The 144,179-nt window shown below is 38.9% G+C and overlaps 1 protein-coding gene and 1 non-coding gene across 3 annotated transcripts; both read left to right on the top strand.

The window, feature by feature from the left end:
• The first annotated feature begins 44,520 nt into the window (after positions 1–44,520).
• Positions 44,521–118,124, top strand: Tmem200a (transmembrane protein 200A). Of its 2 annotated transcripts, none has more exons than XM_047557228.1 (2): positions 44,521–45,512; positions 115,157–118,124. In XM_047557228.1, the coding sequence occupies exon 2, from the start codon at positions 115,173–115,175 to the stop codon at positions 116,646–116,648; it is 1,476 nt and encodes a 491-aa protein (XP_047413184.1). In that variant the 5' UTR covers positions 44,521–45,512; positions 115,157–115,172; the 3' UTR covers positions 116,649–118,124. The 2 variants fall into 2 exon arrangements, with proteins under 2 accessions (XP_047413184.1, XP_047413185.1); XM_047557229.1 differs by lacking the exon at positions 44,521–45,512 and adding an exon at positions 110,445–110,477.
• Trnae-cuc (transfer RNA glutamic acid (anticodon CUC)) lies at positions 114,662–114,734 on the top strand. The gene has a single exon. It is a non-coding gene; the product is annotated as a tRNA-Glu (tRNA).
• Positions 118,125–144,179: the final 26,055 nt, after the last annotated feature.

Genomic DNA, 144,179 nt, shown 5'->3' with positions numbered 1-144,179 from the left:
ATCAAAAAAATGGATGAAACTGGAGAATATCATGCTAAGTGAGATAAGCCAATCTCAAAAACCCAAAGGAAGAATGATCTCGCTAATAAGTGGATGATGACACATAATGGGGGGTGGGAGGGGTTAGTGTTAGGCTTAGAGTTAGGGTTAGGGAGGGGGGCAAGAATGGAGGAAGGAAGGACTGTATAGAGGGAAAAGAGGGGTGGGAGGGGTGGGGGGAAGGGAAAAAATAACAGAATGAATCAAACAACATTACCCTATGTAAATGTATGATTACACAAATGGTATGCCTTTCCTCCATGTACAAACAGAGAAACAACATGTATCCCATTTGTTTACAATAAAAAAAAAAGAAGAAGAAGAAGATAAAGGCACTGACTCTAAAGAAAGCTGCCAGTGATCAGATAGTACCATTCTCCAGATTCTAGAACTAGATTAAATAGAAATTATTACAATACCTCAATACTATGATTGAGACAACACATATGTGGAGAGATAAAGGAAATAAGAAAAAAGTAAATGGAAAATTAATTAAAAGAGAAAATGAATGACACCAATATTGTCTCTCCCTGGAAATGAGGTTAAGAATGGACTGGCCAGAAAGTTCTATCTCTCTAGATATAGTATTGTCTCTGCCTATCTTCCACTCACTTTCTGAGTTTTCTACAGAAATAGAAGTTAGATCTACCTGATACCACTTATGTACCACCAATATCCAGGACATACTGATCTCACAACCCACCTAAATGAGGAGACATTCTGGATATTCACATTAGCCTAGAAGGGAAGAGAATTTGCCAAGTCATCTTGAACTTGGAGTTTTCACTATTAGACAAACACATGTGGGATCAACGTAAAAGCAACTTTTTCTCCCTTGTGAACTCCCAGGTCACCTCCCTCAGCCTGCCATGCTGCCACTAGGGTCACAGAGGCCTCAAAACCCCACTTGTTTAGACAAGTACAGCTCCTGATTCTTGACAACGTTATCCATTTGTTCCAGTCATCCAAGTATAGGATCAGTTGGCTACGACTCTCTATTCACAGACTCTACCTGTTGCTAACTTTAAAGGCTCTTCAGGATAAAATACAGAAAAGCATTTGGGATCCAAAGTAGGTAGATGTAATATAGAGAAATACAGGTGGGAAAGAAAAAAGGGTAAGGTTTCATAGTATAAAGGAGAGGTGGTAGACTCATGAAGACAAGGTTGAGAGTGTCAGAAGGTGAGAATATAAGAAATTGATTTCCATTAAGAGAGGAAGAGAATCAAGATTTAGACAGATTCCCCACCATCTATCTTTATATCTACCTCTATATTACTTTTATATTCCTTGGTCACTCTTACTGCACTTCTACTTTCTGTTTGAATTCAGCAGACCATCTTTTTACTAACTATCTTCTGTATGGTGACAACTGTCATTACCACTGTCAGTGGCTAAATATAGAGATTAACAGCATCAAAAATCTCAAAAATAAATAAGTAGATAAATAAAGCCCGATAGAGTTTTTCACTGCTGCTTAGACTTGCTTCTATTGTGGAAACCACTTTCAGTTTGGGGACGAGTGACAACTGTCTGACATCTTTACTCTCCACTTTCAGATAAAGAGCACCCAAAATGAAGTCCCAAAGGGGAACAGAACAAAGTTCTGGTCCAGGGACAATGATGAGATGGATACTGCAGGATCATTCATCTCATGTGTGATGAAGTAAGGACAGATGCCTGACAGTTAGATAGACCCAGAGCAAGGGAGGATATTGTCTGGTTTGAGGTGAATGGCAGAGGAAGTCTTGTAGGATGAGGAGAACAGTACAACATGCAGGATCTAATGGGGTGTCTGGGAGGGAGGCAGGGATGCCCTCAAGATGGCTACATTCTATAAGCAAAACCTCCTACATAAGTTGTATGTATGAGTTTATGTTGCTGTCAAAGCATCAATTTACATAAATAATAAAAATGACCAATATTATATTCAGTGGATACAGTGATATTCAGTCATATACTTATTTCGGGGGGATGGTCTATAACTTAGGAGTGAGAAGGAGAAAAAATGGAATGATGTGACTACTGAGCTGGAGGAACATATAAACATTTTATTGAGCAATTACTGTTATGGGAGAATTGTGTGATGGAAGTCCTTGAGCTGTAAGGACTGAACGCTAAGAATTTGTAACAGTAAGTGAGAAACTGGAAGGGAACTTGGGGGTACAAATCTCAGTGGTGGAAAGAATAGACTTGAGATTTCCCCCAGATGTGTCTGGTGGGTGTTGGTTATTCAGGTACTGCCTTTTCATTGGAAGAATTTGGAAGAAAAGAAAACTGTTCTGTGATATCAGTGTCACAATCACTGCCACTTCTAGAAATTTCTGATCACTGGATACCAGAATTACTCCTCTACACCCCTTCTCCCTATGAAGAAGAATCTGAAGACAAGATTATTTGCTGACCTTATTACTGGAAACATTAGTATAACACAGATGAGTTTAACTATCCACAGAAGTCATTTAAACAGGGTATTTTTAAGAATACGTGTTTTTTAGAATACAGCTGCAGTAACGGGGAATAAAAATTAACTTAAGCCATGACTGAATATGAAAGGAATTTGTAACTCCATCAAGGACATTAACATATTAAATTCATGAGCAGAAAAAGTAGGGTTTGCCTGGAGCCCCTAAATACAGAAGCCACCACAGCTAATGTCATACTACAGCTGTTTCTATTAAAATCAGAAGCATGAGAAGACTGCTTACTACCCTCAGCAACATTCAACATTGCTCTGGGTTTTCCATCCAATGCAATAATACCCAAAAGGCAAATGAGATATACAATAAATATTAAAAGAGAAGACAATATTGACATCATAAGACTTTGTATAGAACATTCAAGGGAACTTACTTTAAAATTTAGATTTCATGTTTGAGACTTTGCACAAAACAAATATATAAAATGTATAAGCTTTTGCCATGCACTGATGTAGTGCACTAACCAGCTTTAAGAAGAATGGAGAAAAATCACAGGGCCTGGTGGCAGACACCTGTAATCCCAGTAGCTCGGGAGGCTGAGACAGGAGGATCAGGAGTTCAGGGCCAGCCTCAGCAAAAGCAAGGTGCTAAGCAACTCAGTGAGATTCTGTCTTTAAATAAAATACAAAAAGGGCTGGGGATGTGGCTCAGTGGTCGAGTGCCCCTGAGTTCAATCCCTGGTAACTCCTACGAAAGAAAAGAATGGTGAAAAACCAAGGTGTAGCGTAGGTGCTAGTGTATCTGAATGTATGTGCTTCTGTGTTCGTATGTGTTTACACCTCCACATGGATAGGCATGGTCTCCCTTCAGAGGGGACATCTGAGACAACACCTGGACATCAAGGCAAAGTAGGCCCTGTGATAATAAGGGGTTCAACATATCACATGGCAAAAACGATCAAACACCTACAGGTAAGAGATGCTTAGTGGGACTGGGGTCGGGGCTCAGTGGTGGAGCGCTTGCCTAGCATGTGTGAGGCACTGGGTTCCATCCTCAGAACCACATAAAAATAAATAAATAAAAGAAAGGTAAAAATAATACAATCACATAAAAAGAGATGCTTAGTATATTTAAGAATCAGGAAACCAAAAAAACAGGAGGGTGCCCTTGGGGACAAGTGCTTGAGGACAGAGTTGCTGGGATGGTCGGAAGAGGATCAGAGGGCCTTGCTGTGATGGAGGTGACATGAACATCCGGGTGCCATCTGAAGGGTGGTTTGTGGGGACGTAAAAGTGGAAGCAAGAGATCAGTTAGGCGGCTCCTGCAGTAACCCAAGCAACAGATGATGATAACCGAACTTGGACCCCAGTGGTAGACAGGGAGCAGATGTGACAGGCCGGGATATGTTTTAGGAGTAGAATCGACAGGACATAGAAGGGGAAGGAAAGAGAGGAAAGAAGTATAGCACCCAGATTTTTGGGTCGAGTGACTAAGGTTATAGTAGGAGGTGCTACTTATTGAAAAGGACAAGATCCAGTAGAATCAAGGGGAAAGTCGGGGTTCTGATTTAGACATTTAAGTTTGAGAGATGAATTTCATATTTATATGGTGATTTCCAGAAGATATCTGTATATGTAAGTCTGGAGCAAAAGGGAGATGTAAGAGGTAGGGTCAGAGGAAGCATCCTGGGTTATCCCACATTTAGGGTTAGCCAGAGAAGGTTCTGGAAAAGAGAATGAAGATGGCAGCTGAGGTGGTTGGAGACCCATGGACATGGGGTGTTTCAGGGGTACACACCTGTGTTGAACAACATGCTGAAATAGGAAGATAGTGGTGAACAGAGACGTGACTGCTGGATTTGACACCATGGGGGTCATCTGTCATGACTCGAGTGGTCCAGGTGAAGATATGCAGCCAAATGGGCTGTGGAGAAACTGAGGATGAGAGGCTGTGAGGATAGGTGGGCTTTTAGAGAGAAGTCCTGTGAGAAGGAAAAGGACATTAGCTGAAGGGAAGGCGAGGAGGCTGTTCGTGGTTGTGTTAGTTGGAGAAAGATACCAGAACACTGCTGCAAGCTGATACAGAGGGAATGTCTCTGTGTGCCTGAGGGGACAGGATTCAGACCCCGGAAGAACTACAGTTCTTCCAGTGTAGCAGGAGATAGGAAAGAAAGTAAAGCAGCTTGGTAATTTAGTGATGATATCATTGTGCTTATTTTGCTTATTTCCTCAATATAGTTAAAGATAAGGCCATTGGGGAGTGTGTGTGTGTGTGTGTGTGTGTGTGTGTGTGTGTGTGTGTGTTAAAGGGGTGACAGGTTTGAAGATTGCTAAAAAGATGTAAATCAGCACTCCGGTAAAACAGGAAAGCAATCCTGCTGGGGATATGTATTAATATTTACTAGGATTATGACCTGGGTCTTGCTAGAGGGTTTCAACATTAAAAAATATTTTACTACAATATTTGATGCATGCAAAAGTGTACATGTTATGCATGAGTAAGTTATGAATTATATATAATTAAGCAAAGATTGATGGTCCCAACACCCACTGGAGATCTCGATTTTGGAACTTGATCATACCTCTGATGGCCCTGTGTGTTCCCCAATGCCCCTACTCCAGAATTAATAAGACTGTGAAATGTATTTTGTAACCTAAGTACGAACCAGTGTCCAGTATATCTTAATCCCTTTCTGCATGAGTGTTTTATGAGTGACTACTATTCTTTATATTATTAAATAAACTTGGAACAATTAGCAATTCAACTGGAAGCTAAGTCTAATTTAATATAGAATTTCAAGTAGCTCATATTTAATTCCTTTAAAATTACACCTTGAAAAGGGCACCTGTGAGAGATGATAAACAGAAGGATAAGTTTCAATAAAGCTTCCACCAAACTCAGACTTGAGTCACATTCAATATTATAGAGCAGGTGTGTGATTCAAACCCTGATGGCAGGAAATATCACATTTATTTATTATTTTAAATCAGCATCAAACTTGCTCTAAGCTCCTACACTGTGAGACAAGCGAGAAACTTAGTCTTAGTCATTCGGGCTATAAGATCTGGGCTTGGGACCAGCCTCTCTGGGTCCAGAGGCCACTAGACTCCTACATGCTGTGACTTCCCAGGGGCTCTGCCTTGGACCTGTGCTCAGGTTCCTGCACATACAGCTCTGCTCTCTTCCTTCTCTGAGGAAATCTCTGCACTTCCCTTTGCTAATCCCAAAAGGACTACTTTCTCTTTTCTTACCTAATGATGTGTTTTAGTCAGCTTTTTTGCTGCTGTGACTAAATGATCTGACCAGCACAACTACAGAGGAGACAAGTTTTATTTGAGGGCTCACGGTTCAGAAGTCTTAGTCCTTAGAATGCTGGCTCCATTTCTCGGGACTCGAGGTGAGGCCGAACATCATGGCAAAGAGCATGGCAGAGAGAAGCAGCTCACATCATCAGGAAGCAGAGAGAGCGAGACCCTACACTCCAGATACAAATATATACCCCATAACCACACCCCAATTCCTACCTCTTCCAGCCACACCCTATCACTTCCATTTGGGATTAATTCACTGATTGGGTTAAGACTCTTACAACCCAATCATTTCTCCTCTGAACCTTCCTGCATTGTCTCACGTGTGAGCTTTTGGGGGACAAATCACATCCAAACCATAACATGATGCACTTATCATAAGAATGTCAAAGAGTTAAGCTAGGAAAATTCTCTGATTTCAGATGGTTTTTTCTTTCCATCCAGCTGCAAATGTGCTCTGAGGTGCACATTTCTTGGAATTGGAAGTGGGAGGAAAGGGGACAACATATTTAAACAAATTACTTTCTCGGGGAAAGCTAAATATTCCTACTTAAGGATAGATGTGTTATTGAAGAAAATATTTTTAAAAGAAAAGAGAAAGAAAGATTGGAATTTGATCTCATGTTTTCAGTCTCATACTACAAAAATATGGGTGCCTCGTTTAGTTCATCTACTTCATTTTATAGGTGAAGCAACTGACTTGCAGGGGTAGCACGGTATAATAGAAATAACAGAGGCTTTTGAATGAGCAGAAGCCAGATTCTGAGACTTCCTAGCTCCATGATCGTGGCAAGTTCAATAATCTCTCTGAAACTCAGCTTCTTCATCTGTGAAATGAAGATCATTTTATGTACCATTCGGGGTCACTGGAGGAGGTTTACAGAGGTGTCATGCACTTCCAGCATCTCATTCAGAGACTGGTATAAAGAAGACATTCAACACTGAGTTTCTCCCCTTGCTAAAAGCCATAGATGCAATGTGTGGCAGATCCAGAATGACAGGCCAGGCTCCCTCTTTCTGGTACTGCTCTTTCCCTATTGCATCCTCAATATGGTCATCCAAGAAAGGCAGTGAAATGTGGACAACCAGGCCATATTTACAAGACAAGTCTGTCACCAGCAGACAGGCAGTATGCATTCTCAGTGTGAGAAAAACAGCATGTCATTTATCAATCAACCTTTTTCATTTAAAAGATTTATAATATTTGCAAAACCACTTGGCAACAGCAGTGGTCTTTGTGTCTGAGCAGCAGGGGGTCGGGCCAAGATTTGACAGTCGCAAAGGTCAGACTCCCAGATGGTATTTTTCTCAACTTGGCACTCCTACCCCCGAAGATAAGCCAAGCGGTCAGCAGGCACTCAATTAGGGAAATCTGTCATGCTCCAGGGTGAGTGGAAACAAGGCCAAGGTTGTGGGTCTCCCTCCCCTCACGGATAGACATGTTTCAAAAGCAGAAAATAATGTGTCAAGATGGCTAAGTCCATCTCTGATTCCAACGAACTAACTCCTCATGGGTGTGATCTGTCACTAGGACAATTAGGAATGTAATAGCAGAGCCTGACCCTATTGAAAGTAGGAAACAATTCCACTAGAGAATCTTCCTGATAGAGGGCCACCTGTGTCCTGCTAAGTGAAGGACAGTGCACTCATTACCTGTCATAGAGTTGAATCAGAGACACATTCATTAATTCATTTAGTCACTCAATCAACATCATTAAACCTGGGGTTTTGCAAACAAACATTATCAAACATACTCTGTGTCAGCAAATTACTAACTTCAGCTAGTAAAACAGAAGCTTACATTTATTGATTCAATGCATTAGGCACTTTATATGAATTATCTCTTTAATTATCACAAAGCCACTTATGAGACATTTTCTAGTATCCCTGCTCTACAAAAGATGAAAATGAGGTTCCTATTACTAGGGATTTGAATCTTCATTTGTCTGTGTTTAAGCACTTGTAATACTACCTTTAAGGGCTCCAACCTAGCACAAGGGACCATTTCTGTGACATTTCATTTAAAAATGAGAATACTAATTGCAGTAGTAGCAGATTGATTGTGTGTGTGTGTGTGTGTGTGTGTTTGTGTGTTCGTGTGTGTTTTTTTTTTTGGTACTAGGGATTGAACCCAGGGGTAGTTAACCACTGAGCCACATCCCCAGCCCCTTTTATATTTCATTTTGAGACAGGTCTCGCTAAGTTGCTTATGGGCGTCACTAAGTTGCCAAGGCTGACTTTGATCTCACATCCTTCTGCCTCGGCCTCCCCAGCCGCTGGAATTACAGGTATGCGCCACAGCATCTGGCAGAAGTAACGTTTTTGATGACCTGTTTCATACTTATGTATTTCTCATAAGTGACATGGGCACCTTGTGGAGATATCTATTCAGAAACATTCAGAGAAAATAAAAAAACTACCATTTTCTCCTCTATACACTGCAAAGTCCTAGTCTTACAATAGCACCCGTTACAGTAACTTTCTGTCCAAAAATGTGTCATCAATCTTGTTATATAGGTGACATGCTAGAGGTGATCTAAAATGCAAATATATTGAACCCTAAGCCAGAATACTCATTATATAAAATGCTTGTCATAGTCAAGTGAGAGCAGCACCTAAAAATTCCCCCGTTCATATCAGTAGTGGGGAAGCAACAGCCTTCACAACTTCATACCTCCATATCATACTGTTACCTTCTAGAGCAGGTGATTGGATGTAGAAGAAATAACACCAGTAGTCTGAATATCATAGTACCAATCCTGATGCTATGTAAGACAGTGACCTTCCCAAGTCAAATATCCTACATAAATCTCTATTTTTCTCAATTAATGCGTTTGAGAATATCCTTCTAATGTAACTCCTCAAAAATCAGGAGACTCACCAGGTGAGGTGGTGTATGTCTATAATCCCAGCAGCTTGGGATTAGGTAGGAGGCTTACAAGATCAAAGCCAGCCTCAGCAACGGCAAGGTGCTGAGCAACTCAGCAAGACCCTGTCTCTAAATAAAATACAAAATAGAGCTGGGGATGTGGTTCAGTGGTCAAGTGCCCCTGAGTTTAATCCCTAGTACCTCGCTGCCCAAAAAAATCAGGAGACTTTTATAATATCATGAAAGTTTCCTCATAGAACTCCCTCAATAATATGCAGAGGGGATTGTCTTATCCTCTGCTAAACTTACTGAAGTTAGTGACCTTGACTTATATCTAATCTAAAAGGCAGAGATGGTCATACAATATATGTTCAATAATACTGCAGTAGCTTTCTATTGCTGTAATAACAGATTACCATATTGTTTGTGGCTTAAACAACACAAATTTACTATTGTATGGAGTCAGAAGACCAAAATGATGTTCATCGGTTTTTTTAAAACCAAGGTATCTATAGGGATGAATCCTTCTGGAAGCTCTGGGGCAGATTCTGCTTCCTTGTCTTTTCTAGAATTCTTTGGCTTGTGGTTCCTTCTACCACCTTCCAAGCCAGAAGAGAAACATCTTTAGATTTTTGACTTTAAACCTCTTGTCTTCCTCTTTTACTTATAAGGATTCTGATGATTGAATCTTGATGGACCCACTTGGATAATCCAGGAGAATTGCTTCATCTCAAAGTCAGCAACCTTAATTCCATCTGCAACCTTAATTCTCCATTACCTTATAATATAACACATTCAGTTTCCAGGACTTTGTTTTATGGACATCTTTGCTGGGGGTCAGGGCAACTACTAGTCTGTTTACCACAGAGACTAATTTATAGAGCAAAAATAAGATGGGTTATGGCAAACTCAAGATGTATTTGCACAATTTCATCTTCTAACTCTACAAAAATTTCTTGGAAATTCTAAAAGGAAGCAAATAGTAGGCCTGATCTAACTGGATATTCTGATCATATTTTGTTTATATCATTTTGAGACTTTTTAACAAACACCTCAATGTGAAGTTTGCTGCTATTGCAACTAGTCATCTGGTACCTTTTATGACCAAGTGGAAGGGTACATTGTTTTAAGTTGTGCTTCAGTCTCTTGAAACTTTTTGTTTGTCTGATGATGTCTGGTTTCCTTGGAACAGTCAGGCCTCCAGTCAGAGCATGTCATCCTTGAGGGAAATCCATCTGGAAGAAAAAATGATACCAAACACATTCAAAGGCTTCCAGTACAATTAGAGCACGTGAAGTTTAGATCCTCTAATAACTGAGCATTACTAACATTGGATTCCACAAACTCTATTAATGTTTAGGTATTATTTGAGAGATTGCTGTCAAGAAATGAAGAAAGATGAAAGAAAGAAAGAGAGAGAGACAGAGAGAAAGGAAGGAAGGAAGGAAGGAAGGAAGGAAGGAAGGAAGGAAGGAAGGAAGGAAGGAAGGAGGGAAGGAAGGAGGAAAGGAAGGAGGGAAGGAAGGAAGGGAGGAAGGAAGGAAGGAAGGAGGGGAAGGAAGGAGGGAAGGAAGGAAGGAAGGAAGGGAGGAAGGAGAAAGAAAGAAAGAAAGAAAGAAAGAAAGAAAGAAAGAAAGAAAGAAGAAAGAAGAAAGAAAGAAAGAAAGAAAGAAAGAAAGAAAGAAAGAAAGAAAGAAAGAAAGAAAGAAAGAGAAAGAAAGAGAAGACCCAGTAAAGTTTTAACACAGGACACCACACAACATCAGAATTCTTTACCCAACAGATGATGAGATTGTCAATGGGCAATGCAAACATGTTCAACAATAATAACTTAGAATGAAGATGTATAGGAATGCCTAGCTTATTTTGTGATTTTAATTCAAATTTTTAATTTGGCTTGATTGTTGATTTCTATTGTAGTTTACGTATGAGGTGTCCCACAAAAGCTCACGCGTGAGATATACAAGAAAGTTTAGAGGTTAAATGATTGCGTTCTGAGAACCTTAAACTAAACAATACATTAATCCCCTGGTATAGATTCACTGGGTGGTAACTATAGGCAGGTAGGGTGTTACTGGTTGGGTGGGTCATTGGGGCTGTGCCTTTGGGGTATATATATTGTCCTTGTTGAATGGAACTCTCTTTCTGCTTCCAGGTGACCATGTCTTGAGTTGCATTCCTTGGGCCCAGAGCAATGGAGACAGCTGTCTATGGACTGAGATTACTGAAATGATGAGCCCAAATAAACTTTTCCTCTTCTAAAATTGTTCTTGTCAGGTCTTTAGGTCACGGTGGCAAAAACAGTTATCTAAAACAATTTTGCTCACTTAAGAACCTCTGGAGCAAATTTATTAAATAAGAAATGAAATAAAATCAGACTTTTTAAAATCTCAAAAGTAAATAAAGTCTACTCCAGTTAGTTGAAGCTGGCTTCAGCTCAAAATTCCAACTATTTTTAAGTTCTAGAAAAGCAAATGAGAATATTCTGGATTTGTGAAGTCCATGGCACATGCATTATAAATGTGTTTGTAGTGATAACTTGTCAGCGAGCAGTGGCTTGCAGCTGTTGGGTAGGAGGACCAGCATGACGCTTTGGGACTGGTACACCACATGGGTATTGATGGCAGCTTGCGTATGGGAAATTTGTAATCGTTGCAGGTTGTTAAACACATGAAAACATGCTCTCTGGGAGCCTTGCAGGAAATAAATGCCAAAAGGATGATCTTTCATATTTCCCTTGTACTTTCTGTGATCCACTAACTAGCTAAAATATTAGAATGTAGAATCATGTGTTTTTTGCATGAGAATTCCTTTATAAATTTAGTTCAATAAATTTCATATACTTATCAATTTTTCCTATGAGTCCACCAGTGAATTAAACTTTGTAAGGAAATAATGAGCTGCTACAAAAAAAAAAACAAATATAAATATGTCTTTTGATCATAACATAAATTATCGACCTGATTTTGGATCAGGAGTTTTTAATGGCAGGTTTATGGGTGGTTGGGTAGTCCATGGAAGGCTATCAGGCCATTAGGCAAGTATCTATAAGCACAGAAAAAGTGTGGATATGATGGCATTTGTCTTCTGGAATGTGATACCATAGATTTCATCCGATTCTCAAAGAACCCTATATCTAACAAACAAATGAAAGGAATGGTTCATGATGAGAGTCATAATTTTTTTTTTTTATTTTGACAAGATGCTGTTTACAAACCTCAGAAAAAATTATTCTGCAATCATAATAAGCTGTTTCTTGCTATCATGCATAAATGTAGCACCAGCTTTTTGGAAAATCAATGTAAAAATGTAAAAATTAATTACTAAGCAACTTGTGCATTAAGCATAGTTTTCAATTAATTTTAACTAATAATTGGACTATGAGTTTTAATACCTCAATATCATATTTATAATTCATTAAAGTTAATCTCTTTAAAATTCACTTTGGAGGTTTTGCAAACTGTAGTGTGTCTTTATTTTTTCAAGCATTTCTCTCTGGGCTGAGGATGTAGCTAAGTGGTGGAGCATTTGCCTAGCATGTTTGAGGTCCTGGGATCAATCCACAGTACCACAGAAAATAAAAATGAAAGCTAAAAATAACCTCTCCTTTTAAAAATATGAAAAACCATATATTTTAGGTAGACTTCTATACTATTGGAAATGAGCACCTACCTTCTCTAATGGTAGCTGAAAAAGTGAGGTTTTATTATTAAAATAAAAATGAAAGAAAAAATTCTCAAACCCATTTTAATTGCATTGTGAATTTCATCTGTAACTCAACATCTTAATTGAATTTATTCTTCACATATAATAAGAAGATAAATATCTTCCTTGAAAGGTAACAGTAAGAAATATTATTCAAATCTTCTAAAATCATCAACGCCTTTATCTATGGATTTTGAAAGGAAGGGAAATACTGACTACTGACTCTGATTTTTTTTTTTTGTACTAGGAATATTGAACCCAGGAGAGCACTACCACTGAGTTATATCCCCAGCCCTTTTTTTTTTTTTTTTTTTAAGTAGTGTAGATGTTGAATCTTGAACATTTAGACCACGTTGTCGGGGCCTTCATTCAGATGAACTAGGAACAAAACTTGACCTCTCTAGAATGATTCGAGTAAATAGTTTCAGAAAACTTCTGCAAGAATAAAACATTTGGAAATGAAAGTGGAATTTGATCACTTCGAGCATTATTGCTATTGATTTTTGTGTACTTTGGGGGGATTTTGTGTAATTTTATATTAAATCTGGTATAAAAGGCAGTTTCAGGGATGCATTATCATTATCACTCTGAATCTTTTTCAAATAAGTAAACTTTTTAACTGAGAAAAGGTTTTCTTTGTGTGAAAACTCAGAACTTCTCCGTGAGGTTCTCTGAGTCAACACTAAAACTTCACAACTTGGGATTTTAAGTGAGTTACCATGGGCACGAGTCATGACTGAGATGATGAAAAGGAGGTCTTCCGGTTGCACCGGCCTGGGTAGGAAGCCTCATGGCCAGTACAGAAACATCACAGCAAGGCAAGGGTGAGGAAATGAAAATAAAAGGCACGTTTCTGTCACATTGTAGCAAAATTACCAATGCCCTATGGGCCAAGTGCCCCAGTGCTTGATGGCCATGAGTGGAGAGAAATGGCAGCAGAGCATGTGCCATTAGAAGAAACCCTGGAAAGAGACTTGGTTACCTCTTTTACTCCAACGGCTCCCCTAACAGAGGGACTCACTGGATCTCCCCAAGTAGCTGTCAACCCTCTGGGATGAAAGCTTTTTCGTTCTTTTGTTTTGTTCTTCTTGTCTTATTAACAATTTGTTTTTATTATTACAGTATAACAAATATTGTTTGTAGAAAATTTAGCAATACATAAAGAAAATTCTCCCCTGAACATCTGTACTCCATTCCTATTTGCTAGAGAAAAATACTTGAGTGTGGATAATTTATAAAGAGCAGAAACACACTTCACAGTTCTGGAGGCTGGGAAGGCCAAGATCAAGGTGCTGGCAGGTTCAGTGTCTGGTGAGGGCCTGGTCACAGCAGCTAAGACAATGTTGCTGCTTCCTCTGGAGGGGAAGAGTGCTGTGTCCTCACATAGACAAAGTGTGAACCAGTGAAAGAGCCCTAGCTAGTTCCTCCCAGCCCTTTCATAAGGTACCAATCATAGGTCATGACCAAGAAACACCTCCTCAATCATGATCAATCTCCTAATCGCCACACCTCTTACTATATTGCATTGCAGATTAAGTTTCAACATGAACTTGGGAGGAGACACAAAATTCAAACCATAGCACACTCAAGCCAATAAGGACAACTACTGACTTGTTCCTCCTTGTTTTGTTTCTATATGTATAGCTCTGTCTGTGGGCAGCACATAGACAAGATCCCAGGTCATTCTCTTGATGTATTATGCTTAAAAGAATTTCCAGACACTTGTTTCTGACTTTCTCCAGCCCCCAAGGAGCAATTCCTTCCAGTAGACAACAACCTCACATCTCAAATACACATGTTTCTAGAAAGAGAAGAAAGGAGGAAGGAAAGAAGGAAAGAAGGGAGGGAGGGAGAGAGGGAGAGAGGAGGAAGGAAAATAGGGAGGGAAGCAAAGGGAAGGGAAGGAAAGGGAAGAAGAAAATAAAAAGAAAGATTGTGTTCATTCTACTTTGGCCTTGAAATTTTTCCTTCTGGAATTTTAGGACATCTGCCTCCAATATGCCCAACTCCCTCCCTCCATCCTTTCCAAAATTCCTGCACAATTTATTTATACCTGAGACACATGGAATAGAACACAAATGAAGAGAAGATGATGCTTGACTTAAAATTGGGTTGTGAATAAATTTCTGTTAAACTGACCAGGCAATTTACTCAAAACTTCTTAAGGTAGGGCAATGAGCAGGTGGCTCCCCAGTTAATAAGTCCTGAATATATGAGTGCTGAATTGAGTTAGATTTTACCTTTGAGTCTGGATGGAAGAGGAAGACTAAAATGGAACAGAAGTTATTCATTGGCCCCTGCAAGGAGGAGGTAAAGGACCGGGGTCTCCACTCAGTGGAGAGAGGTGGGGTAAAAAGGAGACTAGGAATGAAAAAGACACACTTGCAAAACTCACAACCTCTTTTCTTCAGTGAAACAGAAATAAGCAGATGCCATTCACTGAAGTACATCCTGTCAGGCCACTGTGTAAACAGCCCCTCAGCTTCTGTCTGTGAGGGTGTTCCCCATCCAAAGGGAGTGATTTGGGTGCAAATGGAGAGCTGTGTTAATCTGGGACATTAACACATAAGACTGCATTCATTTGAATCACGGAATAAGAACTCCCCAGGCTGAGACAAGCCTTAGGCAAAAATTATGAACACAATTTGTTTGGGGGAGTTGGATGGGGCTCCTGATGCATCCCTGAGGGACATCAAGATTTGAAATGCCTTAGGGGAGCTCAAGAAGAAAATGAGAATAGACTCTCATAAGTGCAGACTAGATAATTCTCAGTAAGTGTCATAAGTTTTAGGTTGTGCCCAAGTTAAATGTTACAGCATTCAGGAAAGGCTTTTCTCTTAGTGCCATGAGAGGGGTTATAGATAAAGCCAGAATGGTAAAAACACACACTAAGTTGTTTGGACAAGCAGAATATTGTGCATTTTATCTTGTTGTAACAAGCAACAAGCCATAGAAGTTTTTAGGCAGGAAAATGACTTGATTAAAAATTAATATAGTTGATTTATGTAAGAAAGGGGGATCCACTCTGGTAGAGGAACTATATTAATGAATAAAGATATTAAGGCTTTATGAGTAAGAGCCCACAGAAATTATTTCAGCTGTTTTCTTTATCATATTTGAAAACCCAGGTGTGACTCATGCTATGGTTTGAATGTTTTTGTGCCCTCCAAAACTCACACTGAAACTTCACTCCATGCAATAGCCTCGGGTGATGGGCCTAATGGAAGGCGTTAACTTCTTGTGGTCTCTATCTTCAAGAATGTGTTAATGCCATTGCTAAGGTTCCATGGAGGAAGTTTGTTTTCTCTCTTTGTCTTTCCCTCTCCCATGTGGTGATGCAGCAAGAAGGTCCTCAGCTGTGCCTTGATTGGGACTGCCCAGCCTCCAGAACTGAAAGTCAGTTAATTTTCTGTTCACTATACATTACCTAGTCTCAGATATTCTATTACAGCAGTGCAAAATGGACTAAGACAACACACGACGTAAGGAGTTTCGAATTGAAATTGCTTCACTTTATGACTTTTCTTACTCTAAATAAAACCTCACTCCTGTCATTAGTAACCACCAATTCTTCTATTTGTGATTACACATTATCTCCAAAGACACACCCAATGAACACAAGTGCTATCGCAAAGTCAAGGATAGGGCAACACAGTGGATTGTGCTGTTGCACTTAGAAGGAAGTTCATTGAAGAACATGAAAATTTCTGTTTCTCAGAAGATAACCTTCTAATGTGCCTGGGATCTTCCTATTTAATGACTTTCCTTCCTTCCTTCCTTTCTTTCTTCCTTTCTTTCTTTTTTCCTTCCTTTCTTTCCTTTTTTTTTTTTTGTAGTACTAGGAATTCAACCCCCAGGACACTCTATCATGAGCTATATCCCCAGCCCTTTCTACTTTTTATATTGAGACAGGGTCTCACTAAGCTGCCCAGCTGGCCTAGAACTTGTGATTCTCCTGCCTCAGCCTCCTGAGTAGCTGGGATTACAGTTGTGCACCATCATGTCCAGCAGAAATTAGACATTTTGAAGAGTAGACCTTAATTTGGATAAAGGAAAATCTGGCAGTCTCCAGTTTGGAGTAATTAGTGCATATTTCCTTTGTTCTCAGACCCGAGTGACTCATCTCAATGTTGTTTAGCTTCCCATTTTGCAAGACTGTCACAAACACTGCTATCTATCCATTGTTACTTCAACTGAGGAAAGAAGACTTTTACTTTTCTATCTACTGTACCCTTGAACTGGGAGCATAGATCCAAATCTTTTAGATGGGAATGCAAGATTTCTTATTTGATATTTTTTGTTTTATCTTTAAATTTTCATGTGATTTGCAAAATCGGTGTCACATTTTTATTTTAGCTTATAAAAATTCTTTGTTCAATCATCTGGTAAAATTGCTGCTCCAGGAGGCTGATATCCACTTTTGACTTAGAGTAGCCCAGGGCTACTCTACTCCCATTTTTCCAAAGAAAGCACACGTCAGTCAGCTTTTTGATACTGTGACAAAATGCCTAAAGTAATTTAGTTAAATGGGGGAAACTTTATTTTGGCTCATGGTTTCAGTCCATGTTTGGTTGGCCCCATTGCTTCTGGGCCTATGACAGCATAGTACATCATGGTGGGAGCCTGTTGTAAAGAAGGTTTGTTCACTTCCTGTTGTCTAGGAAATGAGAGACAGAAAGGAGCTGGAACCCCAATATCACCTTCAAAGTTATGCCTTCAATGACTTAACATTCTTCCATTACGTCCTCATCTGCTAAAGTCTCACTACCTCCTAATAGTGCCACAGACTGGGACCTGTGACCAAGTTGACCAAGCCTTTAACACATGTACCTTTGGAGGACACTTATCCAAACCACAGAAGAGCATTTTTACAAAAAAGCATATGGAGCTAGAAGACTGGAGTTCTGCACTCTTGTATCAGCCCTAACATTTGTTAGGTGCCAGATCCTAGCCAAGGTAAATGCTCTGAACTCCAATAATACAAAGTGTATCTCCTCTCTATAGGATATAAAAGTAATTTCAAATCCTTTAGCAGGTCATTGATCAATCAGTGAAGAAAAAATCTGCTGGTACATGCGCACTTTATTAAACAGCATAGAAAAGCATTGCTTATGAGGGATATTCGGATAAACTTTGTGAAAGCACGCTTCTCAATATCTTTTTTTCTTGGCACATGTCAAAATTTTGTTTAAGTAATTAATGAAGAAGCTGCCAGGAAGACAAAAGAGTTGATTTGACAAGCACTTGAGGAATGGGGATTATCCTGTCATTAGGAAAAGAAATGTTAAATTAGTTAAAAGCTAGTTAGTAGGGTTAATTTCTCTTTCAGCAATAACTTGTCATTTTCTATCTGATCTTTTATCAGTTGTAGGTTGCTAATCAAATACAACGTAGTAAAAAAAAGTGTTCTTCTACAGAGGCATGAAACTCTAAGTGTATATCATTCTTCTCAGCAGGATATTAAAAAATCAAGCAGCAGCATCTTAGCTTTTTCACATTTGGAAGTAAAGAATTCTTTATATATCTAAAAGAAGGAAATTCAATGAAGCTGCAGATTGATCGTATTTGCCAGAAGACTCCTTAAAACCTTCTTTGACATAAAATGAAAGTTCAGGAAGGTTTCAATTCAGGCTGTGGATCTCAGTAAGTATTCCAGAAATTTTGTATTTAAGCTGATGAATTATAAGATGAAATCTCATTTTTATATTTCTTATTATGTGTTCACATCAGACTTGGAAAGGTGTTCTAAAATATGGAGATGAACTTTCAAAATCTGCCATTTATCAGTAAGTTCTATCCCGTTGCCAACTCCACAGTTAACAGGAGGGAAAAGACTTAATGGCTGCTGTTGTTATTTCTTAAATACTCATTATAAAAATAGTTCCATGTCACAATAAAAAATTAGAAAGAACAAAATTATTTAAATAGAAATTAGAAGGATCCCTTTATTCTTTGATTTCATTTCCCTGCTGAGAGTTTTTATTAATATTTTGAACTGTATCCTGTTATGCTTTGCATGCATGCACATGCACACACACACACACACACACACACACACACACACACAAATTTTTTAAACAAAGATGGGACCACACTGTACAAGATTTTTTACAATTTCTTTTCTCACTTAATGTCTCTTTGACATCTGCCCATTTCAATGGATGTTGACTTTTCTGCTTAACACTGCATTATTCCACTGTGTGAACATATTGCAATTTCAGTAGATTCCTACTGAGGGGCATAAAAGGGAACTTGCGGTTTTCACTGAGAAGTGGCTAACATTCTTGAGAGCACAGACTTGCACCAGACTAGATGAGCTCCTAAGCCCAGTTCCTCCACTTACTTGTGTAAACTACTTTATCTTTCTTATTCCCAGGTTCTTCAACTGTGAAGTGGGGGAAATAGTCCTTACTGTAGAAGATTATTATGAAGAGTTTAAAGATATCAAATGCTTAGACCAGTTCCTGCTTCATCGTAAATACTGCATGAAGGTTTGCTGTGACATTTTTATTACTATAAACAATACTGTAATTCATTGTTTTATATGAATCTGAATTTTAACTTTTAAATGGATAAGATGTTTTAAAAACAAGATCATGATGAAAAGAGCCAATGAACTCTTAGTCTTCATTTCTTATTTAGCAGAGGTACAATGATTTTAAAAGGCAGCATATAACCTGTTCATTGAATATCAGTGCTGGAAACTAAACCAAAACATAGTAATGCAATGCATGACAAATTTCAGACAATGATGGACTGCGTTTGCATTGGTGGTCCCATATGATTATAATAGAGCTGAAAAATTCCTATTACCTAGAGAATGCACAGCTGAAGAGGCCAGAGGAAAGTACATGAGAAGAAAAAGAATTCCTCTGAAAATTTATAGGGAAGGGCTTAGCAGAAGCTTTTACAGACCTCAACAAGATCCTTAAGAAGTTTGAAAACATGGGTCCCAAACACTGAAAGGTTTTCATTAATAGGAACATTCCTGGTGCATTATCTGCTTAAAAGTAAATCTATGATGAAGAAAAGGAACAAATCCAGCAAATCTCCATGGATATATTTTTGAAGAGTGACACCTCTTCAAGAAGAGCCTCAGGCTGGTCCTTCAGAAGGCTTCCAGAAGAAGGCATTGTTATTATAGGAGGTGACAGCTCCGTACCCTGAAGGCCTCCCAGTGGGATAAGACAGGAGGTGGAAGACAGTGATGTTGATGGTCCTGACCCTGTGTAGGCCTAGGCCAAAGTGTGGGTTAAAGTCTTAGTTTTTAGCCAAAAGTTTAAAAAGAAAAATAAAAAAAATTAAAAACAGAATGAAGTTTATAGAATGAGGTTATTAAGAAAATACTTTTGTACATGTCTACAATACATGTTTTAAGTTGCTATTATAAAAATCGAAAAAGTAAAAAAAAAAGGTTTATAAAGTAAAGAACCTTAAGTAAGATAAGATTAATTTATTATTAAGGAAAAATATTTTAAGATAAAATTAGTATAGTCCAAGTGTATGGTGTTTATAACATCTGCAGGGGTGCACACTAATATCTTTCACTTCAAATTCACTCATCACTTACTCACTGACTCACCCAGAGCAACTCCAAGGCCTGCAAGCTCCATTCATGATAAGTATTCTATACAAGTGCACCACTTTTTATCTTTAGTAACATATTTTTACTTTACTTTTAATGTTTAGGTAGATTTAGATACATGCATAACTACCATTCTGTTACAATTACCTGCAATGCAGTAGAATTTTGTAGTGTAGGAGCAATAGGTTAAACTATACAGCCCAGGTGTGTAGTAATTTATTCCATCTAAGTTTTTGTAAGGATACTCTATGATGTTCATAAAACAAAACAGCCTAACAATGCATTCCCCAGAACACACCTGTCATTAAGTAATACAGGACTATTCTAAGTTTCTGTGCTTGGGCATGAGTCACTGTATTTTTCCCAACACTTGATTCATATTTTTAAGATTAGACTTTTTCAAAAAAATTGTATAAATGTTCTTGCAAATTATATATAATGAATTTGGAAAAAAACCTTTCTGAGGCCATTTCTCAATTAAACAAAATAGTTCACTTGAAAGATTAACTCTTGGGGTTTTCAAGATGGCGGACAAAAGGGCGGCTGCATTTTGTGTTGCTCCAGGACGCAAGATTCAAAAGAGGAGATAGTGAGAGACTTGGGATCAACTCAAAGGCGCCGGGTGAGTTTCTCCCGTTGGGGAGGCGTCCCGGATGGGGCGGTAGCCCCGGAAAGCAGGGAACTTTGTGAAGTAGAGTTGCCCGGCAAGACACCCCTCCCCCCACTGGAGCGGTAAACACGGACAACTGGGATCATCGTAGAGGAGGCGGCTCAGCACAGCGCTTGGACTTGGAGCGACCACTGGGGCTCCGGGCAGCTGCCAGAGGAGGAACTGCATGGTGAGCTGTTTGAACTCAGAATGACCGCTCCTAAACACCGGTGGCCTGCCTGGAGGAGGAGCGTGGTGAGTCCCTTGGTCTAGGAGTGACTGCATCAGAGCTACAGGCGGTTGCCAGAGGACAAGCTGCGTGGTGAGCTGTTTGGACTCAGAGCGACCGCTTCTGAACACCAGGGGATTGCCCGGAGGAAGAGGAGAAGTGCGGCGGGTCGTTTGGTCTAGGAGTGACTGCATCAGAGCCACAGATGGTTGCCAGAGGAGGAGGCGAGTGGTGAGTTGATTGGACTCAAAGCGACCACTCCTGAACACCGGTGGCCTGCCTGGAGGAGGAGCGCGGTGGGTCGCTTGGTCTTGGAGCCACCGCTCCTGAACACCAGGGAGGCTACCCCGAGAAGGAGGAGGAGGAACAGGGCGGGACACTTGGACTCGGAGTGACTGCCTAGGGCTACGGGCGGTTGGCGGGAGGAGGAGACGCGAAGTGAGTTGCTTGGACTCCTAGTGACTGCGTCGGAACACCAGGCGGCTGTCCGGAGGAGGAGGTGTGTGGTGGGTCTCTGGGTCTCGGAGCTATTGTACGGGGCTCCAGGTGGCGGCTCAGAGGAGGGGCCACATAGCCAGGCGATTAGGTGCAGAGCAGGGCCCAGGACCTAGGCGGCTTCTTGGTGGAAGAGCCACACAGAGACACGCTTAGGGGCGGAGCGAAGTTTCCAGGACTGCGGGCAGATTCTCTGAGGAGAAGCAGCCTAAGGAGACTCGCCTGCAAAGGGTGAGGCTCCCAGGCCCAGGAGGTAGATCCGGGCCCCTGGGAACATTGCAGAGGAAGACAGCCCAGCCCAGGTGGTAGTTGTAGATTGAGGGGAACCTCTAGGAGGGGAACTGACCAGCGAGACGTCCCCACCAGGTGAGTCTTCCCTGCCGGGTGAGGTTTTCCCACAGGGATGGTAAAACCAGAGACACAGGCCAAAACAGGCCTTGCCTCAGCCCGTAGCCTAGTTCCCCATTGGATGACCAATGGTCAACAAGTGGAGGCACCTCTGCCCACTAGCAGGGGATATACCCCACCTGAGGGTCACCACCCCTAGAGAGGCAGCTTCTTCATGGAGCTCCGCATTATCAACTTCCTCCAAGACTTCAGGCTACTGAAGGATAAGAGGGGATATACTAGCAATCTTCAGGGATATTATAAGTCGATAGAGGAAATCTGCAATATCTTAATGACCCAGTGATTCCTGAACAATATGAGAAAACAAGGGAAGAAAATGCCCCCACACAAATCTAGATGTTACATCAATAAAATCCAATGACAGCATGGCAGAAGAAATGACAGAAAGGGAGTTCAGAATGTACATAATTAAAATGATTAGGGAAGCAAACGATAAGATGAAAGAGCAAATGCAGGCATTGAATGATCGCACCAATTGACAGTTAACAGAGCAAATACAGGAAGCAAAAGATCATTTCAATAAAGAGTTAGAGATATTGAAAAAACCAAACAGAAATCCTTGAAATGAAGGAAACAATAAACCAAATTAAGAACTCCATAGAAAGCATAACCAATAGGATAGAACAGCTGGAAGACAGAACTTCAGATATGTAAGACAAAATATTTAACCTCAAAAACAAAGTTGACCAAACAGAGAAGATGGTAAGAAATCATGAACAGAATCTGCAAGAACTTTGGGATATCATGAAAAGGCCAAATTTGAGAATTATTGGGATTGAGGAAGGCTTAGAGAAACAAACCAAAGGAATGAACAATCTATTTGAAGAAATAATATCAGAAAATTTCCCTAATCTGAAGAATGAAATGGAAAATCAAGTACAAGAGGCTTATAGGACTCCAAATACACAAAATTACAACAGACCCACACCAAGGCACATTATAATGAAAATACCTAACATACAAAATAAAGACAGAATTTTAAAAGCTGTGAGAGAAAAGAACCAAATTACATTCAGGGGGAAACCAATACGGATATCAGCAGATTTTTCAATCCAGACCCTAAAATCTAGAAGGACCTGGAACAACATTTTTCAAGCTCTGAAATAAAATGGATGCCAACCAAGAATCTTATACCCAGAAAAACTTACCTTCAAATTTGACGATGAAATAAAATCATTCCATGAAAAACAAAAGCTAAAAGAATTTACAAAAAGAAAGCCAGCATTACAGAACATTCTCAGCAAAATATTCCATGAGGAAGAGATGAAAAACAAAGAAGCAAATCAGCAAAGGGAGGAATTAGCCTAAAGGAACTGTCAAATAAAGGAGGAACCAAGTTGTGTCAAAAATAAATAAATAAATAAATAAAATTTTAAATATGAACCAAATGACTGGGAATACAAATCATATCTCAATAATAACCCTGAATGTTAATGGCTTTAATTCATCAATCAAAAGACATAGACCGGCAGATTGGATTAAAAAGAAAGATGCAACAATATGTTGCCTGCAAGAGACTCACCTCATAGAAAGAGATACCCACAGACTAAAGGTGAAAGGATGGGGGAAAACATACCATGCACATGGACTCAGCAAAAAAGCTGGAGTATCCATCCTCATTTCAGATAATGTGGACTTCAAGCCAAAGTTAGTCAGAAGGGATAAAGAAGGACATTTCATACTGCTTAAGGGAAGCATAAATCAGCAAGATATAACAATCATAAACATCTATACCGCAAACAGTGGCTCATCCATGTATGTCAAACAAATCCTTCTCAGTTTTAGAAACCAAATAGACCATAACACAATAATACTAGGTGATTTTAAAATGCCTCTCTCACCACTGGACAGATCTTCCAAACCAAAATTGAACAAAGAAACCATAGATCTCAATAACACAATCAATAATTTAGACTGAACAGACATTTATAGAATATACCATCCAACCAAAAGCGAATACACTTTCTTCTCAGCAGCACATGGATCCTTCTCTAAAATAGACCATATATCATGCCACAAAGCTAATATCAGCAAATACAAGAAGATAGAGACACTACCTTGTATTCTATCAGATCATAATGGATTGAAGTTAGAAATAAATGAAAGAGTAAAAAACAGAAATTACTCCAACACCTGGAGATTAAACAATATGCTATTATATGATGAATGGATAACAGAAGATATTAGGAAGGAAATTTAAAAATTCTTAGAGATGAATGAGAACAATGAAACATCATATCAAAATCTCTGGGACACTATGAAAGCAGTACTTAGAGGAAAAATTATTTCATGGAGCGCATTTAATAAAAGAAGTAAAACTCAACAAATAAACGACATAACACTACAGCTCAAAGCCCTAGAAAAAGAGGAACAGACCAAGACCAAAAGTAGTAGAAGACAGGAAATAGTTAAACTTAGAGCTGAAATCAATGAAATTGCAACAAAAGAAACAATACAAAAAATTGACAAAATAAATAGTTGGTTCTTCGAAAAAATAAACAAAATTGATAAACCTTTAGCCACACTAACAAAGAGAAGACGAGAGAAAACCCAAATCACTAAAATTCGGAATGAACAAGGAAATATCACAACAGACACGACTGAAATACAAAACATAATTAGAAGCTATTTTGAAAATCTATACTCCAACAAAATAGAAAATTTCGAAGACATCAACAGGTTTCTAGAGACATATGAATTGCCTAAACTGAACGAGGAGGACATACACAATTTAAATAGACCAATTTCAAGTAATGAAATAGAAGAAGTCATCAAAAGCCTACCAACAAAGAAAAGTCCAGGACCAGATGGGTTCTCAGCTGAGTTCTACAAAACCTTTAAAGAAGAGCTCATTCCAATACTTCTCAAAGTATTCCATAAAATAGAAGAGGAGGGAACCCTCCCAAACTCATTCTATGAAGCCAATATTACCCTGATACCTAAACCAGACAGAGACACATCGAGGAAAGAAAATTTCAGAGTAATATCCTTAATGAACATCGATGCAAAAATTCTAAACAAAATTTTAGCAAATCGCATACAAAAACATATTAAAAAGATAGTGCACCATGATCACGTGGGTTTCATCCCAAGGATGCAAGGTTGGTTCAACATCAGGAAATCAATAAAAATGTAATTCACCATATCAATAGACTTAAAGTCAAGAATCACATGATTATTTCAATAGATGCAGAGAAAGCATTTGATAAAATACAGCACCCCTTCATGCTCAAAACACTAGAAAAAATAGGGATAGTGAGAACATTCCTTAACATTGTAAAGGCCATCTATGCCAAACCCATGGCTAATATCATTCTAAATGGTGAAAAACTGAAAGCATTCCCCCTAAAAACTGGAACAAGGCAGGGATGCCCTTCTTTCACCACTTCTTTTCAATATCGTCCTTGAAACTCTAGCCAGAGCAATTAGACAGACCAAAGAAATTAAAGGGATACGAATAGGAAAAGAAGAACTCAAACTATCCCTATTTGCTGATGATATGATTGTATACTTAGAGGAATCAGGAAATTCCACCAGAAAACTGTTAGATCTCATTAGTGAATTCAGTAAGGTAGCGGGATATAAGATCAATGCACATAAATCGAAGGCATTTTTATACATAAGCGATGAATCTTCAGAAAGAGAAATTAGGAAAACTACCCCATTCACAGTAGCTTCGAAAAAAATAAAATACTTGGGAATCAATCTCACAAAAGAGGTGAAAGACCTCTACAATGAGAACTACAGAACACTAAAGAAAGAAATTAAAGAAAACCTTAGAAAATAGAAAGATTTCCCATGTTCTTGGATAGGAAGAATTAATATTGTCAAAATGGCCATACTACCAAAAGTGCTATACAGATTCAATGCAATTCCAATTAAAATCCCAATGATGTACCTTACAGAAATAGAGCAAGAAATTATGAAATTCATCAGGAAGAATAAAAAACCCAGAATAGCTAAAGCAATCCTTGGCAGAAAGAGTGAAGCAGGGGGTATCACAATACCAGATCTTCAACTCTACTACAAAGCAATAGTAACAAAAACGGCATGGTATTGGTACCAAAATAGAAAGGTGGATCAATGGTACAGAATAGAGGACATGGATACAAACCCAAATAAATACAATTTTCTCATACTAGACAAAGGGGCCAAAAATATGCAATGGAGAAAAGATAGCCTCTTCAACAAATGGTGCTGGGAGAATTGGAAATCCATATGCAACAGAATGAAACTAAACCCATATCTCTCACCGTGCACGAAACTCAACTCAAAATGGATCAAGGATCTCGGAATCAGACCAGAGACCTTGCATCTTATAGAAGTAAAAATAGGTCCAGAGCTTCAACATGTTGGCTTAGGACCAGACTTCCTCAACAGGACTCCCATAGCACAAGAAATAAAAGCAAGAATTAATAACTGGGATAGATTCAAACTAAAAAGTTTTCTCTCAGCAAAGGAAACTATCAGCAATGCGAAGAAAGAGCCTACAGAGTGGGAGAAAATCTTTGCCAATCATACTTCAGATAGAGCACTAATCTCCAGAATCTATAAAGAACTCAAACAACTCTACACCAAGAATGCAAATAATCCAATCGACAAATGGGCTAAGGAAATGAATAGACACTTCACAGAAGAAGATATACAAGCAATCAACAAACATATGGAAAAATATGTTCAACATCTCTAGTAATAAGAGAAATGCAAATCAAAACCACCCTAAGATTCCATCTCACCCCAATTAGAATGGCGATTATCAAGAATACAAGCAACAACAGGTGTTGGCGAGGATGTGGGGAGAAAGGTACACTCATACATTGCTGGTGGGGCTGCAGCCACTCTGGAAAGCAGTGTGGAGACTCCTTAGAAAACTTGGAATGGAACCAACCACCATTTGACCCAGCTATCCCACTCCTTGGCCTATACCCAAAGGACTTAAAATCAGCATATTACAGAGATACAGCCACATCAATGTTCATAGCTGCTCAGTTCACAATAGCCAGATTGTGGAACCAACCTAGATGTCCTTCAACTGATGAATGGATAAAGAAAATGTGGTATATATATACAATGGAATATTACTCATCCATAAAGAATGATAAAATTATGGCATTTGCAGGCAAATGGATGAAACTGGAGAATATCATGCTAAGTGAGATAAGCCAATCTCAAAAAACCAAAGGACGAATGATATCGCAAATAAGTGGATGATGACACATAATGGGGGGTGGGAGGGGTTAGTGTTAGGGTTAGAGTTAGGGTTAGGGAGGGGGGCAAGAATGGAGGAAGGAAGGACTGTATAGAGGGAAAAGAGGGGTGGGAGGGGTGGGGGGGAAGGGAAAAAATAACAGTATGAATCAAACAGCATTACCCTATTTAAATTTATGATTACACAAATAGTATGCCTTTACGCCATGTACAAAACAGAGAAACAACATGTATCCCATTTGTTTACAATAAAAAAAAAAAAAAAAAAAGAAAGATTAGCTCTTCAGTTTTTTTGAGAAAATACTGAATTGACTAAATTTACTATTTATTTGGAATGGGCCAATAAGGAAAAGTATACTTTGCTTAGCCTAAAAGGCAGCTTTCTGTCACCACTTGGAGTCAACATGGTAATTATGGATTTTCATGGATAGTCCTGGGTTCTAGTGTCAGTTTCTTCCTTGGAATATGTGGTCACTGCATCCATCACTCTAGTGTCTGGTCACTTTAAGCTCCATTTAGAAAGACGTTCTGACTCAGAGAAGCGTCACAGTTCCCACATTCACTATACTACAAACACACTAGCTCCTTTTTCATATGGTCCCAACATGTTCATCTTTGTCTTCTCTTTCAAGAGAATTCTCACAGGGTGAAGTCACACCTTTGGGCAAAAGCTGGATCCCAAATGTTATTTTTAGGTAGGAAGAAAGCAAAAGACACAGTTGATAATGAAAGAAATCAAAAATCACAATTGAACATGACAGTGATATATACACAATGAGACTCAATATTGGAAAAATACAAAGGTCTTTACAAACAATGATTATACATCTTGAAAGGTGACTACTGCTAAATCTGGAATCAGTAGAGTAAAAGGAAATTAATCTGCTAGAAATTTTCAACCACGATATCCAAGGTATTGAAAAAGAGTTGCCTGGCAACTTTAAAAACTGAATGTAGTACTTAAGGAAGATCCGATTGGCTCAATTTCATTTGCTCATTCCTTTAAAGAAACAGGTGTTTCCCAATCAGTAGTGGCACAATGAGCAAGTGATTGATTGATCCCTAGTGTCAAGAGTCATCAAAAGTCTGTTGTGATAGCATGTATCACCAGATCTGAAGTTTTGAAAAAGGAAGATGTCAACATTTTCTCATGTTCTAAAATAAATTCAAGAAATGGTATTTCCAGAGCTCTTACAGAGCATATTTTAAAGTGTGTTCTAGTTTAAAAACCTAGTAGTTTAATTAAAATCTATATAAATATAATCAATTACCATTCACAAGCTCAGCTGTACATGTGTACAGATATTTCTGTTGGTTGTAGAATTAAGACATTGAGAAATTTATAAACATTTTAGAATTCAAAATGCCAACTCATTTGTTATAATTTAATAAAAATAGATTGAAATATTGATCAAGAAAGATCTTATCATTCTTTATTCTAGATCATAATTGTGGATGGAAAATGCCACACTCAAAGAAAATTTGGTGGGGTTCAAAATTTTGTTCTATTAACTAATTGAAAGTGGTTATAGCCAGGGTTTTAGAGATGGTAGAATAGAGGAAGTCACTTTCTTGTCTGCTCTGTGGCATGAAACCAAGAAAGTATACAGGCAGCTTCTCAGCAAGTGAGGTACTGGAAACCTTCAGGACATTGTAAGTCCACAGGGTAGAAACTCTACTGCCTCAGATCCATTTTGTTAAATGGGTAGATACATAATCAATATGAAAAAGGAACAGAACAAATTGCCCCAAACAAACCAAGATGATCCAATTACAGAATCCATCAACACCAGAGTAGAAGAAATGTCAGCAAAGGAGTTTAGAATGTACCTAGTTAAACTGATCTACAAAGTAAAGAATGGTATGAGGAATGAGATCAGACAGAAAATACAGGAAGTAAAAGATCACTTCAATAAAGAGATAGAGATTCTGAAAAAAATGAGCAGAAAGCCTCAAAATGAAGGAATAAAAAAACCAAATTAGAAATTCAATTGAAAGCATCACCAACAGACTAGATCACTTGGAAAACAGTTTTGGGCAATGAAGACAAAATATATAATCTTTTTTTTTTTTTTTTTTTTTTTGCGGTACTGGGGATCGAACTCAGGGCCTGGTGCTTGCGAGGCAAGCACTCTACCAGCTGAGCTATCTCTCCAACCCAAAATATATAATCTTGAAAACAAAGATGATCACAGAGAAAAGATGTTAGGAGGCCATGAAGAGAACTTGAAAAAAATACAAGATAACTTAAAAGACCAAATTTAGATTTATTGGGAGAGATGATGGCTAGGAGATACAAATGAAAGGAATGCATATTCCTTTCAATGACATAATATCAGAAAATTTCCTAAACCTAAAGAATGAAATGGAAACTCAAATACAGGAGGCTTACAGGACCCCAAATGTACAAAAATTTACAACAGACTCACACCAAGGCACATTACTATGAAAATGCCTAACATACAGAATAAGGATAGAATTTTAAAGGTTACCCAAGAAAAATGAGGTAACGTTTAAATGCCCAAGGTAACATTTAGATGGAAACCAATCTGGATCTCAGCTGATCTCTAAATTCAGACCCTCCAAGCAAGGAGGTCTTGGAATAATATATACCATGCTCTGAAAGAAAATGGATGCCAGCCAAGAATATTATACCCAGCAAAATGAAGCTTCAGAATTGATGGTGAAATAAAAACCTTCCATGATAAACAAAAGTTAAAAAATTCACAACTCGGAAGCCTGCACTACAGAACAGTCTCAATAGGACAGATCATGAAGAAGAAATAAAAAATAAAATTAAAAACCAGCAAGGAAGGAAATAACTAAAATAACAGTGAATCAATGGAGAACTAATTCAAATTAAAAGCCAGAGATAAATCAAACTGACAGGGAATAAAAATCATATCTCAATAATAACATTGAATGTAAGTGGCCTAAACTCATCAATCAAAAGACATAGACTGGCAGACTGGATTAAAAAATAAGACCCAACAAAATGCCATCTCCAAGAGACTCACCTCATAGGTAAAGACATCCATGGACTAGAAGGTAAAAGAATGAGAAAAAGCATCTCATTCACATGGATCTTGTAAGCAAGCAGGGGTTTCTATCCTCATATTAGATAAAGTGAACTCAAGCCAAAGTTATTCAGAAGGGACAAAGAAGGACATTTCATACTACTTAAGGGAATTATACATCAAAAAAACATAACAATTGTAAATATTTATGCCCCCAAACAATGCATCATCTACATATATCAAACAAACCCTTCTCAACTTCAAGAATCAAATAGACCACACCACAATAATACTGGGTGACTTTAACACACCCCTCTCACCACTGGATAGATTTTCCAAAGACTAAATAAAGAAGCTACAGAACTAAGACCTATATAGAATATTTCATTCATCAATGACTCAATACACTTTCTTCTCAGCAGCACATGAATCCTTATCTAAAATAGGCCACATCTTAGGCTATAAGCAACTCTTAGCAAATACAAATAGAAATGATACCTTACATCTGATCAGATCACAATGGAATGAAATTAGAAATCAAGGATAAAATAAAAAATAGAAGCTACTCTAACACCTGGAGACTAAATAATACACTATTGAATGAAAAATGGATAGCAGAAGAAATCAGGGATGAAATAAAAAAATATGTAGAGGTAAATAAGCATAGTGATACAACATATCAAAATCTCTGGGACATTATGAAGGCAGTGCTGAGAGGAAAGTTCATGCACTGAGTTTATTCATTAAAAGACTAGAAAGTCAACAAATAAATAACCTAACATTACATCTCAAAGCTCTATAAAAAGAACAAATCAACACCAAGAGTAGATGACAAAAAATAATTAAAATCAGAGTGAAATCAATGAAACTGAAACAAAAGAAACAATAGAAAAAATTTGACAAAACAAAAGTTGGTTCTCTGAAAAAATAAATAAAATTGATAAATGATTAGCTGAGCTAACAAAATTCCATAGTTCCTCCTGTATCCTGTCTTTCCTTCTTCCCTCTCTCCTTTCCTCCTCTCTACTGAGCTCCCTTCTATTTCTGTGGAATCTCCCACTTTGCCTTATTTTACTCTAGCTTCTGCATATGTGAGAAAACATTCAAAACTTAACTTTCACTTAGCATGATGTTCTCCAGTTCCATCCATTTACCAGCAGATGCCATAATTTCATTCATTTTTATGGCTGAATAAACTCCTATATGCATGTATATCACATTTTCTTTATCCATTGGTCTGCTGACAGGCATCTGGTCTGGTTTCATAACTTTGCTGCATGAATCATGCTGCTATCAACATTGATGTGGCTGTAGCATTATAGCATGCTGATTTTAGACCTTTTGAATAAGTACCAAGGAGTGGTGGCTGGATCATATAATGGTTCCATTCCTAGTCTTTTGAAAAATCTTCATAGTGCTTTCCAAAATGGTCGTCCTAATTTGTAGCCACACCAACAATGTATAAGTGTATCTTTTGACCAGCATCATTGCCAATATTTATTATTGTGTGTATTTTTGATGATTGGCATTCTAAATGGAGTGAGATGAAAGCTCAGGGTAGTTTTGATTTGCATTTCCCTGACTGCTAGGGATATTGAACATTTTTGTATATATGTGTGGGTCATTTATATTTTTTCTTTTAAGAAATGTCTGTTTAGTTCTTTTTTCCATTTATTGATTGGGTTATTTGGTTTTTTGGAGATTTTTTTTTTCCTTTTTTTTTTTTTTTTTTTTTTTTGGTGTTAAGTTTTTTGAGTTCTTTAGATATTCTGAATATCAATCCCCTGTCAGTGGATCAGCTAGCAAAATTTTTCTCCCATTCTGCAGGTTCTCTCTTCACACATTTGATTGTTTCCTTTGCTGTGAAAAAGGTTTTTAATTCAATGCTGTCCCATTTGTTGATTCTTTTCTTTTCTTGAGCTTTAAGGGTCTTGTAAAGGGAGTTGGTGCATGTGCCAATATGTTGGAGTGTTGAGCCTGCAGTTTCTTCCCATAGTTGCAGAGTTTCTGGTCTAATTCCTAGGTCTTTTATCTCTTTGAATTGATTTTTTTTTTTTTTTTGTACAGGGTAAGAGAGGGATGTAATTTCATTCTTCTACATATGGATATCCAGTTTCCCTAGCACCATTTGTTAAAAATGCTTTCTATTCTCCAACATGTTTTTGGCACCTTTGTTGAGTATCAGATGATTATGCGTATGTGGATTTTTTCTGTTCTATTCTATACTTTCTTTTCTATTGGTCTTCACAACTGTGTTGGTGCTGATAGCATGCAGTTTTTGCCAATATAGCTCTGTATGTAATTCGAGGCCCAGTATTGTAGTGCCTTCAGCATTGTTCTTTTTGCTCAGATTGCTTTCCCTCTTCTGGGCCTCCTATTCTTCCAAATGAATTTTAAAACCACTTTTTCTAGTTCTGTGAACAACATCATTAGTATTTTGATGGTAATTGCACTGAATCTGTATAATACTTTGATAGTATGATCATTTTGATAATATTATTTCTGCCTATCTAAGAGAATGACTGGTCTTTCCATTTTCTAGGATCTCTCTTGATTTCTTTCTTCAATGTTCTATAGTTTTCATTGTAGAGGTCTTTTGTCTCCTTGGTTAGATTTATTCCCAAGTATTTTATTTTTGTAAGGTTATTGTGAATGAGATAGTTTTCCTGATTTCTTTCTTAGCAGATTCATTATTGTAGGATAGGACGTGATTGACTTATGTATGTTGATCTTGTAGCCTGCTATTTTGCTGAATTTATCAGCTCTAAAAGTCTTCCATTAGTATTTTTTTGAGTCTTCTAGATAGAGGATTATGGTATCAGCAAGCAGAGATGATTTTACCTCTTTTCTGATTTGTATCCCTTTAAATTCCTTCTCTTGCCTGATTGATAGCTCAGGCTAGAGTTTCAAAGACTTTGCTGAACAAGAGTAGTGAGAGTGAACATCCTTGCTCCTAATTTTGGAGGAAAGCCTTTTAGTTTTTCTACATTTAGTATGATTTTGGCTTTGGGTTTTTTTGTTTGTTTGTTTGTTTATAGCCTTTACAATGTTGAGGTCAGTTCCTCTACTCCTAGTTTTTTCCAGCATTTTTTAATATCAATGGGTGCTAGATTTTGATGAAGACTTTTTCTGCACCTATTGAGATGACTAACTGATTTTATCCTTAATTCTGTTTGTGTGGTAAATTACAATGACATTTGATTTCCACATGTTTATCCAACATTGAATACATTGGATAAAACCCACAATGACATTTGATTTCCACATGTTTATCCAACATTGAATACATTGAATAAAACCCACTTGATCATGGTGTACTATCTTAAAGTGTTTTTGAATGTAGTTTGTATTAGGGATTTTTGATCTAAGTTCATTTGGGATATTTTAAGTGTTCTTTTCAGGGTAATACTGGCTTCATAGAATTAATTTGGCAGTGTTCCCTTCCTTTCTACTTCATGAAATGATTTTAAGAGGATTGATGTTAGGTTCTTTAAGGGTCTGGTAGACCTCAGCTGAGGATTCATCTGGTCCTGGGCTTTTATTTATTGGGAAACTTTTATTTCCTGATTCCATCCCATTGCTTGATATTGGTCTGTTTAGGTTTCTATATCCTAGTGGCTCAGTTTGGGCAGGTCACACATGTTAATAAATTAGTTAATATCTTTTAGATTTTCCAGTTTATTGGAGTATAAATTTTTAATGATTGTTGGGATTTCAGAAAATGTCTGTGGTGGTATCTCCATTTTCACCTTTAAAATTTTGTATATTTGGTTCTTATCTCTCTTTCTTTTTGTTAGGTTGTACAAAGGTTTATCAATCTTGTTTATCTTTTCAAAGAACCAATTCTTAATTTCATTGATCCTTTACATTGCTTTTTTATTCTTAGTTTCATTAATTTCAGCTGTGATCTTAATAATTTACTGTCTTCTGTATTGGAATAAATTTATTCTTTTTCTAGTATCTTGAGGCATGACATTTGATTATTTATCTGAGGTCTATTTTTTTTAATGTAGGGACTCAGTGCTATAAATTTTCCTCTTAGAAATGTCCCAGATATTTTGCTATGCTGTATCTCTGTTCTCATTTATTTCTAAAAATTTTTTTCTCCCCTGATTTCTTCAATGATCACTTCCTCACTCAAAAGTATATTGGTTAATCTATAGGTGTCAAAATGATTTTTGTTTTTATTCTTATTGTTGATTTCTAGTTTCATTCCATTATGATTTGATAGAATGCAAGAAATTCCCCTCCTCTCTTGTATTTGACAAGACTTGCTCTGTGTCCTATTTTTAAAAAAGTTCCAAATTCCATTGAGAAGAAAGTGAATTTAGTTATTGATGGATGAAATATTCTATAGGTATCAGTTAGGTCTGCTGGATTAATAGTATTTTTTTAGTTCTGAGGAGTGGAGTCTACTTAATTTGTATCTTGATTATCTATTTATTGGTGTGAGAGAGAGGTATATGGAAATTACCCAGTATTATTGTATTATGGTCGATTTGATTTTTTATATTGAGTGGGGTTTGTTACATGTTAACATTTGGGGCATAAATTTTTGTAATCTTTATATTTTACTACTGGATATTTCTCAACTTCTTTGCTCTTCTGATTAATTTTGACTTGAAGTCTACTTTGATATGAGAGTAGCTACTTGTGCTTGCTTTTGATTTCCATTTGCATGGTATACCTTTTTCTATCCTTTCGCCTTTAGCCTGTGTCTATCTTTTTCTGTAAGGTGAGTCTCTTATAAACAACATGGTTGGGTCTTGTTTTTCAGTTTCCTCTGCCAATCTATATTTTTTGTAACCATTTACATTGAGTGCTATTATAGAGAGATAATTTTTATTTCCTGTCCTTTGATTTATTTCTAATGCTTAATTCAGGTTTGATTCTCCTTTAAATATTTCATTGAGTATGTTTTATAGTGAAGGCTTAATGGTTATGAATTTAGTTTCTGCTTTTTAATTTAATTTTTTATTTGTTATATTTAGTTATACATGATGGCAGAATGCATTTATACGATTTGATAATTCATACCTAAATGGAGAATAATTTCTTATTTTTCTGATTGTACATACCGTAGGATCACCTCAGTCATGCAGTTATATATGTACATGAGGTAATAATGACTGTTTCACTCTACTATCCTTCCTAACCCCATACCCCCTCCCTTCACTCCCCTCTACCAATCTAAAGTAACTCTATTCTTCCCTAACTCTTCCCATCCCATATTGTGAATTAGCATCCACATATCAGGGAAAACATTTGGCCTTTGGTTTTTTGTGTTTGACTTATTTTGCTTGGCATGATATCCTCCAACTTCATCCATTTGCCAGCAAATGCCATAATTTGCTTCTTCTTTGAATCTGAGTGTGAGTGTGTGTGTGTGTGTGTGTGTGTGAGAGAGAGAGAGTGTATAAAACTTTTTTTTTATCCATTCATCTGTTGAAGGACACCTAGGTTGGTTTCACAATCTAGCATTGTGAACTAAGCTGCTATAAACATTGATGTAGCTGTGTCACTATAGTACGCTGATTTTAAGTCCTTTGAGTATAAACCAAGGAGTGGGATAGCTGGGTCAAATGGTAATTTCATTTCATGTTTTCTGAGGAATCTCCATACTACTCTCCATAATGGTTGCACCAATTTGTCTTTACACCAGCAATGTATGAGTGTACCTTTTTCCCCATATCCTCACCAACATTTATTGTTGCTTGTATTCTTGATAATTGCCATTCTGATTGGCATGACATGAAATCTTAGAGTAAGTTTTTATTTGCATTTTTCTAATTGCTATAGAAGTTGAACAATTTTTCATATATTTGTTGATCAATTGTATATCCTCTGTGAAGTGTCTGTTCAGTTCCTTAGCCCATTTGTTGATTGGGTTATTTAGTATTTTGGTGTTAAGTGTTTTGAGTTCTTTATATATCCTAGAGATTAGTGCTTTATCTGAGGTGCATGTGATAAAGATTTTCTCCCAATCTGTATTCTCTCTCTTCACATTATGGATTGTTTCTTTTGCTGATGAGAAGTGTTTTAGTTTCAATTCATCCCATTTATTGATTCTTTTTTGAATTTTTTATTGTTGGTTCTATTTAGTTATACATGGCAGCACAATGCATTTTGGTTCATTGTACACAAATGGGGTACAACTTTTCATTTCTCTGGATGTACATGATATAGAGTCACACCATTCATGTAAACATACATGTACATAGAGATGTTTGTCACATTCCACTGCTTTCCTTCTCCCTGCCCCCTCTCCTCCCCTTATTTCCCTCTACACAAACATTCCTCCATTCTTCACTTATCACTCCCCACCCCCATTATGTATCAGCATTCTCTTATCAGAGGAAACATTTGGCCTTTGTTTTTTGGGGATTGGCTTATTTCACTTAGTATGATATTCTCCAACTCCATCCATTTACCTGCAAAAGTCATAATTTTATTCTTCTTTATGACTGAATAATATTCCATTGTGTATGTGTGTGTGTGTGTGTATATATATATATATATGTGTATATATATATATATATATATATATATATCACAGTTTCTTTATCCATTCATCTGTTGAAGGGCTTCTAGGTTGGTTCCACAATCTAGCTATTGTGAATTGAGCTGCTATAAACATTGATGTGGCTGTGTCACTATAGTATGCTGATTTTAAGTCCTTTGGGTATAAACCAAGGAGTGGGATTGCTGGATCAAGTGTTGGATCTATTCCAAGTTTTCTGAAGTATCTCCATTCTTCTTGATTTAACTTCTTGCCCTTTAGGGGTCTTGTTAAGGAAGTCAGATCCTAGGCCAATTAGGTGAAGATTTGGGCCTACTTTTTCTTCTAGTAGTCACAGGGTCTCTGTTCTAGTGCCTAAGTCTTTTAGCCACAGTTGAGTCATGCAGGGTGAGAGAGAAAGGTTTAATTTCATTTTGTTAAATGTGGATTTCCATTTTTCCCAACACTATTTGTTGAACATGCTATCTTTTCTCCAGTGAATGTTATTGGTGCCTTTGTCTAGTATGAGATACTGTATTTGTGTGGGTTTATCTCTGTCTTCTGTTCTGTACCATTGGTCTATGTGTCTGTTTTGGTGCCAACACCAAGCTATATTACAGAGCTTATTACTATAGCTCTGTAGCATAGTTTGAAGTCTGGGATAGTTTCTGCTTATTATTGAAAGTTTTTGTTTCATCTTCATTTATAAAAGATAGTTTTGCTGAATATTATAATCTTGGTTGACTCCTGTTTTCTTTCAGTGTGTGGTATATATTGTTCCCAGTCCTTCTGGCTTTTAATGCCTAGACTGAAAAATTTGTTGAAATTCTAATTGTCTTACTTCTAAATGTGGTCTTCATTTACTTCATTTGGCCTATAAAATTATATACTTAATCTGTATATTAGGCATTTTCATTATAATGTGTCTTAGAGATAACTTTGACTATTTGGGGTTCTAAATGAATTTTCTGTTTAGATTTCCATCTCATTGCTAACGTTTGAAAAAAAAATTTTGCTATTAGCTCATTGAAAAGATTGTGACCACTTTTAGTTTGTATTTTGTTGCCTTCATCTACATCAATGATTCTTAGATTTGCTGTCTTAATGCTATCTTCGATTTCTTGAATATTCTGTTCACCTTTTTTTAATTGTCAACATTATTTTAAAATTTACATACTTTGTTTTCAGGGTCTGAGAATCCATCTTCGAAATTGCCTAATCTATTGGTGATGTTTTCACATGATTATTTAATTTATATAATTTTCAGGATTTCTCTTTGGTTCTTATTAAAAATGCTATCTCTTTATTGAAATGCTTTTTTTACTTCCTGTATATTCTCTCTTAGTAAGTCACTATATCTTCTTTTAGTTCATTGAAAATTTTAATTTTCAACTTTCTATTTTCTTTTTCTGGCATATCCTCTCTGTGGTGTTAATGGGAGCTATTTGGGGTGGTTTCTTTCCCTTATTTTTTATAGTGTATTTCTACACATCTTCTAGGATAATTATCTCTTGTACTTTTATATAATAGACTTTTCTGAACTGCTTTTTCTTTACTGGGCCCTGGGTTGGGCAAATGTCTTGGTTTCAATGTTTTCATCAATTTGAACTCACTATCAAGTCCAGATTCTAACACCATCTTGAGAGGAAATTCTAATCTGCAGTAATTATAGTCACTTCATAACAATGCCTTATACTAATAAATTTTTTTTAACTTACTAACAATGTTCTCCAGCAGTACATTAATCTAAGTGGCAATTTGGAGTGATTTACTTGGATTGGTTTTAGAAATTAAATGATAAGAAAAGTAAAAACTGCTTTTAAACTGTATTTGGCTTTTGGTTCAGGTGTTCTCCTACTGCTTTGATTCTGGACCGTGGAGGATTTGAGACTTACTATTTTCCCTCCACCATTTTCTGGGAGTCAGTTTGTTTATTCATTTTTGTTTGTCAGGTTCTTGAAATGAGTGTCCCCCATGCCCCAGGGTTTTAGTTATAATGCAGTTTGTTTATTCTTAGCCCTGTCCCTAAGTGGTCAAACTTGTTAGGGAAGTCTGGAGGCGGAGTTTCTCTGTAGGGTTTTATTCCCTTCTTGGCTGAACAGCTCTGAGACTCCTCCTCTTTATTGGAGTCTCAGACCATGTGCTGGGAGGAGGAAAGTGGAGTGTGTCAGCCTGCCCTCCAGTTCTTTCTAGGCTTGGAAGAGGTGAGTCTGGGATCGTCACATTTGGCTGGATTGGTCTCAGTTCCCCATTCGCCCACATCCCCAGGGTCGCCAGGCTCCTCATCTCAGAGCCCAGATCACCTCTTTCAAGCGAAAGAGTTCTTCATTCTTCTCAGCTTTGTAGATTCAATATGCTGGTGTTGTACTGCTGTTTTGATTCACTCTTAGGGAGCTGTTATGATAGTGTGACTTCCTCTGAAGACCATGTTGCATTCCTGAAAGGGATAACCTACATGGATATAAAAGATGTTAAAAATGAAGTTCATTTAAAGTAAAGAAGTTGGGGTAGAATGCAACATGAAGATTAAACTATTCAAAATGTGAGAGTAGAGAAAACGGAAGCAAGGTAGTGTGTGAAGGCCCTCAAAAGGGGGAAAGTGAAGGAGTAGAAAAGAGAAACAAGATATACTGCTATTACAAGGATAGATGAAGAGAGAAGAGTAATAAAACAAGCAAACAAGGAAAAAACAACAATCTCAATCCTTCTAACATCAAACAACAAAACAAAAATGAATAAACAAAAAGGAAAACAAAAAAATCACCACTTGTTAGAAAAATCACTACTTCTTAGAAAAACAGAACAAAATAGTAAAAAGGTTAATAAAAGAAAAGGAAATGATAAAATAGTGAAAAAACACAAATATGTGTATATATATATATATATATATATATATATATATATATACACACACATATATATATATATATACACACCAGTCAGCAAATATAGCCAGAACAACAACTAGCAAAACATAAATGAAAAAGGAGAAAAGAAAAATTCTTAATTTAAAATGCCTAAATTTTTCCACTGAGGTAGCTGAACTCAAGTATTTACATCCTATTCCAGACTATCTTTCTTTTACTTTCTGGTCTATGGGCCTCTTAAAGGAAGCTGGGGTTGGTTGATATTAAATTCAAACTCCTTTTGTGATTTTTGACTCTCTGTGTGATGGGGGACATTGAAAGTTAGCTGGTTGAGATGACTCTCAACTTCACTGCTCACCAGTACATGGAGGATGGAACTAGAAGTACCTTCTATTAGGGTTTTGTCCAGATGTTAAATCACTACTCTTCCCTGTTGGAAATGGTGCAGATATCTTTGGGGAAGTTCTGATTGCAGGGGTTGAGCTCTTAATGGAACTTTGGGCCTTTGTTTGGAATATATACTCTGGAGCATTTAAATCCTTACACCCCTAGGGTTGAATGAATGATCTCCGCTGAGCATCTTGGTTTCCAGTGTCTCCCTAGAGTTCTACTTGTGGGGCAGGATGACAGTCTTCTCTGGGTGAATGGTGCAGGACTGCAGCCTACCCCTCACCCAAATATGGATTTCCAAGTCTCCAGCCTGAATGTAATTATGCCCACCTGACCAATTTCCCCCTATACTTTTCAGTTGGTTCTTCCATCACAGAACTCAAAAGGAAATTGGGTTGAACTCTCCTTTTACCCACATTCAGTGTGATTCCCCTAATCACATTGTTTGGTAAATGTCCCCCAATACTTTGCCACTGGTGGCTGGTTGTTTGGGCAACAGGACTCAAAGGGAGAGTAGGTTGCACTCTTTTGTGTACCTCTGTCTTGGATTCCCTTGGATCCACTATTCTCTAAAACCTGTTTGGGATGGTGATTTGCCAGGTGTGCATTAGGTTACTCAGTAAGCCCTGGCTGAGACAGAGTGGAAGTATTTGATAAGGACTATCAGGTTCTTATAGGAACAAGATTTAACATAAACTCCTCTAGCTGGGTTTCCACCTCAATTCTTCACTTAGAAGTTAGGAAACACAGAGCACATTTTGTATGCCTAGTTTGCTGTATTTCTCTATCTGGTTATATTGCCCTTCCTTTGCAGTGACTCAATACCACTGCTCCTGCTGGGCCATGTGTATTCATTTATATCCTCTGTTCAATAAACCAGAATCTCAGGGCTTCTTCAAATCTCTGACAGACAAATAATGATTCACAATGATTTTCTTCAGACACCCACCTCATCATGAAACCATATTCCTGTCATTCAAATTCCAGTAGAGCCAGTGAAAAGCACCTCCTTCCTCTAATCTGCCATCATGCGATCCCTAGGTAAAATTAATTCACAAGGGGGAATTTTAACTTAGCTGTTTTATTCAAGGGCTATGCTCTGAGCATAACACCACTGAATGCAGGTGATGAAGGCAGGAAGTCAGTCCCAGGGCGACATGAACTCTGTACTATTGCAGCATTTCTTAAATCTAATATATAAACGAATCCCTTGGGATGTTGTGGAATTGCCAAATATTATTCAATAGGGTTAGGCTTGGGCCTGAGGTCCTGCTATTCATTGTTTTCCAGAGATGTCCCTGTGGCTAATCCTTCATCACACTTTGAGTACCAGGCACTAATAAAATGAGACCGGTTCAGCACCACGGACAGTGGAACGGGTACATCCACTACCATCTTATGATTCCATTTCAGTCAAGTCTTTGTTGTCAGTGGTAGACTCATACCAAAACACACTGTCAGAATATTTTTAAAAAGTACTTCTTGGATTGCTATCAGCCATGTGGTGACCTTTCCAATCATACAAATACAAATCTGTCTAGAGGAAATGAAGGGAGAGTATGCCCCTTCTAAAATTTTTCTGTTTTTAGGTACTGGAGATTGAACCCAGGGGGACTTTACCACTAAGCTACAACCACAGCCATTTGTATTTTTATTTTGCTACAAAGTCACTGAGGCTGGTTTCAAACTGGTGATCCTCCTGCCTCAGCTTCCTGAGTAGCTGGGATCACAGTCATGAGCAACCATGCCTGGCTCCCTTCTAACATTTTTAACTGATATGCTGACACTGCCCCTTAGGCAGAAAGAATTTTATCAGGTTTATTATCTCATCAGGAAGTTAATACAGAATTTATAAAATATTTAAGTAGCCATATCATTCTTAACATCATAAGACATCTATTTGAGAGGGATTAGCAGTCTCACTTGCACATTTGATGAACAGAAAAGAAATTAGCAACAGCTTTCTGCTGCTAGATCTACTGCATTATTAGCCAATTATACATAATGAAAAAGAAAAAAATATGACAAACTGCTATTCCAAATCAGTGAAATAAAATTATCTTAATTTATTTTAAAAGGTATTTCCACTACCTTTTTTTCTTTTTCTTGTATTCCTTCTACCTATTTTCTTATTTTAAGGATAAAATCAGAAACATCATTTTCTCTTTTGCCTTTATTTTTCTTTGTCCCGTACTTTAAAACAGCAACCACATCTGCCAGCAGAAAAACCTCAGGGGCTTTAAAACTATCAATCTATTTCACAGCAGGAGCAAAGCAATTCAGATAAAAATCTAGCAAACAATTCCATTTGTTTCCCATCGAAGACACTTTTATTTTCTGGTTGAGGACCCCTTCTCAGATTTTGGGGTACTATGGAATATATTTATTGCAAAAAATGGGTATAATTTCACATATAATTTCTAACAGGCCTTCTCTTAGCCTTGTTTTCTGACCTACTTAAGAATACTCATTTTCATTTCAACATATGTTTCCATGTTTCATTAAAATTTTGTTTCCATCCATTAGACAACATTTATAATGTACCAAGAGTGAAAATGTTGATTTTCATAGTTTGACATTTTTCTCAAGTTAATTCTTGATTCCAGGGGATGAGTTTTCTTTTTTGATCATATCATTAAAACAAATTTGGTGTGTGTGTGCACGCACATGTGTGTGTGTGCACGCACATGTGTGTGTGTGTGTGTAACTGAAAGTGTTGAGGATCTATGTGATAGATGAGAAGAATCTTAATATTAGAAATTATTTCAATCGATTTCTCAATAATATTTGAAAATAGGTAATTCATTTCTACTTAAGGAATAGGAAAACTTAGGTTCAAAGTCCTTATGTTAGGTGGTTAAACTTAGATTATAGGAAGGATCACCTCTTACCACCATGCACTTTTCTAAGATGAGTTTGTTCTAGTGGAAACTTACACTTCTCAGGCAGATACAGAAAACAACAACAACAACAAAAACCCATTATATGTCTAGTGCAGTGCTGCTTTGATGATGAGAGATAGGAAACAGTTGATTCTCATCCATTATTTCAAAAGTGGGTGTGGAACTAAATTTAAAATCCATTACTGGCACATTACATTTGCTGGGCTCTTCTCAGTTGGAAAAATATCAGCCATTAGCAAAGATTAAATAATTTACCTGAGTTTACTTTGAGCACTCAATTCCAGAAAAGTATTTATATCTTGGGAGTTGCTTGGACTACTGCAGTGTAGATAATCCTCAATTTATAGGACATTTTATCCCAGTTTTCACTGAGACTAATAGTTATCATTTTAAAAAGAAATTTAACCAATTTCCTTTTGGTTCTCTTACCTAGTCCATCTTTCTTCCTCTTCTATTTTTGGCTGAATCATTGAAATCTAAGTTTAGAAATGAGAAATCACTACTACTGGGCATAAGAATGTGCTTATTTCTTTTTTTATGGTCCTTATCACTCTTTTTGAGGAATGCTAAACCACTCAATGCCTAAAATTGCTCGATGGCCATTGTAAGTGTTTCACTGCATGTTTTAGAGAGGGTGTCAAAAGGATTTTTCTGCACACTATGAGCCTATTATTCATTAAGCTATTGAGGTTTACCAGGAAGTGTTCATTCTTAGGAGTTTTGTAGGAGAAATGTGGCTTCAGAGTACTACTTTATAAAATGCAGTGGCAGCAGCTAGTAGGAAAGCCTAGTGGACTCATGTGCCTTTGGTGGGGTTTCTTGAAAAATGTGTAAGAAAATCTAAGAGCATTGAGCAGGTGGCCGTGGGCTAAAGATTACTAGATGCACTTAGACTAAAAATAAAACTACAGATGGTTTAAGAGGTGACTCATTTTTACACCCTACCTCAATTCTTTAGTACCCCCCTCCCTCTTGTTGATACAAGAGATTGAACCCAAGGAGCTCAGTCCCTGAGCCACATCCCCATCCCTTTTTATATTTTGAGACAGGTTATCACTAAGTTGTCCCTTTCTTTTTAAAAAACATTATACCTGTGAAATTTCTACTCAAAAGTGCTCAATCTCCAAATTATTTTAGTCAAAGCAAGATTTTACCATAATAAGTCCATTTCTACAGTCTTTCTTCATCGCCATATCTGGTGTCCAAGATTTTCTTTTAATGTGGAATTTTCATATGGAAGACACCTCCCTCCCATACATTTTTCTACCCCTGGAAACAGACTTTTCTTGAAAGTGTTATCAGCAGACCACACATTGAAATACGCAAATACACAGAACCAGAATACTATTTACCTTCCAGTCTATCGCTTAAATACATCCAGGAACACGCAGATTTACCACACCACCACTCCAGGGGGCTGGTGTGCTCTGCACACTCCAGTGTGGTGTTTGGAATATTCAGTAATCCTAGTTAAACGTGAAACTTTACTTATTGAATTGACCTTCATGAATACAGCCATTACTCTGTCCCTGCTGAATTAGAGGTAACTATTGTATTACATGATGAATGGGCAGTTTCCACTCACTAAGACAAGGGCAAAAGTCAACCCCACGTTGACTTTGATGTTTGGAGTTTAACTTCGGCATTGTTTATTGGAGCCCTCAGCGATTTAATCCGCCTCAGGCCTTGCTCCCACTCCTCCAGCTCAGGACCCTCGTCCCCTAAACTGTTCTCCCCGAGCCCCTACCCAGGACAAGCTGGCATTTAATCCGCTGGGCACCGTGGAGCTGTGTGGACGACGGAAAGGGCATTTGTAGAGAACGCCACGGGTCTTGTTTGGTTCTGTTCTCAGCAGCACCCGCGCAGCCGCCAGGGGGACCCCGACCCTCCAAGGTGGCATCTGATAAGAAAGCGTCTGAGGGGCGTGGAACCGAGGGTCCTTGCGGCGCCTGCTCCAAGAAAATCCCCAAATCGGCCGGGGCTCCACCAGTGCAGTAGGGAACCGCGAGCCGGGATCTCCGACTCTGGAACCCAGGTCCGGCAGCAACAGAGGCGAGTGGGTGTGTCCGCTTCCGCCCGCTGGCCTTCAGCCCTGCGAAGGGCGCCTGAAAGCGGTACTTTGTTCTCCAAGATGGATTTTGTCTGAGGCTGATCTGGACTCTAGAAGTACAACTTTACGACTGGGGTGCGCCTCGGCGGGACTGGGAGTCCTGGAGGGGAAGGAGTGGATCCTGTCCGCATTCGCCAGGAAGAGAGGGGCGGCAGGGCCCCAGGAGTTCCCACGGGTCGTGGGTGGCGCCGCGACTGGCACCACACCAGTCCCGAGCGCGCGGCGACGCTCCTGGGAGCCCGCCCCGGACCCCTCCCCCAGTTGTCCCCTTTGAGGTTAGGGCTTGAAGTTCGGGGCTGGGATCCGTCCGGAGCCAGCAGAAAACTTTCCCTCCCAGACCCAGATACCTTTTGTCTTTCTTGGCAGCAGCGGCGACGCGTGAGCTATGGTTCCTTGACGCTGCCTCGCTCGTCGCTCTCGGTGCCCTCAGAGGGCAGGGGCGCTTGGACTCTGCGCGCCCGATGGCGGTGATCGGAGACCCCTCAGCCCCCGGCGGGCACAAGCTGTGGCGCGCCCCCGGGTCCGAGGCCGCCCGCGTCACCCAGGCGCGGGGGTAGGTAGGGGCGCCCGCACCCCCTCCGCCCGCCCCCTCGCCTGACTCATCCGCCCTGGGTGACCGCGCCGCGTCCGCTGCCGGATCCCGGCTGGGATGGGTAGGGAGACCGCGGCTGCTCGCGGCTGCCGGAATTCCTGCTGACGCCCCCGACCCCGCCGCCTCCTTAGCTGCCTCCGGAGGCGCCCGACGTCGGGACAGCTCCTGGAGCGAGAACCCAGAGGTCATCCGAACCCCCAGGCTCCGCGCGCACGACAGGTGAGGGGGAAGGAAAGAGTGCTGCTGGGCGTGGGGAGGTAGGTGGGCAAGCCCTATGGCTGAAACCGCGCTCCTTCAGCCTCCTCCCTTCCCCTCCGCCTCAGCCTCCAGAGTTAGGGTAAACACAGACGCCTGAAGTTTGGGAAATAAACCAAGTCCGCCATCAGTTCTGGACTCCTCAGTCCCCAGAGCGCAAAAAAGCCTTGCGGGGCAGCCTCCGAAAACCCGGAGTCCTGGTGCACCAGGTTTCTCCAAGCTACACCCTCCTTTGTTTCGGTTCCAGAGAGTCAGCAGTCTCTGTAAAGATGTCCATGGCGTTAATATATGGTAGAACAAAGTGTGGGTAGGGGTTCCTGAAGCAGTATCTCTGTATGGTTGTACCTACATAGGCATAAATGGGGAGGTGAAAGCAATTATTTGCAAAATTCAGCATTACTGTTTTCCCTGTAAAGTCTGTCCTTAAGAGAAAAGACTGAGGACTTGCAAGATTTGCTTCATTAATCATTCTTTTGCAATAATTAATTGTTCAAAGCCAACACTTCATATTGTGTAGGCGCAGGCTCTCGGTTAGTGTTTGCTGCCTTTTGATTTAGAGAAGTGTGTGTGTGTGTGTGTGTATGTGTGTGTGTATGTGTTTGGTGTAAAAGATCATTGTTCATAGCAGGCATTGGTAATGTCAGAAAGAAAGGTAGATGCTTCACAATATAAATATATATATATATATAACTAGTAATTAGAATCTGTCCCTGTACACTTTAGTGTGGTGTATTTCAAAACTAAATATGTTGGCATTACCTTGTCCTTTCTTCTGCAAACGTTCAGAAGCAGTTGTGGATATTTCAGAAATTAACAAATATTGTTTGTCAGGAAGAGTATTGAACTTTTTTGGTTTTGCAGTCAAACCAAGTTCAGATGTTCACTTTCTGTAGTATTTTTTTTGCATAAATATTAGCAATGCTCGTGAGTGCTATTTATTTTAATGGTTTGTCATTTCTTGCATTATGGAAACACATAAAATGACCTTCAGGTGTTTTTCAGCTGCTATACTAGAACATAATACCATTTTGTGAAAAGTAGGCTAAATTTTGAAACTTTTTAAACTTTGCTTTATTTTCCCACTACTTTTTACCCATACCAAGCATTTGGTTGTAGTTTCATGCTTTTCAACAACTCAAGTGAGAAATAGGAGTTCTTCTAGACAGAAAATAGTGCTTCTTTTAAGTGGACACAGTAGTTCAATGTTTAAGCAATTTTATGTTATGAGTGTTTTACTCTTAAAAATGTAAACTGAAGTGTTAAGAAACTTCCTTTTCTTTTAATTAGAGCTTTATAGTTATATGTAGTAATTGGGTTCATCCCAACACACTAATACATGCATGGAAATCCATTTAGTTCATTATTCCCCTCTTTTCCCTCCCCTTTTTCAGTCCTCCTAAGTCCTATTAGATAGCTCAAAATTATGAGATAATTTAGTTATAATTTGTAACCCTGGTTATGTAATTATCTTTATATCTAGGCTGGGAAAACCTTCACTAAAGAGGAAATTGATACATAGAAAGTCTCTGTATGCAATTTCCACGCAGTTGGGACAGAGAAGGCTTTACCTGTTGCTTCTGATGTAGGTCTAGGTAAATACGGAGTATCCGTAAGACACCTGAAATCAGAAAGATTTACAAGATCAGGAAGGACCGCGGTAGAAAAGGATGGGTGCACTTGTCATTTCAACTTGGAAGAATTTTTAGAGAAGTTTAGAATGCTCCAAGAGTTACATTGCTATATTTGGACTTGCTTAGCTTCAGGATTTTGACAATAGCTCATTGGACAGAGAAGGATAACTACTGACATATAGGGTGAGTGAATCTCAATGGATTGGTTAAACTCTCTCATTTCCATGGGAAATCTTAGCATAAGGAAAAAGAAATTCATATTTTATGTAGAGAAACTGAAAAGAACAAAGATAAAAGTAAAAGTCATCTTTTTATTTCTTAAGCAAAAAAGATAATATTAAGTCCTCATAGTAAGTGATACATCTTCACATTATTTATCAAACAATGTAGAATTTAAAAGAGGAGGCAGTTTAAAAATAATTTTCATGAATTGTTACTCACTCTAGATAGGAGATAGTTGGGGAGTTTTTGTCAAGCAAAATATATTGGGAAAAAGAACTTGTGTAGTGACAGAAAAACAAACCTGCAATGAGATAGACCTTTTACTGAGGAATATGTGGTTTGCAGTTTTATCAAGTTTATCTGCTTGTTTCTGTACTTAAAATATTTTTTGTGTACTGAGGTTTGATATGTGACCCAGCATTCAGAGAACGTCAAAGAGTCCTTGCTGGGGTGTCATGCTACCTAAGACTCTCTGATGGTAGGCTCTGGGCTGGTGATGAGGGATATGGTAAATATGCCAGAGATCACCTAGCACCTGTGGTATCTGTAAGCATCAGGGAGCTGCTGCAGACCAGGGAACAGCATGTTATTTTGCAAAGGGCAAGGAATGGGGAGCTGTCATCTTGACTGAGCCACTGATTATATGGCCCAGGACAAGTTTCTTGACCTTTGTGGAAGAAAAAGTACTTTGGACTGGCGATCTTTACATTCTTTTAAAATGCTGCATGATGGGTCCTGGTGGAATTAAAGGCAGGAGAAATCAGAATGTGTGTGGGGGGGTATGACTTTAGGTTGGAGGATGTGTTGGTTGGAAGGCAGGGATAATGGCTGTGCTGGCAAGTAATAAAGGCGATCTGGCCTGGGGCATCTGGCCCATCATTCATTATCTGAGTTGACAATACAGAATAAAACAATAAATACCAATTTTCACTTGGTACTTGATGGTTTCCAATGAGTGTTCACAAATAATGGCAATTGATTTTCATAACAACCCTCAGAGGTAATTAGAGCAGAAAGGTGACAAACCAAGACTAGTACTGCAGAGGATGTTTATACCAGTATGCGCGATTGCCTTTCTGCAGGATTTATAGAGCTAGCAGAAGCTAATGCATGTTTGGAAACTCCTGAGTAAAAAGGAGAGAGGGATAAGGTTGGCGTCAGATTTCTGTGAAAGTTGAATAGGTAAGTCAAAATTTAGCTTACATTCTCAAAGACAAAGATCTCCAATTATGAAATTGAGACCTCCAGAAGGACCTTGAATTCAGAGCATTTATGTTCATTCTGATTACTCCAATTCTTGCTTCTCCCCACCTCACCTCTTTCCCCTTCCCCAGTAGATTTCTGGGAGTTTGATTATCACAGAGTGATTGATAAGACTAGTCTGAGAACTTTGAGTACAACTGGAAAAAGTAAATATCCATAACTTATATAATAAGGTGAGCATTCTTGGGCTATTTTTATCACAGTGTTAACTAGTGGAGTGTGTTCTAATAGCAAGTTGTATTTTGGAAACCTTATCACCAGAAGTTAAATTACGCAGAAGGCATAGGAGTGTAGCCAAATGTGAATCCATACATTACCTTCTGCAGTATCCACCTCACTCTTTCCTGAACACCAACTGCACCAAGGGTGGTGGAGTGCCCCCTGCCACCACCCTACCCTGTGTTTTTGTGTGAGGGAATTGGTCAGGATTCATTTGATTATGTGCACAAAGAAACTACATTTAACTAGGTTAAGCAAAACAGGATTTATTGACAGACATGAATGGAAAGTACAAAAGTGGACCTTGTTTTAGTTACAGCTGGAACCAGAGATTCACATGACTTATCAGGGTTCTTTCTTCCCCTTTTCATTTCTTAGCTCCACTTCTTTCTGGATTGACTTTATTCTGAGACCTTCTTTCTATATACAGAAAAAAATCACTATTGAGTTAGAAGCCTACATTCTTGGGTTGGGGTCCATAAGAGAGAAAGATCCTGTCTCTTCTAGGTTCTCTTTATGACTCTTTTTGAAGGATTCTGAGTGACCCTGCTTGGTGGTTATTGAATCAGTCTCTATGTCTGGCAGAGATTGCTTCTGTGATAATCTCAAACTAGATCTTGTGCTCAACTTTGTGTGTATGTGGTTCTGGTGGTAGCTGGATGGGGAGGAGGAGGCTGGTCCAAGATGGACAATTCTATTGAGTTTCCATAGAATTGTGATTGTTTCAAGAAAACGATGCTGCCAATTAAAATTAATATGTCTCTTACTGGCGATAATTTCTCTCTCCTACACAAAGAGGTGGAGTTTGCCCACAGAGGCAACTCAGGTACCCAAAACCATTTAAATTCCAATAGTGGGACCTTCCTCCTAACCAAGGTGATAGTCAGTGATGAAATAATTCCCTCCTGCCTAGACTTATTAAGAGAAGTGTGATTTTCACAATAATATTGAACAAGGAGTCCCCATTTGTCCATGTCTGTGTACTATTAGCAAATCCCTGTGCCTTATTTCCAGCCTAGGGATTTTATTTTCAGAAGCTGCACATCTGGTTATTATGGAACCTTTGCTTTGGGCATTGTAGAGCCAGAGAAAGCTCAAATGGGGGAAGTGATGTGATGAACACAGAAATATTATTTATGCAACTTCGTTGGGTTTGTTGGAGCTGGGCACAGGTTAGGATTAGCTCTTAGGCGGCATACGATATTGGATCCCAACCTAGAGTACAGGCAGAAACTGTTTTAGCAGCATCGTCAATGTCTGGTGAGGTTGTAAGTCAGGACGAAGGAGTATCTGTGTTAATAGAAGCATCTGTGGAATGAAATGGGGTCAAGGGACCAGGAAGAGAAGCTGGCCCAGCAGGTGAAATGGTTGTGCATGGTGGTGGATAGGTTAACAGCAACTAGATTGTGTAGAAAGGCAGCCAGTGGTCACTCTTGAGTCTTAGAGGCATGTGTAGAACTGACTTTTTCTGAGGACCTACCTGGTATGGCATGTCCTTTGTTGCATACTTTGAATTATTTGTATTATTTAAACCTCATAACATCCCTCTAACATAAGAAAACTAAAAGTTAGAAGAGGGAGGTTTACTTAAGATTTTGTTGTTATTAAGTGGTAAATCTGAAATTTAAAACCTGGAAATCTGACACCATAGCCTGGTATGTAACCACTGTGCAATGCCATCTCTCAAACCCAAGGTCAGAATCCATTGTATCCAAACTGGATGATGGGCTCAAAAGGCCTTCTGTTGTGCAACCAGGCTTCCAGAAGTCCAGGTCAGACAGAAGGCATAGATTATAGGTTACTAGAGTGAAGGTGAAGAGTATCCATGCTGAGAGACAAGATGGACAAGGGTGCCAAGGAAAACCTTAGCAAAGAATATCACATGGATTCTTGGTTTGGGGTTTGGGGTATAGCGAGGAAAGGAATTGGGGGCAGTATCAGGAAGTTGAGCAGGTGGGCAGATCAATAGAATAACTGACTTTTGATTGTTGATCTGAGAATAGGATCTCTACCATCTGCTCTGAATTTGAAAGTCCTTCCTGGTGTAAGTCAATAAGAATATGGAATATGCAGCTTCTCAGAGGGGAATTGGATTCTATTCCTTATCAGGCACTATGAGAAAGAAGAGCTAACATACGTAGAGCATCTACCATGTACTTTAGATATATGATCTCACTGAACCTTCATTATAGTCCTGGAAAGGTAAATATTATGCCCCCTCCCTTTTTTGAGATAGGAAATGAAGGCTTAGAGAGATTAACTTGCTTGCCTGAGCTCCTAGAGCCAGACCAGAATGTGAAAGAGCTGGCACAGAGTCTCAGGTCTGTCTGACTCTAGAATTCAGCCTGAATTGTCGAGGAGGCATCCTAGTCCTAGCAGGGCAAGGTCAATTTCAAGTCTGAGTGTAGAAATGGGGAAATTAGCAGGGCTATCAGGTTGTGAAAGAGAGCAGTGAGCTATCTGCTAAGACCTCTGAGTGCGAGATGAGAGAAGACCATCTGAAGAGACTTGTCCAGCAAAATTATACTCAGCTTTGGCAGAAACTTAATGACCTAGTAGGCTTTTGCCCTTTCATGCAGCATCTCTATCATTATGCAGGATAGACACGTCAGCAAGTCAGATGTTTAGAAAGCTTAATTTTAGTCACCAACTTCAGTTTAAAAGGAACCTCTGCCAAGTGCTGTGGCCTGAAGTTACCTTGATACTCACACTTTGTCCTGAAATATGAAAAATAAGGAGGGAGAGAGAGAGAGAAAGAACACAGCACGTGCTGAATGTAGTAGGCATGTGGAACACACTTAAGTTTCAAAGGTCTGTATTTGAAGCTGCTGTAAATGAAAGGATAGAATATGAATCACATATCATGCACCAACAAATGCAAAGGAACACTCGTATCTGCTTAGATGTACAATCAGATATGTGTACAGAAGTCTCTCTTCTGTGTGTGTATGTGTGTGCACGCACACACAAAAAAGAGGAGGGGTGCTGAGAATGTCTGTGACAATAGATGTATTTGTGAGAATCTTCTAGCCTATTTGGGGAAGTAAGACAACCATGCATAAAACTTAACACAACAGAAAAAATATAATTTTAGAGTTGGAAGAATCTGAGAGCAACTAAGACTGCAGCGTCAGCTAGTGTGATGAAATACAAAATTAATAGCCACAGCTGAATGTAAATGTTATAGCGACCCTCTCACAGGCAGAAGGCCAACTGGGAGAGGCTTCCAGCAAGAGGTGAGTGCTGATGAATATGCATGAGCAGAGAGAGGCAGAGGGCATCCTGGGCGGGACTAAGAACTTACCGCCCTCCACCCAATCACCCGCAGGAACTCACCTGTTGAACACATGCCTGCTTCTTCTTACAGAGAGGGAGAATGTACCCCGTCTTGTTAGGAGAGAGTGCGGAATTTCTGGTAGGATTTGGGCTTGTGTTGGGTGATTTGGGAGAGGACGTTGCTCTGGATTGAAGCCGGGTTAATCCTGTGATTCCTTATCTTAATATAGCTTATCTAGAAGAAGGCCAGACTAGTGGGGTTCTTGCTGGAGCAGGTAGACTGACAGCAGCCTGAAGTGGGGCTCTCTGGCCCTCTGGGGTTCAGATAATGTTCATGTTTTTGTTCCCATTGGATTGTGAGATCCTTGAGATTAGGGGTTCAGTTTTATAATCTAATGACTCAAGAATCAAATCTCATAATCTAATAATAGTCAGATGTAAACAAATGGTTGCAATACGGTGAAGTAAAGCTGGTAGAGATGAAAAGAATTTTGGAGTCTTATGAAACAAAAATAATGCTTGCTCTTCTGGAAATAGAGAAATGATCACAGAGGTACTGAAGAGAAAATATTTTCCTTTTGAGAATCAGCATCTTCCGGCTGAAATGTAGGGTGAATCCAAAGATTTCAGTACTCTCTCTAAGCCGATGTTGGCAGAGGAGAGAGACAAATTTTGGCTCCCTTGGCAACATGACTCAGATAGGCTCAGTGAACATATATGTGCAAGTGTTTGTCATATATTAGTGTTTCCGAAGAGATGGTGTTATTTCTAATCATAAAAGCAATCCACACTCCCCACAAAAACTATGAAAAATGTATTAAATATCAAAAATTCAGGGAGAAAATTTACCTATAATCCTATGACTCAAAGACACCCGTAACATTTTGGCATTTTCTTCTTCCTTATTTTTAATGAATTTTTTTCACAGTTAATATTACAACCCACTCTGTTAGCTTAACCTTATGTCCTAAATATTTTTCAACTTCTAGGCAATTTTATTAATGTTTGTAGAATATTGAATTATTATATATATTATATTGGATATATATATATATCTCATAATTTATTAACTGGTCTCTTAAAATTGGACCTTTAGGCCCTTCTAAAATATTTGGTATTATAAATGGCACTTTGATGAAATTTTTGTCCAAATTTCAGGTTTCTTTGGGGAGCGGGCAAAGACTTTGGTTTCCTTTAAAAGCCTAAGAAAAATATTACAACTTAATTTTCTTTTATAGATCTCCATTTATTTATATACCATCTTATGAATCTTATCAGATTATTTCTTTAAGCAAGATCCAGGGAAAGGTAATTCCTGAGTTTAAGGACATGAATGTTTCGATACTTAAGATGCTCAGTGCCAAGCTGATTTTCAGAAAAAGTGAAATTGGGCTTGACAGTGCATGGAAATACCCATCCCTCACCATGCCCACACTAGACTGGTTTTTACTTGTTTGTTGTTTTTAAATAGAAAAGCTACCACATCAAAATGAACACTAGTTTAGGCTAACTGATGATTGTGTCCCTTTGTGACCCAAAAGTCTCTTTTAGAGCGTAGACCGGTACATTTCCAAAACACAATGAACCACTCACTCCAGATTTGAAATTTATGTAGAGGTATTTCTGAGTGTGCAGAGAGGGGCTCATTACAGAAAGAAAATTAGCTTGTGAATGATTTTTTTGAAGCCAACCATATGCGCCTCCCATGAGGGGACTCCTTAGGCCACCGTGTGGAATGATTTGGAGTAGAGGGAATGGGAGACCAGAGCCCCAAGTTGCAGAGCCCAGTCCTCTGATAGCCCTGCCTCTGTAGCCTCCATGCTGAGGTCCTGGCGTCACGGAGTGATCTGACTATAGCCTGACTTGTGCTTATGGCCCTGCAGTGTGCCCTGTCCCTGTAACCCATGTGAGGTAGGTCCCTGTTGATTTTGTTCCTGGTTCAGTCCCCACTGGTGATCTGGGCCCAGGTTGTGCTGGGAAGTAGAATGTAAAGACACTTGAGATTCCCTCCTAGAGGATGTCTCCTCAGGTGCTCACCAAGTCTGCAAAACAAAACAAAAGCAAAAAAGATCCTAAGTTTTGAACTTTCTGATGTTACTTTTTTCCAAAGAAAAATGAACCCCCTCACAGTATTGAGCTTTCATAGAGATGAATTGATTTGTTTCACAGGAAGGAGAAATATGGATTGTCATTATACTTTTGTAGTCTTTTCATTATCTCAAAACACTGTATGAGACTACTACAATGGAATTATTAAACTCACCGCAGCAGCAGCCTTTTGTGATGATTTTTGAGTGCCAGTTTCAATCTTTCTGCCACTACTGTATTTCTACAAAAATGATTCATAATTAAAATAAGAAAAATTTTTGGTTTCCTTTTAAAAGTTGAAGAAAAATATTACAACTTAATTTTCTTTTATAGATCTCCTTCAATAGTTTTGGATAAAATTATTTTTATTCATTTGCTCAACAAATAATTGCTTAGGGAGATGATGCTGCAGATGCTATTAAATTATACTTCTGAGCCATTTTGTCAAATAGGAGACACGTCTTACACAGTGATAATGTAGAACACTGTGTAGGAAAGCATGTCCTTTGTATTGATGATTTATTTACTGATATGTGAAATTTCTGATAATATGCATAAAATAGTGAACTTGAACTTGGTAGGAAGTTTGTTAATCAACAAGTAATTCAAGAAATATTGTGTACTGGCCCCTGGGGATTGGGTGAGGATCTGAGCAACAGTTTGCATGCTAGATGGGGAAGATGAATAGTAAACATGCAAACAAGCAAAGCAGTTGGTCAGCGAAGACCTCTGGTGCATTTAAGCTGAGACCTGAGAGGAAAGAAGGAGCCCTCCTCCCACATTTGAAGAGGGAGGGAGTAGGATGGACTGTACACAGTGCACTGGGAGCATTAGGAGACTGGGCTTTTGGAGCATGATGTTTGAAGCCATGTATTAAAAATAGAAGTTGAGGTTAAGAATATTAAGTGATACGTCACTGTAATGGTGGATATTGGGGTTGGGAGCAAAGGCAGAATTCATATAAAGACTCCCTTCTAGTTATGCTTCTCTCAAGGAACTCATGGGTTAGAGAGACATTGGGTAAGACTCCAGGTACTTTCTGCAAGAACAAAAGTCTTAAAATAAGATAATACAGGGAATTGCCTGTGTCAAAGTTTGGAGGAAGAGGTGTGGTAGTGAAATTGTGAACTAGTTCACAAATGCCTTAATTTTTGAATTTGGCTAAATGATTTTAAAAGGCAGGATATAAAGAAGACAGATGAAAAAGACAGCACATGCCATCCATCTCCAGGTAATAAGGCCACCTGTGTCCTGATTCTCACGTCTACAGATACTGCCCTGGGGATTCCCTGTTCTCCTCCACAGCTGCCAGAGACTCTTCTGCTCATTTGGCAGGAGACCCAGCTGCTAGCTTGTGTGGCAGGCTCTGGGGATTCATCCCATCAACTTAGCTCACCCTTCTGTTTCCTGAATGCATGGCTGTGTCTTGGCTCTCCTGCCTTGGCGTAGAGCAACCTAAGTTGCTCCTCCAAGTCCTCCATGGCTCCACCCTGCCGAGTTTCAAAAGCTCCTGCAACTTTGCCTTGGAAGAGTCTTAATCCTGCTTCCTCTTGATTTTTATTAGAGGATCATTCATTCTTCCTTTACTCATTCAGTAACTATTTTCTGAGTACTTGCCAAGTGTACTGTTTTATTACCTGAACTGTCATAGGAAACAAAACAAAGTTCCTGTCTTTATGACCCTTACATTCCAGTCGGAGAAGGAATTATTATAGTATTATAATAATTATAGTATTATAATATTATAGTATTATTTGTTGTAACAATAAGAAGAAAAGTAAAGCAGGACTCAAGGACAAAAAGCAATTGGGATGGGGATTGTGTGGCATGGACAAAGAAGATCCCTCTGATAAGGTCTGACATGGAGCTGAAACCTGAATGAAGTGAGGGAGGAAATCATCGGATTGACTCAGGAGTGCGCCAGGCAGGGAGAGCAGGAAGTGCAAAGGCCCTGAGGAGACCATCTGTGAGGTAGTCGTGGGCTTGGAATGTTTGAGTAGCTGGGGGCCAGTGTGATTAGAACAGTGTAAGGGCTCATAGAGAGCACTGGGACTAGAGGGAGCTTGAACTTTACTGAGAAACCTGGGAAGCTTCTGCTGAGATCCTAACCAACGGTGTGGGCTTTACTGGGCCCCATCCTCACGTTCAGTGTTAGTCACAGAAAGAAATACCAAGTGAGCAGGAGCCTAGGTATTTGCATCTATCAGCTGTAGGCCCTGCTTGATAGGCCTGAACTCAAACCCGAGGTTCTTAGACATCACGTATTTAAATGCAAGTGACCCTGATAAAGATGTCGAAGCAAGAACAACCCAGAGGACTCCACAGCTAAATGGTAGGTGTTTTGCTTCAGTGGTGAACAAAACTTGGTTGTGGGTTGAGAATGGTGTGCATTCACAGAATCAGAGTGTGAGGGCTGGGAAGAGAATTTTTTGGACAACAGTAAAAAATCTGAGGGCCAGGGAGGCATTCACTTTCCAAAATCCACTTACCAAGACAGGTGCAGTACAGGATTAAACTCCAGGCCTATCTCCTCCCAGTTATGGCCCCTGAGGAATGTAGCAGATACACATGTGTTGAGGAAAAAAAAAAAAGCTGCAAAATTTGAATTGAGATTAGCTACTTAATAAGAACCAGTGCTGTCAGGACTAAAGGCCAGGAGAATTCCCAGAAAGCCTCATTAGACCCTGTATTCATTTGGTCACAGGTACTCATGAAGACCTTCTGGGTTTCCAGGTACAGATTGTGTGTGGGAATTTGGAATTTGGTGGCCAGGGAGCTTATAATCTGGAAGTGGGGGTAGATAAAATTTATGCCAGCAATAGTGATGTACTTGTGTGAGTGATCAGCACCACAAAGATGGCTAAAGAATGCTTTCCAGCAAACGTCTAAGTCAGGACTAGAGACCGGAGGAGAGCTAGTTTGGATAAGAGCCAGAGGAAAAGTTCTATTCTGGAAAGTGGGGGAGGAAGAAGTTTGTATCTTTGAGAAACAGAAAGTCCTGTTGCTGGATGGTAATGAGCAGAGGAGAGAGGATAGGAGGGCAGGATTCCATCACATGGTGCTGTGAGACCCAGCACCATCTGATGCTTGATCCTAAGGGCAGCCTAAGGCTTTTTAAAGGGAGGATTGGCACTGATTTAAGGTTAGATAGAGCACTTCCATGATTTTGTGGTGAAGGAGTTGGGGGAGGTAAAGAATGCATGAGGGAAGACTTTTTTTTTCCTGTGCTCAGTGAATGAGTTCAGTTTGGGACACACTGGGTTTGAGATGCCCATGAGACATCTCCAAGGAAAAAGTAAGTTAGATGCTTGGTCAGATGGGTTTGAAGCTGAGATGAGACATTTGGAATAGAGACATAAATTGTAATCATTAGTATCATGTTGGCAATTAAGTCACAGAGAGAAACAAGCAAGGTGTCTTAGGAGCAGGCACTGGGGTTTTCCACGTTTCAGGGAGTCGAGAGGAATACACTAAGAAGTAGACATGAATGATCAAGTTTTGTTTGTGCTTGATCTTTTCTGAATCCTCTCTGAAGATATGGGTTCATCTTTCTTTCTCCAATTTAATTATATCAATGTAATCTTAATGTAGTGTAGCCTTCAAGGTTTTGGATGAAATGAGATTAGAAATTACTGAAAATCTGTTTTGATGTTCATGTCATAGCTGTTGATACTGTTAGGACAGAATAGATGCACAAGTCATACCTTCACACTGGTAATATAGCACATCTGAAGGTCATGCCAGTTGTGACTCCCTTGCTACCTTCCAATTTAGTAGGTCTTGGTATTTTTAAAGCATTTTCAGACTCATTACTAGTTTGCATATTATTGCATGAAAGATGTTATTAAAATCATGAATAAAGCTTAAGCTTTTCTGAGTATTTATTTTCCAGGACAGTATAGGGGAAAGTATATAATGTAAAAGAGAAAGGCTTGAACAGCTAACAGAAGACTCTGAGAATTACCGTATCTTTTATTATGAATGTATTTGGGCTCATTAAAATTGAAAAGAAATCTGTTATTGGAGGTTGGGTTTGGGCTCTCCATTTGGGACTTCTCTCAGCCCATTCCATATGTGATGGTGGATTCCAAGGGAGCATTGCTTCCTTGTTCTTATTTTCCTGCAGGAAAAGACACAGTGCAGAGTCATCAGCAGTACATGAAACTAATGTGCAAAAATTGAAAATCAGCCTTGTGTGAACATTGTCAAATTAGAAGTGATTAACTACATTTACTGTACATGTTCTCTGATCTTTTAATATAGTCTGTTCATTTTTCAAAGATTTTTATTCATAATATGAAAAGACTAAGGGCTGGGAGTGTAGCTCAGGGGTAGAGCCATTGCCTGGTTGCACAAGGTCCTGGATTCCAACCCAGCAGCACATACACACTCACACACACATACACACAAAAATTAATATTCATAAATCACCTGATTTATAAAATGAAGTTATCAAAGCACTTAATAGTCCTTACTGTGTTCCTAGTTGTCTCTTAAGTTATGCTTTAAAAGCAAAAAGTAGAAACTGTCTTGGCCTTTTGTGTCTTTGGGGCAGTAGCACTGTGCTGCTCTGTTGAATAAGAAGCCTCAGTCGGTCCTTCGGCACCTCTTCTTCCTACAGAAACTTATAAGGGAAACTCACCAGTGGTCTTATCTGTCCTGACATAAGGGTTCACAAGTTTTGTAAGACCCTCAGCAGAAATGTGTCATAAGAAGGGATGCCAGATAACACTTGCTGTCAAGTACAGCAAGATTCATCCATTTACTTGCCTTCAACCAAAAAAAAAAAAAAAAAAAATGTTTTTTTCCCCCCAGATCCTTGCCTTCAGGCAAACCAACTCTGAGGATGACCCTTGCAGAAACGGGTAGAGCTGTTTTCCTGTTCAGAGAGGACTGTGTGTGGTCACTGACTTCCCCTTGAACACAGTGGAGGAAGGACAGTGATCAAACTTGAGTCACTGTGCTGGAGACTCCGCCAACTTTTCTCCAGGTGCAGAGCTCTGAGAATATCAACCATCTTTCTGTGGCAACCTTAGAACATTGAGGGACAGTCCCCAAAACTGCCTTATGTCCTGCCAGACAAACATGAGAGCTCAATATTAAACCTGGAAAAAGGGAGATAACCTTTTTTTTTTTTTTTTCTGGTGGTATACACATAAAAATTTTGTGGTAAGGAAGTATATTTTAAAATTTAAATTTAGTGACCAGAAATGTTTACTTGGTTTTTGTCCCTTAGTTCCCTGGTTTATCTAGTAGGAATTGAGGAATTGCTAACTATAGTTTCACCCTTAAAAAGGCTGGATAATCAAGCTGCCCTGGGGACCCTCTCTGAATGAAACCTCATCCTTGATCTGTTGCTTTCTCTCCCATTCACTCCAGAACACACCATCACCTGACTACTTCTCTGGAGTGTTTCTTCTGCAAGGATAGTTCTATAGATACATAGTCAACTTTTGATTATCTGGGCTCTCATGGCTTAAGAGAGACTTTCTTTTTTTTTAAAGAGTCCCATGCCAAGGATAATTTGAAAATCATCAGAGAATTTGAGCATCACCACCCAAGAGATATGAGACCTTGGGTAATTTTTATTTCACCTTGATGAGCGTCAGTTTAGTGGGGGACAGCATGACCTTCTTAGATGGGATTTTTGGGGTGAGTATAAAAGGTCATGTAAATAAAGAATCTGGCTCTGTGGGGAGACGCCAAGTGGCACTGCCTGGTGTTGGTCCCTTCCCTCCTGGCTCCCATTGGCTTCTCTCTGTCACACCCACCTGTGTGCACCTTCTCTGCACACACGTCTGTTCCACAGCTGTCAACTCTGCATGGATGACAATCCTTTGGGGGCAGCACCTTGCACTCTTCTAGGTCCCCTTGAGTTCAGGCACCTTTTAGGTGGAGTCTCCTTCCTCTTTTGGGAGGATGGGATGGGTTGCACCTTTCAGGCTTTCAAGGAACTTTTCTCATGCCAGCAGTTAAAGCTGATTGTACTGTCAGGGACTTGTTTACCTTTATCTCTGTCCCAGGGGATAAGGAGCTAAAATGGGCATAACACATCCGTAGGACAACAAATGGAGACTGGAAAGGGAATAATTTTCCTTTAGTGATGTTCCCACTAGCAGTGTTACTAAAAATAGAACCCACTTCAGCTCCGTTGATAAGGAATTGAGATTTTGCTTTTGGGGGGACTATCAGCTTGATTCAGAAGAAAAACTGGAACCCCACAAAAAATCCCCCTCGCCCCATGTCCTCCAGGAATTTCTACCTTCATCTTCTTGGGGAAGGGACAAGGTAGCTGCACTAAGCAAGAGTATTGGTGCTATTTTTCAGTCACCCCTCTGTGGCCACTCTCTCCAAGGCATCTACCCTGGCTCCCCAGTGACTCTCGACCAGGAAGCAGGTCATCTCACCTGAGGAACCAGTGAGCTCCTAGAGGCCAGACATGGTAGTGTGTTTACAACTCCTTATGGTCCTTATATATTTCCTGAGGGATTATTGAATTTGTGGAATTAAATTGAATTAGAATGGTAACTCCAAGGGACTCCTGCAGATGTCCAGCATCTACAGGACAGTGTTGGGAGAATGGTGTCACAGCTGAGGAGCAAGTTGTATTAAGCAAAGGGTGCCGACTGGTTCAGAGGAAGACACTTTATCTTATTCATGATTGCTAACAAGTCAGCAAAGCTATCCTGAAGAGAATGCAAAACTGTGAGTCTGCCAGGCAGGACACTCTGGCTTTCCAAAGCACAGCCAGATGGGGAGTATTAATCAACAGTAGATGATCCAGCCCTTTTCTTGGCCTTGAAGCCATCTTAATAAAAATGAAGGGTGAACACTTGAATGTCTGGTGGTGGCATAACCAGTTCCCATGGTCATTATAAGTCAGCCATGCATCCAGATACTGCTTTCTGGATCTCAGAAAACACTGATAGATAAATTATGAGCTGTCATGCTTAAAATTCCAGATTTTCAGAGTTCCCATAGTTTATAGTATTTTGCTAAATCACATTTGTTTGGCACAGAGGGAAAAATAAATATCAAGAAGTGGTGATTTTCCCCTTTTTCAATGTTTGAATAATTCTGACAAATATTAAAAAATGAAGCCCACAGAAATAAATTTATTCAAATAATATGAGAAAAGAAGAAATCACTTCTTAAATACTTTCTCAGCACTATAACTTGGCTTTAGTCAGCATTTTATAAGAAATAAATTTACTTTTTAATAAATATTTTGTTAGTCAATCTGAACTATTTGATATGCAATGGATATTTTTGTAAGTGTATCTCGGCAGGCACTATGATTTTCTGTTGCCTATACTTTTAATTAATGAAAAGAGAATATTAATCCTTGATTCAGAAAGGAATGATGTGTTTCCCAGATATATTATTTTGGTACTTTCTATGAAGCTTAACCTTTGAAGTAATGATCAGATCATACCACAGTGAACTTGGCAATAAGATCATAACTCTCCTCTTAAACTTTCTGATGGACTTTTTTCCTTTCCATTTTTTAAAATGCATGAGGAGCTTGGTTTGGGATTATTTTTGCTTTTCTTTTAATGTTACAAAAATTTACTTTTGGAGTACCTTTATTTTCTTTTTGCAGAAGGATTTCTTTCTATCATAGTCTCTCATCGTGTGGTAGAAACACATGAAGACCAGTCAGTCATTTGTGATACAGTCTTTTGAATATAAATGTGGAAGAAAATGGGGAATAAAAGCAGGCTTTATCTATAAAGAGGTTTTGTTTTGTTAACATTATGCCTCATGCATGTGCACTTGGGGCGTTAACAGTTACAGAGATCACATAATAAACATTGGAGAGCCACTGTAACCACTAGAAGGGAATGAAGTGGGTCAGGGCTCCCTACTGAGATATCTGGTCCTGAAGGTGAGTGAGTGACAACCAGGCATGACATTTCAGAGATTGAATGCCACCTGGATGGTGTCTGTCTTTTTTTTTTTTTTTTTAAGGAAAATGATTACTTTTATCCTTCTCTTCTTTTAATTCAATTTAATTTTATTTTTAGTTGTAGATGGACACAGTACCCTTGCTTTATTTATTTATTTTTGATGTGGTGCTGAGGACGGAACTCAGTGCTCACACATGCTAGCAGTCACTCTACCTCTGAGCTACAACCCCAGCCCTGGATGGTGGCTTTTTATGATAATGTTTGTAGTCTGTTTATTCTTCTAGTGATCGATCAGAGTTCATTTAAATTCTAAACAGAGTTTATTGTTGGGAACTTGTCAGGCCATTTCTTTCATTAAGTTGAGTAAATAAAGTAGATGTCTCATTTTGCAAATTCAGGGTTCCTTGCAATAAATGCTTTTAACTTGAGGTAGTGATAAGTCATCTACCTTGGAAAAACACTCACTGTAAAAATAAATTGATAGACCATTTTGTAAAAGTAGGCTATTTTAGCAGGATTCTTCTCCATTCCTCTAGCCCTTTTCCCTTCACCCAAATCCCCAAAAGAAAAGGCCCTTAATTAGAAGCTCATTGTCTACAGAAAAAATTAATTTCCCTTGCTCTTCTGTAATTTTAAAATTACATTGTGTTCTGCTTGGAATAAAAGGAGGTTTATAACTTTGTAACCTATGATCTTTCATGTATTTTTCCTTATCAAAAACCTTCTCTAAGGGTCTGCACATCGACCAACTCATAATGCTGTATAATTCCTTACATTATTATAAATAAACTACAGGAAGAATTTTCAGGTGAAAATTTGGTGATGCTTTGAAATACTAAATAGACAGTTGAGAAATCCTTCACTTGAGGAAGAAAATACCATTTTTCCAAAAATCATTGATATTTTGAAGACGATTATTTTGTATTTATAAGAGGGTTCTTAAATTTGAATTATGTAGAATTTTCTTCTGTTCTTTATTGCTCTTGTGTTTATGTAAGTAGGTGTGTATTAAGTTGAGAAAACAACTAACATTTAGTTTCATATTTGAAAAATATCTCTAGTACTGAAAGAGCTTTGTGGTCTTTATTCTCTGTGGTAATGCCAGCCCTCTGCCTGGAAGATAAATGAACTCTAACACAGTAAAACCAGAAGCTTGAATAAGAACCAATCCTGTTCACGGAAGCACAAAGGAAGAGGAAGGGAACATGGGGAGCCATTTCCCTGTGCAGTACTGACGAGTTTGAAGTCCTCTCTGATAAAAGGGGTGGCTGCAGAGTTTGCTTGGGGAAAGGCTGGAAACGTCTGTGGACCAAGCTGCTTGCCTGTGATGATGGCCCTCACGGTATACATTTGATATACTAGTGTTCCAATCACTGAAAGCAATTGCAATATTGTTAGCCATAAAGATTGGCATGTGGGAATTGTGATCTTCCCAGACCAGTAGTGAACATCTGAGGAAGTGATTTGGGATACCTTCTGACCTCTTCATCTTGAATGTTCTTTTTATTGCCCCGGGTAGGTGCAAACTTACTCCAATCTTTATCCCTTCCAAACATCAACACCTTGTGTAGAAAGGAAACCATAGGACTTTAAAAGCTGTTGTAGATGATTAGAATTAAGTTATTCTTTTCACATATGCACACACAGAAAACACACAAGCCAAGCAAACTGAATGTCACTTCAGTGGACATGAACTTGGGCCTTTTCATATAAAACAAATCTGATTTGCATTAAGCTATGTTATTTTAAAACTGTTCAGAGGCAGTATTCCCTTTCCTTCACCAGCAGCATGTGAAAACTTAGTCCTTTTATGGGTCCTCTGCAGCGCTCCCAAGCACTCCTTGTGGAAGACTCTGTCTGGAGCCTCTGGATTGTATTGGAACACAGTTCATCTGCCAATAATCCTTCAATGCTCTGCAGTGAGAAGAAGAAGAGGGACCTTTCTTTAATTGCCAATTCCAAGTGGACCTTTAAGATTCCTTCCAAGTCTATTATTTTGTGACAGTATATTATGAGAAGATGGTAGTGCAAGATGCTGAGAGCTTAAGGAGGAAGAATGAGGGATTACCTGCCAGCAGCCCTCTTGTGTTTATGAGAAAAGTAATCTAACAACATTAAAGGCCTTTGCAAACATTTGCATAATTCCTTTGTAGCAGAGAGGAAAGGATGTTTGTATTTGGATAGGGTTTTTAAAAGGATAGGGTATCTTAGCTGGATGCAGTGGCCCAAGCCTGTGATCCCAGCTACTTCAGAGACTGAGGTAGGAAGATCATGAATTGGAGGCCAACCTGGGCACTGTAGAGACCTTGTCTCAAAAAAAAATGTGAGAGACTGCCAGTGGTAGCATATCTTTTCAGTTTGAGTGGAACCATGTGGTTTTGGTTGTAGCCAAACAGGTGAATACCTGTTGAGTATTCACAAGTGTTTGTTGAGCCCACAGGACTCAAATCTGTAGAGGGAATTCTAGAGGGTTATCTTGACATCATTTCCATACAGTCAAGTACATTTCCCTGAAATGCTCATGTGTGAAGCTCCTTGGCAACTAGACTTGGGAATATTTAGGTTTAAACTGTCTGCCGACAGTGGCTTAGAACCCTGCTCAATTTCAGGGGAGAATTTCTCTTAAGATTTTTGAAATCCTGTTTGCCTTTGTGAAGGCAACGGGGAATATTACAATGGAAGTGTTAGTATCCTGTGTCTTAGAGAATTGACAATTTACAGTTGGTTTCTGATTCTCAAAATAGTTTTTCTTTCATAGGTAGAAGTTTTCATAATGCATACTATGGGAGGTGAAGGGAAATGGCAAGTACCACCCACACAGGGGAGGGTGACATTTCAGCATTCAATGACTGTGTATTATGTACAACTAGAGACCTCAAAAAAAGAAGTGAGGTTTTAGGCTTGCAGTAAGGCTTGCTCAACAGGTTAGAAAATGTGAAAGGAAAAAGGATTATTCTGGAGAAGAGAAGGCTTGGGTTCATAATGACTTTCAAATACAGGAATCAGAAATCTCCTCCCAAGGGGGAAGATCCCTTGAAAAGTCACTGTGCTTAAGCTACAATTTTAGAATATTAGCTATGTAAATGTCTCCTAAGCTGGCAACCCCAGAATGAATTATCAAGAGAGGTGCTGTGTGTACCCACAGTTAAAGAACTGGAGCCCTGTCCTCAGGATATGACAGTTCATTGCTTAGCTAAGTTCTGTGTCTGTTGATGTAATATGTGCACTATTGCTTATGTATGCTTTCCTTGAGGCATAGTATTTCATAATCTAAATTCATACATTCTCATTTTTTCTATTTCTTTTTTTCCTGGAGGGGGCAGATACCAGGGATGGAACTCAGGGGCACTGGAACACTGAGCCACATCCCTAGTCCTATTTTATATTTTATTTAGAGACAGAATCTCACTGAATTGCTTAGTGCCTCTCTTTTGCTGAGGCTGGCTTTGAACTTACGATCCTCCTGCCTCAGCCTCCCAAGCTGCTGGGATTACAGGCATGAACCACCATGCCTGATCACTTTTTCTATTTCTGATAAGGTGATTGTCTCTTTTGGTGAGTGGCACAATTTGATAGTTATGCTTTCTCAATCTTGTCACCAAAACAATGACTATTAACTTTTATATTTGACAGTGTATATATAACTTTTAAAATAATTTCACAACTTAAGAAATATGTGCATTACTCAATTGTGAGCACTAAAATTACCAAGGTTGAAAAAAGGAAAGCAGTGGAATATCATTATAGAAATATAATTCCTCCAATACATGATAATGTCATCAAACACTGTGGGTATGTGTGCTTATAAAACTCTAACTCATGACATTTGACACATCACTATGAAACAATAGTTGAAACACTGATTATGTTTAAGAAGAAGTCAGTTAACTTATAAAAAATTATTCATCTTTTCTGGAAGAACGATTTATCAAATATAAGATAAAATAAATATTATGTAATAGAGATACAACATGAAAATACATTCTCTTCCATGCTAGTTCTAGCTCCATTATCTTTAGATAAGGCAATGATATTTTCATTGCCTCTCATGTAAAATGTTTGGATATGATGGGTTTGAATAGAAATGAAGATCTTGTAATGTAGCCCCCTGGTTCTGTAAATGAGGAAACAAAGATTTGGAGTTGGTATCCAGTCACACAGCAGGATGTCCGTGGCGGCAGAACCAGATGGGGCTCTGCTGATTTTCATGGCATGTTCCACAGGGATAAGCTGACCAGAACCCCAAGTGTAGATTCTGAAGGGCAGTTCAGGCACATGCTATGAAGAGTGAGGAGAGCAGATGCTGCGCTCTACTTGTACCATCAGAAAAAGAGAAGAAGCAGGTCGTGACCCTGCAGGAAAGTGGGTAGGACCAGGAACTGTGGTTTCCCAGATTACCTCTACTGGGTGTGTGTGACCACTGTGAAAGGTGGCCTTTTAAACATGAAGGGCTGTGTGAGGTCTTATCCCTTTAGAACTTGAATCTCATCTTTCAGTAAAGGAACATGGTTAATATTTGTTAGTATATACTCTACATTTGTTACCACATACTTGCCTTCTCATGTGGTCTTCACTGCGTCAGGTAAGGTAACAGAACTCCACATAAGAATATTCCAGAAGGTTGAAGGAACATGCTCTGGGTACCAGAACTCTTGCTCTTTTGACTTCCCTTGACCCACACTATTATCATATTATAAGATACAATGTGAAAGAAAAAAGATGTTATAAACTTGAAGGTGATGTATAAAGTTAAGATTGATTCCCAGGGCCCTCTACCAAAAGATTTTTGTTTGGATAACAGGAAAGCAATGAAGGAGCTCTTTAGAATATTGAGAAGTTATTAATTTTAGATATGGAAGATCACATAGACCAGATTTTAACATCAACAGTTGATTCTGAGTCATTGAATTTCAGACTTTCTCTGAATTCCAAGTCATTCACTGAGCTCCAGATTTCTCAGAAATTTCAAAATGTCTCTGTTTTGTTAAGCAAGTGACTTTATTCAAGATTCCATGGGCTCTTTTCATATGTGGGCATCCATTGTTAAAATAGACTTCTAAATCTCCATCCAGTTCCTTGTTAATGTACTTAAGAAGGCTTCACTATGCAAAAATTCCTTATCTTGATACTTAAGAGTTACCAATAAAAGTTAGTTTGCTTACATGTTTATTAAGCATTCATTAAGAATGGTCAGAAATGAGTGCTGTGGTTTCTTGAATTTTATAGTTAACTGAGAATTAACTATGAGTGCTTTATCAGTTCTCAAAAAGGTATTAAAAAATGAAATGTCCCATATCTCCCAAACTTATTTTTTTACTATAATTTAACCTTCCTTTGATTTACAGAATTTCAGGGCTTGATAGATATGATTATAAATCATACCAATTTGTTTGTCTTGGTGATTTGGATCCTGGAGAAATACAGTCTCATTTTAACTCCCAGCCATTGTGTTTTAATCAAGAAACATTCTCAATTTCTGTAGCTGTCACTATAGAAAATTCGAATGCACTGCATTTTGGTGAAATGGCCACTAGCTTTTATTGCGTCGTGAGACTGTGACATGCATTATGTAGGACGCTGTTATGGAGAGAGCAGGAGCATAAAGTGACTTGAGTGCAGGGCTGCTCTGTATGGCCTCAAATATATCATTTAATCTCCATGAGCCATTTCGGAGTTTACAAAGTGAGGCTAGTGCTACCTCTTTCATAGGATTGCTCAGGTTTAAACAGGTGAAAAAGTTTGAAAAGTGGTAGCATTCTTTATACACTTTAAAAACTCTTTCATGACTGTTTCTCTTTCATATCATAGAAATGAATGCATTGTGTATAATGCAATTATTGCTTAATAAATACTGATAATGATTGAGGCTAAAAAAAGAAAAGAAAAAAAAGAAAACACCTACTGCGGAGCCAGGAAGAGGTGCCCACTAAAATCAAATAGGGATTCATTAGCCTGGCAAATTGCTTCTTCTGGAGTCAGGTCTATTGTTTGTGAGGCTCCTGGGTTTCTCCAAGGCAGTCTAAGAGTTTTGTCCCCTGCTGTGGCCTTTGTCAGCTCCCCTTCATTATAGAAGTGTGTCTCAACCTCCACACGATAGCCAATTTAGCCTGGATAATTCTTTGCTTTTTAGGACTGTCCCGTGTTTGTAGGGTGTATAGTTCTACTCATGACCTTTACCTATAAGATGCTACTCGTGTCCCAATTAGAAGCAATAAAAAACATGTCACAAACATTGTCTAGGGTCTTCCGGGGGACAGGTTTGTTCAGGCTTAGAAGCACGGTAAGCAGCGGTTGCTGCTTTGTGATGTGATTATTGGTTTGCCTGGGCACCCCCAGCCCTGGCCTGCCAGACTGCTGTGCCCTAGGGGCGGTGCTGTGTCTTTCTCTGAGTTGCAGCCTCTTCCCACACATGGTAGAAGTGCAGTAAATAGGGAGAGAAGAAAAGGAAGGAACACTTAATTAGCTCTAATAGCGTGTTGGTCCAGTATATGCTGTGGATTTTTGTTTTCTTTTGGAACAAAAGGGCAAGGACTAACCATAACCCCAGGTCTCTTCCTGAAACCATTAATGCTACTATCATCTTCTTCAAATCTTGATCTCCGTCTTGTCCCATCATTGACAGAATTATGCAGTGTATTCACTCAAAGTATGAAATAATCTGGGACTGAGTGCCTGAGGCTTTAGGTTTCAGTTCATGCAGAGATTAAAGACACCCCTCTCTCTCTTTCTCTTCCCCCGTTAGTCTTACTCTACTACACTGGGGCTCCAACAACAACCTGTATCCCAAAGATCCCCAAATATTATTTATCTCTAGCTTGAACCATCCCTATTAATTCCAGAATCTTTTATCTTAGACCTATTCAAGCTCTCTTCCTATGTATTTCATAAAACCCAGAAACAGAAACCTGGTGTGTGTAAAACCAAATTCACCATCTTTCTTCCTTACTCCTTTTACACTTTCTGCAAAAATTTTCCAGGGAACAGGACAGGGATTGTAGAGTCAGAATCTTGCTTTGCCACCAACAACTCTGTGACCTTGTGTAGATCATTTTTCCTCTCTTTGCCTTGTTTTCCTTGTCAGGCAAATGGATACCTTTCTCTCAGGGTTGCTGTGAGGACCAATTAGGTAATGTATGTAAATAACTTAAATGAGATAATGTACCAGTCACTTAGAAAACAATGCTTGGGAGGTGTAGCAAATGGTAGATACTGTTATTATCTAAAAATATGCTTTAGCCAAATACCCAAGAGCCACCTCTTACTCCTGCCCTAACCATCTCTCTGCCTACCTAATAAATGGCTGTGCTCTGAAAATTCCATCTGCCATTTCATATACTGTGGTCCATCCTTATCCATCTCCAGTGCATGGCTTTATGTGTGACTCAGTCTTTTCTTGCCCAGATTTTTAACCAGTTTTTCCATCTCCAGTTTTCCCATCTGCCTGTCTGTCCACTGTTTTGCTGCCCAGACAGAGATATTCTTTCATCTCCCACTGGCTTATAATTAAGGTCAGCTATTCAAGCTTCAGGTCCCGGCCTTTGGTGACCAGTGTCCTGTCCACCTTCAGTCCTATCGTCAACTGTACCCCAGCAAGCTTTAGGACTCAGATTCCAACGTCAGGTTTCTCTGCCTTTTCCATCCCCTCATCCACACAGGTTTATTACAGCACCATGAGACTTCCAGAGCACAATTATAATTTCAAGAGCTTTTACATTATGTAATAGAGTCTTCACTCTCTAGTGCCTTGACGTCGCCTGCTCCTTCTTCCTTGTTTTCCTTTCTCATCTTTGTTGGACTGACGTCTACTCACCTTTAAGACAGAGCCCCATCATCTCTTCATGTTGGAAGAAACACCTATCCCCCATCACCGAGAACACAGTTCCATTTGCTTCTGTCCACTCACCATGTTAAATACTTGGTTCATAAGTATTTTTAGCATTTACCATGCATAACTTCATGTTTCTTGATCGTGTCCCTTGCTGTGAGGTTTTGCTGTCTCCTTCATTTTGGTTTCTGTAGTGACTAACACATTTCTTGGTGTGTTTCTGTCAGCTCTTTTGCTTCTGTGGCCAAAAGACACAACCAGAACAGCTTTAGAGGGGGAAAAGTTTATTGGGGTTCATGGTTTCAGAGGTCTTAGTTCATAGACAGTAGGCTCCATTCCTCAGGTCTCAAGGTGAGGCAAGATATCATGGTGGAAGAGTGTGGCGGAGGGAAGCAGCTCACATGACCATCAGAAAGCAGAAAGAGACTCCAGATACAAAATATATACCCCAAAGGCATATCCCCAGTGATTCACCTCCTCCAGCCACACCCTACCTGCCTTCAATTACCACTCAGTTAATCCCACCAGGGGATTAATTCACTGATGGGGGTTAAGTCTCTCATAACCCAATCATTTATCCTCTAAACCTTCTTGAATTATCTCATACATGAGCTTTTGGGGAACACTTCATATCCAAACCATAGCATGGTGCATAGTTGGTTTTTAAGTATTCATAGTTGAATAAAACTAGGATTCTGTAACATTGAGTCAGGCAATATGGATCGATAGAATTATAGGAACAAAGTAGAATCAAAGTAAGTGGATAGAATTAACCAGTAGAATTGCACATGAAGAAACCATACAAACACCTCTGTTGGACAAAACCAGGAAATCAGTAGATCCACACAGAAGTTAGAAACTAGGATGGAGTAAGATATTCTGTAATGGCAGTAGAGAAAGGAAGACCAAGGGGATGTGCATTAGGTTGTACTATCCTGTTTTATTGACTCTGACTTTAAGGAACTTGATCTTTTGAAGGAGAAACATCCAAAGGGGGCAGAAATCAATTCTGACAATATAGAGTTATTTAAAAGGTGTGTATATCCTGTAATCACAGCATCTTGGGAGACTGAGGCAGGAGGATCACGAGTTCAAAGCCAGCCTCAGCAAAAGTGAGGCACTACCAACTCAGTGAGACCCTGTCTCTAAATAAAATACAAAATTGGGCTGGGGATGTGGCTCAGTGGTCGAGTGCCTCTGAGTTCAATCCCCAGTACCAAAAAATAAAAATAAAAACATAAAAGGTATGTCCGTAATGTTATTACAATTGAGACAAAGTAATTTTTCATGAAGTGAAGTCCTGGCGTTGCCTCTGCAGAACATCAGGGGTGGTTTTCTGGGGGCATATGTTTTACATGAGACTCAAGGCCTCTGGGTCAATACACCTTCACATAAGGACCCTGACCAAAGACGATGTTCAACAGGGCCAGACTGCCTCAGGACCATGGCACCACATTACCTCAACTATGAAAAGAATCAGTATTTTATTGTTTTCTACATAAGCATAAGGTTTGGATTAGTTTGCTTCTAAAAACAACAGTCTCAAGTGTTCTTTTCTCAGGAAGATTATTTCTCAGACCTGTCATATAAAAGAGAGAAATGGTATATAATTTTCCAATTTTCTTAGCACTAAGGAGATGACCAAAACATCATTTAGTAACATCATTAACCATTTTAAACCAGGATTTCTTCAAGGAAGTCATGTCATTCTTTTTGGTGCAGGGAACATGTTCCGTATTGCCCAAATACGTGATTTTAACAATTACATTTGAAGTATCTGTAACCACCATTTACCTGTTGTGATCTCATCCTTTTTCTCCCTATCTTGAGCTTACAGAGTATTGCATTAGACTCTTCATTAGATTAGAATAATGAATGTATTTTCATTCCTACTTTTCACATCCTGCTTTGCTGATAAGGTGAAATAGCAGTGAAACACATCCCTATTTGTATTTAGCGATTCTATAAACTGTCTTATGATTCTTTTGATTTCATTCTTAGGGTTTGAAATTAGTATTTGTCCATTTCTCAAACATTTTTGACGAGCCCCAGAAGATCTGAATCTTGACTGTTCTGTATCCAAGGAGCCAGCAGCCTTTCCCCCTTCCTCCGTACCCAGCCCAGAGTCTGTAAGCCTGAGATGCTGAAGGGGAATGCTGAACCAATTTGCAAGAAAGAGCCTTGATCAAGACTTGATACGAATTTCCAGTTTCACAACTGTCATATTGAAATCCCCTTCCGCTCCCACAGAAGGGAATACTTATTTCTGCCAGCAGGTTCCTGCCGGGAACTGGAATACATCCCTGTAAATACTCAGAGTAGCAGGAATGGAAGAGCTTTCTTGTCTCCCCACGCTGCTTCTGCTCTGGCAGAGGCTTGGGTATCGGCAGGGGCACCCGCCTCTGCACAGTCTGCTCTGGGAGGTGGGGATTCCTCTTACTTCCAATTACCAGTTTCTTTATATGTGGGAGGACATTTTTTGGCAGGGAGTCTCCTCTTCTCTCCACGTCTGGCTGACAACACCCTTGCTAATTTATTTTTTGGCATCCCATATGCATTTGTTAAGATGTCAAAAGGTACATGGGAAGTATTGAAGTGCAGATAGAATTTACATTCCAGGGCTTCCAGTGGGCACAAGGTGTTAAAAGCTCTCTTTTCGGGATAGAGGGTCTGTGATGGGGTAAAGAGAGGATAGCAGGCATGATTTACTTGCCCTCTTGCAAAAAAGTCTCAAGGCCATTTAGTGAATCACAGAATCCCAACTTTTATCAGGGTGAGAATTTAAAAGTTCATGTGACTTATTGCCTTCATTTCCCAGCTGTGGAAATTGAGGCCAGGACTAGTTAAGCTGACTTAACTGGTCAGTGATTTACCCAAAGCCACCCAGCCGGCCAATGCTAGAGTCCAAACTAGGATCCTGGTCCACTCTCTTTGTCCTGTGTTATTTTCACTTTTTCACACTATTTTGAAGGTAGTAGACACTCGGGACTTATGTATTAGGTGTATTGAATTTCATAGTTCTTTCCATTTGTAAGAATTAAAGAAAAAAATACAGTGCCCCTTTCCCCTACAAAAAGAATTCCAACAAGCTACAGAACCATGCTGCTTGGATTGGTTCTAATTCTTGCAGCTAGATTGAGTTACCTGGAAAAGGGGTCACTTCAGTAGTTTTTTTTCCTTTCTCAAGGGAATGGAACCCTTAGTTAAAATGCCAGCAAGCTGAAACGTGTCAAAATCAATCTGTAATTTCAGAAGCTGTGGAAAAGCAGTTCTAATTGCAGGCCGTGGACAGTCTGCTGTTAAACGATCTGAGGCATTGATAGTGGATCTGTGAAGGAAACACAGGGAGAACAGATCTCACAAATTGTTTCTTCAGAGGAAATGAGTCTATAAAGAACCAATTTGAATGAAAGTAGCCCTAAAAATATTTCAGGTCCTGATTGAGACTCTTAAGTGCCCAATTAAATAATTTTTTTTAAAATTTGCTAAACCTAATTTGGGAAGTAATTTTTTTTTTTTTTTTGTAAATAAAATATGAAAGAACTAAATTTTGGTTCATAGCAATTGCTTTTAGATTGACTGGTCAGATGGAGGAGTTTTTGCTGGTAATGATAAAGCAGGCCCACCCTGCACTCTGTGGACTGCATTGAGTTATATATTTAAGAAGGTAATGAGCAGGATGGAAATGTGATTGAATTTAAGGCAAGTGTTACATGTAATGAAAGTTTGAAATATTGAGACAGTGTCTCTGGTCATTTTGTGACAGCAGTTCAAAAGAGGACATAGATTTCCAGCTTGTCATGGGGCCACTAAAGGCTCAAGCATGACTCTTTCACAGCCCCTACTCCTTGGAATGTACGTGAAAACCGGGAGTAGGTTTATTTGGTGATAGAAACATTTCCAGAGAAACGTACCAGACATGCGTTAGTTATGTCCCTGTATGGTTTATTCTTTTTTTTTGGTTAAAATTGTCCACTCAAACTTTTAAAAACTTTCTATATTTTCAGGCTTTTTATTTATTAAGTTTGCTTTTCCAACCTTTATGGACAGGAGGCCAACCATTTCTTGCACATAGCATGTGTTCTGCAAATGCAAGTGATGATACAAGAGATTAAAAATGTAAAAAAAAAAAAAAAACCACTGTCACAACATTTTTTTTATTTATGTATTTTTACTTGCTGATATTTTTATGGTAGCTTTGAAAAATTCCTTAAACTTATTTGGGATTCTCACAAGTTTTATTCATTTATTTTTTTAACTAAGACTGTTCCAAATGGGCAAGATAAAGGTTATAAAGAATAAAATTTCTTAATAATAAAAGAGTTGGATTGGGTGGTGGTTATTTTGGTTTTATGAAAATGATACTTTTCTTTTTAAAAACATGTCAGATAATTTTAAAAAGTATGAAGTATAAATTTTAAAAAGTATAAAGACTAATCTCTCTTTCCGGAGATGTTGATTACTTATATTTTGAGCATAGTCTTTCTGATTTTAAAAAAGCACATAAAATAGACATATTACATAAATACCGATACGTAGCATTTATTTATAGTTTCAGGATTATTATATTCTATTGGCAAAGTGTTCCTTTTGTAATGCGTTTAACAAAAATGGGATTACTGTATCATCCTGCATCTACTGTTTTATGTTTAAGAGTGAAATACTTAAAATATATATAATTACACAGAGACTGGGAAACACCTATGTAGTCATCACTATAATATTTTGTCATATAAAAATCCTTTAAAAATACCTCTTTAAACAACAACAACCTAATAGGTACTGAAGGTTCTGTTGGAAACACCTTCCCCACTTCCCGTGCACTGCTTTCCCTCCTCAGGGGTGGGTAACTAGTACCTGTGCCTTGATTTTATATGCTTGTGTCTTTTATTATTTAGAGACTCGGCTTGTGTATTTTAAAATTCACACAGGGTTTTTCTGTTCCAAATGCTCTTTGCACTTTTTTCGTTAAAAGTATTTTGGGATTTAACTGGATTGACTCCTGTGAGTTTTAGTTGATTATTTATACTGCTCTGTAGTATTAGGTGGCATTGTTATATCATCTGTTCCCTATTGAGGGGTCATTAATTGACTTCCAATTTTTCCATATTACAAACAACACTGCAGTGGAATTTGCATCTCCTTGTACATGCATATAAGATTTCTCTGGGATTTATACTTGCAGGTATAATTGTAGCCTAAAGGCAGCTTCAAATGTCCTAATAACTGCGAGTGTGGAATTCACTCCCCCACTAGCAAGAATCAATTTTTTGTTATATGGCCCATTTTCGCTTTCTATATTCGGAACCCATGCTGTTGGATGAACACAGATCCAGGGTTATTATATTCCAATGGTAAATTATTCCTTTTGTCATTACGAAATACCCTTTTCGTCCTTAATAGTGTCTTATTTTCTTCAGAGTCTATTTTATATGATGTTAATATTGCTATTCTACTTTCTCTTTCTGTCTTACATTGTGTCATTTATACTTTAAGTTTATGCTTCTTTTGTAAATCCAGTCTGAACATTGCTGGCTTTGAACTGGTAAATTTAATCCATTTGGCTTTACTGTGATTGCTGATACATTTGGTTTTATTTCCACCACCCCATTTTGTGTTCTGTTTTAAACCGGCTTTTTATATGTTGACTTATTGCATTTGTTGCCTTTTCATAGGTTTTCATTTTTTTTCCTTCTGCTACTTTGAAAGTTATATACTCATTTTGTTATAAAAGTAGAAAAATATTTTTTTTATTTTAGTGGATTTAAACATATATTCTTGTCTAAACAATGTAAAATTGAAGATGCTTGATGAGACTGATTTCTCCTTCCCCCTCCTCTCCCCTCTTCCCTTCCCTTCTTCTCCCTCCTCCTCTAATACAGGACTCTAAAGCAATTTAATTCTGATTATCTCCTCTTATCGTTCCCATTGTTGTTGCCTAGCATTTTGCTCCCTCTTGTTTTTATTTTCCCTAAGTCACCATCTGATCATATTATATTTTTATAGATAATTCTTAGAGCTCTTTTGTTGACCATTTTCTCAGTTTTCTATTGCTTCTTAAATCTCATTTTTTTCTTTCATTGTTCAATTTCCTACTAACTGAAGTGTATCCTTTAGTATTTATTTCATCGAGAATACTTGAGTATAAACTCAATCTTAACTTGTCTGAAAATGTCTTTTTTCCCCTCCTCCTGGAATAGCAGTTTAGCTGGGCATGCAGCAATTAATAGTTATTTTTCCTCAATGTCTTGAAGATCTCTCCCTTTCATTTCAGGTTCTATCATTTCTCATAGGAAATTGATTCTTAGTCTCATTGTTGTTCCCTTGTGTTTAACCTTTTATGTTTTTTCCTGATGGTTTTCAAGATTCTTTTTCTCGTGTTCTATAGTTTTGCTGCTGCTGTGTATATAAATCCTCTTCCTCTTTCCCTTCTCCCCTCCTCCTGTTGTTATTGTTCTTCTTCTTCCTCTTCCTTTCCTCCTCCTCCTTCTTAGGACTTCTTTGACCTTTGACATTCTTTGACCTTCTTTGACCTTATTTGTTCATCAGCTATGGAAGTTTACAGACACTAGCTTTTTAGATTGTGTCTCTTCGACTCTGTGTATTGTTTCTCCTTCTGGAACTCTTAAGAGACCACCTTGGACATTTGATTCCCACCTTCCAGTTCTTAATCCTGGTGTTCTGCTTGTAATTTAGCATTATCTTTTGCATTCTACAAATTCTGTTTAAATACACCAGTTCTTTTTTCATAGTATCTCATTCTTTATCTTTGTTTTCTAATTTTTCTTCTATCTCTGTACTAATTTAAAACTCTCTCTTTAGTCACCTTTCTATTATTCTATTGCCTCTGGTTCTTGGGTTTATGAATCCTACTATTGGAGGATTCTTTTGACTTTGTCATAGTGACAGTTTAGTTCCTATGCCTCTAATTTAAAAAAAAAAATGAGTTCATTTCTAACTAGAACTATTTTCTTATGGGAGCTCTGAGTTATGACTGTTTCAACAAAGTTATTTACATCTATGTTTTCAGGGATTTCATCAGTTCAGATCAGGATTTTCTTTTTTAAACTGAACGTTCTCAAGATATTTATACCTCACAGAGAATTTAAATTCTCCTTGACCACATACTTAGAGCCTCAGGAAAAGAGAAGTTTCCTTGTCATGTTGCTGAGTCAGTGATTAAAGTTTTCTTGTTGCCTTTCAGGCCCAACTGACTTTCAGGGCCCTTCTCTATGTAAGGATTCCCAGTCCAGCCTTCTGCTTTAGATGGTCTTCCCACCATACCTGCTGACTCCACACAGACCTTCTGGAAGCAAAAAAACTTACTGAGTGGTGGGACCTACATCTGGGTCTGAAATTATCTTGGGCCTTGCTGTTAGCTGAAATCTTTCTTTCTGGCTCTGCGTTCCTCTTCGTTTCTGTAAATAAGAAGGAGATGGGCATATTGCTTTCTTTCCACTGCGGTTCAACCATGCATTAACTGTTTTTGTTTTGGGGTTTTTTTTGTTTTTGTTTTTGTTTCATTACCAGGGATTGAACCCTAGGCGCTTAACCACTGAGACACATCCTCAGCCCTTCTTATTTTTTATTTTGAGACAGGGTCTTGCTAAGTTGCTTAGGGCCTCGCTAAACTGTTGAAGCTGGCTTTGAACTTGTGATCTTCCTGCTTCAGCCTCCTGAATTATTGGAATTACAGGCGTGTACCACTGAGCCCAGCACATTAACCTTTTTTGTTGTAATAGAATACTCAATGTGTTTATATATGTATATAGCAAGGAGGTTCATCTTCACCCAGAGAGCCACCTCACTGAGTCCAGGTATCTACTGTTTAGTAATATGCTTTTTAACCGACCTATCTAGTGGGCATCTTTTTTATCGACCTTATCATATTCCATTGTTAGCTAATCCCTGAATTGATTCAATTCCTGTTACAGGGCTTTTATGTTGTTTCTATTTACTTTTTCCACTATATGAAATAATGCTGCAGTTAGGTATCCTGGTACCTATATTTTGTGTACCTGACAATTAAAATTATATGCAACATACCTAGAAAGGGCATCACTGAATCAAATATATACACATTTTTAAGGATTGGACAAGTATAGCAAGGTTGTTCTGAAAGTTGATCCCCCTTATATTCCCAACTCCACACTTTTCCATCATGGTTTCATTTGTCTTCAATGTGTATATTTAATAGGTTAAAAAAAATTATCTAACTGCCTTCCTTAGACTTTTTTATTAGTTAGGGATGTGTGTGTTTGTGTGTGTATGAGAGAGAGCTTTTTCAGTTTTTCTCTTTTATAAATTACCTGTTTAATGTCTTATTTTTCCATTTTTTAAGCCTTCGATTTTAAAGAACTCTTTAAATAATAGGGACAGTATTCCTTTGCCTATCAGATAAATTTTGATTTGTTGCTGTTTGCTGTTTGTGTTCTGAATTAGAATGTGGTGGGTTTACCTTATAAGACCTTTTGATTTTATATGTTGATAACTACATTAAATTTTTTTAAAATGGATTTTTATTTTATTACTATGACAAAAAACCTCAAAATAAGGAATTTATGAAGTGCTTTGATGGGGAAAATATTCTAATTTGTCATCAAAGTAATTCATATAATAAGCAATTGAAGTATAAGGCAAAAATAATGTTTTCTCAAATAAATAAGGAAAAAACTTATATGCTTAAAAAATTAAAGCGATGAAAACATTGAAGTGAAAGAAACTCAGCAAACAATGTTCAGGGATTAAAAATGGAAACAGTGCTTCCAACAGAGAGACTACAGCACTAGGCATGGAAAAAAGGAGTCATTTGAGTGGAAAATGGAAAAAAATGACTGAGAGTAGATCTAAATGAAAAAAGTATTAAACCACTATCATTTATATATGTACTTATTACCAGGGATTTATTATTAGCTAGATAAGAGAGATTTATCTATGTACTTATTACCAGGGATTTATTATTAGCTAGATAAGATCTGCAGAGAACTTTCGCCTGGCCCAACCTGATAGCAGCAGGGTTGGATTCTTCTGTCCTCCTGCTTTCTGTTCACCCACCAAGCTCCTGGGAGGAGTGAAGTCTCCATTACCCACCTCATTCTTCCTATGGAAATGCACTGCAGAAGCAGAAGAGAAATATAATGTGTGGAATTTTAAAAACTCATAACAACTCAAGAATTTTCTGCAAATCTTAGGTTTTCAATTTGTCTAATTTTATAGAAAGTTGTAAAGTGTGTTAATGGCATGCATGTTGAATGAAGTGAAATATTCTTATTGACTATTAGAAATTTTCTTTGTATAATATCTTAAGTTATTTTAAAAATACAACCTATTTATTGCCATGTATACAAGAGCCTTCTTTATTTCTTTCTCTCTCCCCATGTCACTCATTTTTTTATTTCTGGTATCAGGGATTAAACTCAAGGGCATGTAACCACTGAGATGCATTGCCTTTTTATTTTTTATTTTGAGACAGGGTCTTGCTAAGTTGTTGAGGCTGGCTTTGAACTCCTCCTGCCTCAGCCTCCTGAACCACTGGGATTATAGGTGTGTGTCACTGTGCCCAGCCTCCCCATGTCACTTTTACTGTAATTTTTGCATCTTGGTCCTAGTTGCTACTCTCCAGTCTCTGAATCTGCAGTGACTTGACTCAGTTTTACTTCCATCACTCTCTGCAGTGGCACCAGATAGGACCATTCAGGAAAAGCATGCGAATAGATACTCTTGGTCTCCTCCATCCTGCGAGAAATCTGACATGACTATATTAATGATCACTAATTAGCAAATTGAACTCTGTTGATAAATGTAACAAGACATTCAAAAGAAACCATTTTATAATTAACTGTGATATCAGTAGATCTCGTAGCTCCCTTTCCCAGATGCACAGACAGAACTTATAACCAGATAAGAGAATTCTTGCATACCAAGTGAATTCTAGATACTGTATTCATGGAGTCTTCTTTATTATTTTGATTTTGATAAAGGGTATCCAGAGTAGTTCTTTTTTTCTTTTCACATGGAAGCGATCATTTTTATAAGGAGCGTAGTATTGGAAGAAGCAAATTATATGCTTAAAATGACAGAATTCAAATAATCATTTATAATCATTTAATCATTTATGCTTTTACAGTAGGAAAGCACAGTTCATTCCATAATTCTTGGGTAAATTCTTCTTTCGGAAACCTTTAGGAATTACTCTTGCTGCTTAAATGCCATTACTGCAGCAGTTCTGTGTTTTGACTTCTTGGAGTTGGCTTTTGATTAGTTGACTTTATCACAATAAGAGAGTCGTTCCAACTGAGACTCAGGATTTATGTGCATGAAAACAGTTACTTACGCTCCTCTGGCAACTGGCCTGCCCAGTGCTGATGGGGAAAATGGCGTCTTGGTGGACTGGTGCCATTACCTGTGGTTCCCAGGTGTGCTCTCAGCTCAGTTCAGCCATGGCCCTCTCCTCCCTCCCAGGTCTCCTTGCACACTGCTGACTTATTTAGATGGCCATTTGCTAATCAGATGACAAACACTGCACACAGTCAACACCACCACACTGCACGGTCACTTCTCCATGTGTTAAATGAACTCACATGAAATTGACAATGTTTGATTGGTTTTTGACTAAAAAATCCAGCAGTTTCATCTACTTCAAATTAATACAAGCTTCTCCTCATGTTTGATCATTCCTTAACTTCTGGGAATGGATGACCTGCTTCTCCAAAGTTAATGTATCCCTTCACAAGCCCATAAATCATTTCTCTCCATCAAGTCCCTGTCTTTTCACATCTTCACTATCTAACTTTTCCCCTTGGTTCCTTTCCATTGATACGTAATTTGCCAAATCTTTATCTTATTTTTTTTGGTATGTGAAGTATTTTTAATTGTAAACATTGTCTTCCTCGACAAAATCAGAACTTGTAGTAAACAAAGGAAAAGGAGAATCAACACTAGGTAAGAAAAAATAAAATAAAAGAGAATATGCCACAACCTGTTATTTCTTCCTGCTCTGCACACCCTCTTGCTTTTTCCTTTCTCTTGTTCACCCACCCCATTCATAATTTCCCTGCCACAGTGCTATTTTTATTTCCATGCTTGTCATATCATACATGCATAGGGAATATGGCTTCGGCTCCAGAGATGATGACTCCTCTTCTCCTATTCGTGCTTCTTCCTAAAGACTACTCTGTATCTCCCCCTCACTCAGAAGCCTTCACCTATTAAACAAAGTCCTTAGACCTTAGTCTGATATTTTAGGTCCTCAAACCCAGTCCCAACCTAATGTACCCTCAAATACTCAAGATGATGTGGAACAGAACTTTGGAAAATGATATAATTTTTGATCAGCTGAAATGAATAAAGTGTACTGGGGTATATCCAATTTGAGGAAATGTAGAAAACCCAAAGAGTATTTGAGAAGAAGCATCTTTGTCTTATTTACAGTTTGTTTTTAAAAACGAATAGAATATGCCATATATACAAGAAGAAATATATGTGCCATTTAAAGAATAATAGTGTAACAAACACCACCCAGCTTAAAACCAGACCCCTTCAGTATTTCTGAAACCCTTATATGTGCCCATCCCTCCTCCCTCCCCCACGAATGAGATCTTCAAGTTTGCTTTTCTAGTTTGCTTTTCTTTCTAGTTTGATCACATGTATGTACCCCTTAAAAATCTCCTGTTTAGCTCACATGTCGTTTAACATTAATGGAATCTAAACATATGTAGTCTTCTCAGTCTGAGTTTTCACTCACTGCTGTGTGTGATATCAATCTGTGTCAATGAGTGTCAACAGTTTTCTCTCATCTGGTTCCCATTTTCCAGGCACACTTTGGGAAGCAAGCCTCTATACCTGATTCATAATGTCTTGAATTCCAGACAGAAGAACTTTACTTTTCCATTTTTACTCCCTAATTTGTTTGGTTTAACAAAATTCTTCTGTCTAAAGCAGAAAACCAGTCCCTCTTCCTTGTGCATCCATCTCAACTAATGGCCTTTCTCCTGTCCTTCAAGACGAAAATCTTAGAAAGAGTAGTTCATACCGACCATCTCTGTCTCAGCCCACCATATAGATCTTATTTGATCTCTTGTCCATATGTTCTAAACTTGCCTTGCAGTTGTCTTAACAAAGCTCGTAAATGTTAAATATAAGCCTCAGAGAATTTATAATCTAGTTTTCTTGGTTTTGAGCACATTGAACTTGATTGTAATCTCACGTCCCTTTTACTTTCATATAGAGTGAAGACTCTATTACATAATGTAAAAACTCTTGAAATTATAATTGTGCTCTGGAAGTCTCATGGTGCTGTAATAAACCTGGGTGGATGAGGGGATGGAAAAGGCAGAGAAACTTGACCTTGCATCTAAAAATGCTTAAATGTATTTTAAGCATCTTCTGAAATACTGTGACAGAAGCAAATTTAATTGGAAGAAATCTAACCTAATGTTTTCTTTTATACAGAGATTTGGTTCACTTTGGAATGTGGTTCAGGATCAAGATTATCAAGTACCAAACTTGCTGAACCTCAAAATTAATGCCTTCTCATTTGGAGCTTGCTGTAGCGGGATTGTTAACGTCAGAGTATCGATATGATCTGCATTTGCAAATTTTAGTAAGGAGAATTAAAACAATGATTTAAGTAATTCAAAAGCAAAACCTTTACTGCCTCAATTATCTCTCTTCAGAGATAATTATCTCAGCAATTTAGCATTATTTATCCAGGTCCCTTTACGTCTGTATCTAAAAAGATACTTAATTTGACTGATATCATAAATGCTTACTATATTTAAAAAAAGGATGGGTGCAAGAAATTCAGAGATGATTAGTAAGATGTAGTCTTCAAGTTGTCTGCAATCTGGAGGGAAAAAAAAAGTAGAAAATTTATTTTGAAAATGAGACTACAAATAACATTTAAGAAACAGAGAAGGCACTTGATTCTCCCAAACTTTGAAAATTATTCTTTCAAAGCAGGTTTAAGCAACTGCATCTCAGACCTGATCTCTCCTTTTGCTATTCTCCATCCTCTTTAATTTTATTTAGCAGCAGTACTGATTAATATTCACATATATCTATATCCTGGCATTTGTGATAAACACAGTCAATTCAACAAACCATTGCTAAATACTTACTATGCTCCAACTACAAAGTGTGGGACCTGCAAGGACTAGTGAGATGTGGTTGAGTTATTTACAACCACAAAGGAGAAATGTAGACAGTAGTCCTAGGACAGTACTCCAAGTGCCCATAGTACCTGGTACTGAAGTGACACAAAGGAGGGAATTATGAACCTTGATTGACAGGGCAGAGAAGAATGCAAAGGCTTCAGAACCCAGTGGGTGTTCTGAATTTGCCAGGGGACCATGAGAGGAGCATCCCAGGTTTTTACCCCATCAGGCTCTTTCCCAAGTGTCTTCTCTAACCACACCTGGGATTGGAGAAAGTCTATGCTAAATCTCCTCCCAGACCCTTAAGTATTTCTGGTATTTCTCCTATTGCCCTCCATCCTCTGATCCTGACCTGCTCTCCTCTTTTCTGTGACCTCTGCCTCTTCGTGGTTCCAGAGACCAGAATAGATTTGACAAAGGCTGAAGCTTGGACTACACTGGGGAATCAGATGCAAACAGGCAAAGACAGAAATATGAAAAGTTGGGTGCTTGGGGAGCTGGAGGCACTTCGCATGGTTTAAGTGTTTGTAGGTGCATGTGGAGAAGAGGTGGGAAATGACTGGAAAAGCAGAGTCCGGGTCATGAAAGATCATATGTGCTGTTCTGAGGGGTTTGGACATTGCTGTCTGGGTAATGGGGGACTTTCAAAGGCTCTCCAGTAGAAGACCGATAGGAAAGACTTGTGTAGTACACACTCAGTGTTTTGCTACTTTGCTTGTTTCTGAGTTGAAGTCATTGATGAGGGGCACAGCTCAGCTTTCCCTTCAGAAGAGAACCTGCCATAGGAGAAGCTGGCCAACAGCCTGCAGTGCATTTCCACAGGGCCACAGCATCCCTGGGCTGCTCTCAGTGTCTGGGCATGGTGGGGTACTAAGGCCTGGCCAGCTTCCCCACCCGACCACCCATTAGGGCCATCTTTGCTTGAGGAGTTCTCAGGGCCACATAATCCAAGGCTCCTCCTATTCAGTATTTCTTCTGTCTTTCCCTGGTGCCAAGTCTTCACGGTGGTCTGAGGCTTTCTCTGCCTATTCTTTAGCCTTTATCTGTCATGGGTGTTTCCCTCAATAATCTCATATTTCTAATTATGTCTTCACATCTGCTTCCCATAAGATATGAACTGACACATGGTGCCTTCAAGTCTATTTTTAAATTTTGGCATTTAACTTTAAGTGGTTATTTATGTTTCATCCTCTGAACTAGCATACCTTCCTTTCTATGAAATAAACCTTTTTTATGAAGTCAGAAATGATTTTAAATAAATAATCTCAGGGTAGATTGGAGCTCTGGGCCATGCCAAGTTTTCCTGCACAAATTCATTACAACTGCCTGGGATCTGACAGGCTTCTGGGGACAGTGTGGAGGTGCCAGTCTTGCTTAGTTCTATTTAGTAATGTATTTCCCACATCCTATCCATGGCAGAATTGGCTCAAGTTCAAAGACTTGATGGACAGGAAATGCTTCAGACAGATAGGACTTTTTTTTTTTTTTTCTGACTGTCATTCTTATTATACAAAGTGTTTTGATATCTTACAACTAGCAGGTGGTTAGATAAAAGAGAAGGATAATTCAGCATCTTAAAAGCTAGTGACCTAGCATTTGGGAGGCCAGAATTAATTACAGTGAATCACCATGTGATTTTTGAAGTAGTTTTTCTCCATGGATTATTATACCTTATATATGAAAGTCAGTCAGTCTCTCTCTCTCCCTCCACACCTCCTCTTCTTTCCCCCTCTCCTCTTCTCCTTTTAAAATAATAATTTACTGTTTAAGTTACAACAGTGAATTTTTAGTTTTAAGAAGTTCTGTCATATGTATTGCAGTTTATACAATATGACTATAATAACAAAATTATATACTACATTTACATACAATAAAATGCTGGATTGAATATCATGTATTTTGAAATTAAAACAGATGTGTTTAAACTGTGGAATTGAAGTTTCTCTTATCTCCTGGGAAGACTTTTGAGTGTTCCTGTGATCAGAGTCCCTTTGTGAGTTCCCTGTGAGCAGGAATTCCCTGTGTGGTCCAGATGGCAACGAGAGGAGCTGGAAACTAGGCTCTTGTGGTTTTACTTCACTGCTTCACTCTCATCTTACATATTAGAAGCCCTTCAGTAAGGGACAAGTTACTTACTTCAAAAGTCAACAAATATTCAAATGGATTAAGAAATCTTTGGAGTGATATATGGGTCTTTAACCTTAACTTTCTCATGTTTTAAAAAATATCTTTTAAATCCAAATGATCTCATGGTAACTTCAAGCGTTTTCCAAATAGTTTTCATTTAAAAGACATACATAACAGTTGCTTTAATGTAGAAAGAACCATGTAAAGAAAAACCTCATATTTCTATAAAATTGTCTAATAATCATCCTACATCTGTTTGGTGAAAGGATTTCACATGATATCATAATTGTGTAGTATTTAGAACTCATGCATAAGCGAGACATTGTTCCTGTTGAGCTGGTGGAGTCCCTGTTCAAACAAAGCTGAGTGGTAATCAGCCAGCATGACAAGAGATTACTTCAAAAACCCAAGTGAAATGTTAATGAACTTACGTCCTAATTGTGATAAGATTGAATTTGGGGGCCATGACCTTCTTATTTAATTAAGAATAAATTATTGGTGTTATTGGAGCTCTAGGGAAACCACAGAAAATCGTAAACATAGCTGTTACAGAGAGTCTGTCTGTATTAAGTGGAAATTTTGGAAAATCAATATGGCGTCTCACATAGACTCTCAAGGTTTGTTCCAAACCAGCAGTTAACAGCATTGGGATGAGTGGGATGAAGTTCTAAAGGTAAATCGATGTCAATTTTGAAAGTGTTGTTGTTGTTTTAATGCTATGCTTACTGAAATGTTGCTAGTACAAAAGACTCTCTTTCCTAAACTCCTTGAAAGAAACTTACCCTCACCTTTAAATGCTTCAGTGTGCATTTCTTACAAAGAAATTCTCTATGTAGCTACCATATAACCATCAAATTCAAGACACTGACAGTGGTAGATGACTGTTGTCTAATCCTCAGATCTCACTCAGGTTTTGTCATTGTCCCATTAATGCCTTTTTGTACTTTTTGTAGCAAAGGATCCAGCCCAGAATCCTATTTCATCGTCATCTTTCCTTATTGGTTTTAAATCTGGGGTGTTTCCTAAGTCTTTTCTTGACTTCATGAACTTGAAAGGCTTTGTAGAATGTCTCTCAGGCTGGGTTTGTGTGATGCTTCCTTATTGTTAGGTTCAAGTTCCTCAGGACTGTCATAGACGTGGTGCTATATTCTCATTAAGTCAGTTAGTACACGATTTCAGTTCATCCCAGGATTATGTTCACTTTGGTCACATGATTAAGGAGTGTCTGCCTCTGTAAAGTTTCACATTATTTTTTGAATACTAAGTATTCTGTGAGGGGGTACTTTGAATTTATGTAAATATCTTATTCCTTTTGGATCTTCCAATTTATACATTTGTTAGTTTATATTATGGTCTCATGGTTTAATGGTTTATAATCTAATACTGCCAATTATTTATTTTAAGGCTTAGTCTTCTCAATTTGGCCAGTGGGAGCTCATTCAAGCTGGCTTCAGTGTTCTTTTGACATGCCCCATCAATCATTCTTGGAACACTTCTTTATCTGTTGTTTTTTTTTTTTTTTTTTTTAAGCAAGTTGTTAGCGCATCTTCTCCTTTCCCTACTCTGGTTATGAAATTAGCTATTTCTCCCAGAAGGATGATTTATTTTAGTGGAGGATGATATTTAGAAACCATGATCTGAATGATTGGTGCCATTGCTTATCATGACTGCTCATGGGCCCTCTCAGCATGTGAACAATCTGTCATCCCTGCTGCCCCCACCTCATTCCACCCCACAGAGACTCCCTCCTCGCTCTCAGCATTCTTGAGTCCTTGCACTGGGCTGCTTTGCCATATGACTCTTTCCTCATGCTGCCCAGGTCTGAACACCCATGTCAGGCTACCTTGTCCTCTTCCTGTGGGAGTCCTGTCTCTCCTCTCCCAGGTTCTGACACCTTGTGCTGGCCTACTGCCCCAAATGGAAACACTCCTTGCTAAGTTAGTGCTTGGAAAATTGGTGCCTGCTTTCCCTTACCCACTTCCTGTGGGAATGCTCTCTTTACTTGCTCAGACCTTGACAACTCAGTTGGAGTCACCACTTCTTTGAGTGAACATCCTCCATATGCTAGCCAGGGTCTGACACTCCTTGCTCCTCCTCAGCCCCACGGGTCCCCTACCTCGGTGTGGATCCCTGCCTTGCCCAGCCCCACCAAATGGCTTGTGGAGTAAATTGTTTATGAAGGAAAATGCAGTTCAGTGTTGAATATTGATTTAGAAGTTACCTAATGATTTGCCAAACTCAAAAGATCTCTGGGTATACCCTTAAACCAAAATTCTGAAACATGTAATTAAAGATAAATGATCTTTTGTGAACTCATGTCAATTTTTAAAAATGAAGGTACACATCTTAATAAGGCAAAACGTTTGTGTTTGATTAATTCTACATTGAGTGAGAAATGATCATATATTTATAGCTTATCCTTTGTAAAATATAAATGTGCATAAACTTCTTAGGAATAGTTGTCTTTGGAGGATTTTGTTTGCAAAGGAATGCAAGATGGAAACTTCAAATTCAAATACCAGCAATTCCTCATTCACATTCCATCACATCTGTAGTCTTTTGAACGAGACCAAAAGTTTAAGGTAATTCCCATTTTACACATTGCATGTAGACCAGTGACCCCAATTTTATATTTCAGCTCAGATCTTGGCCCTGGAACTGCCTTCAAAGCCCTGCACTTTGGATGGCCCTCTTGCCTCAATTGTGTTAAAAATGTGTGATTAAGATGCCTGTGAAATATCTAAACAGAGATGTCAAGCAGGTATCCCCCAGGCTTCATGCTCCTATAGCCAGTGTTTACATGACATTTCCATCCTGACACCTCACAGGCATCTCAGACTCAGCACACCCACCCCTGAACTCTGGATTCATAATACTGCATGCCCTTGCTTTATCCTTCTCTCAGTCTTCACTGTTCCAATAAGTGGCCTAACCATCACCCAGCCAGAGGCCTGGAAGTGTCCTTGCTTCTCCTCCTTTATGCCTTCTATAGGACATTTCACTGTGTCCTGTGGTCTCTTGTCTTCTTTTCAGCATCTCCTGTCACAATCTAGTTCCAGTCACCACCTCGTCTCACCTGGTCTACTTCTTGCTTCCATCCTTGCTACTTTATAATCCATTGTCCTTACAGCACCAGAGCGATATCTGTATATCAGATTGTATCATTAACTTGCTTGAAGACACTTCGCCAATCACACAGTTTTCACGTAGGCTGCATGACAAGCTCCTGGTTCCTCTCTCCAGTCCATCTCATGCTGCCCACCACACTCAGAGCCCAGCCACTTTATTCTTGTTTCTGTACCTGAAACATATCAGGCGTTTTACTACTTTGTAGCTTTAGAACATTATCTGCTTAGAATATCATTATCTTTCCTCTTCTAAATAGAAGTTTTGAATCCTCACACTAGAATTGAATGCTTAACCGATGAGTGTGATTTGGGGAATAATTTCTGTTCTCTTACAGTATTATTTATTTTATACTTCAGGAGCATCTCGGTGGCAATTAGCATGAAATAGTTATCAAACTTAATTTGCTCTTAAGAAAATAACAGGAAAAAGCCTGTTTCCACTGCTTCCAAAATAAAAGTCTCAATAAAATCAATTTAATCATGACATTAAAAATATGAAAATGAAATTAAAAAATAAGAGCTACAGTATCTGGAAAATATTTGGTGTATAAAACACTTCAAAACCATGGAAGAAAAGGGAATTCAAGCCAGGCACAGTGGCACGTGCCTGTAATCCCAGCAACTCGAGAGGCTAAGCCAAGAGGATTGCAAGTTCAAAGCCAGCCTCAGCAAGTTAGCAAGGCACTTAGCAACTCATTGAGACCCTGTCTCTAAATAAAATAGTTTTTAAAAAAAGAGCTGGCGATGTGGCTTCGTGGTTTCGTGCCCTTGGGTTCAATCCCCGGTACCAAAAAGGAAAGGAAGTTCAAGGTATTGTTATCTCCAAATTATTACTGGTTTATTCTTCAAATGACTCATTTCAGCAAGATGATGAATTTCCATTAATGATGCTGGCAAGTACTACAATAATTCCTCCCACGTACCTGATAGAATCCAGCACAAAAGTGTGCATGTGTTGCCTCTCTTGACATCCACAACCTCACGAGCACAGAAGAGTTGAATGACTTGTATCATTTAAGGCCAAAATCAATTCTCTGGACTCCACCTTCACTCAGTAAATTTTGTTTGAGAGCATACTATTTGTCAGGTACAATGCTAGGAATTTGGGAACAAATATGGTCCCTTGGAGTTTATAATCTACTCAAGGAGACCCAGAATAAACAAGTAAACCAGAAAATATATATGACATTGGAGGAGTAGTGTTTTTTGTTGTTGTTGTTGTTTGACCCAAGGGAAGGGTTTTTCTTCTCCTACCCAGCATGCAATAAAGGACCAAGACTGGCAGAATTGAGAAGATGATCAGAGGGAGGCTGACCCTATCCCTGTAAATCCAAACCTGAAGGATGAACCATTTGACAAGTTCACCTCAATTCTTTGTGCTTAACTTGCCAACAGCAGGCTTCATTATTAAAACATTGCATCATTCCTTGGTGAAGAAATTGGCTCTTAGAATGAAACAAGTTAAGATTTAAAAAAAAAAGAAGAAGAACGAAGGTCTCCATAAGATGATAAATCTTGTGCATTGGGACAGACCCCACTTTCACAGTTTAATTATGAGAAATCTGCGCACCCCTCCATAACCCAGGAGCTAGCTTTCTTTTTTGGGGGGAGTAGGGTGGGGTGGACACCAGGTAGGTACTCAGGGGTGCTCAACCATTGAGCCACATCCCCAGCCCTACTTTGTATTTTATTTAGAGACAGGGTCTCACTGAGTTGCTTAGCACCTCACTTTTGCTGAGTCTGGCTTTGAACTCTTGATCTTCCTGCCTCAGCCTCCTGAGTCACTGGGATTACAGGCACGTGCCACTGCACCTGGCAGGAGTTAGCTTTTCCTCCAATCACATGTGATGACACCTCTCTGTTCTTTTTTTTTTCTGTTTTACAGACTGCATTTTGATTCATTGTACACAAATGGGGTACATCATTTCATTTCTATGGTTGTGCATGATGTAGATTCATACCATTCGTGTAATCATACATGTACACAGGGTAATGATGTCTGTCCCATTCCACCATTTTTCATACTCCCCCATTTCCCTCTACATAATCTAAAGTTCCTCCATTCTTCTCTCACCCCCACTCCCACTCCCATTATATACCATCATCCACTTATCAGGGAAAACATTCAGCCTTTGGTTTCTTGGTATTGACTTATTTCACTTAGCATGATATTCTCTGATTCCATCCATTTATCTGCAAATGCCATAATATTATTCTTCTTTATGGCTGAATAATATTCCGTTATGTATATGTACCACCCACAGAACTGTTCTTGGAGGGTGGCTGAAGTTGTGCTCCCATTTAATAGGGAAACTTTGATGTAAGGCACAGATGAATGACCTTGCCATGGATGCACAAGGAGGTGTCATGATGTTTATCAGCATCATTAGTGAACATACATCATCTTTCCTGAAACAAGTCATTTGAAAATTAGACTAGAAATAATTTGGTAACAATAATACTTTCAATTTCCTTTTCTTCTGGGATTTCAAGGTGTTTCTTATACTGAATATTTTGGCAGATATACTGCTTCTTTCCCCTTTTCTATTTAATGTCATAATTGCATTGATTTTTATTAAGACTTTTATTTCAAAAACAGTTTTTGTTGTTACTGAAGCTTTCTGAATTAGTAAATTGTTTTAACAGTTATTCTGTACTAATTGCTACCGTAAAGCTCCTTTAAGTTATCAAATAAACAATACTCTAAGAGAACAGAAATTAGCTCCCCAATCACATTCATCAGTCAGCATTTGACTCTAGCATGAAGATTCAAAGATTGTATTTCACCAAGAAAAACAACATTACTTTGATTCATACTCATTAAGACTCATGCTTGTTTTGTTTGTGAATTAAATGTTTAGCTTTTGATTACAGGGTTGCTTGTATATCTATACATATAGTCAATTAGCAGAAAATCTCTAGGAATATGAGAACCAAGAGCATTCAAACAGCTTCTCCCCATTCCTTCTGATTTCAGTTAAAGGTACTGTCATCCTTTCAATTACTCAAGGCATCAGTCTGACAGCTTTCCCCTCCCTTACTTCTCACATTTAATGTCCAGGTCTTTTTACTCTGTCTTCTAAATCACTTTTCTGTCCACTCTCTTCACCCCTCTGACCCCCATGCTACTTCATGCTACCATAATCTCTTGTCTGGATTGCTCTAGGGGCTTTTAAAATGCTCATCCTTTAAAGAAGATCATCATTACACCTTCCATACAGCAGCAAGAATCTCACAAAAATGAAACTCTGATCATACTCCATCTCTGCTGGAAGCCCACTCATGATGTCTCCTAAGATGGAGTTCAAAGCCTTCATATGGCCTATGAAATCTTGTATGATCGTGCTGCATTACCTTTTAATTTGCCCACCTCCAGCCCGTCCAAGCCACACAGGTTTTTGTTCATGTCTTTGAGTCTAAGAAGTCTACCACTTAAGTCCTGGCACATGCTGTTCTTCCTTCTCTTCCCTGCACTCTCTCAGTTTAACTAAGTCACTTGCTCAAACTGCCTTCCAAAACCCCTAGACTAAGATAGGCCACCTCGCTATGCACTCCCCTGTGTGTTTTATGGATCACTTTTGTAATTATTCATTCTCTCTTTCCCTGTTTGGATTTAGATTCAGGGAGGTGAGGATGGAGGTGGAGTTGTTCATTATTTTACCCTGGTCCACTGGCAGAGTGCTTGGCCTATGATGCTCAGTTAATACTTGTTAGATGGATGAAAACAAATAAATGAAGCAAGTGAATGAATGAAAGGTTAATTGGCATTTTGCTCAAATACTTTTGATGCCAAATTGTTCTGACAATCTGACTTGAAAAAAAAAATAAAATTATGAAAATGTGAGCATGAATGGGTGATGTTTTTGTAATTAGTTTGCTAGTTCTGTCTACCCAGGTTGAAATTGACTTATCAATGTGTGTGTTCATATAGAAAGAATCTTCCAGGTGAACAAATTCAAATATATTCATAAGCCTTGACCACTCAGAAAGGATTCTTTATGGAAACATATGGAATCTAAAATCTAGAACAAATATTTATTTTTGTAGCACTCATACTTCAATATGTCCGTATAGCTCTCTAATCACTTAAAGGTTAATCCAACATCATAACTTTACATTCAACAGAAATTTAAAGACTTAATAAGGGCAGCACAGCACTAGGAAGTAGAAACACACAAAAATCAAAAAAATAAGCCAAGAAGATACAACCCCAACGTCTTCACTCCAACTTTTCCTGCTCTTAATTTGCACACAGTATCCATAAACCTGTTTTCTTGCTCATCTCACTAGTAGGGTGACAGCGAGTTAGGACCTTCAAAGGGGAGCTGGACAGGGAAGGACAGTTGCAGTAGCTCACATGCACCCATGGTGGCATTGGCTTAGTGGACTCATCTCAGCCTCTTGAGGACTCCTGTGGACCCTTATTTGCATGGACACACCGACCACCTTCACCTGGTGGCATGATGATACTTTAAGAAAGTCAATTCCCATTCTCATTTTCTTCTTTCTTTTGGTGCTGGGATCCAACCCAGGGCCTCCCACGTGCTCAGCACCTGCTCTACCACTGAGTCACACCCGCAGCCCGAGTTCCATAATCTTGATCATAAGCTTCTTCAGGAAGCTTGGCTTTTCACACAGCTGTCAGAGTATCACACAGAATCTTGTCATAGTTGATATTCATAATCAAAACAAAACAAAACAACACTGAGTCATCAAGAGAAAACAAAATTAATGGTTAATACAGTTTAAAGATTCTGGAACGAAGTATTCCATTCCAAGTATTATATTTTAGAAGTATTTCCATCACAGAGAATGAAAGCGAAGAGTTTTCTTCTAAAAGAGGTGAACATAAATTTATTTCTTCTTTTTTGTAGAGCCACTCATAAACTAGGGAGTGTCCTGAACTGAAGTTTTACTGTTCACTCATTTTAATTCTATTGATGTATTGTTTGCAAAGCCTTTAAATTCAACCCAACTCATAGTAACCTGTGAGAAAGGGAGGATTAATATTCCCACTTTACAAATAAAAATCTGAAGCCAAAGCTTAAACTATTTCCTCAAGGTTACAGTTATTGAGGTTAAAGTTAGGACCAGAACTTTTAGTCATTTCAGGATACATAGCCATAAAAGCAATGTAGCATTACAGTAAAACCACAGGCTTTAGAGTCAGAAAGATTTGGGTATGCATCCTTCTTTAGGGTCACATACTGAGTCATACACAGTAGGCAACATGTTTAATCTCTTTAGATGGGGATAATCTCTGATGGATTATTAGTCATGTGATGTTATCACATATCACTGTAGTGGTTTATGTTCTAGAACCTCGAGAAGGAATCTTGTGAGATCAGTTAAGTAAATTTCCTTTGTCTCCTGAGCCCAGAGATTCAGAGTTCAAAATGACATCTACCTAGTGGTACCACCTGTGTTAGTGCATTCTTATTGCTTTTGTAATAAGATGCCAAAAACTGGATTATTTATAAACAAAAGAAATACAATTTTCTTAGTCTGAAGGTTGGAAGATCCAAGGTCAAGAGGCTGATAGATTTGTTGTCTGGTGAGAGCTTGCTCTTTGCTTCTGCATAGCCAAATCCTCACATGGCGGAAGGCAGAAGGGCAAAAGGGGCAAATGCTGTATGAAGCCTCTTTTATGAGGGCACTGGTCCTGTTCAAGAGTGTGGAGCCCTTGTGACTAGTCACGTCCTAGAGGCCCCATCTCAATACTGTTACATTGGCCGGGAAGTTTCAATGCATGTTCTGGGGAGACACATTCAGATTATAGTAGCACCTCTCTATATTTTAGTAAATTATTTTACTCTCTCTCTCATTTTCTTGCAGATAACATCAGATTAATACTAGCACCTGTCTGTGTCAGTCAGAAGAGGATATGTGCAATAACCCATATCCTAGAGATATTTCTCTTCCATGCGCATCGTGATTTAGCCAGCAGTCCCTCCCCATTGTCCTTATGTGAGAACCTGAGGATGGTGACTTTTTGCCATGCAGGAGGTGGTTGGACACCATGGCCCAGGGAAAGGGGCCATGGTAAATCACACACTTGCTTTTAAATGTTTTCTCAGGAAAGGACACAGGTCTCGTCACTCCCTTTTCACTTATCGCATCATCAACACTTGGTGTTTAACTGACTTCATGGGGTTGGGAAACTGTAACAAATGATGGACCTATGGACTGGAGAAGCCATGGTCCAGACAGGACAGAATTGGCCATTGTCACTGAGGATGGATGGATGGGTGGATGGATGGATGAATGAATGGATGGATGGATGGAAGGAAGAAAGGAAGGATGGATGATTGATTAGAATACATTTTACCCCAAAGGACTTTGAACACATTAACTTAGGTTCATCTTATATATGTTATTCTGGCCTGAGAGCTCCTCTGGAATGAACAGTCTGTCATTTGTTAGCTTCGAGTCCCCATTGCCCAGCAATGTCTGGAACATAAGTCCTCAAATCACAGGTGAAAGAAGAACTGAATGAATATACAAACAGCAATGACCCTATCCTCCCTTAAAGGATCCAGGCACAGGGAGACCACAAGGGATGCCTTAGCCCTGTGCTTGTTTTCCTTTCCTTTCTACTCCCTTCTTCATTCATCCTTTATGGACAGGACGTGACCCCTGGGGAGGAGGAGCTGCCTCATTCTACAACACCTGCAGAGATGGTGGCCTTAAGCCATCTTTCTATAATGATACCATCCTTTTTCCTAACTTCATCACCTCCCCCCCAAAAAATATTCCCTGTTTCAGAAGAAACAGAGGCAGCAGGTCCCCCCTCCCCTGTTTCTTCTGTGCAGAGGCAAGGTCTTTTGGAAATATCTACAGCTGAGTGACTGTCAAATTCAGCAGACATGGAATTACCTGGAAAACCTATTAAAACAGATTGCTTGATCCACCTGGTCCGGGGTTTCTGATTCAGAAGGTGGGAATGGTCTCATCAATCTGCATTTCTGACAAGCTCACAGGCTCTGCTAATGTTGCTGGCCCAAGGACCAGACTTTGAGCAGCCCTTCTGTACCTGATCTCTTCTTGTTCTCCTCCCTTATCCCAAGACTTGCTGATGTTAGTTTCTTTTCAGGTACTGGTTATATTGGTGTGTTTTTAACAGAAGTTGTATATACAGCTACACGCTGAATAATGACATTTCAGTCAATGATGAATCACATATATAAGAGTGGTCCCATTAGATTATAATGGGCCCAAAAAATTCCTATTGCCTATTGTTTTAATTAGTTATTTTTTCTCTGACAAAAAGACCTGACAAGAACAATTTTATTTATTTTTTATATTTTTAGATGTTGATAGACCTTTATTTTACTCATTTATTTATGTGTGGTGCTGAGAATAGAACCCAGTGTTTTACTCATGCTAGGGAAGCACTCTATCACTGAGACACAACTCCATCCCTGACAAAAACAACTTTAGAGGAGGAGAAGTTTGTTTGGGCTCATGGTTTCAGAGTCTTTGTCCATAGCCAGCAGTTCTACTGCACTAGGCCCAAGATGAGGCAGAACATCATGACAGAAGAGTGTGCAGAGGAGGAAAGCAGCTCAGGACAATGCACCAGGAATTAGAGATAAACTATGTACCCCAAAGGCATGTCCCCAGGGGCCCACCTTCTCCAGCCATGACCTACCTGCCGACAGTTAACACCCAATTCATCCCTATCAGTGTGTTAATGTACTGATTATGGTAAAACCCTCATAACACAATCATTTCACCTCTGAGCTTTCTTGCATCATCTCACACATGAGCTTTTGGGGGACACCTCACATCTAAACCATAACAGCGGTGGCACTGTGACCCTATGCAATGTCATAGTGTAACACATCACTCATGTTTGTGTGATGCTGGAGTGAACAGGTCTACTGTGTGGCCAGTAATGTGAAAACATTGCATATGCAGTTATGTATGGCAGCAAACACCTGATAAAAAATCACTATGTTCTGGTATATGTATTTACTGTACTATATACTTTTTATCATTTTGGAGTGATTCCTCCTATTTATTTAAAAAAACAAGTTTATAGCATGCCATATTATGCTGTTCTCTGAGTCCCTTAATTGTATCATAATCTCTTGTGCTTGATTTAATCTCCTCTTCTGTTCTTTGTAGACCCAGGAGCAACAGACTTCTACAGATACTCTATAAATCATATATGTGTGCACACACCATGTGTACACTATATATGCATATAGGACCTACATATACCTCCCATATATACCAGGTTTACGTTACATGTAGCCTAGGTGTGTAGGAGGATATACCATCTAGGTTATGTAAGTACATACCGTAATGCTTGCACAATCAGGAAGTCACCTAATGATACTTTTCTCAGAACGTATTCCCATCTTTAAGTGAGTTATTAGTGTTTTTCAGTGCATAGCCTAATATTTTGATACACACAATAAACTACTCAGTACAGTCAAACCAACTAACATAGCCATTTCTTCACACAGCTACCATTTTGTGTGTGTGGTGAGAACACTTAAGATCTACTTTGTTAGCGAATTTCAAGTACACAAGGCAGCATTATGAACTTCAGTCTCCCTGCTGATCCTAATGTTGGATCTGCCATGTGACTGAAGCTTTGTACTCTTTGACAAGAATCTCCCATTCCCACCCCTTTCCCCTTTCCACTCTCTACTGTGAATTCACCTTTTTTAGATAGCATATGTAAGTGAGATCATGCCGTGTTTTTCTGTGTCTCGCTTATTTCACTGAATGTCCTCCAGGTTCACTTCTCATGTTGTCATAAATGGCAGACTTTCCTTCTTTTTAAAATAACATTCCATTCTCTTTCTCTCTCTGTGTGTGTGTGTGTGTGTGTGTGTGTGTGTGTGCACCACACTTCATCCATTCCTGTCAGGAGATATTTAAGCTGATTCTGTACCTTAGCTCGTGTGAATAATGCTGCACTGATTGTAGGAGTATGGATGTCTCTTTGACATCCTGGTTCTGTTTCTTGTGGATACATACCTGGAAGAGGAGTTGCATTACCAGAGTTCTGTTTCTTTATTTTTTGAGGAATTTCTATACCTTTTGCACAATGGCTCTCCTAATTTACATTTTCTCCAACAGTGTGAAAGTCTTCCCTTTTCTCCACATCCTTGCAACACTTGCTGCCTTTTATCTTTCTGATGATAACCATCCTAACAACTGTGAGGTGCTGCTCCTTGTAATTGGCGAAAGGTGCTTTTGAGCTATGGGGATGGCCCTAATTATTTCTCCTTCTGATATTGTAATACCAGTGTTGTCTTTTATGTGTCTGCCTGAATGTTGCTCTGATTCTTATGGAGTTTGAACTCCTAAATGTGGGCATTGCCTAGTACTAGAAGAACCTACGGAACAAGCCAAGCGGGGCGCCACCTAGCACATCGAAGGCTGCGTGTGGATGGTTTCCCTCACAGCAGACGTTTGAGCCATTTTAACTATTTTAAATTTTTATTTAAGTGTCTTTATTATACTGTTATCTGGTTAGTTAGCCAGTTAGCCTTTTAAAAATCATTAAAAAATTTACTTCAACTGCATTGGTGGGAGATTAAATTAATGTGTCGTAATTTTGCTCAAGCAATTTTATTAGTTGACTGAAGCTATAAATTCATAATCATAGCTCTGAAATTGATCTTGGCTTAACAAAAAATAATTTGATTTTTGAGACTAATGATGTACATGACCTTGGAGAAATGAAAGTCAGTGTTTTAAGTGATCTTTTCTTTGGGATGCTTCTTAATAGGTGAGCAAAATTAAAAATTATATTTAATTAGACCTTAGAGTAAGCCTTTTTCTAAATGGCTTCTCTGGGTATTTCCTCTGGGTATATCTTTTCTCTGCATGCATTCAGTTGCAATACAGACATTTGCGTTGCTGAATCGGCAGTAGACAGCTATGTAGTTCTGATATCTATTCTCCAGCTCTGTGTGTGTGTGTGTGTGTGTGTGTGAATATCAAATACATGAGATGGCTTACCACATAGTGTTTTATTATATTCAAGTAACATAATTGTTGAAAATTTCTTCCATTAAATAGTTCCCTAACATTTTTTTAAATTGGCAAAATATTTGTTTTAAAACAAATGAAGGGGGGGGAAAATGAACCATGTTGCCAAAGTACTGTCCAGAAAAAGGGAAAAACTTCTACAGGGTCTTGTTAAAAAGAAAAAATCCTTTTGTTGATACTTCATTTCTTTAGGTCACACTCTTCATGTGACACTGAAGAGGAAATGAAATCTGTAACCTGGTTGATTTTAAAGTATTATCAGTTTGAGGCAATAGGAGTCATTTTTAATGTCCTCTTTGCTTTGGGACAAATGGTCCAAATGTGTCAATAAAGGGTTAAATTACCATTATGCCTCGAGGTAATAAAATACCTAAGAAATTGTGCAGTATCTGATTCTTATCAATGCATTAGGTGGGATGAGTATTTGTTGCTGTTTCAAGGTGTTTAATTATTTTCCACATACAGTTCAATTATCTTTAAGGAAGTGAGTCCCTATGAAGATTAGAAGTTGAATTCACTTTGTCTTCACCAATAGTTACCGGTCCTTAAGGGCATGACACTGCTATATGCAACTTAGAGATTTTTATGATTTCTTTCTTTAAATAACATTTATGATTTCTTTTTTTAAATAGCATATTTTTCTCACTGAATTCTAAATGCATAATTATAAACTTCTCTTTTTTCCCCTCATCTGTTTTCTCTCAACATTTTCAACTATGCTTCCTTCTAATTCTATTTCTTTCAACTTGCAGTATGACAAAGGAGAAATAGTATGTTCTTTGAGCTCAATAGATCTAGATTTGTAACCTTGTCCTTATGCTTCCTGGCTCTGTGACACTAAGTAAATTACTGACCCTTTCTGAGTTTCAATGAAACAGGATGGTTTTTCCTCCCTCATTTTTCTGAAGACTAATTACAACAACACATGTATTAATTCCTTAAAAAACATTCAGAAATCAACAAACACTAGTTCCCTTTCCGTTTTAAATTTTTAAAATTTGTTCTAATTACTTGTACCTGACAGTAGAATGCATATATACATTTTGATAGATCATACATATATGGAATGTAATTTCTCATTTTTCTGACTGTACATATTGTAGGACCACATCGGTCATGCAGTCATATATATACATGATGTAATAATGTGTTTCACTCTATTATCCTTCCTACCCCCATCCTTTCTAATTGTTCACTCTTTCTTCTCAATTTTCCTACTTTCCCTTAAAGTCTTTCCCTCAAGATAACTAACTTGAACTTGTTAGTAGTTTTCTCAGGAGTCTGGATAACACTTTCTTTCTTTCTGGAGTTCATTATTAAAAGTCGTGATTTAACTACTATTTACTTTTATCTCAGTAAACCTGTAGATCGTCAACTTTATTCCATTTAAATCTGAACAAATCCTAAAATTACCTTTTAAGCTGTAGGTAATCCTCAGTGTCTTTTATGGGAGGGAATTATGGGAGTGTACAGGGAGAACTGGGTGGGGGGACATGAGGATCGGCCCCGTCAAGCAAAACCTGGAGATTTCACCGCTGAATTCTGAGCTCTGCTTGGGGGTTGCTGGCAGGAGGTTGTGGTTCTTCCATCCAAACCCCAACTCGCCTGACTCAGGAAAGATCTTTCGGGTTGTACTTGGCGCTCATCTTCCTTGTTTTCTCTGCTGGGAACTTGTCTCTCTCTGCTTTTCTTCCCACTTTTTAGAGAACAGCTCAAGGATCGCCTTCTTAAGGAGATCTCTTCTGCTCACCTCTCCCCTTTTCCTGTCCCCAGGCTCATTGTCTCGGTTTGGCCCTCTCTGTGGCTCCTGAGCACCTCCGTCATTGTGCCTGCACACTTCTTAATATCCACTGCTCTTGCCACTTCCAGGTGCCCAGCCAGTGACAGCACAGAGGACGCCAGATTCGGTGACAGGACTCTGGCATCATGAATTAAATCAATCCCCAAACCCCAACGGTCAATGTTTTCTCTGATATATGGACACACTCACACCCAACAAGGGGGTGGGTGGGAGAAGAGAGGAGTAGACAAAGGGGAAGGAAGGGAAGGAAGGGGGGCTGGGAATCGGAAAGACGGTGCAATGACTCTGACACAAGTTTCCTATGTTCATATGTGTCACCAGAGTGACTCTCACCATCATGTAAAACCACAAGACTGAGATCCTAATTAGAATAAGATGTTCGCCATGCTTGTATAGATATGTCAAAATATATTCTTCTGTCATGTGCAACTAAAAAGAACAAACAAAAAATCACAGGAGTGTAAGATCAAAATCACAGATCACTCAGGTAAAGGAACATAGAAGGCTGAAAATGTTTTCACTGTTGATTTGAATTAGAGGCAACGCAGGCAGAGAGCCCAACAGAGATGAATTAGATTCCCTGCCTTCCAGTCAAAGTGAACTGGAAATCTCAATCAGTCCTGAACATTGTTCTGAAAGGCTTAGGAATGTTATTTGACTTCCTTACTTAGGTGATTTCATTACCTTATGCAGATTTTAAGAAGAAAGAAGAGTCCTCTTCATCACTCAGAAAGTGATGCAAAACCGATCCGAACATCTGGTATAGAGTTGAACACCAGTGATCTTGAATCCTGAGCAAGCTGATCATTTACCAGTGCCTTTCATTTTGAAGACACAACCAAGTTGGGAGTGCAGTAGTGGCTCCAGATGTTGTACAGTCAGAACTTGAGTTGGAAGACTTGATCCAGCTGCTCCTTACATACAAATGATGCATCCCTTCAGCCCCTTAGCTCACTTGTATAAAGGGATGCAGTGGGCTACTCTTTGGGGTCATGGGGAGGACTTAATGAGCCAATATGTGGATAAGCCAACAAATGTTTGATTACTCTCCATATGACTACCAATGAAACCTGTGGCTTAGCATGTAACAAAGCAAGTTCAAAAAATATTAGAGCATTATGGTAGATTATGGCTGTCTGTGGGTCTGATATCCATGAAGATCAAAAAACGTAAAATTTTCTGTTTATTTAAAAAGTATACAGTTATCAAAAACTCATCATTATAACCATATTAGTATTTAATTTTGATGAAAAAAATCAATACTGGAGGCATTTTAAAGACTCAGATTGAAAGGACTTGCATTTGATGCTCCAGATTCTGGGGACTAAGCTCCCACGACTAGTCACAGCATTTTAAGTGCTAGAGATTGATTGAAGATCATGTGGAATGAAAAACAAATGTCAACATAATAAAATCTAAAAGAAGATTTTTAAAATTCAAAAATAAAAGAAGAAGAAATGACTTGCATTTATAGACAGCTCTCCATCCAGTGAACTCATTTGAAATAAGCCCCAGGAATTTTAATGCCTTGAAACAAAGTCGGATGTAACCATTCAGTCTTCGGGTTGAGATTAAACAAAGAGAAGCAGGGACTAGGGGAATCCTTGAGGGCAAGGGGTGGATGGTCATCTTCTCATTGCTACACCCAACTCGGCGCCATCAGACCCACACCCACTGGGATAAGCCCTGGTCTCTGTAGAAGCAGGGTCACCAAGCAATGCAGAAAAGGTGGATCAGGGGAGAGAAATGGATGGAACAGAGGTTTCATTTCAAGGTAGGAAGATTAAATGAAAGTCTTGCTCCATCATCAGCTAGGAGGTGAATACAAATCAGATGAAAGTGGAAGAACTTTCTGGAGCCTGACTTGTATTCTCCCTGGGAAGGAAGCTGGAGATTTCTGCCCAGCCTCGGTTGCTGCATTCATTAGGAGAATAGTCATTCTGAAGTTGCAGGATGCCTGCCACAGAAGTCTGTTTCCAACGGAGAATGGAAATCGAAAGGTTAGAGCCACTGAAGAGAGCTGATGGATTGGCATGAAGGTAGACTTACACACAGTGAGGACTAAGCTCCGGTGGGGAATGAGGCACCCTCCTTTGGAGGCCAGGAGCAGCCAGGATGACCCCCACAGACCTTACTACTTCCTATTTATTTTGTGCTATACAGCATTAGCCTTAGACAGATTCTGATTATAAGCTTCCTAAGGGATAAATTTGTAACTTATCCTTTATGTAACCTTAACTCTAATTAATGCAGGTATTTCCTAAATGGGTGTTTTCTGTGCTTCAAGATTAAGACGTATCATAAGTTTTTCTTTGTTCTACTTATTTAGTTTGGTTAGTGATGTTAGGCATCTAGTTTTTCTAGTCTTGAATTTTTGCCTCAAAGGCTACACTACACTTGTTCTTAAACTAGCAAGCACACCTAATCCCCCCAGAATGTACGAAATTGATCTGCCTTTTACTCTTATCTTCCAGGTTTCCAAAGTGGAAATGAAAGCAGTGTGTGCTCCTTGCCAATAGGTCAACAGTATAGTTCTATATTGCGTGTGTACATTCTGCAACACAGCACCAATAGACCTGCTCCTTTAGCATGTGGGCTGTTAAGTTTGGTGTTGCCTTTATTTCACTTTAGTACATATATATTTCACATGAACAGGATCTTACCCTACATCTGTTCTAAAATCTCAAAATATTTGAAAAAAATAAAATCTCAAAATGCGAACATTTTTCCTTATTAGTTTATATTCATTCTTTTAGACAACTGTATGATACTCCAACCATACATGCAGCATGTCTATTTGGCCAGTCTTCTGTTGCTGGGCCTTTCACCTGTTTCCAAGTTGCTGCCATTACCATAGCACTACGGAGAATATCTTCTTGCAGGCTTTTCTGTATCCTTGTGCAAATCTTTCTGAAGGAAGTATTTGTAGAAGTAAAATTGACAGGGGAGCATAAAGAAAGAATGTTTCAATTTGTGAAAGTCAATCTCAAATTAGTCTCAAGAAAAACTACAAATTTTTCTTCTCATTGATAGCCTATTAAAACCTATTTCTTTGTAGTTCACCATCACTGGGTGTGATCAGTCTCTCCTTTTTTCATTTTTGTCAATTAGTAAGTAAAGTTGTACTTTTACTTTTTAAGTCATTTTCATTTCCATTGCTTTGTCCCTTATTCTTTTTATGTATTAACTGGGCATTGGTATTTTTTTCTCCTACATTAGTGTCTTTTGTCCATCTTCCTCTTGGGTGGCTGCTTCTCACAGAAAAATTACCAGTGAAACTAGCCATGATAAAACAGCTATTTAAAGCTAAAAATATCTCAGACCTGATCCAGGAAATACCATGCACTCGTAGAAAGTGGGAATGTGCCTGGTGTTTTCAGAAATGTGGTTTTATTCGTCTGTTTTTGTTATGTTAGGCTTCCCTGAAATCATTTTTACTGCTAAGCATTCTTTCCAGTCTTTTCCATATTCCTGACATCTTAAGCCATTTGTCATTCTTCTCATTTTTCCCTTTCAGTTAATATATTTGGGCAGATGATTCAGTAATCTCAAAATCCCAGGAGGAAAATTCCTGAGAAATGTTTTTAAAAAGATGAGACAGAAAAAAATAAGGACATTTCAGAAAACATACAGGACTCATTCCCCCTGCTTCCAAATTAATTAATTAATTAATGTTGACATTAATACTCCCTAATTTCCTCCCACAATACCATCTTCTCCTCTACCTGCACTTTACCCTCCACCTCTCTCCTCTTTTGTTCTTTTCTTGGTTTGTCCTTTCCTCCTCCCTCCTTGTCTTCTTCTCCAGGTGGAGAGCTCTTCCTCACCAGCAGCATCTCTGAGTCAGGCGCCTGTGTCCCTAACTCTCTTCCTGGCCCAGGCACAGGCTGATACTCCTTTAGGAGGGAGCCGTAGAGCTCATGGGTGGAGCCGGGAAGGTGTCCACTGTCCTCTGATTGTTCACCTTTGCACAGACAGTGCTGAGTGACACAATTAGAAAATAGCAGTTGCAGGTTTAAAATTGGGAAAGGAGAGGTAAAAATATTGGTGATCTAATTGTATTCCTACAACGCTTAAGAGATGAGCTAATTTTAAAAAAATGAGCAAGTTTAATGAAGGATCTTAATACAAAATTGATGCACAAAATCAGTGGCTGTCTACATCCTGACAACCCCTTGAAGATAGAAATGATAGTAAAAGAAATGATAGAAAACAGGAGGTGAAGGCAAGAAATTAGAGATTTTTGTTTAGAAAAAAAGAAAAAAAAACTATTGATAAAATAAAACTTTTTAGATAAAATGCTAAAGCAGGATTTTGAAGTTAATTCTCCCTACATTATGTATGGATTTAGCATTATCCCAATAAAAACAGGTAACCAGATTTTTTAAAAAGTCAGAGTTCATTTAGAAAACCAGTAGTGTAAGAATAGATAAGAACTTTTGACAGAGAAGTATAATGAGAATAACTAGTCTTTTGTGTTCAAATATATATATTAATACTAAAATGGTTATGTCAGTTTGGTTCTGGAAAAGACAAATTAATAGAATGGCATGATATGTCTTACTATTGACCTAAATGCATATGGAGTTTGCTATATTGCACAGTATACAAAATTAGCATTTAATGTAGCATATAATGTAGCATTTCAAACCAAGAGAGGCAAGATTGATGATCTGTTAACAAAAGTTAGATCCCTACCTTGAATTTTATAAAAAAGAAATTTCAAATGCATTAAAAATTTAAATATAAGGCATTAAACCATAAAATTCCTGAAAGAGAACATAGGAGAATTTTTCATATATAATCAGAAATTCTTTCTAATGATTACAGGAAGCCACCAGTAACATAATCACCTATAAGTGAAATTATCTTTCCAACAAAAGATAAAATTAAAAAGTACAAACATAAGCATGTTTGCCAGACATCTCACTACCAGAAACCTGATTACCTCCATACATAAAGAGTTTGTATGAATCAATTCTAAAAAAAAATGAAAAAATAATCTCCTTTCTTCTCTATGAAATTGCCACAAGAAATCCAATACCTTGCTTACTTTTGAGAAGGAGAACTAGGCAAACCAAAGATCAGAGAGACTTCCTCTTGTACTGTTGTTTTGTTTTTATTTATTTGGTGTTGCTGGGGATCAAACCAGGGCCTCATGCACACCAGGCAAGTGCTTTACCACTCAGCCACATCCCCTGCCCAGGTTGGACCTTTGATAACGACCATGAGTACTTTGATTCATTTGGGTTGCTATAACAAACTTAGTATAGACTGGATGATGATTTGTGAGCAACAGAAATTTATTTCTCACAGATCTGCAGGCTGGGCAGGTTCAGTGTCTAGTGCGAGCCTGCCACCTTGTTTATGGGTAGTGTCTTCTCACTCTGTAGAATGAGGGAGTTCTCTGGGGTCTCTTTTACAAGGTGCTGTGGTTTGCATGTGTCCCCCCAGAAGTTAATGTGTGGGAAACATAATCCCTAAATGCCATTGTTCAAGGTATTTAGAGGAGGTCATGAGGGTCAGACCCCCATGATGGGATTAGTGGCTTTATAAAAGAGGAAGTGGGACCTGAGCTGGCTTGCTCCTACTCTCTCACCAAGTGATGCTTTCCTCCCCATTGTGATGCAACAAGGAGGCCCTCACCAGCTGTAGCACCTTGACCTTGGACTTCTCAGCCTCCAGAAATGTGAGAATAAAATTCTTTTCTTTAAAAATTGCCAAGTCAAGGGTGTCCTATTGTAGGAACACAAAATGACACTAATTCCAGTCATGAGGGCTCTACCCTGATGACTTAATCACCTCCCAAAGACTCTGCTTCTTAAAACCAATGCCTTGGGGGCACATAAATATTCAGTCTATAGCAAGTAGTTTCCAAGCAGATAAAGACACATGAGAAAATAGACTAAAATACTTTTCTAAAATTGGATGTCTGTGTTTTCCTCAGTTCACCCTATTGCCACTGACTTTCTCCTGCTGAAATGATGTCATTTGAATCATTTTCTACTGTTTTTATAGGGTTTTTAAAATGCTTTACTATTAATTGAGCTACCATTGATTGGAAAACTTTATTTGATATTTAATGTACAGTATGTTACTGTGGATTCGAATATGGCACAACTCAATGCTACTTTAGATTGTGAATTTGCTCTGACGAGAGATGATTCCTTATTTGCAGGAGAGAAGTACGTAAAGACCTTCAGTAGCCTTAACAGTATTGGCACATGTGTGTTACTTGAAAAACCTGTAGACTTATACAAGATATTTGTTGTTTAATGGAAAAGCTAAGAGTTGAAATTAGTGTAGTTCACCAACCAGCTTTCCCCTGATCCTGCAGGAATGTCAACAGTGTGTTTTATGATTTTCCAGGCATTTTAAATCACAGGAAAGCTTATTAATACTTCTCAGAGTCTCACTTTCCAAAGTCGTCTTAAAAACCTGGTCACCGTTCCTCCAAGAGAAGAGACCATATGTTCTGCTGCAGTGGAGAAGACTTCTCTATGAAGTTCAACCTGTGATTTTAAAAGCTTCAGCTCTTTACCCAGGACTACCTCAGCTAATTTCCTGTGTTTTAGTACTTCTTTAACGGTAGCTTCTTTACACCAGGTTCAAGTCACCTTCCTGTCAGGAAATGCAGTGAGTAGGGAATGTGACAGTTATTGTACCGAGCTTGTCCGCATTTGAAGAGTTGGACTGCAGGGCGGGCAGCATATTTCTACTTTGGGGGAAACGGGCTTCTAATTTCTTCTGTTCTTGCAGAAAATGCCTCCCACAGGGTCCCAGCAGGGTGTTTTCTAAGCTCATTATGGATCTGTTATTTGGCCTCCTGGAGACTTCTGTGTTCCAGGGCTTCATGGCTTTTAGTCCTTGGAGAGCGATTGTTCCATGTCATTGTTACACAGCTTATAATTGGTTTGAGCCCATATTTTATAGTTTGTGAGCCTGGCAGGTTTTGAAGGCTGTTTACAGATTTCCAAGTGTTTCCTCTATTTCTAGCAATATCTGCAGGCTTGGGATATACTTGATCATAAAGTTATGCCTTATATTTAATGACTTGAGTATCATGCTGCTAATTATGTGAACATTCTGTATTCCCTTTTAGTTCTAGTTTTCACATAAAATGTAGAACTATACTGAATATTAAAAACCATACTCTCCAAGGAAGATCAACAAAGACCTCCAGAAAGTGCCTCTACTTCTTGCCACAGAATTCCTATTTTGCAGATTTTCATATTCTAGCACCCTGATGGCATCTTCTCTAGACTGCGTATTTCCCAGGCTTCATATTCTTGTTTTCAGACTGTTTTGTGCCTTCGTGTCCCAGTGACAACAGAATGGTGCTTGCAGAACAGATCAGCTCGCTCATGCATTTCATCCAATTGCTTTATTAACTCAAGTAAAATCATCAGAAAAACTGGTTTGGATTTTCTTACCTTGATTTTATTATTGCCATTATGATTTTATAAGCTAAGTCTCCAAATCTAAAGAGACAGAATGAATTAAAAAATAGGCATAACTCTATTTGGTCTTTATCTCCCAACTGTCTTTTTTTTTTTTTTTTTTTTTAAAGAAGAAATCTGTATAATTTGTACTTACAATTGCATGCTGGGGATGGTCTTCTGAGGTATGACTCCGGACTTAGAAGCTTAAATGAAGGGTTGATAGATATACACTTTTCAAAAATTGCATTGATCAGGGGGCTGAGGCCGGAGGATCACAAGTTCAAAACCAGCCTCAGCAAAAGCAAGGCCCTAAGCAACTCAGTGAGAACCTGTCTCTAAATAAAATACAAAATAGGGCTGGAGATGTGGCTCAGTGGCCGAGTGCCCCTGACTTAAATCCCTGGTACCCTCCCACCAAAATTGCATTAAAACATAAATAACTCCGAAAATTGGGGAGTTGTTTGGTGTGTATTCAGTGTCCGTTTTGCAAGATGAAAAGTTCTAGAGACCTGTTACACAACATTGTGAATACCCAGCTGTCTGTCTTATATAAACTCTACAACTACAAAATTATTAATGCTTCCCCCACTGAGAGACACACTCCCCATTCTTTTTTTTATTCTAAGTCCTCGTACAATTTGTGGTCATAGCTATCTCTCCAAGTACAGTGAATTATCATGAATCATTTAACTTATAAATAAGAGAAAGAAAGAGAGAAAGAGAGAAGAGTGTATTAGTGCTGGGGATTGAACCCAGGGCCTCTCACATGCTAGGCAAGTACTGAGGTACACTCCTAGCTTAAATATGTTTTTTAATTTGCCTAGCTGAGCACTGAAAGAATATGAGCAATGAAGTGTTAATATAGCTATTGTTTTTTGAGAATTTGTTATAGAATTTATTATAATCAAAACCATAGTGAATACTTTGTATATACACACACAAATATGTGTGTATACAACATATATATATGCATATACACACACGGTAAGTATATATATGTATATACACATACGTCTATGAATATATGTGTGTAAAACTTCATCTTATCCTTGAAAAGACCTATAATCAGAGACTGCTGGCATCACTAATGTAGAGTTTATTTGCCAGACACTGAGCTGTCTTTTGCTTTCATTATCTCCTTCGCTTTACAACAACCACATAGGTACTGTTGTTATCCCCATTTTACAGATAAGAAAACTGAGGCTCTACGAATTTGGTGAATTGTCCAAGTGTGGTTATTAGTGGTGTGCAGTGATTCAGTATACGCAGATCTTCTGTTTCCAGAACACAATCTACTGTGTATTAAAGAAGGCTTTTGCCATTTTACAGATGGAGAAACTGAGATTAGAACAGCTTACAACAACTTTCCCAGGGCTGAACATCTATGAAGTGATAAAGCAAGAATGTGGAACCCCGTCTCTCTTATTCCAGTGTCCCATCCATGTGCATAGCCATTGTGCTATACATGAAAAGATGATTTCAATTCCTTTCTTATTTTTTAAATTTATATGATTGAACTGTATAGGAACTTTCTCTTTCAACTCTGGTAAGGATATAGATTAAAAATCCTATTCTAAAAGTTTAAAATGTCTCTACTGGGAAGAAAGTCCTAAAACTGTTGTAGCTTGAACAGAAAATATATCCATCTGTCACATTTGTGGATACCACATGGAGTTTTATATAATGTTTTTATTTGGTCCTGAAGGCATAAATTAATTTTATTTCCTTTGGATAGATAGTCTTGCATTCTGGTGAATCTTTTAACTTCTGAATAAGGACAGAAATTCAAATATATAAATAAGATGCTATCAATTATATTTAAAATAAGAGACCCTCTTAGAGGGAGAAGATGATGAAGAACCATAGGCAAGGACCCTTGTGCAGAAATCAGGAGCAAGGATAGAAGGAGACTCTGTCTGCAGAGCACACCCCTACTGATGTACCATGCTTCCTTTAACTGTCACTACTTCTAGGAAGCCTGCCCTGACTTCTGCAGATGTATGGAGAGCTTTCAGAAGCACCCTGGTAACTCCATCATAGCAGTTAGTTCATTTCATTTTAGACATTTACTTTGTTCTCCACCAGATGCCAGACTCCTTGAACTTGAAATCAGGGACTGGATTTTCTTAATGTGCTCCTAATGTCTCACACATTTCAGTCATATTCAAACATTCCTGAAGTCTGTTCTGGGCCAACAGATACTTACTGAGCATTTATTACATCCAGGAACTCTGCTATGCACTGGGTTAGAAGGCAAAACAACAGAAAGAGGACAGATAGCCAAGAATGAACCCTGAACCAGGTGTCTGAAAACTTGCATTCCAACCCTTTTCTTTCTGCTAATTCAGTGTTTGATCTTGGACAACATTCTGGTCCTTTGTTGGCTAAAAGGAATATCTGGATTCAAACTAACGTCTCTCAACTTGCCAGTCTATTTAATTGTCATTATCTTAGATATAAGTGTTGGATGCATCTGGAAGCGTGTCTGATATGCAGTAGGCTTGCATCGTGGTCAGAATAATAGACTAGTGTGGTCAGAAGAGGACTTAAGTGCATTGGAATAAACTTGCAAGAATGCGAGAATACTAAAACCTGGCATGAGTTAGTGCCATGAAAAGCACATTCCAGAATGTGCTTAGGCCTAAGAACAAGGCTTTAAAAACTATTAGCAGAGCAAGAATAGGAGAGGATAAGCCTGAAGATTAGAACAGATTGCGTATGATGTAGTGTTACACATGATGCACAAGCAGAACTCTTCCCAGTCAAGGAAAGAGAGCTTTCATCTGAGAAGGGTAGAGTAACTGCGGTTCAGAAGGATGCAAGCCCAAGGTAGGTAAGTTGCAGGATCCACGTGTTTGAATGAAGGTAAGAGTCTGTATCTCTCTGTAGTGACAAAAGAGGCAAATGAGATTGAATTTCTACAAATGAGCTGGAGACCTGTGATGAGTCTCAGACTCCTGTAAGGTGGCAAAGGCCTGGATACTGCCCACAAGTGCCCTGGTTAGCACAGTGAGGAAGAAGGTATGTTTTGTGACTTTAATGCTGGTAATCTTGATGCCTATTGCTGATAAAATTGTGATTGGTTTATGAGCACTGGGAATGGAAAACAGGATGATCGACAAGTGGCCAAGAGTTAACCCAGATTAATTTTTTAGTTTTGCTTGACGACAGATGAATACATACATAGAATAGTTCTCTTTTAACTTGGCTTTTGACAAAATCATATCTTTTGGGGGCATGTGGGAACATGTATGTGGCTGACCCTCTGGTTAGGTTTATTTATAACTAATTGAATAACCTCATCAAAACGATTCTGATCATTATGTTCTTCAGGTCAAGAAACCTATTTTGAGCCCTCTAACACCTACAATGCTAGGTATCCATTCTAATGAATTGCGTGAATGAATATCTAAACCAGTTAACAATGCTTACCAAAGAGGAGGTCTCTAGTGGAGTGCCACAGGACTTTGCTGTATGATTTCTTCAATTTCCAAAAGTTTAGGGAAATTTTGGAAGTCAGTCTTTACAGTATTTGCAGATGAACACAAACTGAGAGGTTCATACTTTGGAAGACAGATTTTGGAAGACAGATTCAGGATCCACAAAAAGGTTGATAAGTGAAAGTTCTGTGCCCAAGATAGCAAAATGTATTTCAATATTATAAAATTCTCCACTTGGACCTTTGAGGAAATGAGTCCCAGCCTTGCCCTATAAAACAGAGAGTAAAGATGCGGTGTATGGAGGGAGAAGGTGTCTGTTGAGGCTGCATCTTCAGATGCTAGGGGATCAGGACAGGTATAAGAGGTGGAGACTCACCTGAAGTCACACCCTTAACCTTATGTATTCCCCATGGACGTTTTTAACTGGTCTTTGTAATTTGAGAAATGCAGTTGGTCTGGTCCACAGTGCTAGTTTTAAAGGCAGAGCAGCCTTCTTCAGGGTCTAGTGTTAGGATGAAAACAGGAATCAGAATAAGGAAAAAAAGGGAAAGAAAACTTAAAGTGAAAACCAATTTGGAAGCCCATCTGCATCTCAGATTCTGCAAAAACACAGACAAGTTATCTAAACTCTTTAAGCCTCAGTTTTCTCATCTGAAAAATAGAGATCATAATTATTATGCTCACCTTCAGCACTTACAAAATGCCTGACCATAAGCAGTATGGGTTAGCTGTTGTTGTTATTGATACTATTAAAACTTAAAAAAGAATGATATGATTTGGTGTAATAAGGAGACTAGATAATGGGACCTGTAACCCATCCCGTGCAACACATACCCACAAGCAAAAAAAAAAAAAAAAAAAAAACAATGTGGGGGGATGTAGGAGAGTGGAAATGTGGCTTTGCAGAATAAATTTAAAAGTAGTTGTGGACTCATTTTGCACCAGCTGAACACTTTGGACGAACTGGCATTGCAGTTTAAAGACAGAGGGCCTGTGGATTCACTCGCTCTGGCTTTTACGGTTTCTCTAGGCTTCTTATTGGCAAACTGCTGCTAGCATCCTCATGTGGTGTCCCATTATCAGTCCCTCGCTACTGATCTCATCTACTTGTTGAGACTCGTCTTCCTAAAATGAGAGTGGTATTTGCGTCTTACTCCAGCGCCTCTGAAGATGAAAAAGTGGAGTGCGTAGGATGCACTTGCCCTCTTCCAAGACCCCGCCCACTCATCTAGCCTCCTTTACCTACCTGTCTCCAGCAGCACTGAGATGGGCATGTGAAAGGCAGGCCACATTCCTCCTGTTCTCCAGCCTGCTGGCTTTGCCTTGACCTTATCTGAAAGGATGTTAACTTGATATTTCACTGTGATAAATGTGGAAATGCTGTCTCCTACATGAAGCCTGTTGGAAAGGCCCTTCCTAATTGAAGCTTTCATTCTGGGAATTACCTCATTCTGCTTCATGTACTCAGGAGCTCTTTTGCTAGGTTTCAAATTCCTTGCAGCTGTGACCGAATTTGCTCACCTTTGCATCTAGTTTGGGTCCCAGGGTCATAAGAGAGACCCATGGAGTGTTTGCTAATTTGGGGGAATCTTGTTGAATGTGGTTGAGCCTGACCAGGGCAGGTTGGCTGAAGAAACTGTGGCCCACCCCTCCCCATTCTCCACATGCTAGGCAAGTGCTCTTCGCAGGAGCCATCCCCAGCCCTCTCCCTTTGTTTCCTATACATTTGCATACATTTGCATACTCTTAGACTACCCTTGCCCTTCTTTCCCCCAACCTGCTTACTGTGCTTGCTCACACCGGGGCCCAGTCCTTCCTCTTTTCCACTCCTCACCTAAAATATTTCTTCTCTTCCAGCCTCACTTCCTCTGTCGACCTCAGGAATGGAAAGTGGCAGTGCTAAAAGACCATATTTTTACAAGTGGTGGAGGCCTAGAAATTTGCACGCAATGTAATTCATTGTGGTTCTTTTTAAACTAAATGAAAAGCTTTTGCCCGTGTTTCCGTTTCCTTCTGAACATCAATTCAGAAGGATTTCAGACCGAGTCCTTAGCCTGCCATATGGAAATAACTGGGTTAGGTGGCTGCTAGCTAATTTAAGCATTTTCTCAAACATTTGATTTTTGGTTCAAGAAAATATAGGTTGACAATAAGCTTTGTTTTAGCCAAGGTTTTGGAGATATTTTTAGGATGTAGTGTTACACTTTGAAAAATTTCATAAACTAGAGCTAGGGGCTACAATTTAGTTCGTTCTTCCAACCTTAAACTATTTTAATCCTAGTTATAATTCCACAGAAGCCTTGATTTACTTACCAGCTTGCTAAAACTGTACATACTGTCCACAGCCTTGCTATTTAAACACAATTCAGAAATCATCAATAGGCATTCAAAAGGAGAGAGAACTCAATCTGGAAGACAAGATTCGATGCCCTCTTGGAAATGTGCCCAAGATCTTATGGATCTTAAAATATCCCTTGTTTCCTTAAGAGACAAATTTGGCAGTTTGAGAACAATTTATTATAAAAACAAGACAGGTATTTTACCAACTCCTAAAATGTTGCTTTTTGTTTGGGTATTAATTTTGTTGTTTATATTTTTGACCAGATAAGTAAGTAGAGTAATATGAAGGTCATCCAGCAAATCCCAGGGAAAGAATTATTTCCTTATTCAACATTTTAACAAACATTCCCCTAGCACTAGTTATGTATGTACAAGGTTCTATAGAGAATGTTTCCGCTCTTAAAACTATGGATTAAATTTGATGTTCAATCATAAGAAATGAAAGAAATAAGACCTTAATATGGCAAGTACCATAGAAAACTTGCTCAAATGCTATGAGAAATGAGAGCTTGTGTGGATACAGGTGGGAGTCAGTAAGAAAAGAGTTTATGAAGCAAGTAGAACATGAGTCTTGATAACTAGCCAGCTGTCAATATGTGAAGACAGGTGTCAGGAGGGATCTGGACAGGATGGCTGAAACATTCTTGAAAAAGTCTCAGGATCGGAGAATGAATAAGAACCTGGGAACATCTGGATGGGTTTTGGTTGTATGCATGTGTTTAAAGGATACAGAGATTAGCTCAATCTGGAATCCCAGATTAAATTTTGGTTGGTAGAGGGGAACATTTTCTCCATTATTTCACACTTTAAACAACTGACAAGTATGTCATAAGATACATATCTGCCTTCTGTATGTAAACTTGATTGTAGGAAGAGAAACTGGAGTCTGGAAGATTAGTTAAGAAGTTGTTATAATGACCTAATGGGAGCAAATTAGAGCTTCATTAAACTGGGAAGAGGAGGGTTGGAACAGAGAGTGGAATTGAGAGACATTGTGAAGTGCAAGTTTCTAGGATTTAGAGCTGATTGGAAGAGGAAAGGAAGAAGAAAGTGGGGGAGTTAAGGAAGACTAAAGAGCTAGACTTGAGAACTGACCCATTAAAACTGTCAGGCCCAGCAAGACAGCTGGTGTTTAGTGGAAGATGAGTTCTGCTTTGTAACCAGCCTGTGGGTGTGGGTGTGTTCCTCAGTGGGCATTGAAAACGTGAAATCAAAACTCAGGGTGTGGGGGCTGGGGCTATAGCTCAGTTGGTAGAGTGCTTGCTTCTCATGCACAAGGCCCTGGGTTCAATCCCCAGCAGCCCCCCCCCCCAAAAAAAAAAACAAACTCAGGGTGTAAGCAAATGTAGAACTTGGAACTTATCTGCATAAAGGAAATGGTTGGAGATGTAGGAGTGGCTATGAATGCTGAGGGAGAGTAGAGAAAAGAAAGTGACCAAGGATAGGACTCTAGGGGATGGTGGTCTACTTTTAGATGAGAAGAGTCAAAACAAAGCGGTCAGCAAAGGCAGGGGAGAACCAGGAGGTCTCCGCATCACAAAAGACGGGAAGAAAGGAGAGACCAGTAGCATCCATGGAAACAGAGGGGTAAGGAAGATGGAAATTGACGGGAAATTAGATGTGGTTCTTGGGAGACATTGATGACAGCGCTCTGAGAACAGTGAATTGCTAGAATGCATTCTAAGCCGGGAGCATATTTAGATCATCATCTGTTTGCTTTCTTTTCAGAAGAAAAGACTGAGCTATGATAGCCACTGGCGGAGTGATAACCGGCCTGGCCGCCTTGAAAAGGCAAGACTCTGCCAGATCCCAGCAGCACGTCAACCTCAGCCCATCGCCTGCTGCCCAGGAGCAGAAGCCAGTCAGGCGGCGGCCGCGGGCCGATGTCGTAGTCGTTCGCGGCAAAATCCGGCTTTATTCCCCGTCTGGATTTTTCCTCATTTTAGGAGTGCTTATCTCCATCATAGGAATTGCAATGGCCGTCCTTGGATATTGGCCCCAAAAAGAACATTTCATCGATGCGGAGACAACATTGTCAACGAATGAAACTCAGGTGATTCGGAACCAAGGCGGCGTGGTGGTCCGCTTCTTTGAGCAGCATCTCCATTCGGATAAAATGAAAATGCTTGGCCCGTTCACCATGGGCATCGGCATCTTCATCTTCATTTGTGCTAATGCCATTCTTCATGAAAACCGCGACAAAGAGACCAAAATCATACACATGAGGGACATCTACTCCACAGTTATTGACATCCACACGCTGAGAATCAAGGAGCAAAAGCACATGAATGGCATTTACTCGGGCTTAATGGGAGAACCAGAAGTGAAACAGAACGGGAGCTCCTGTCCCTCCAGACTGGCGGCAAATGCGGTCGCCTCTTTCTCAGGTTTGCGGAGCAGTTTCCGAATGGACAGCTCCGTGGAGGAGGACGAACTGATGCTAAGTGAAAATAAGGGTTTGGGGCATCTCATGCCCCCTTTGCTCTCGGACAGCTCTGTCTCGGTCTTTGGCCTCTATCCACCTCCATCCAAGACAGTGGATGATAAGACCAGCAGCTCCAAGAAATGTGAAACCAAGTCCATTGTGTCGTCATCCATCAGTGCTTTTACATTGCCTGTGATCAAGCTTAATAACTGTGTAATTGATGAGCCCAGTATAGACAACATCACCGAGGATGCTGAGAACCTCAAAAGTAGGTCAAGGAATTTGTCAATGGATTCCCTTGTGGTCCCTTTGCCCAACACTGGTGAATCCTTCCAGCCAGCTGGCATGATGCTCCCAAGGAATAATTCAATCGGAGAGTCCTTGTCCAGTCAGTACAAGTCCTCTGTGGCCCTTGGGCCTGGGCCTGGACAGCTCTTGTCTCCCGGGGCTGCTAGAAGACAGTTTGGATCCAACACATCTTTACATTTACTGTCATCACACTCAAAATCCTTAGACTTGGACCGGGGTCCCTCTACTCTGACTGTTCAGGCAGAGCAAAGGAAACATCCTAGTTGGCCTCGGTTAGATCGAAGCAACAGCAAGGGATACATGAAATTAGAGAACAAAGAGGACCCCATGGATAGGTTGCTTGTGCCCCAGGCTGCAATCAAAAAAGACTTTACCAATAAGGAGAAGCTTCTCATGATTTCGAGGTCTCACAATAACTTGAGTTTTGAACATGATGAGTTTTTGAGTAACAACCTAAAACGAGGAACTTCTGAAACAAGGTTTTAAAGTTTAAAAATATATCATTTTCCAAGGGTATATATTTTAAAACTATTTTCACCAGTGTTTCCCTCTTAAAGTGTTGGTTGTAAGCTTTTTTAATCAAATGGTTTGTATTGTACTACTGGCTGTTTAATTCTGTAATGGAGAGAGTTGTGTGTTTGGGTTTCATAAGATTGTAGTACTCTAGCACCTATGATTTTGTTTTTCCATTCCTTCAAAAGCATGATAGCTTTTATTGGTATGAATACAGAATACTTGCATCTAAATTAAAACTTTGCTTTACTTTTTTTAGTTCATTCATTGATTGTCATATTCATAGAATGAAATGTCTAGTAGGGAAAACATAGAATACCAAAGTGTGGACCCAAAGTACCAAATTAGGTTCCACAATATATATTTACAAATGAGTGTGAGTGCAAATCTTAGGATGTGATTTTCTGAGTAATTGCTTTTATGTAGGATTGGTTAAATTATTTAAAAGAAAAAGATCTAGTTTCTGTGTGAGCTAAATAATATACATTGGCCCAATTGGTTTAGTTTGGTATGTGTGAGCTCAATTTTACAAATTGGTTAAGTTGGCTATGAATCTTATTTTGAGCTCTGGGTAGATAGTATTGTTTTAAACATCAGTTCTGTTTTAGTGATGTATTATCAAGAACTGATGTATTCAAGAGTCATGACTGAGAATGCTATATATACTTGAGGGATAAATGTCCAAAAAAGCTATCAACTGTAACTTTAGGTATTCAGAATCAAAGTTTCTTTGAAACCTGACTTGAAAAATGAATGAACCAATGTAGTTTGTAGAAATGCTATATGGAAATAATTATATACAGGAAGGAAATATTGGCTAATGAGCAAGGATACATTTTAGGCTAGTTAATGCTAGCTAGCCTCAATCCCTTTTTCTAGCCATCTGTTACCATCCAATATACACCCACTCCCACATCCATAATTTCCCCGAATACTTTTTAGTTCTTGTTATTTGGAAAATAATCAACTAACCTTGATATTTCTTTTTAACTTCACATACCACCAGGGTGGTGGTTCAAGAAAACTAAGTCCTTGATAAATTGCCTTGAAATTTACCTTGTGCTGGAAAGCCTTACGCTAACTCCAAAGACATTCTCGCGGTGTCATAAATTTTTAGGATTGTGGTTCTGTTGAAGACATTAAATGCTAAAATGGATGTTTCCATCAGAAAAATTTCATGTTTTCCATTAAAGTAACAATTTTAAGAATTATTTAATGGAATACTCAGGATATTTTACAGGTTTTCCCCAAGGCCTAACCATTTCAGAGCATCAACGTTGCAGGTGCAAAAGGACAGAAGGAAGGTCCATCTCTGTGTGTAGCTCCCCACAGTTCCACTCATGTTTGCATCACAAGCTTCCCTCCGTTGAGGCACCATGCTGTTTATTAGAACATCAAACCTGTGTATTGTGATAGAGTGGACTCAGTATTTTATTATAAAGCATTTAATAAACTTCTGTTCTTAGTAGAAGTTGGCATTCTTCATACCTTTGCTATTTTTTTTTCTATAAAATGTATATTTCTTTGTACTGTTTCCCTTTCAGATGCATTCTGTTGAGAGCACTGGATGCCCTAGTACATGCACTGGGTACCTTTGGGTTGTCATTTCGCTTCTATTAGGGTAAAGAGCAAGATCCAACCCTCTGTTTTATTAGGCTTTTTTCATATTTTGTTATTTTGAGATCATTTCATTGACTCTCAAGATACTAATCAAATACTGCCTCTAGCAAACGTCAGTGATACTCCCAGATTTGAAAACAATGACTCTCAACACCCCTGTTAATGACAGATGACTAAAGCCACATAATTTGCTCAGTTCGCCCCCAAAAGAGTTATAGAAGTGTAAGAAGGGTTAAGCTGCATGAGTTTTGGAGAACCCAAAGAAAAGATTTGAGGGCTGAAAGCAGTGGTTTTTGCCCAGCCTTCTCTTCATAAAAAAAACCTGAGTTTTTTGTTTATCAAATGAATCACCTTTATTAAATGATACATAATTTTCTCATTTTAAATTAACCAAAACCATATGTTCCTAATTAAATTTCAGTCCATTTTGAGATAGCTTGTGATACGGTATTGATTTGGTATAATTCCAATCCAAAAGTTGTCAAAACTGAGATTTTAAAGTGTTCAAACCTGGGATTTTAATTAGCCCAAATTCGTACATTTCCTCGGGACTTTTATGAATATTAAAATTTATTTAGAATTTTTACTTTTTTCTGTGGAAAATTCCAGCAATCTGGATCATGGGCTAGCTGCCTCCAGCCTAAACAGTTTCTCAGGCCCATACCCTATCTGGGGTGTATTAGTTTTCCAGGGTTTCAATAATAAAATTTCACAGACCAAATAGCTGAAATGATAGAAATTTTATTTTTTCACACTTCTGAAGGCTAGAAGTCCAAGACCCAGATGTCATTAGGATTGGTTTCTCCTGGGACCTCTCTCTGTGTCTTGCAGATGGCTGCCTTGTCACTGACTTCTTGTGGCCTTTTCTTTATGCTTGCACACCTCTGTTGTCTTTTTTATAGGACACCGGCCGTATCAGATTATAGGTGCCCCAACCGATAGGTCTCATTTAACCTCAGTTACTGTTTTAAGGGGATTGTCTCCAAATACAGTTGCCTTCTGAGGTGCAGGGGGTTGTGGCTTTAAGATATGTACTTTAGGGGAACACGATTCAGCTCACAATGAGATCTGAGTGACTGTTCTTAGCCTAAAGTAGGTGAGAGAAGCACAATATGCCCCCAATGGCTTTGCCACCCTGCTTGTGTAACCGTTAGCAAATGACTTAATCTCTCAATTTCAATTTATTTCTTAATTTCAAGACAGACCTTGGATTCTTCAACTGTGGAGTGAGATGAGTTAAGAACATAAACTATCAAACCCTTTCTAACTTGTAAGGTCCAGGGTTCACTGCCTGTCAACATTTCTTTGCAGTAGTTTCTCAAATGATGAGGGTCAAGAACGGCAGCAGAGCAGAGTAGTTCATCTTGTGGGCATTGGAGCCAGAGTACACAGACATAAATTCTGGCTCTACCTCTTTCTAGTTTAATGGCTCTGGATGTGGGCAACGACAACTGAGAACTACTTATACAAACCCATCAATGTGTACCAATAAGCCCTGGCCTGATCCCAGGATTCTATAGATTAAATGATATTTCTCACCTTCACCCATCCCCACCTCACCCCCAGTACATTGCCTGTTGGGTGAATAATGACCCCCTTAAATATGCCTATATCCCAGTCCCAGGAACCTGTGAACATTACTTATATGTTAAAATGAACTTGGAGCTGTAGTGATGTTAAGGATCTCAAGTTGAACAGATTATCTTGGATTATTCAAGTGAGCCCTGTCTAATCACAAGGGGCCTTATAAGAGTGAGGACAAGCGAAATTTGACTACAAAGAAGGAGATGACGTGGCCAGAGCAGAAATGGAATGTGAAACTTCTGACTCTGAAGATGGAGAGAGGGACTGTGAGCCAAGAAAGGTAAGCTCTACAAGCAGGAAACAGCAAGGAAACAGATCCTCCCCTGAGAGACTCTGCTGGTTATTTTGCTGTTATTTTAACTTTAACCCAGTGAAAGAAGTTTGGGCTTCTAGGCTTCTAGAACCTAAAGGGAATAAATGTGTGTTATTCTAATCCATTAAATTTGTGTTCCAGCAGGCACAGGAAATGAATGCATCTCCCCCAATCAGGGAATCTTCTTCAAAGCACTGAACCACTTTGCAGCAACTTATAAATGGGATCATAGTGGGTGATGGTAGTTGGCCCAAAGTAGATGATCTTGTTCAACTTCAAGTTTACTTTTGTACTGATAATCTCTTTTTTAGCACTGATAATATACTAAAAAGAGATAATGTGCTTTAAAAGGAGATACAGCTTTTTGAAGCAAAAAAAATGTTGATTTTTTTGAAAGACAATAAAACATAAAACCCCATAGTTGGTCTGAACAGCCATCACTTGTAAAAACTTTCAGTCTTAAATACATGATTCCATCTATATAAAGAAAAAATGATGTAAATCTGCTTTAGAAGAAAATGCAAATTATCTTACCTAAAATGTAAAGTAAAAAGAAACATTTTAGTGCATTTATATCAAAATAGGTATTATATTAGCATTTAACAATTTATTAAAGATAAATTTTTAGTTGCTTATTTTACCAGTTCGAACTTTACTTTTAAATCCATCACAGAAACACAAAGTGGATGACTAGACGAAATACATATTTTGAAAAGAAAAAGATAAGTTTTATTAGTTTACTAATACTTTTCCTGTAACATGTTAACTGTTAGAGTCTTGGCCTGCCCAGCGATACATATCCATGATGTGTATTTCAGGTCATTCACAGATCTTAATCACTAGGTCTTCAGGGGCTGTGACTTACTTCAATAAATTGCCCTGTTGTCCTGCCCCTCCCTATGTATAATCTTATTTTAGATATTTAATCAAGACTTTAGAATGTATAACCTTGACATTAGATTATTAAAGAACTACATCTTTAATCTCCCCTTTGATGGCTCAAGTTCTTTTTTACCTGAATTCAAATGGAAGTAACATACTGGTTTCTCTCTAGATGCTGCTTCTCTCAGCATGATGACATAAGAGAAAAAAAGGCCATTTCACTGAAGAGTTTTTTAAATAGTCATGTTATATCAAGATAGTGTATTAGTTTACTGGGGCTGCTATAACAAAACACCACAACTGGGTTGTGGGCTTAAGAGGATTCCTTGGTCCCAGACCTGAGGTTGGAAGTTCCAGATCACCGTATCGATGTCTTTGGTTTCTTCTGACACCTCTCTTCTTGGCTTGCAGGTGACCACTTTCTCACATGTTCTTGCCCATCCCTGGTGTCTCTTTGTGTATTCAAATTTCCTCTTCTTATAAGGACACCAGTTAGATTGCATTAGGGCCACCATAACAGCTTCATTTTACCTTAATCACTTCATTAACATCCTATTTCCAAATACAGTCACATTCTGAGGTCCTGGGAGTTGTGGTTCAATGTAGGAATTGAGGGTAGGGGACACAATTCAATCCATAAAGATAGTAATTTAAAAATCAGGCCTGCCAAGAACAGGGCCCATTAAAGTGACGGAATTAGTCAATCAACCTTTAAATGGCAGCAGGTCAGTTCTTCTTCTGGAAACATATTTTAGGTAAACCAATTTACATTTATATTTCATTTTTTACTGTCAGTATATGAGGAGAGGAAAATAAGTGACAAAGAGGATATAGAAAACCTCTACATATAGGATTTTATCATTTCACACTCTCAAGGTGGTTTTCAGCAAACTGGGCAGAATGTATATTCTTCGACTTGATGTATTCTCTTCTTATTGTCTCCTTTTACTACTGGTTGGTTCATTACTTGCTTGTTATTACAGAAATGAATGAGAAAGTTACTCATATTTTTGTCTCTTCCCTTATTAATTCATGTTTGAAACATAATAATTTTCTAGTTTTTCTCATCATCAAATGGTATATATTGTGTCCCCAAGAAGCACAGTTACTTTACAAATTAAACTTGAGATTTTGTTTGCAGTGGAGTTGTTGATAAGGTAGACAAGACCACAGCACTTATAGTGCAAAAGATAGAATAATTTGCTAATAGAAACACAGCATGTGGAATTCAGAAACATCAGATGTTTGAGCTGACCCCCAGTGGAATGTACAAATTATTGGCAGAATCAGGACCCACATCCTTAATAACGCATACTTGTACCAAAATCAAACTAGGTTTTAAAAACATATCATATTCATTATCTGGTGATCATATTTTGAGTTTCTTGGGTAGATAAAAAGAGATATATCCATAATTACAGGAAGAAAATACAGTGTTGAAATTTTCACCATATCTTAGAAATATTGAGGGTTTAAAGAGATAGACTAGGGCCTGACTCAAAAAAGGGATCTAGCTTGGAATGGGAATTTTAGTATTTATATAATACCTTGATTTCCTGCATTCTAATATATTAACAATCTAACATTTCTATGAAAACTATGCCATTAAACCCTTTAACCCCTTCATATCATCCTTCAACAAGAATTACAAAATGCAAATGGCACCTTTGCATCCATATTCAGTAAATCACATGTATGAGAAGAAAGGCAGGAAGAAAAGGGGGGTATGGGATTTGGGAGATAGGAAAGAGCGCCATATGTTTTTCCTGCTTATTGAAAACCTATGCACTGCAAAAGACATTCCATTTATACTTTATTTTGGAATGAAACCAAGCTCATGATTTTTCATCACTGGGGTATGAGAAAATATTCTTAGTTGATTTAAAAATACCTTTTAGGTACTAACCATCTTTATGATCCAGCTCATTTAAGTCACCCTGAGGGTTAGTGAATTAATCATTAATTTAAAGTTGTCAACTAATGAGTTGTCAATAGCTCAAAGCTGTTCAGATTTAAAAAAAAAACAAAAATTTTTTAAAAAACTTTTTTTCCTGCACTCAGACATTTCTTATGTTCATTAAGAGTCTTTTTCCCTAAAGCATTTCCAAATTCCAAATGTGTTACCTTGTGTTATCACTTACAATTTTAATAACCTGAGAAGCCAAATTAACTTTCAATAAGTTGAAAAGTTAAGGAAATGTCTTTCAAAGACAATTTCAGGCATTGTCTGAGTTTGTTATTGTAGACTATTACTGTTTCAGGGCCTTAAGAGGGTCAAATAAAATAAATATACCCAAAAAATCTGGAAGACATTTAGAACCAGGATCATATTCAATATAGAATACCATTAATTATCCCTTATTGTACAGCATGTTCATTGTTATTTTCAAAATAGAACAAAGTCTCTTAAGAAGTAATGGGAATAAAATATATTCTCTTAAGCATGTGAATACTGCCTGCGTTTGATACTGGTTTGTAAGATGTTCAGCAACTTACAGAGTGAATTTAATATAAGCCATTCTTTTCTAACTCTAGACTTCTTCTGGCAACAAGGCTAAGAAATTCTGATAGGGAATTAATGTATGCTTACAAAATTCCCTCCAAAGAGTCTAGTTCTAAAAACTACAGTCTTCTCTCAAATATTTAAATATCTAGTATTTAATCTGTGATTCATGTAGGCTCTCCTCCTACCTACTTATTTCTGTTAACCAAGTTTTATGGCTATGTTCTCTGATTGGTAGATTAAAGATCAGGAAGAATTGAGTGTTGACCGTTCTGCAATGAAACAGTAGGACTGACTCAGACCTACAATGGAAGGAGAGAAAGAACACGTGAGAAGGTGATGAGGAGTGTATCCAAGTGTCCTATGTGCCACTTCTGTTCTCTCACTCCCATTGCCATGGTCTACCACGAGTTGATTTGTCAGATGGAGGTTGCTGTCAGCCTAGGAATATTGCTGAGTTATTTGTATACTGGGAAGTCCAGGAAGTTCTGGAATTTGTATTTAGCATATCAGGGTCTTACATGGTGCCGGTACATTTTGGGTTCCCCATCAACATGGGTAGAATTCGTTGACTTTTTGGTTCATGGTGGAAATTGTAGACTAAGTTTCATTATCACGTACTTATGATCAGTTTTCCAGATTCTCAGATCAAAAAAAAAAAAAAAGTAGAATATATACATGATGCATTATAAAATTTTAATTTTTACTGGAATATAAGCAATGGTCGGGGCTATTACCCAACTGCAGGGCTTTGGAATGAACACAGGGGCACTCGTTCAATTGATTCTACAATGAATGAGGAAAGTCATTTCAGAGGCTGTGAATATCTTTTTTTGAAAACAAAATATAAAAGCTATTTCTGCAATTCAAAAGGAATTCAATATGTTAGGAAATGGCCCTGGGCCTTTTGTAACATCACCTGTATTATTTTTTGTTCAATGTATTTGCCTTTTAACCTTAAGGCCCCCAAACCCTATTTGAAATAAAGGAGAAATCTCCATTTATTGATGAAACAATTACCCAGGTATGCATAATATTTCAATATTGTAACTTTGTAATTCAACTTGATAATCTTCAGTTAGTTTCTGGAAAGTTGCAGATTACATTCCATTTACCAAGGTGCTGTTGATTCATACATCACACTTTCCTCGTTCTCTAGTCTCCCAGGAATTCCAATATTACCTATGCAGGCAAATTACCTTCGTTTTCTAGATGTGAACCTGAAATAGAAATCTGCTTCTAATGAAATATTACACATTTGAGCTAATAGCAGATACCAGAGATTGTGAAAATAAAGATTTTAAATGCAAATATTCACTCTTCTAAGAAGAATAGAAAAAAATCCTGACATGATTAATTTTAGTAAACAAGTCAAGAAATTAATTTTTAAAAAGCCCCTTAAGTACCTAATGCACAGTCAATGCAGCTTCTGTTTATGGCATTGGGAGCTAACAATGGAACAGGCATTATCCTTGACGTCCAGAAGGAATATTAAAAGGAGGTATGCTTCCTGGATAAAATTACTTGAGGTGGACTTCGAAAGGTTTATATGAATCAAGAAAATATTTCAAGAACTGTCTTATACAGGGAAAAAGCAGCGAAGGCAAAGACCTACAACAGGGAAGAAGTAAAGCCAGTTTCAGGAGGGGTACATAGCCTGCTGGGAGTACTGAGTTCAAATTGAAGAGAAACAGAAGATAAGCCCAGCAAGGTACCTGGAGAACAAATTAGTGGTAACTTTAAAAGCCAGGCCAAGAAACTCAGTGCTATAGTAGTGTAAGACTTTCTCAACACAGGACAAATGCATTGAGAGAGGTTTACTAGGAATATAAATTTGGTAATGATCTGCAGAGTGACTTGGGAAATAATAGAAGCAAGCAGAAAAAGTGTAGTTGAGACCTGGATGAAAGTAGAAGCAGAGAAAATGGGAACATGTTTGATTCTCAGTCACCTCTTAATTTATCCAGTGTCTTTGCCTTTCTTTCCCTCAGTCTTGGTTTTCTGGACATCATACTGTTTCTTTTGGCGTTAGCTTTTCGTGTTTGTTTCTTCTCCACTTCTCCAGGTTCTTCTAATCTGCATGGCTGGCTTTTCTTTTCTTCACCACATTTAACACTGGAGTGCTCTAGAGCCTGGTCCTTGATTCTCCTCTCTCTGAATTTGCCCTTTCTTCTTGATATGTAATAGCCTTAGAAAACATCAATCTCATGCCCATGATTCACAGACTCTTTCCTTTATTTCAGATGCCTGTTTCTTCCACTTGGATGTTTAATAGACAAATGAAATTTAACATATCAGAAACTTGGGACCCTTCCCTCCAAGCATGGCCCATTTTACTGTCCCCCTCTTCCCAGGGATGACAACACCAGCATTCCAATTGCTCAGCCCGGGCCCTTTTCATTGTCATTAACCGAACACCAGTTCACACTCCACATCCAAGTTGTCTGTTAACTCTTCCCTCTTTGCTCTCCCAGCCATGTTTGGTTTTTTTCCTTTTGATTTGACAACCCAAGGTGCTTATTCATCCTTGCTTTCAAGGCTTTCTTTAATTGTTACAATAAGTGCATTTAAAGTTATTTGCATGATTTTGCTGGTTATAGAAATACTTATATGTAGGCACTCTAGAAAAACACATTAAAATATAACCATATAATTTATAAAGAGAAATGCCCCCTGTTATCTTACCATCAGCCAGTGTCACACTCACTTTTTGAGAGCTTGCTGAATAGCAGGTTTGGTGTAAGGTATTACAAAAAAGACCAAATAAGACATTGCCCTCTCCTTCCAAGGTCTTGCAATACTTGGATAACCAAATCCTCCTCTACCACATGACATGCTCACTGGGCCAAGACCTTGGGCTCACTCCCCACTCTGGACACTAATCATCCAGTCTGGAGTGGGTCCTTCTCCTGCTCCAGTCTTGGGGGTGCAGAGGACCCTCTGCTGACAGCACAAGGGATGAGGAGGTAAAAACAGTGGGCTCAGAATGAGAGGCCAGATCAGGCCAGGAAGACCAAAGGCAAACAGCCTTGAAAAGATTGTTTAGATTATTAAGCTGTGTCTGTCACCTGCAAATAAGCGGATTTGAGTATGTTCCAAGTTTCTTCCCTTCTTATGGGGAGGTCTGAGAACTAAAATTATTATAGAAGAAAATGGGGCAGAGAGAAGAGAAGGAGGAGAGAGAGGAAAGAAGGAAGAAAGCAAGAGAGGAAGGGAGGGAGGGAAGGAAAAAAAGGAAATGTTCTTGAAACTCAAGAAGCAGATCATATATTGTTAGCTACACTTGAAAAACTGTCCAGGCAAGGAGAAGGATTTCGCCCAGGCAGAGAGAGCCACAAGGAAAATTCTAATACATACCCAGATGCTCGCAGCCTTCTCGCCTCCCCTCTCCACCCCTCTCTCATGGTTCTTTGAGAGCAACATTCTCCACCTCCTCAGCTCCCAAGAGAAAATGATGAAAGATGACCCTTTATGCATGCTGATTATTGATCAAACTTTGACTTCAGGCCTTTTGCCTCTAACTGTGGAATGATGTCTTTGTTCTGTATTCAATCATGGTAGGTTTTGCAGGAAGGGATAAGGGGAATTCTGCTGCTGCAGGCTCCACTGCCCTTCTGAAGACCCCCTTCCCAAGAGGGAAAGCCAGGGCTGGCCTGGATGGCAGCCAGAGCACTATTTTCAGGAACTGCTGGGGATGAAGGAGCCCAAATCCCACAACACCAGATCGTCTCCATTCTCTACATACCAGACCTTCTCCCAAACCCTCCTCCTCCCTACTCTGCCTAAACTTAGATTCCAGTAGAGTCTAAGTCTAATCCTTGGACTCCTCCAACTTTCTAACCCTCGGATCCAAGTCTCCTGAGCATAAGCTTTATGGTTTCATTACAGACACAAAGTGATCTAAGCCAATTTGGTCACAAATAAACATCAAGTACTTTTTGTTTGTTTATAATACTTACTAATTATACTAGTTACGTATGGTTGTACCTAGTCTCTTATCTTGTGTTAATTTCCTGGATACACAAAGAACTCAAAAAGTTTAACACTTAAAAAAAATGAATAAAGGACAAAGGAACTAAACAGACACTTCTTAAAAGAAGAAACTTAATAGTCAACAAATATATGAAAACGTGTTCAACACCTCTAGCAATTAAATACATGCAAATTAGAACTATATTGAGATTTCACCTCTCTCCAACCAGAATGGCAATTATCAAAAATACAAGTAACAATAAATATTGGCAAGGATGTAGAAAAAAGGGTACACTCATACATTATTAGTGGAACTGCAAATTAGTGCAACCACTCTGGAAAGCAGTGTGGAGATTACTAAAAAAAAAAAAAAAAAAAAAACTAGGAATGGAACCACCATTTGACCCAGTTTTTCCACTTCTCATTATATATCCAAAGGAGTTAAAATCAGCATACTACAGTGACACAGCCACATCAATGATTATAGCAACTCAATTCATAATAACTAAGCTATGGAAACAACCTAGATGCCCATCAACAGATGAATAGATAAAGAAAATGTGATATATATATATATAATGAAATATTACTCAGTCATAAAGAAGAATGACTATGACATTTGCCAGTAAATGGATGGGTCTGGAGACTATCATGCTAACTGAAATAAGCCAATCCTCCAAAATTAAAGTTGAATGTTCTCTCTGATATGTGGATGCCAACCCAAATAAGCAGGGGAGGGGAAGAATCGAAGTTCAGTGGGTTAGACAAAGGGGAATAAAGGGAAGGAAGGGGGAAAGATAGTGGAATGAATCTGACATTATTTTCCTATGTACCTATATGAATATACCACAATGAATTTCATTATTGTGTACATCCACAAGACTGGGATCCTGATTAGAATAAGATATATTCCATACTTATATAAGTATATAAAAATAGGCTCTGCTGTCATATATAACTAAAAAGAACAAATAAAAATAAAATAAACAATGTATATAATACCATTGGTTGGACTGATCTTTGATTTAGGCCTCAATAAACCAAACCAAAATGGGAGTCCTTCATGATAAAGTTCCATATCACCCAAATGAAACTACATTGTTTATCTGAGAAATCAGGAGAGACAGTGATAACCAAACCCTCAAACAGGCAAGTTTTAGCCCAAGGGACAAGTAAATCCCTTCTGCTTTAACCCTAGAAGGGAAATCAGTTTGAAATGACAAAACTGCTTTTCATTCCCTGTTCCTGCTTTTTAAAAATTTTTTAATTAATTTTTATTTGTTCTAATTAGTTGTACATGACAGTAGAATGCATTTATACATTTTGATAGATCATACATAAATGGAGTGTAATCTCTCATTTTTCTGATTATACATATTGTAGGATCACATTGGTTATGCAGTCATATATATACATGAGGTAAAAATGTCTATTTCACTCTATCATTCCTACCCCCATACCCTTTCCCTCCCTTCACTCCTCTCTACCTAATCTAAAGTAACTCTATTCTCTCTCTCCCCTGCCTTATTGTGAATTAGCATCTGCATATCAGAGAAAACATTCAGCCTTTGGTTTTTTGGGTTTGGCTGATTTCACTTAGCATGATATTCTCTAATTTCATCCATTTGCCAACAAATGCCATAATTTCATTCTTCTTTAAAGTCAAATAATATGCTATTGGGTACACATACCACATTTTCTTTATCCATTCATCTGTTGAAGGGTATCTAGGTTGTTTCCATATTTTAGCTATTGTGAATTGAGCAGCTATAAACATTGATGCGGCTGTGTCACTGTAATGTGTTGCTTTTAAGTCCTTTGGATATAAACTGAGGAGTGGGATAACCTGGCCAAATTTCTGCCTATAAAACCAAGTTTTTGTCTTCAGCTCATGGAAGAATCTTTCTATATTTTTAGAGGAGATGCTTCCCTGATTCATGAGTTTCAAAGAAAAGTCAATTAGATCATTTAATTAAATTTGTTGTAATTTGGTCCTTTCATATTTACGAAGAAGGCAAGATTCCTATCAAGTTCTGTGACAACATAGACAATTTATTAATAAGTAGGTAAAAAAAAACAGCTTGTTTCATAAGTGGTGATAAAATTCTAATTCTCAAATCCTAATATTCCTGTTATACTTTGCATAACATGTCACTTAACACAGGCATGACAACAATCCAAAATAGTAGTTCTCAAGCTTTATTTCCCCTCCTCAGGAACTCCTTACATTCTGAAAATTCATTGAAGACTTCAAAGAGATTGTATTTTGTGTTTTACAACTATAGATATTTAATGTATTAGAAAATAAATCCCAGAACTTTTAAACTTATACAGTACCTCCCCCTCCCTGTGGTACTGGGGATTGAACCCAGGGCCTCAAAAATGCTAGCAAGCACTTTACCACTGAGCTACATCCCTGGCCCCCTACCCAGGAACATTTGAAAACAAATACACATCCATCTCGCTAGCAGCCAGAGGGTGACATTTTCACAGATCATACAGCATCTGGAAGTCTCCACTGCATGCTCAAGAGAGAATGAGGGGAGGGAGAGCAAACATAACCTTAGTATTATTAGAAAAATAATTTTGACTTCACAGCCCACTTTCAGGTCTTTGGGGCCCCCAGAGTTCCCCGAGCAATACTCAGAGATTCACTTTTGAATATGAGCAGAGGCAAGCAGAATCCTCTGAACCGACATCACAACCAATATGATAGTTTAGGAATAAAACCTCAGGTATCTTCCCTTGGGATGAAAGATGAAGAATGAAAGCAAAGGAATCCCAGGATTTTTAAACCTGTTAAAGCTAGTGGAGGGAAAATGCCAAAACATTTTGGCAAATCCACTTGTCTTGAATATTATAGTTTTCACCAGTGGAAGACTGTCACTCACATGTAGTTTGCTGTTAGAAAGCACTTATTTGAACAGTGGAAATTCATTTCTGGCATCATTACACTAATCAGCAAAGTCTCCATTGTTGCTGAGAGATGTTTTTAAAAGGTGAAGGTCCTTGCCTCCACCCCTCCTGCCCAGTGAGGTATTTTGGAACTAATCCAAGACATGCCATTTCATCTGTAAATATATCAAAATTTGTCCCAGAAGGAGTCTCCTTTCATTTTAATTTAATCACAATACTATTATCCCATCAAGACATTTAGCATTAGTTATATTAATTCTGTAATATAATCAAATGCCCTTGGTATTCCTCAGCTGTTTCACAGTTCTTATTTTTTTCTCTTGGTTACTTCATATTAGGAGTCATATAAAGCCCACATGGGATCGTTGATTAATATGTCCCTTACATCTCCTTTTGGTTCTTTCTCCTTTTTTTCCCCTGGTCATTTCTTTATTGAAGAAACCAGGTCATTGTCCTGTATCATTTTCCACATTCTAGATTTAGCTGATTGCATCCTTCCAGTGTTGGTCGACACGTTGTGCCCCACGTGTCCTAGATATGGGTCATTTGATCAGTTAGGTTGTTTGACAAGGACATTCTATAGATGGTATCATGTACTTCCCACTGGGCCTCCTTAGGATATGATATCCATGGTCTCTTGCTGTGATGTTAAGATTGATAAGCAGATGTCAAACTGGATTGTATTAGAATTGAGAAATTCTCTTTATTAAATTGTAACTCTAAGATTTCCAGGATTTTCTGTCACAGCAGCAAGTTATTCATCATTACTAATGCATCTAGGAGGCAGTATTGCTGAGTAAATTACAGGCACCAAAACAATCATCTTTGACATTATTCAACATTAAATATTTTATAATGTAGCCCTCTTTACTTGAAAAGTGTAATTAGACCTATTATTATTTCTCCCTCTGGTACTCAAGTTTCTGATGGAAACTCCCAGTTGATAATAATATTATTGTCTTTTAAAACCAGGGCAGCCATGCTACATAAGGAAGACTTCCATTGTCTTTGCATTCCACTAAGCAGTCTTGTTCATGCACCATCAATTTCTTCCTATCTGCTAATGCACTGTTGATAATGGTATATGTATCTGATGATTTGGCAAAGCACTCTCAAGCAAAGCAATCATTGTAAAAGCCACAAACATTAAAAACTTCAAGGATTATAATAATCTAGAGTCACAAGATTCTCAAAAGATGAAGACTTGTAACAAGAGAAAAATAACAGAAAAGAAAAGAAGTGCTTGTAAATATATAAGATGGACTTTCATTATCAAACCCTCCTACACCTTGCAAGGGACACCCAGGACTCTTGACAATTGATCCAGTGAAATATTGTTCAGTAAATTGAAAATGTAGCTTTGTATTAGGAGAATCCTTTGCTCACGGAGAACAAACTTTTATAATAAATCTAAAAGTTCTGGAAAAGAAGACTTTGGCTTTTTTGCCTTTGTAGAAATGTTTGCTGCTCTTTGTTTGGTCGTGATTGATTTGGCCAGGAATTATGTGATTGCAGCCTCCACTGTCAGCCCTACCAGTATTAATCATCTCCAAGGTGATTTCAGTTTCCATTGGCAACTGGAATATTTATTTTTGTGCTACAGCCCTGACTGGTCTCCGATGGCTGAGATGACAAAGTAATCCTGAAATGTTAAGTTGCAGTCATAAATTTCTGATATCACTGCTGTTAGAATCCCATTTCACCAGTTCCAAGTATTATTCCTACCTTGTATTTAGATAATTGAATTACAAAGATATTCATGCCAACTCTGTCCTTTGGTCCTGAGGCACCAGGCTTTAAATTCTAAAGGACTTTCACTGACTAAAAAGCTTCTGATGTTTTCATCCAGATTTTCATAATATCTTTACATATACATAATGCATCACTATCATATTTATATGGAAATAGACTGAGTGGGTCTAGGTATATATTACACCTCCAAGAAAAAGAAATAAATATTAAGTACACTTTTTACCTAATCTTTGAATCAATGATATCAATCAAGTTCAACTGTCATTAAGCTAAAGTTTCTGAATTTTATTAAAATTAATAAAATTCAAGAGTGAATTGAAAATGAGAAGTCTGTGATCTTTCCTGTCTTCATCAGAAATAATAAATATTACAGCAGACATGAAGACTTTCCTAGAAAGAGTATCGGAAACAATGGAGCAGAGAAGGGTAGGGAAGAAATTAATTTCTAATAGAGTCTGGAGAAAATTCTTGATTCTGTTCCCCTTGAATTAATACTTTTCCTATCCCTGTTATGGTTTGGATGTGAGGTGTCCCCCAAAAGCTTACATGTGAGACAATGCAAGAAGGTTCAGAGGAGAAATTATTGGGTTGTGAGAGTCTTAATCCAATCAGTGAATTAATCCCCTGATAGGAATTAACTGAGAGGTAAATGAAGCAGTAGGGTGTAGCTGGAGGAGGTGGAATTGGATCATGGCTTTGGGTATATATTTTTATCTGGAGAATGGTGTCTCTCTCTGCTTCCTGATCTTCATGTAAGCTGCTTCCCTCTGCCTCACTCTTCCGCCATGATGTTCTGCCTCATCTGGAGTCCCAAGGAGTGGAACCGCCCTTCTATGGACTAAGGTCTCTGAGACTGTGAGCCACTAAATAAACTTTTCCTCCTTTACAATTATTCTGGTTGGGTCTTTTAGTGACAGCGGTGAAAAAGCTGACTAAAACAATCCCTTTCCTATTTCTCAAAGTTCTTTTTATCCTGCATGTCTTTAAAAATATCTGATGAATCCATTGGATTGATAAACTAAATTGCTGGCTGTTCTGGGCTTTTCAAAATGTCATGCCATGTTGACATCTTCCATTCTGCCTCTGAACAAATTGGCCTCTTCTTTTTTCTCTTGCCGGGGATTGGAATGACAAACTAATGGCAGACAGTCCTCTCAGAAACCTATTCTTTTAATCCCTGGAGCACAAGGCCAGGGAAGGTGTGGGCAGGGACAGAGAGGGGAAAGACAAGGACAGACGGCAAAGTCACAAATGCTGACACAGCTATTAGGGTCACACAGCCGTGGGACCTCCACTTGTGGCTCCTGTGAGAGTTGTGCCCCTCAGAGTCCCTAAGCCGTCATACCTGGTACCAGGTGCTGCAGAGGATAAAAATTTAGGGAAACTGAGTGAACAGAAGGGATCTTTATTTTCTATGAGCTCAGAGTATACATAATAAGAAAATAGGAATAAAAAAATAAGCTAAGTGTTTATTTCCAGCTCAAGGGCACTATGTAAAACAAAAAGCAAATCTTGAAGTTGCATTTATCCAAACTTTGGACCGTTTTCTACTGTATTCCTTAATTTAGAAGCAGTGGGTACCTCCAGGTATGAAAACATGACCTCATAAAATGAGTCACATCCCAAGTTCCTGCTACTTCCTCCAACATTCAAAACCCTACAAGGAAGTCTATTTTTTTTTTTAATACTTCTAATATCAAGGGAAGAGGGGGTGGGATTTGGGCACAGAAAGTAGGTTTGCTTCACTGTCATGTTCTTCAGTTTCTCTCTAGGAAAATTCCCATAGAACATCAGACTGATTTCAAAGCCCACTGTCATCACGATAGAAGGAATCACTTGAATAAGACATGAATGTAATTAGCTCAGTTCTCTTAAAGAGAACACTGTATCTTTGAGGTGGCTGCTGAGAGAGCTGACACTCCTACTGGGAAGCCTTTAAAATAGACAAGATTGATATGATTCTTGAGAAACAAATTATTTTATGAAAGCAAGTTGCAGAATCTTGGTTCCTGGTAGTGGTGGCTGCTTTCTGCTGGGTAAATAGAAATTCGGGGTTTCTTGCTTCTGGGTTGTTTTTTTTTTTTTTTTTTTGGAACATGAGTTTCCTTTCAGTGGAAATGAAGGACTGTTCCACTTCCTTTCTTTCCCTCCAATTTTAAGCATTTCTTTTATTGTGTAGTAGATATTTCTCTTTCCCAAATATGGGCACTCACCACAAAGACACTTAACCAAAGTGCTCACAAAGGCCCCTGATGTTTTGCTGTTCTATCCCCAGGATGAGTGTAAGTACAGCAAACCAGAACAGCAAGCGTAATCCTGTGTTACTGCATTTTGGATCTGCAGTTACTTCATAGGATGACCTTGTGCAGACAGAATCAAAGGACGGCCAGTCTCAGGGTGCTGTTTGCCAGGTGACGTGCTGTGCACAGCCGGGTCTGAAGCCCTGCCCTGGGCTTTTGGGGGAATGTCCTGCTGTAGGGCATGATATCCTTTGAAGACAAACTATAGCTTGATTTTATGTTCTGATTGACATTCTCTGTGTGTCTTGGAGAATTTGAATTTTAGGAGACTGCAAATGGTATTCAATGTAATATAGGGTGCTGGCAACTCAAAGTCACCCCGACTTGTCCTTAGGGCCTACTATTGGAGGCACCATGTTTTCCAGATCAAGTGAGCAGAGAGCAAAAACAAAGGAAGGAAATAATTTCAAAGATGATAGAATCATGGAAGCACAGAGCAGATCAATAGAGGGAAATTCTAATACTAATATGCTTGATTGGATGTAAAAATTGCATGGTCCAATCAGAATACATGTGTTCCTTCTCTCTCTCTCTCTCTCTCTCTCTCTCTCTCTCTCTCTATATATATATATATATATATATATATATCCCCCTCTCTCCCTCCCCCTCTCTCTCCCCCTCCCTCCCTCCCTCCCTCTCATCACTCCTGCCTCCTTCCTCTTTCCCTCTTCTTTCTTCTCTCCTCTTTTTTCCCTCTCTCTCTTTAAATAAAGTGAGATTGCTGTGTCTTCAGACACTCACCTCTAAGGCCACCTTGTTTTCAGCCCCGATCTCTCTCTGACAGTGACCCTCGGATCATGGAGCCCAGCCTTCGCTGGAGGATACAGAGCAGGAGAAAACCACTTTGGCCCTTCTCTTGTCCCTTCTATTTTTAAGGGAATGAATTCAGATGAAAGAGAAGGTCCTAGAGGAGGAATGGAAGGCAGGGAAGAGAAAGAAAAAGAAGTTAAATGGTTGTTTAAAGGGCTCTGGTCTCTATCTGCACCAGCAGGGAGAATTAACTTCCTCTTCCAAGGTCCTTGGGGTGCCAGGCCCCTACTCTCTTGCTGGACCCCTTGGGAGTGGTCCCACTGACTCCATCCACAGTCCTTCCAGGTCCTACTTCCCTGAGGATACCCTGCTCCTTCACACTGCCACCAAGACCAGAGCAGCCAGTCAGGATGCAGATAGAGTAGAAGCCTAAATTATGAACTAAACCAAAAACCATTCTGACAGAATGGATTGACTGCTACATTTGCAGAAGACTGTGTAAACCTTTGCCCCCTAAAGAGTGTTTTGCAAGTGAAATTCTTTGGAATCCAGGCAGCCCATAAGGTCTTGGGTCAGAGCAAGGGTCAGAAAAGTGATACCTGCATTCAATCAGGAAGACTTGAGTTTTCTCAAAGACAATGGGAATAATAAGAGTGACTTCCTCAGGGGCTGTTGAGAGAATTAAATGAGATCATGCCCAGAAAATGCATAAGCGTGTTACAAATATTAGCTGTTATTAGCAGAATCTGCCTTAAGCAAAATTTCAAGCCAGGTTGTGTTAAATTTTAGACTCCTGTTTTTCTTTCAGTTCTTCACTTCTTACTGGTAGGTTCTGTCCTCAGACCTCCAGGGATCCATTGCCAGTATACTACACTTTGTAACCATTAGCAACAGTGCTCTGATAACATCTAAACCCATCCCCAAATTCACAAAGCAATGGCTCCCATGAATAGAAGAATGTAATGACTGAAGTGGTCTGCACAGAAATATCCTGAGGTTGTCTTCCTAAAAAAAAAAAAAAAAATTAACTTTATATTTAGAACTCAGAAAACATCTTTCTTATCTTTCATCTAAATTTAAATGTGTATTTACCATTCCTTCATGATTTATTCTAGGACTAACCTTAAAACTAAGAAGTACTAAGGTGTGAAGGTTCTCCTCTACCAGGTAATACTTGCAACACAGTAATGACTTTTCTGACCCAAACTTACATGAATGATAAGTGGTAGAACTGGCAAGTTTTGCTAGGACATTGACCTGTGCTGGAAGGAATGTTAGTGCTATGTAGATGCCCACACTTTATTTTGGAAAATACTATATTAAATGCAGAAGCAAGAGTTGGTCATGATATCCACAAGCCATATCTCTCAGGATATGGAAATAGTTTTCTTAAACAAAATCCTGAACTTGAAATAATTTCATTAATGCAGAGTTTTTTTTATGCTTATAGATGTGATGACCTCATGTTATTGGACCATCAAAAACAAAATTTCCTATCTGGAATATTAGGTAAGACTCTGGGTTGCCATTTTCATGACACAAAGACCAGTAGCCCCTGTAGGTCAAAGGGGAAAGAACAGGTCAAAGAATGCTCATTAAGACACAGATGCTGGGATCCTGGAGAGTCTTGGACGGCCCCTAGTACCCTGAATTTCAATAACCATATTAAGCGCTTGTTTTATTCAGCTTTCTTGCTGCTGTGATCAAAAGACCTAATAAGAACAATTAGAGGGGGAAAAAGTGTATTTGGGGGCTCATGGTTTCAGAGGTTTCTATCCATAAATGTTCGACTGCATTGCTCTGGGTTTGAGCATGAGCAGGACATCATGGCCTGAGGGCGGGGTAGAGGAAAGTGACTCAGGACATGGCACTGAGAAGGAGAGAGAAAGAGATGTACAACAAGGACAAAATACACAGGCAGGCCCCCCAGGGACCCACCTCCTTTAGCTACACCCTACCTGCCTGCAGTTACCACCCAATTAATCCCTTCCAGGGGATTAATGCACTGATTAGGTCAAGAGTCTCATAACCCAATCATTTCACCTCTAAACTTTCTTGCACTGTTTCACACATGAGCTTTTGGGGGACACACCTCATATCTAAACCATCATGGTGCTTCTCATAGGTGGTTTAAGAATAATATTTTTGATAATAATATTTTAGAATAATATTTTGAGAAAAACTGCTGTAGACAAACCCTCCATAGTAATAGTTCTCAATTAGAAGCTGCCACCAGGGAATATTTGGCAATGTCTGGAGATGTTTTTGGTTGTCACCACCAGGGGAGGGGGAAAGGGAATTGCTGTTGGCATCTAGTGTGGAGACCCCAAAGGTGTCAGACACCACAGGACCATCCCCCACAACAAATGTGATCCAAAAATGTCAGTGGTGCTCAGGTTGAAACCTGCCCTAGGCTGCAATGTCCTAGTCAGACTTGGGTCCTCAATTCAGAACATTCTGCTTTTCATCTGCCACTTCCCCATTGGTCAGGCCTGGGAGTGGTATTTGCTGACCAGTTACCCAAACTCCAGTTGACTTAGACCCAGGAGTTAGGGTACAGAGCATTCTGATAACCTTGATTCAAAGTCTTGGGTTAAAAAATGCTGACTCATCTCTGAGCCTTTGGAGGCAATTATACTCCCAGGCTTGAAGGATGATTGGCTGCTGGGAGGCCACTCCTGAGTCATCACTGCTTGGCAGACACCCTGACGCTGGAGAGATTTCTCTGTGGATTTCCATTCTCCTTGCAGTCCTGAAACAGTGGAGTTGGAACCAAAGAAGATGATAGAAAAGCATGGTTAAACTAGAAAGCTGTGGAGGCTTTGCTGACCAATTATGTCAGTATGATTTCAACTCAACAATTCAACAAATGGTTCTGTGCCAGGCAAAGTGGAAGACACAGAGAAGGATTCAAAATTGGACAGACAGTCCCTTTCTCAAGGAGTGGCAGCTTCAGGTCCCCTCGTCATTCTTCTCTCTGCCTGTACATGTCCTCTCAGTCCTCCTAGCATGCCCTTTCTTACGATTAGTTCTATTTATTGGATGCTTAGCACCTATACAACTTAAGGGACCCAAAGACACCAATATAGGAGCCCCAGAAAAGGTAACTGCATGATATCCTCCTTATAGAAAGTTTGGGCTAGCTTGTTATTTATGAAGTAACAGCCTTCAATGGGGTGATTAAATAATTGAATGTCTGTATTCAAGAACCATCTCCTCTAATGCCTCTAACATGTCCACTGGCAGAGGAAGTTACTCTGCTAGTTTAGGTGTAATAACCCTGGGACTCAGTTTTTCAATGCAAAGGACACTGCTCTGGAGCCAGAGTGAGAACAATGACCTTGGCAGTCCACCCTGTCCATCTAATCCATATGCCCTGGAACCACCCAAGTGACCTCTTCAGCCTAAGACTGGGTCAGAGTAAATAGAAACTCCACGAAGCCACCTCACATTTCTGGGATCCAAGTTCAGGAGAAGAGAAATATTAATAGGGGAAGGGAGGTGAGAGCAGCAGGGTAAAAGGAGCGTTCGGGGAACTTTAATAAAGGACAATGCTCATTGTCTCAAGCTGGGTGATGGGCCTGTGCATATTGGATACATTATAAGTCATTAACCTTTAAATCTGTTACGTATATTCTTTGGGTATATAAAATATTTCATTAAAATGAAATGACAAAGGAAGTTTACCAGGTACTTATTAGACAGATTGAACAGAGTGTGTTTTCATTGTTCCCCCTACTAATTCCAAACCCCTATTCCTTTATTACCTCATCTCTCTCTCTTTCTCTCCTGTGTCTCCACCTGCCAGTTCCTCCCACTGCCTCCCCCTCCCTTCTGGCTCTGCGTCCCATTTCTGCAAAACCTCCTACTCTTCCCTCCCACAGCTTGGACATCTGTGAGGAGGGAGGGGCTGGTGAGCAGGCAGTCAGGTTAATTCTAGACCGAAGTTTCACTTTAAGATGGTCCACATGCTTCCCCAATCCACAGATGTTTTCATAGTCATACATCTTTAAAAGTGTCTGTTACCTAACTGCACCAAGCATCTCAGGCTATTTACAAAGAGGTGTAGACTGCAGAAGGACTGAATGAGAGTCAAGGGAAGGAGAGCAAACATCCCTTCATTTTGTTGGGTAGTGTTTATATCAAATTGACTAGAACTCTGTTTTTCTAGACGCTTTGTCCTTGAGTTGTTCCAGGTAAGAAGTAGGCGAACGAGAACCTTGTATAAGATTTGGAAGGTAGGAATTAAGCACCAGCCTCCTTCTCTGAAGGTCATTGGCCAGAGACACCAGAGTCCATGGGCTTCTCTTTTAACCAGTTTTTCTGACTGACCTGCTGACCAACAGCATCCCCAAGCCCATGCCCAGAACCCTGGATCTGCATCCACAGACTTCTCCTGTAGACCTCTCCACTAGCACCCCCTTGCAGTCCACATATGTGGCTGGATGTGTTTGGCTTCTCAAACTGATTATGGACTCCATTGATACGCCAGCTCTCCTATCACACCATCAACCCCCAGGGTTTTCTTCCTCCCCACAATTGTGAAAGGTCTAATTCCTATAATAAATCAATGGAATCATAATCCTTGGTGGTTTGGCTTCCCGGATTGATTCAGTAATAACAGTGTTCAGGACGAACCAGACAATGCAAATCAGAGTTTCTCTTCAAAACCTCGACTCTGTGCACCACAGAGATAATCCAGTCCACCCACCTCATTTTACAGACGATGAAACTTCAGGGTGGAGACACATATTCCAGATTGTCATCAAGGTCACACAGCTAATCTTTTATTAACAATGACTACAGCTACACTTTAAATTACTGACTTTTAAATTAGTTTACTTAATAAAAAATATGTCAAAGCAATAATTAGTACTTTGACACTGCTTGGAGTTTATTTTAGAAGGTAGGTAACTGTTATGATTATTCTGTTTAATATCTGACAGAAAGCTAGATGGGATATCAGACAGTTTCTGAATTTCACTTCCTTAAAAAAATCAATAGTGAAAGTTATTAGAATGAAAAAATATAGGAGCATAAAGAACTTCAAAGTTGATTCTGACTCTGAAGTTACTATGGCAACATTACTACCAAAATTGTATTATTAACTTTGTGGCTCACTGAAGATATTAGCATCTTCAGTATTTAAAAATAGACATTAGTCTCAAGATGTTCCTATTTATATTTTCAACAAGTAGATATGTAGACTAGAGTGTATTTCTGCTGTCATTAAGACAGACACATAAACACTGGAATTTCCTCACTTCTAGCTTAGAAAGTTTCCTTCTTAAAATCAAATTTGCATTTATAGAAATATAAATAGAATATGTGTTGTTTGAAACAGTAATAGATGCATGGAATTATTTTCTGGGTGTGAAAGAAAAGAGTGAGTGAGACTGCAAACTACTGTTTATGCAGCTCCTGGGCAGGGCCCCCGGGTAAAATATGGAGCCTGGCAGGCCCAGTGCAGGTTTTTGGGACTCTCAGGCAGCTGGTGGTGAGGAAAGCGCCAGGACACTAATCCCTCTGGATCACTCGCTAACCATAGCCCTGAATAAATCACATCACACCTTTCTGGTTTGTTTCCTCTTCTGTAAAATAAGGAGTCTATCTGGGTAATCTCTAAAGTATTTTTTTTGTCCTTGAAGCCCACTGTTTTGCAGCACCATGATATAAATAATGGTATAAATGAAACTTTGTTAGGAATATTGTACTGGCATAAATATGCTCTACTTTTCTGTAATTCAGTGAACTGTAATTCTGATAAATGTCCGAACACTATGGAAGTCATTAACAAAATCAACTTTTGGGGGGACACCTATGATGCATCCATGATTCACCTTGGGAACAGCTTTTTGTAGAAGGTGAACCTGGGTCCTTTGACTAATGAAGGGTTATATCAGCTCAGATACCCAAGCTCCCGTCAGATCCCCCCTGGAGCATGGGATGCGGGCACCATGGCTTGGCTACCCAGAACCAGTCACTATCCCCTCTTCCCTTTTCTTCCTCTACCACAAGACTCCACAAGGCAAAAATACTCAAGCTTCCTTATTTCTGGAAGTCTTACCTACCTTCCACTTAATTTGCAAATGTGAAGCTAAGAGATCCAGTAGTGCTCCTGATACCACAGGTCAAAGCACAGCTAAGGAAGGAGGAGCAGCTGATAGGAATCTGGGCCCTGAGAGCAGCTCTGAATTTCCTTCCAGCGAAACGCAACTCAGAATCTTCTCTAGGGAGGACAAGCCCCTGATTGGCTTAAGCTTCAGGAGTTCTCTTCCTGGTAGCCAAACTCAGTCTTCACTCATACATATGGACTATGAGAGCAGTGTTAAAATAGGGCTCTCACTTGCATAGCTTAAAGCAGGAAAAGGGGACAAACAAATATAACCACTGTGCCTCAGGGCCATTATCCAAAACCACAGATTTTTACGTAAACGCGACAAGAGCAAGAACAGCTATAGACAGAACAACGGCAGAAGAGTGCTGCTGCTTTGCAGATAAGTCCATGCACAAAAGCCTTGGAGAGAGGGGTTGAAGTCATGATAAGGATCTTCTGAGAGCAATGCAAAAGTACACTCTTTGTCTTCTTTTCTTCTGTGCAAATTATACCTAAAATAGCAGAACAATCAAAGAAGCACATGCTAGTAAAATTGTCAGTTAAAACCAAATACAAGTTTTTAAAACGTTAATCATAATACTTCCTCTCAGTCCTCTGTGCTGCATACTACTCTTTAGTTGTCTGGAATAATTCTCAATTCTTCACATTCTCCAACAATGCAGACGATTTCCAGTCTTTATGATTATTGCCAACCAGGCAGGAGGTTAGTTTCATGACCTCGCCCCCGTCCCCGCACCAGAGATACCCACATCCAAATCTTCAGAGTCTGCAAATATGGTAAAAGGTACCTGCAGCTGTGATTAAGTACCTTGAGATGGAGAGAGATGGTTCACCTCCCAGAGAGTTTACCTAGAAGAGCACAATGAAATCACAAGATTCCTTATAAGAGAACTCTTACAAGATGACCAAAGTCAGAAAAAGTTGAGACAATGACTTTTTCATTGCACAGAGAAAGGTACTGGGAGATACTATGTTGCTGGTTTTAATGACAGAGGATGGGGCCCTGGGTCAAGGAATACACAAAGCTTATGGAAGCTAGAAAGAGCAAGTAAATGGATTCCCTCCCCCAGAGCCTCCAGAAGGAACGCAGCCCTGCCAATGCTTAGATTTTAGACTTGTGATCTGTAGTACTGTAAGATAAGTGTATGTAGTTTTAAGCCACAAAGTTTGTGAGGATTTGTTACAGGGGTGGTAGGAATCATCACACGGAGTTTTTTCACTTCAGAAGTATCTACCTAGACCATGCCAAGCTGGTAATACCAAACTCTGCTTGGGCCAACCCTGGACAACTTTAAAGTAAGAACCAGATGGGCTGGTTTCAGAGGACTTTCTTCACCTAGATCTACCGCTCTCTCTGCACAGATGCTTCAGGGCTCCTGACCCTATCTCTTTTGCTGACTCAGAGTCTCTCATTCATCTCTCATCCTCTCATTTTTCCACTATTTTTTATTTGTTTGTTGGTTTTGATTTTACTTTTTGTGGTGCCAGGGATAGAACCCAGGGCCTTTACCACCAACATATACCCCCAGTCCTCATTCTTCCACTCCTGATACGTGTTCTCTGTCCTATTTCCTCCGGAATATTTTTGTACACTGTAGTTTATAAATGAACCTGTCAATATAAAAACATGTTTATGAGGCTACAGATTCAAGATGGTGGATTAGAGGAAGTCTGCCTTTCTAGTTGCTTCATGGCTCAGGATTCAAACAATGGGATTACTGCTTCTCAGCAAGGTAGGTAAAAAAGGGGAGTCACTGAAATTTAAAATTAGAGTCTCTTAGAGTCAGAAATTCAGGTGAGTTGAACAAAGAACAAGAAAGTACATTGGAGCCAAGTCAGTTGTGGCAGTGACAGGGAACGAATAATATGGACAGAGAAACACGATGGACAAATTTGGCACAAAAAGATCTGTAGATCATAAAAGCAGCCTGAACTTAGCTGATCCAGAGGCTGTATAGTGAATTAGTGTTTGAAAAGTGCTCTGTTTCTCACCTAGCAAGCAGAGAGCTGAGGCTGGAGCCATCTTGAGGCTGGAGCCACAGCCTGTTGCTTTGGGAGCCTGGGAGATCACAGCAAGCATTGCCCTACTGACCTGGTGATATGGGTCTTGGAAATCATGATCAGGTCTGCTTAGTCAGCTTTTTTGCTCCTGTGACTAAATGACCTGACCAGCACAACTGTAGAGGAGGAAAAGTTTATTTGAGGGCTCATGGTTTCAGGGGTCTCCGTCCACAGACAGCCGGCTCAGAGCTCGAGGTGAGGCTGAACATCATGGCAGAAGTGTGGCAGAAGGAAGCAGTTCACATCATCAGAAAGCAGAAGAGTCTCCACTTGTCAGATACAAATATATATCCAAAGCCACGCCCAATTCTCACCTCCTCCAGCCACACCCACCACTTCAGTTACCACTCAGTTAATCCCCATCAGGGGATTAAATCACTGATTGGGTTAAAATTTTTACAACCCAATCATTTCTCCTTGAACCTTCTTACATTGTCTCACACGTGAGTTTTTTAGGGGACACCTCACATCCAAACCATAACAGAGTCCTCATTCCCCTACGGTGTCGAAGATTAAACAGCCTAGAAATGCTGAGGCAAGTCATAGAAAGCAAAGTTTATTTGAGGGGGCTGGTAGAGTGTTAGTAGAGTCCTCCAGAGAGGAGCGGGGATCCAGAGCTGGTGCCCATGTGTCTTGTTCCTTTATAGATCTCAGGTTTCTTCCTCTCTTGCCTCATAATGGGTAACTAACCCAAGCCTGGATGCAGAATAAACTAGGAACCCATCCCTGGGTG

This window comes from Sciurus carolinensis, chromosome 7 (genome assembly GCF_902686445.1).
Source record: "Sciurus carolinensis chromosome 7, mSciCar1.2, whole genome shotgun sequence".
Lineage (NCBI taxonomy): Eukaryota > Metazoa > Chordata > Mammalia > Rodentia > Sciuridae > Sciurus > Sciurus carolinensis.
This window is presented reverse-complemented; position numbering and strand designations above follow the sequence as displayed.

Coding starts and splice junctions, on each gene's coding strand:
- Tmem200a (XM_047557228.1), top strand. CDS start 115,173: ATGATAGCCACTGGCGGAGTGATAACCGGCCTGGCCGCCTTGAAAAGG.